The 144,179-nt window shown below is 40.4% G+C and overlaps 1 protein-coding gene, 1 non-coding gene and 1 pseudogene across 3 annotated transcripts; 2 read left to right on the top strand and 1 right to left on the bottom strand.

Annotated features, from left to right (window-relative positions):
• The first annotated feature begins 7,067 nt into the window (after nt 1-7,067).
• Nucleotides 7,068-7,175, top strand: LOC119039040 (U6 spliceosomal RNA). The gene has a single exon (XR_005080532.2). It is a non-coding gene; the product is annotated as a U6 spliceosomal RNA (small nuclear RNA).
• Nucleotides 7,176-45,970: 38,795 nt separating this feature from the next.
• RAB7A (RAB7A, member RAS oncogene family) lies at nt 45,971-137,213 on the top strand. 2 transcript variants are annotated; one of them, XM_053670287.1, is made up of 7 exons: nt 45,971-46,181; nt 50,187-50,322; nt 117,206-117,266; nt 118,957-119,083; nt 127,547-127,765; nt 131,353-131,481; nt 135,779-137,213. In XM_053670287.1, the coding sequence occupies exons 3-7, from the start codon at nt 117,214-117,216 to the stop codon at nt 135,872-135,874; spliced, it is 624 nt and encodes a 207-aa protein (XP_053526262.1). In that variant the 5' UTR covers nt 45,971-46,181; nt 50,187-50,322; nt 117,206-117,213; the 3' UTR covers nt 135,875-137,213. The 2 variants fall into 2 exon arrangements, with proteins under 2 accessions (XP_053526262.1, XP_036987577.1); XM_037131682.2 differs by lacking the exon at nt 50,187-50,322.
• Nucleotides 130,554-131,152, bottom strand: LOC119039037 (ras-related protein Rap-1b-like; annotated as a pseudogene).
• Nucleotides 137,214-144,179: the final 6,966 nt, after the last annotated feature.

Below are 144,179 nucleotides of genomic sequence, written 5' to 3'. Positions count from 1 at the left end.
ACATCCGAATTATAGGGGTACCAGAAGGGGGAAAGGCACAGCCACCAGTGGAAAACTTATTTGAACAAATAATAGAGGAGAATTTCCCCAATCTGGCAAAGGAAATAGACTTCCAGGAAATCCAGGAAGCTCAGAGAGTACCAAAGAAGTTGGACCCAAGAAGGAACACACCAAGACACATTATAATTACATTAGCCAAAATTAAAATGAAGGAGAGAATCCTAGAAGCAGCAAGAGCTAAGGGGACAGTCACCTACAAAGGAGTCCCCATCAGACTGTCAGCAGATTTCCCAAAAGAGACCTTACAGGCAAGAAGGGGCTGGAAAGAGGTATTCCAAGTCATGAAATCCAAAGACCTACAACCAAGATTGCTCTATCCAGCAAAACTTTCATTTAGAATGGAAGGACAGATAAAGTGCTTCTCAGATAAGATCAAATTGAAGGAGTTCATCATCACCAAGCCCTTATTATATGAAATGCTAAAGGGACTTATCTAAGAAAAAGAAGTTAAAGAAACATGAACAGTGAAAGAACAACAAACCACAGTTATTAACAACCACACCTAAAACGAAAGCAAACTAAAAGGACAGCTAGATCAGGAGTGGAAACATAGAAATGAAGATCTCAAGGAGGGTTAGCAACAAGGGGGTGGGAGGAGGAGAAGGGGGGAGAAGGTACAGAAAATAAGTAGCATAGACAGTAGATAGAAAATAGATGGGGGGGGCAAGAATAGTATGGGAAATATAGAATCTAAAGGACTTGAGACACATGGTCATAAACTAAAGGGGGGGAATGGTGGGGACAGGGAGGTAGGGTGGAGAAGAATGAAGGGGGGAATAGAACAACTGTAACAGCATAATCAATAAAAAATTTCAAAAAAATTTTCAAAAAAAAGACATATAAGTCTTTAATCCATTTTGAATTTTCTTCAAGTATGGTGTGAGAAGATGGTCTAGTTTCTTTCAGTCTCCTCTGCCACTTTCCAAAAGTACATTGAGCCCTTCTGGTGCTGGTTCCTGGGTGTGTGGGATTGTGTATGTTTTAGACCCTGTGGGTCTCCCCAACAAACTCTCCTGTGAGGCTGGGAGCCTCTTCTGGCACCTCAACCCCTGCAAGTTTTTTCAATCTGTGCTTTTAGGCTCTATTTCCCATCTCTTCGGCCCTGGGTTTCTCAGTTTGTCTCACTGTTCATTTTTTGCCTGGTTTATCTGCATGTGAAAGTGTGTCCACGGTCAGCCAACCACCTTGCGCGCATCACTGGGTTTGCTGGTTTCCTCCCAGTGCCAGGATCGCCAACCACAGGCTTTTCCTGCCGAGACCCCTCTCTGCCAGCCACCTACTCCACCCCTCTTACTGGTTTGGATGAACAGTTCCTTGTTGTCAGACTTCGATACAGTTTAATTTTCTGTCAGTTCTGGTTGTGTTTTTGTTTCTAAATCTTTGTTGTCCTAAAATTTGGTTGTGCGAAGAGGCACAATGTTTCCACCTGCACCTCCATCTTGGCCAGCCAACTTTGTTTTTTTTTTTTTTTCTTAAGATTGCTTTGGCAACTTGGGGTTGTTTTCGGTCCCATATAAAGTTTTGGAAGATTTGTTCTAGTTCTGTGAAATACACCATTGGTATCTTGATAGGAATTATGTTGACTCTATAGATTGCTTTGGGTAGTATGGGCATTTTATGAGACTGACGCGCTGCCTACTGCACTAAGAGGGCACCTTTGGGCATTTTAATTATGGTAATTCTTCCTACCCATGAACACAGTATATGCTTCAATTTATTTGTATCTTCAATTTCTTTCTTCAGGGGCTTATGATATTCTCAGTACAGGTAGGAATTTACCTTTTTATAGTGTATCTTTGAGTAAGTAATTTAATCTTTCAGGAATTCAGTCTCCCCATGAGTAAAACAAGAATCACAAAACATCTTTCAGGGGTCACTGTGAAAATAGTAATTAGAAATAATGTATGCAAATCACTTAATGAATGGGATACAGTAGGTACTCAATAAATGATCTCTATATCAGTAATATTTCAACCTCAGAGTTAAGGAATACTGCACTCAGAGGCAGGAGAACTTCTCTAGTCAAGGGGAAGAAGCAAGCAGCCACAGGATGACAGTTAACACAAAAAGCCTAGAAGGAGAAGTTGGAGGGATGGCAGGTCTACTGGCTTCAGGACCTTGGGATTCCTGTCTCCAGTGAAAAAATGGCAAGGCCTTCACACCAGGAGGATATGGTCTGCAGATCATTTGCAGAGATACTCCCTGGCCTATAGCCACGAGCACTGTTTCAGTTCACAGTTACCTCTTTAGAGCATCTTTCAATGCCTCTCACTCAGAGACATTACCACTGTTTCTGAGGCTCATTCCTCATACTTTAGTATTTAATGTGAAGTGCTTATTGCATATATGTAAGGTTTTTTATTTTTTAATAGTGGTAAAAAAACAACCAAAACACATAACCATATCAAAGCACCACCACCCTGCCTCCACACAGCTAATCCTCCTTGTAGGGTGGAGGTTGGTGGTCAGTGGTCATAGCCAGTCCTTGCAGCTGACCAGCATGGGTAAATCCCTCCCATTGACCTGTCGTAGCAGCTCTACCTAATACATAGGAACAAACCCAAGGCAACTGCCAAAAGAAGACAAACATGACCTAAATGAAGGGACAGATCCAAACTCCTGAAAGACACTTATGGCCAAGATGGAGGCACAGTTGGAAACACTGTGCCTCCTTGCACAACCAAAATTAAGGACAACAAAGATTTAGAAACAAAAACACAACCAGAACAGACAGAAAATTGAACTGTATGGAAGTCTGACAACCATTCAACCAGACAGGTAAGAGGGGTGGAGTAAGTGGCCAGCAGAGAGGGGTCGTGGCAGGAAAAGGCGGTGGCTGCCAGACCCGGGAGCACAGGTGGCATAGGGCTGACTGTGATCACACAGTCATGAGCAGATAAACTAGGCAAAAAACAGGCATCGAGACAGACTGCACAACCCAGGGTCCCAGAGATGAGAAATAAAGCCTAAAGCACCGATTGAAAAGGTGCTGGGAGATACTCTTAGCCTAACAGGAGAATTTATTGGAGAGACACATGGGGTCCTAGAACATACACAAGCCCACCCACCTGGAAACCAGCATCAGAAGGGCCCAATTTGCTTGTGGGAAGTGGCAGAGGAGACCGAAATCCGAGAGAGAGCAGAACAAGCACCATTGTTCCCTTTCTGACCCTGCCCCTACATACAGCGTCACAACCCAGCAACATGGGTTGCCCTGCCTGGTGAACACCTAAGACTCTGCCCCTCATATGTAACAGGTGCAACCTGACCAAAAAATTATGGCTCAAATGGAAGAATGTCGGGAGCCGATCAACAGCCCTCCCTTGACACAGTTGGGACGGATGAGATGCATCTGCACAGCAGAGGTAACTGTGGCTGGATTTCCTGTCTGTCTCTCCCTTGCATGTTGTTGAGATTAATAGGTGGTCAGATTTTTAGATGCCTGCATTTCAGGTCCAATGATCTGCATAATTCCAATGAAGTGGTACAAAATAATTTCTTGGCCAGAGAACAAAGTTCCCCCCTAATGAAGTAGCCCCTGAGTATCTAAAAGTTGGTGGAGTAACAGCCCCTTCTCTACCTTGGACAGGAGTATATATTAATTAGAAGTAGACAGGCAAAGAAATAGGAGAAGCTGGTTAGCTACTACAAACTAAGCACGTAGAAACAATTACCAAGGAGTTATAGTCCATATTACATAAAGAAACATTTTAGACAGAAAGATAGATAGCTAAGTTAGACATCACAAAGGCCTTATAATGAATTTCCTAACCTCTGCTTGGTCTAGCATACCTTTTGCCCTATGTCAAATTCTAAGACCTTTAATAAACAATAAGACATTCAAACTCTATACATAGAACTATTTCAAATTGTCTGATTAATGGTTCTCCTGTTCAAAACAACTTTTGTTTAACATAACTGAAACTATGGAAACTTTTGTACTTTTCCTGGTTACCTCTGTTTTGCTCTTTTCTACTTAACTGATTATGCCATGCACCTGTTCCTTTAATGTTACACAACAATCTCTATAAAAATAAACCCTAAATCAGACTCTATGAGTTCAGTCAGACCCACAGAGGCTGGCTGTTCTCCAGCATCCAATCAGGTGTCTGACTCATCATTCATCGCCTGCACCATCCATCCTTTGGGGACTCTGAACCCTGCTGAGACTGTACCCCAGCAGAAGAACAAATCAAAGCCCCAGGGCCACTACTTTTAAGTGACCAAGAGATAGCCAACCTATCAGACGCACAGTTCAAAACACTGGTGATCAGGATGCTCACAGAACTGGTTGATTTTGGTCACAAATTAGATGAAAAAATGAAGGCTACACTAAGTGAAATGAAGGAAAATGCACAGGAATCCAATAGTGATGGAAAGGAAACTGGGACTCAAATCAATGGAGTGGACCAGAAGGAAGAAAGAAACAACCAAATAGAAAAGAATGAAGAATCAAGAATTCAAAACAATGAGGAGAGGCTTAGGAACCTCCAGGACATCTTTAAACACTCCAACGTCCGAATTATAGGGGTACCAGAAGGGGAAGAGGAACACCCACAAGTGGAATACTTATTTGAACAAATAATTAAGGACAACTTCCCCAAGCTGGCAAAGGAAATAGACTTCCAGGAAATCCAAGAAGCTCAGAGAGTCCCAAAGAAGTTGGACCCAAGAAGAAACACACCAAGGCACATCATAATTATATTAGCCAAGATTAAAATGAAGGAGAGAACTCTAGAAGCAGTAAGAGATAAAAGGACATTCACCTACAAAGGAGTTCCCATCAGACTGTCAGCTGATTTCTCAAAAGAAACCTTGCAGGCAAGAAGGTGCTGGAAAGAAGTATTCCAAGTCATGAAATCCAAAGAGCTACATCCAAGATTGCTCTATCCAGCAAAGCTTTCATTTAGAATGGAAGGGCAGATAAGATCAAATTCAAGGAGTTCATCACCACCAAGCCCTTATTATATGAAATATTAAAGGGACTTATCTAAGGAAAAAGAAGATAAAAATATGAGAGCAAACTCAAAGTTATTAACAACCACACCTAAAACAAAAGCCAACTAAGAGGACAGCTAGATCAGGAGTGGAACCATAGAAATGGAGATCACATCAAGGGTTAGAAACCGGGGAGTAGAAGGTGGAAAAGGTGAGAGAAGGTACAGAGAATAAGTAGCATAGATGGTGGGGAGAACATAGACAGGGGGATGGCAAGAGTAATGGAAATATAGAAGCTAAAGAACCTGTGACACATGGATGTGAACTAAAGGGGGAGTGTAGGGGAAGGAGTGTGCAGGATGGAGGGGAATGAAGGGGGGAAGGGGACAGCTGTAATGACATAATCAATAAAATACATTATTAAAAAAAACTCCTGAAATAGAGCAAACCAAATGAAGATAAGCAATCTATCAGATGCAGGGTTCAAAACACTGGCTATAAGGATGATCAAGGAACTTAGTGAGGACCCTAGCAGCATAAAAAGATTTAGTCAGAAACAAGTGATATACACTAATTAAAATAAAAAAACAATTTACAGGAAAACAACAGGAGAGTGGGTAAAGCCAAGAATCAAATCAATGATTTGAAACATAAGAAAGCAAAAAAAAAAAAATCAGAACAAGAAGAAGAAAGGAGAATCTAAAAAATGAAGATAGTGTATGTAGCCTGTGGGACAATGTTAAGCAATCCAACAAAGGGGTGCCAGAAGGAGAAGAGAAAGAGTAAGAAATTAGAAATCTATTTGAAAAAGTAATGAAAGCAAACTTCCCTAATTTGGTGAAGGAAATAGACAAGCAAGTCCAGGAAACACAGAGAGCCCCAAACAACATGGATGCAAAGAAGCCCACTCCAATACACATCAGAATTACAATGCTAAAGGTTAAGAATAAAGATCTTAAAAGCAGCAGGAAAAAAAGTTAGTTACCTACAGGGGAGTTCCCATAAGACTGTCTGTCATCTGATTTCTCAAAACAAACTTTGCAGGATAGAAGGAATTGGCAAGAAATGTTCAAGTTGTGAAAATCAGGGGAATCTATGAACAATAAAATGGTAAAAAATACAAATCTATCAACAATTGAATCTAAAATACAAACTAAGCAAATAAGAAGAACAGAGACAGAATCATGGATACAGAGAGTGTTTCGATGGTTGCCAGACAGAAGGGGAATGGGAGGAAATGGGTGAAGAGGTGAAGGGATCAAGAAGTTACAAACAGGTGGTTATAGAATAGCCATGGGCATGTAAAGTACAGTATAGGAAACTATGGGTCATAGTTCACAGTATAGGAAACTATGGGTCATACACATGACCCATGAACGTGAACAATGGTGTGGGGATTGCCTGAGGGACTGGGAGATGCTGGGTGGCAGGGGGCAAACAAGGAATAATTGTAATAATATGTGATAGCATAATCAATAAAATATAATTAAAAATAAATAAATAAAAATAGAAGATCTTTGACTAAGAATTTGCTAAATATTGCTAAGAATTTGAACAAAGAGAATAAAAGAAAGAAGAGTTTGAACCTGAGGAAAAAATCAAATGCTGCCCCAGAAAGGAAATGTAACCATAGTATACTATTTGGTTATGCAGGTAATATTTATATAGTCCTAATCATATAAGCAATAATTATTGATTGTTTAAAAACTGATTTTAGACTGAGAAAGAAAGGGAGAGAGAGAGAAACACTCATTTGTTGTTCCACTTGTGCATTCATTACTTGCTTCTTGTATGTGTCTTGACTGGAACCCACAACCTTGTTCTAGTGGAATGATATTCTAACCAACTGAGCTCCCCAGACAGGACCTTATTTACTGATTTTTCAACATTTAGAGTCCACTTATAGAACCAGCAAGGAAAACAATTATGATTACAGAACAAATCATAAATATTACCACATTTGATGTGCTACAAAATTAAAATCACATATAATAGAAGTAAGGAGATGGGAGAAAGGTGAAGAAAAGAGTATGTGCCAGAATAGCAATATCTTACAAAATTGGAACTCTGTGCTCGCTTCAGCAGCACATATACTAAAATTGGAATGATACAGAGAAGATTAGCATAGCCCCTGCACAAAATTGGAACTCTGATACTGTATAGAGGTGCTAGAACAAGAAATAAAATCATAAAACCTGAACTTACAAGGACTAAAAACAGTGAAAATCCTCTATCGGAAAGAGTGGGGGAGAGCAGGCTATAAGTAAATTAAATCCTCACACAGCAGGAAATCAACATACCATATATATATATATCAGCATAAGCATATTATTTAGAGCTATAGAAGTTGACTACCAGAAAAACAAAATTAAAGAGTCACTTCTGCCCTGGCTGGTATAGGTCAGTGGACTGAGCATGGGTCTGTGAAGCAAAGGGTCACCAGTTCAATTCCCAGTCAGGGCACATGCCTGGGTTGCAGGTCAGGTCCCCAGTAGGAGACACATGAGAAGCATCCACACATTGATGTTTCTCTCCCACTCTTTCTTTTTTTTTAATTTGCTTTTTTATCGATTATGCCATTACAGTTGTTCTATCCCCCGCCTTCATTCCCCTCCACCCTACCTCCCTGTCCCCACCATTCTCCCCTTTAGTTTATGACCATGTGCCTCAAGTTCTTTAGATTCTATATTTCCCATACTATTCTTGCCCCCCCATCTATTTTCTATCTACTGTCTATGCTACTTATTTTCTGTACATTCTCCCCCCTTCTCCTCCTCCCACCCCCTTGTTGCTAACCCTCCTTGAGATCTTCATTTCTATGTTTCCACTCCTGATCTAGCTGTCCTTTTAGTTTGCTTTTGTTTTAGGTGTGGTCGTTAATAACTGTGAGTTTGCTGTCCTTTCACTGTTCATGTTTCTTTAACTTCTTTTTCTTGGATAAGCCCCTTTAACATTTCATATAATAAGGGCTTGGTGATGATGAACTCCTTGAATTTGATCTTATCTGCCCTTCCATTCTGAATGAAAGTTTTGCTGGATAGAGCAATCTTGGTTGTAGGTCTTTGGACTTCATGACTTGGAATACCTCTTTCCAGCCCCTTCTTGCCTATAAGGTCTCTTCTGAGAAATCCACTGACAGTCTGATGGGAACTCCTTTGTAGGTGACTGTCCCCTTAGCTCTTGCTGCTTCTAGAATTCTCTCCTTCATTTTAATCTTGGTTAATGTAATTATGATGTGCCTTGGTGTGTTCTTCCTTGGGTCCAACTTCTTTGGGACTCTCTGAGCTTCCTGGATTTCCTGGAAGCCTATTTCCTTTGCCAGATTGGGAAAGTTCTCCTTCATTATTTGTTCAAATAAGTTTTCCACTGGTGGCTGTTCCTTTTCCCCTTCTGGTACCCCTATAATTGGGATGTTGGAGCGTTTAAAGATGTCCTGGAGGTTCCTAAAACTCTCCTCATTTTTCTGAATTCTTGCTTCTTGACTCTTTTCTGTTTGGCCATTATTTGCTTTCTTCTGGTCCACTCCATTGATTCTGAGTCTCAGTTTCCTTTTCATTGCTATTGGTTTCCTGTGCAATTTCATTCATTTCAATTAATTTCACCTTCATACGTTTGTCTAATTTGTGGCTATAATCAACCAGTTCTGTGAGGATCCTGATGACCAATGTTTTACTGTGCGTCTGAGAGTTTTGCTTTTTCTTCATCGCTTAGATTTATAGGCTCTGGGGCTTTGAGATCTTCTTGAGCCATTTTTGGTCTGTTCGCGCCCGTAAAGTGTGAGGAGCGAGCCTTGGACTCCCAGGTCGCTGGGTTGTGATGCTATATGTGGGGACATGGTCAGAGCGGGCAAATGGTGGCCCCCTCTGCTGTTTCGGGCCGCAGGGTGAGGAGCAAAGCCTTAGGTGGTTCACCAGGGCCGGGCCACTCAGAGTTGCTGGGTTATGACACTGTATGTGCAGGTGGGGTCAGAGCAGGGAAATGGCGGTGCCCTCCGCTGCCGCTTGCCTTGGGGACACGCTGGTTCCCGGTCCAATCGCCCACTCCCTTGCTTGTCTATCCGTGCGTGACCACAGTCAACCTGCAGCCCTGCTCCCTCGCTGTTTCCCCGAGGTCGCTTGCTGGGTCTCTCACTAGGTCCAACTCTGCTCCTGGATTCCGCACCTGAGTCCGTCTGACCGAGTTTTCCTGTGCTACCCGGCTCCACCAGCTGCTGGTTTCACCCCTTACTGGTCAGGCTGAAGAATTTGTTGTTAACAGACTTCCGAAAAGTTCAATTTTCTGTGTTCTGGCTGTGTTTTCTGTTGCTAATATTAAGTTGTCTCTAAACTTGGTTGCGTGAGAAGGCACAGGTCTCCACCTATGCCTCCATCTTGGCGGAAGTCCCCTCTGCCACTCTTTCTCCTTCCCTTCCCCTCTCTCTAAAAATAAATTTAAAAAAATTTTTTTAAAAGAGTGACTTCTCTGAGAAGCAACCTTGGGGTCAGGAAAGGGTGAGACAGTTTTATTAAAGTGCTTCAGTACAATTTTTTTTTAACCATATGCACTTTTATTAAAGTTCTTCAGTACTATTTTTTTTACCATATGCATGTATTGTTCTGATTTTTAAAATTGTAAAAACTATTTTAAAAATAAAATTGCAGAGTAACATGTAATCTATGACCCTATTTTTATTTTAAGATTATTTATTTATTTATTTATTTGAGAGAGGGGAAGGGGGGAGAAAGAGGGAGAGAAACATCAATTGGTTGACTCTCACTTTCCCAACTGGGTACCTGGCCCACACCCCAAACATATGCCCTGACTGGGAATGGAACCAGCAGACCTTTGGTTGTCAGGCCCACACTCAATCAACTGAACTACACCAGCCAGGGCCTATGACCCCATTTTTAAGAAGAGACCAAAATCCAATAAACCATACATCTGTGTATATGATGATTATTTGAGCATAGAGAGAGATGTAAAAGGGCTTACTCTGCCTGGGAGGTAGCAATAAATAGTGTGGGAGAGATTTTTACCTTTCCCTTATAATCTCTGTTATTTGTTTTGAGCATATACTATTTATGTAATTTTTTCTTTATCATTCCCTCTCTTTATAAACCACCTGAGAGTACATTTAAAACACTTTACACTTAACCCCTAACTTCATGGTTTATTTCATTAGAACAAAGGCATTCTGTTATAAAACCAGAGTACAATGATCAAAATCTGAAAATTTAACATTGATACACTACCGTTATTTAGTTCTTATCCTATATTTATGTTCTTCCATTGTCACAATAATGTTCTTTATGGCTTTTTTTTCCTGGCCCAAGATCTAATCTAGAACCATGCATTTCTTTGTGTCATGTCCCTTTAGTCTCTTTTAATCAGAAACAATTTCTTAGCTTTCTTTTTTTTTACCTTGATATGTGTGTATGTATGTATATATTTCATGCCTGCGAGTGTTATATTTTTTTCACTGCTTTTAGAAAAAGGAAGGGAAAGTGGAAGGCAGAGAGAGAAGCTTGATGGCAGAGAGGAGCATCAACTGGTTGACTCCCATACACACTGGGACCTGGGATCACACACACCCAGACCAGGGATCAAACCTCCAACCTAGGTATTTGCCCTGCCTGGGAATCAGACGTGCAACCTTTTGTTTATGGGATGACACTCAGACCAACTGAGCCACATCAGGCAGGGCTAACCTTGATGATATTTTTTAAGAGCAAAGGCCAGTTATTTTGTAGACCTTTTCAGTTTGGGTTTGCCTGATGTTTCCTTTTTATTAGTTCTAGGCTTTGCATTTTTGGCAGAAATATTGTATGAGATATTTTGTCCTTCTCAGTTCATCTTATCAGAAGGTCTGTAATGTTACTTTATCCTAATATTGCTGTTAAGTGTGATCATTTGGTTAAGGTGAAAGCCCGCCCACCAAATTTTTCTGAAGTTACTATTTTGTAATTGATAAGTAATTGTGGGGAGATGCTTTGAAACTGTAGGGGAGGTTCAAATTTTCATTCTAAGTTCTTTACTGGTCTAATAATTAAATTAACATAAAACATATCAACAGGAGAAAAACATTTAACTTCATAAATTCAGGAGCCCCATAAAAATACAATACCCGAAAGCAGTCAGACACTTGAGGCTTATATGTCATTCTGAGCTAAGGAATGGGCTAGGGGCTAGTGCTTCAAAGAAGAGGGCAATGTGCATGAAGATAAGAGCAGATTTTTGGTAATCAGATGTTTGCACTACCCAAATAGGTCTTTCAGATAAAAATTTATCTCTGGTAATAACTCTCTTGTGGGCCAGTCCTCTTATCTTTTAGGCAGTTAACATTTTTCTTTAGTCTGATGGGTCCTGATTGCCTTCAGCTAAAAGTAATCTAGATGCCAAAGTGACACATTTTCGGGTGGCTTATTCTTTTTCCCTTCAAAACCAACATGTATTTTTTAAAAGTTAGGTAGGGGAATGACCAGGAAGCACTTTAGAAGAGGGTTTAATGAAGGTCGGCTTATAGGACCCACTATCCTACCTGCTCACCTGGTCCCTCTGTCAACCATTGCTCTCCTCCTCCACTCTATCCTTTTCTGCCTTGGTTATCTTTAGAGTCAGTGGATATATGAGGCTCTGAAAGCTTTATTCAAACCTGAGACCTAGAGGATGCTAGGACAATATTTCTCAGACTGTTTTTAGAAATCTAAAAAACATAAATGGAGTTGTTTCAGGTGGTGTAAGAGAGGTAGGCTGCAGTCATGCCTGAAAGACCTTCTTCCCTGCAAGTTGGCCTCTGCACTAGGACAATATTGAACCCTCTGGTCCAAATGGTGTATCAGTGGTCACTGGCTCCTAAGGAAGGCAGGTTTGGACATTACACTTTTTCCATTTGCTGCCTTGAATAGCTATAACCCTGGCTACTGGGGCCACATCAATCATTGGCTTTTAAGAAGAAACTCTCAGCCTGTGCTCAACAAGCATCCCAATCCCCAAGCCAATTCTGCTTCCTTATCTTTTTTTTTTTTTGGTCCTGGGATATATATTGTAACCCAGAGAAGTGGCAGGAACATAGACAGGCTTTTTTCTCCTCTCTGTTTCTGAATCTGAAGGCAGCTATTTCCTTCCAACCTGCACTCTGTCAGAGGCAACCAAGTTGGATATCCAGGCCAAAGGCCTGACAAATCTCCTGAACTCTCTGCAGTAGGCCATCTCCATCAGAGGAGAACCGGGATCTGTTAGGTGGCTACCGTAGGTGTCAGAGTTTGTACATGAGTATGACAAATAAGGTGGGGTGGGAATAGGGTAAAGAAGCTATGGGCCATGAATGAAAACCAGTTTTGTCATTGACAGATCATTTCAATTTTCTGACTCTCACTTTCCATTCTGAAAATGAGGACAAAAAAATAAGCTACCTCTACAATTGTCACAAAGACTAGATGTGATCCTGCAATGGACTTTCCAAGTCTTATGTATTGGCATGCCACCTTGGGGCTTTGACCATATCTTCATTCCAGTTTTCTTACTTATTTAATAATTCCCCCTAATTGTTTTTGCTTTGTAAATGTGGCCACGTCCTGAAGAAATACTGCTCATAACTGAATTTACTTTACATATTATGTTTTCCTACTCTAATTATAATAACCAGACAATGATTAAAATTAAAAGTGTTTCATGTGTGTGCCACTGTGGGGTAACACATGTACTGTGATTATTGCTTCTTTTCTGCATCTGCACTACCACCAATACCCCTCTATTACCCTATTCCCCATAGTCTCTTAAATTAACATCCACAGCTTTGTTTGTAGGGAAATGAAAGAGGCCCTAGATCTCTGTGATGATAGGTGTTTTAAACCATTCAGCAAGTTGTTGCAGACATTCAGCTGGCCTGAATCATGGTCAGGGTTGTGCAGCCCCTGCCTTTGGGTGTGGAAGGGAGGACCAGATATGTCAGAGTCAGGATCCTTGCAGAGATGGCTGTGTTTATGCTTGCCCTAACTTGTCCTCAGAAGCAGCCTATTCTCCTCCATCTGCAGTGGGCCAGGTCAGGGGAGCTTTCTGGTAGGAGAGGTCCACATTGCTTTCTGGCCATGACAGCAACAGGCTCTTCAGAATGTGAGGTAGAGCCTGACTTAGAGCCACATTTTAGTGGAATACAGCAGGATAGTCATTTCCAACTGTGTAGCCTCTGCATTAATTAGTGCTATCTTACAGGAAACAGAGATGTTCTAGCGATTTCAATTAGGAGGAGGGTTAATACAGACTATTAGATGCTCAAAAAATCATTGGAAGGCCTAGAGAAATGACTCCGAGTGGGCCACCAAGAATGTACCCAGTACAACACAGCAGAACTGGGGAGGTACAGGAAGGGAAGAGTCAGGAGACTGTGACCAGAACTGTGATCCAGTAATTAGGAAGCCTTTGCCACTGCTGCAAGTTAGTCTCTTTTAGCTTCCACAAAGATGAATTGCTGCTACAACCTAATGTCTCACTGGCCATGCTAGCTGGCATTTAAAACCAGGGAGCAAAAAGATGGCCCCTTCCCATCACTCCTAGCTATATCATCTGCTACAGCTGAGCTTTATCCATAATTCTAGCAGCAAGGAAGGCAGGGCAATGCAGTTTTCAGCTTTCTAGCCTCTGCAGCATATGAAGGCACGCTAGAATGTTGAAATGGATAATGAGAGCCAGTTTTCCATACCCACCAAAGTTGGAGATATGAAGAATCTTCCTCTGTAAGACCTGAGCCCAGCTGATCTCTCAGGCCTCATCACCAGCCACTTATCCAATTCATCCACCCTATTTTCAGTTGAACTATGGGGTACTTCCAATACTCAGTGTCTTTGCTCAAGTGTGTCTCTTTTTTCAGGAATATTCTCTCTTGCTTTTTCTACCAGCTGAATGTGGATTGCTTCTTCTTAGAAGCTTTCTCTTACACCCTAGGAAAACTCTTGTTCTAGGCTTCTACAGCTTTCTGTATATATGATTTATTTACAGGTTTGTCTCCCACACTAGACCAAAAGAAGAAGGTAAAGAGTGGGTCTCATCTGGTTTTTTGCTTTTGTTTTTACACAGCTGAGCAAGGTCAGGGCCAATTTCTTTTAGCTCTTTAGTTATATATATAACTAAAACAGGGTACTGTTCAAAGGTTTAAGGTTACCAGCCTACTGAATACATTTCACATAAAGATGATGATGCAGTATGAGTGGGATATTTTCAAAATAAATGCACAAAAATTTTAGGCCTGGCCTGGGTATCTCAGTTGGTTAAAGCATTGTCTTGATAGACCAGGGTTACAGGTTTGATTCCAAGTCAGGGCACATACAGGAATCCACCAGTGAATGAGTAAATGGGTGGAATAACAAATCAGTATTTCTTTCTCCCCCATCCTTCTCTCTCTACAAAATCAATAGATAAAAAATTTTTAAAAAGAAAAATTTTAAACACATAAAGTTATAAAATATAAGAAGCATTAACTCAAAAAACACACACAAAAATATTAGTTCATGAAAAATGGTATTAGAAACTGTAGGAGTGAATGCTAATTTTGATGGGAGAACTGAAGAGTTAAAGATTTTATGACATCCCATCAAGATGGCGGCATAAGCAGACATGGCTCACCTCTTCTCACAACCACAACAAACTTAGAACTAAAATATAGAACAATTATTGCTTAGAATGGACAGAAATCAAGTTGAATGGAAGTCTGAAAACTATGGAATTAAAGAAACCACGTGCAATCAGACTGAGCCAGCAAACTGGAGTTATATCTAAGATTCTATCAACCAGGCTAATATTGACCCACCTTTGAAATCCCCAGAGACTTTACCCCACCCAATTTATGGGCCCACCCAAGCTGCTTTTTTATATGAATAGTCTTGGCTCATGCTTCACAACTTCCTAAACTCTCTCAAACAAGGAACAGCTGGCCTCAGTGAGCCCCAAGCCCCGGAACTAGCAGCCTATATTCACCACTTGGCTTTGCCTGGATATCTCCAAGCCCAGCACAAGTAGCAGCCATCTAAGGTTGCTTTATAACTCAGGAAGGGTGGCCCCAGGTAAATACAAGTGGGGGTTGATCTTGGCCTGCACTACCCAGGAAACCCCAGGGGCCAGTGCACTCAGTGACCAGCTACAAATCACATCAGAGCACCACCACCCTGCCCATGCACAGTTGATCCTCCATGGAGGGTGGATTGGTGGAAATAGTTACAGCCAATACTTGCAGCTGACTGGCTTGAGTAAATCTCTCCCATTGATCTGCCAAGAACGACCAAGGCTCAACTACAAGAGGAGGGCTTATTCAGCCCACACAAAGGGTGCATCTCTAGTAACCAGCTTGGGTGATAGGAGAGGCTGTGTCACTGGACCTTATAGGACACCTACTACATTAGGCCACACTACCAAAACATGGAGCTAGAGCAGCTCTCTCTAAAACATAGAGACAAACACAGGGTGGCTGCCAAAACCAGGAGACAAAGAAACATGGCCCAAATGAAAGGACAGATCAAAACTCCTGAAAGAGAGCTAAACCAAATGAAGATAAGCAATCTATCAGATGCAGAGTTCAAAACACTGGCTATAAGAAAGTTCAAGGAACTTAGTGAGGACCCTAACAGCATAAAAGTATCCAGTCGGAAACAAAGGATACACTAATTAAAATGAAGAAAAATTTACAGGGAAACAACAGGAGAGTGGGTAAAGCCAAGAATCAAATCAATGATTTGGAACATAAGGAAGCAAAAAACAACCAATCAGAACAACAAGAAGAAAGAAGAATCCAAAAAATGTGGATAGTGTATGTAGCCTGTGGGACAATGTTAAGCAATCCAACAGAGGGGTGCCAGAAGGAGAAGAGAAAGAATAAGAAATTGGAAATCTATTTGAAAAAGTAATGAAAGCAAACTTCCCTAATTTGGTGAAGGAAATAGACAATCAAGTCCAGGAAGCACAGAGAGCCCCAAACGACATGGATGCAAAGAGGCCCACTCCAAGACACGGCACAATGTAATACCAAAGGTTAAAGATAAAGAGATGGGAAGGTAAGTGTGGAAGAATGGGTGAGAAGTGAGGGGATTAAGAAGCACAAGTAGGTAGTTGCAGAATAGCTATGGGAATGTAAAGTACAGTATAGGAAAGGGAATAGCCAAAGAACTTACGTGGATGACCCATGGATATGAACAAGGGTGAGGAGATGCCTGAGGGAGTGGGGGATGCTGGGTGGAGGAGGGCAAAGAGGGAAAATCAGGACAACTGTAATAGCATAATCAATAAAGTGTAATCTTTTTTTTTAAAGTTAAAGATTTTAAGCCTTAGTTGACAGGCTTAAGTGATTAATGCATGTAGAAAGATCTTATTCCAGGAACTGGAATGCATGGCCACACAACTCCAGGAGATCTACAAGCAATTCAACCTTAGTACCATAGGGAGACTGCAAGCTATTCAGACAGGTATATATGAGCCATTGTGTTCCAGGGAGGGAATGGCATGATGCAGATAAAGAATTATGGATCAACAGAGAAAGAAGTACTAGGGAAATGCCTCCAGACTGCAACTCTTACCCAAATAACCTTTTTTCCAACCCCCTTAGCTATCCTTCTATCCAATTAATTTTTTCCAAACCTTTTACCCACCCTCATCTTGAAATGAGATGTTTACCCTGGCTGGTGTAGCTCAGTAAATTGAGTGCAGGCCTGCGAACCAAAGCATCACTGGTTTGATTCCCAGTCAGGGCACATGCCTGGGTTGCAGACCATATCCCCAGTATGGGGTGTGCTAGAGGCAACCATACACTGATGTTTCACTCCCTCTCTTTCTCCTTTCCTTCCCCATCTCTCTAAAATAAATAAATACAATCTTAAAAAAAAAAGAAATGAGATGTTCAGATGGTTTTTGAGGGTACGTAACTTGCCTTCTTCTCAGATCTCCAGCCATCTGAGTAAAGTGCCCTTAAAGATTCAATCATTGTCTCTACTTATTCGTTCTGGTAATGACAGGCTGCATAAACACCAACTTTTCTAGTTTCGATTTTGCTGCAAATAAGTTCTCCTCTATTTTTCATACTTATCATGTGTTACCCTCAACTTGTAGCTGTATATATGGTCAACCAGATCAAATACTACATTTCTTAGATTCTTTTACAGTTATGTGTGGCCATACAATTAAGTTTAGCCTGTAGGATGTGGGAACAAGTGATAATACAACTTAGGTCCTCTAAAAGAGAAGAGATATTTTTCTTACTTCTAATAGGCAATAAGCCATGTTGGGCCATGCAGATGAGAGCATAGCTAGGAACAGTTGAGCAATAATATACTTGGAGCCTGGCTCCCTGATACTGCAAAGATGGGCTCTTATTAGAAGAAAAAGAAGCTTCTAGTTGTATGCCCCTTCAAGATGGCAAAGTAGGTAAATACTGTGCTCACTTCCTCCTACCACCTAATCGAATTACAACTAAATTACATAACAATACTTACTGAGAACTCTCTGAAGATCAGTCAAACAGAAATTTTATAACTAAGAATATACAGAAGCCACAGGGAGACTGGTAAGAGGGGCAGAGATGCAGAACTGGCAGGCACCATACCCAAAATGTGGCACCTACCCATAAGAAATGGGAGGGATATATAGATACAGAGACCAGACTGATGGTTGCCAGAGTGGGGAAGTGTTGGGGCTGGGGGTGGGGGATAGGTGAAAAAGGTGAAGGGATTAAGAAGAAGTCAGAAGCTGCAGTGCCTTACTGCGCATCATGGCTCATCTGCTGGCACTGCTGGGCCCAGGGCAGAGAGGGTACCCGGTTCCACTTTGTGCCACCTGACTTATGGGCAATGCTGCTCTCTGTACCCAATACCCCTCTTTCTGCCTCTGCTCTGGCCTGGGCTAGACACCAGGCTCTGAGGCCTGCCAGGACCCCAGCAAAATCACTGTGACAACAGGCAGTGATATCAGCAATACAGAGGTGGAAAAAGCAAAGCAAGTCACAGCAGCTGAAAAGATTTTTTCAAGAACATGGAGCTGTTGGAATGTCACAGCACATTGGAATCTCATTAGTCTCCCTGGGCATGTTGCTTCAAGTGGCATGGATATATATATGTATGTCTACCATCCTGCTCAAGCTCAGATTTAGAGTCATGGTATAGTCAAAAATGACTACGAGCACAAGAACCTTTGTGGTGAACTACGCCATTCACAAGCTGTTGTACCCTTAAGGATCAGCATTACCTTAGTTTCCATGCTCTTGATTGTCAGATATTTTCAGAAAGTAAGATTTTTTTAAAACCTTTAAAACCTTGATGAACTCTAACTATGAGCCTGAAACCTATTTCTTTTAAATTACACATTTTGGATTGGTTTGGGGATTATTTTGATTAGGGGGCAGGGACTAATTGCTATGTTCTCATGGATAAGTTTTACTTTTCAAAATTCAGGTGTTTAAGTAATTATAATTTTTTGCTTTATAAACTTTGTTCATGCTATGAATCATAATGCTTTTTTATATTACCCAAAATGTCAAAGAAACATCCAAATGAACTGTTATCTCAAAACTATTAGCTTACCAAATATTCCTTTGGAAGATCATTGGTAAAGGTCTTTCTGCAAAAGTCCAGGGGGTAATCCTTTGTTCAAGTTCTTAAAAGGCAAGGTTTCATTAAGCTAATTTTAAAATTCTCTTTTCTCCAGTGTTTGTTGTCAGGCAGGCTGTGGTTTAATATGCAATATTCTACAAAGCAACAGCCAGTGCTACAATTAATGAAGCACAATTTAAGATTTAACAATATGTAATCAAAACCTAAATTAGAATCAACACCTTCACATTCATTATATTTGTTTGCTGAGGGAAAACAAGACTTCCTGGTGTGTTTCATTTGTCCCCAAACCACTTCAGATCTGGACGTGATAGGGCCTGCCTCAGGTTGTTTTCCTCAAATTTCATGAAAGTAGGTCAGGGTCCTTCTTCTCTGTTTAGGTAAAATATGGAACTTGGCCAATACTAATGGCATCCCTTGGCTCCTGATGCTCATTGTCCTCAGAGGACTGTAGATACTGGACATATGGAAAGCTGAGGTAATTTTTGCTTACCCTCTATAACTCAAACTTCAGACATTCCAGAATTCCTGTCACAATGTTCACATTGTATGGCTACTTGTATTTTTAATTGAGTTAAAGTAATGTATGGCACACCAAAAAAAGACTTTCAATTACTCTCTAAAAAGGAGAATTAGTAGCACTTGCTATAAATGGAAGGCAACTATGAATCATACATAGTGGGGAGGGAAAGAATTCCTATGCTGCCCTCTAGGCTGTACTCATGTCAAATATTTGTTCCAAAGTCTGGGAACCCAAATTCAAACAGTTCTTCCTTGCCACCCTGGTCAAGGGAGTTAGTTAAGTTTATCTTGCTGGCTCCCAGTTTTGTTTCTTTTTCTTTTTCTTTTTCTTTCTTTCTTTCTTCTTTTTTTTTTTTTTTTTTGCTTTTTAGTTATTTTGTTTACTTATATTAGGGACAATCAGAAAACTAAAGGAACTATAAACTGATCCTCCTGGTTTTATGATCTGGCTGTTTACAGTCTCCTTATTAACTCTTGGTAACCCACTTCAATCACTTAAATTTTATAAAAATTAGGCCCTGGCTGGTGTAGCTCAGTGGATTGAGCGCGGGCCTGCGAACCAGACAATTGCGGTTCGATTCCCAGTCAGGGCACATACCAGGGTTGCAGGCTGGTTCCCTGCAGGCCAGTTCCCAGCAGGGGATGCATGAAAGGCAACCATACATTGATGTTTCTCTCCCTCTCTCCTTCTCCCCTTCCCCTCTAAAGATAAATAAATAAAATCTTAAAAAAAAATTATTGTGACCTATGCTGGCTGGTATGGCTCAGCGGATTGAGCACCAGCCTGCTAATCAAAGTGTCACCGGTTCTGTTCCCAGTCAGGGCACATACCTAGGTTGCAGGCCAGATCCCCAACAAGGGGTACATGAAAGGTAACTGCACATTGATGTTTCTCTCCTTCTCTTTCTCCCTCCCTTCCCCTCTCTAAAATAAATAAATAAAATCTTTTTTTAAATTATTGTGACTTAATACACCAGGGGTGTGGGTTTGATCCTGATCAGGGCACATATAAGAATCAACCAGTGAATATATAAATAAGTGGAACAACTAATCAATGTTTCTTCCCCTCTTTTCTCTCTTTCTCTCTCTCTCTCCCCTCCATCCCTCCCTCTCCCTCTCTAAGATCAATATTTTTTAACGAAAAAAGGATTTGAATAGACAGTTCTCTAGAGAAGGTATAAAAAAGCAAATAAGCAATGAAAAAATACCCAACTTCATTAGTCCTTGGGAAAATGCAAATCAGCATCATAATGAGAAACCATGCCTATTAGGATGGTTATAATAAAAAGAAAAAAAGTAACATGTGTTGGCTAGAATGTCAAGGAATCAGAACTCTCATATAAAGTGATGCAGCAGATTTGAAGAACAGTTTGACAGTTCCTAAAAAAGCTAAATGTGGAGTTACCAATTGACCAGTGAGGTTTATACCCAAAATAGTTGAAAATATGTGTTCACAAAAATCTTGTACATGAATGTTGATCACAAGCATGGTTCATAAAAGCCAAAAAAGAAAAACAATTCAAATGTCCATTAACTAATAAATAGATAAACAAAATGTGGTATATTCATACAAAAATTTTGGGGGTGTAAAAAAGAAGTACTAATAAGTACAAATAAGTACTAATACATGCTACAACATGAATGAATCTTGAAAACATCATTGCTAAGAAGCCAAAAACAAAAGGCTATATAATATATGCAATTTATATGCATACATATATAATATCTAGGTATTATATTTATATGCAATATCCAGAATAGGCAAATCTATGGAGACAGAAAGTATATTAATGGTTGCCGGGGGCTGGGGACATGGGGAATGGGTAGGAACTACTAATGAGTATAAAATGTCTTTATGTGGTGATGAAATGTTCTGGAACAAGTGATATTTTCGCAGCTTTGTGAATATATTAAAAACCACTGAATTGCCACTGGTGGATGGTAAATTTTGTGGTGTATGAATTACATCTCAAATAAATAAAAATACAAGTAGATGACAAAACAATGTTATATATAAGAGTTGGGCAGGCACCCTCTAAAATGACCCTCAGTGACTCTCATCTTCTGGTATTTGGTATTTACACCCTTGTTTTCCCCTTTGATGTGGGACAGATTTATAGCCAAAGTGAAGGAATGTCTTTTTGATATTGTTATTAAAAAATGAAAACATGGCTTCCGCCCATACTGGAGACTCCGTCTCTCTTTTATTTGCCTTCATTGCCCTGGGAAAGCTGGCTGCCATGTCATGAGCAGCTGTATGGATATGCCATGTGGTGAGGAACAGATGTCTCTAGACAGCAGCTGGTGCAGACCTAAGGAATGACTACCAGCAGCCACAGAAGTAAGCTTCAAGGTGGATCTTTCCCCATTTGAGCCTTGAGATGACTGTAGTTTCAGCCCACACCTTGACTGCAGTCTTTTGAGAAAATCTAAAACAAATACACCCGGCTAAGTTACTCTTGGATTTGTGACCCATGAAACCAGAAGATAATAAATGCTTTTTGTTTTTAGATGTCAACTTTTTAGGTAATTTTGGTATTTTTTAAAGTTTCATAAAATTGGCTCACTTTGATGATGGTGTGGGAAGGAAAAAGAAAACAATACTTCTCAGAGGACCTATGATTCCTTCTCTCATCTCTTCCCACACTTGTGCTCATTTGCAGTTGAGAAGAGAAGGATGAGTGATTGTGGTAGGACCAGTCCTGCCACTTCATTGTACACTCCTGAAGCAGAGCCTGTTACTACCCCAATCATAGCAGATGTCCTTAATCCTCCTTAAATGTGAGGTTCTCAATGTTCTATGCTCATTTTTTCAAGATTTTATTTATCTATTTTTTAGAGAGGGAAAGTGAGGGAGACCAGGAGGGAGAGAAACATCAATGTGTGGTTGCCTCTCGAGCACCCCTTACTGGGCCTGCAACCCAGGCACGTGCCCTAGACTGGGAATGGAACTGGCGATCCACTGATTCGCAGGCTGGCACTCAACCACTGAGCCACACCAGTCAGGGTTCTGTGTTCAATTTTGATATCTATTGCCAATCCCAGGAAACAGGAAAAGACCCTGTCAACATTTGGATCTAAGGCATTCATGAGCTATTGTAACCTGGTCTTTCTGCCTAGGATTTTTTACTGCTCCTGCTTCCTTCCCTGTAACTGTTCTCTAGGAACACCTGAACCATCAGCAGTTTCAGGAATGAGTTATGACATGCTCTCTCTTTTCTCTAAACCCTTGCACATAGTCATTCCTTTGCTAGCAGTAATCTTCCTCTTCCTTTGCCCAGCAGAATCTTTTAATCTTTCATGAGTCACTCACCACTGAGTCCTCTGGTAAGCTTTCCTTGACAACTCTTGTCTCCTTGGCTATATCAGGTGCTTCTCCTGAGATACCCTACTCCTTTGCTTCCTTTAGCCTTTATCAGAATGCATTTATAGCCAGATTGCTGGTCATCTAAGTTTATTCTTTTTTTTCCATAGCATACAGCTGTTACTAGAAGGCAGCTGCCTAACCCAGTCCTCACTTTTCACTTTCTGTTGCATCTAGGTGTGCAATATGACGAGCTCTGCCAAAATAATTTTAGCAGAAGTGACATGTGTCACTTCCACACCAAGGCATTTATGAAGAGTATGTGCCATCTCCACAAAGTTCTACCTCTGCAACCAGCTATGTTTAGACAATGACAAGACCCTTGGAAATGGTGCTGGACAAGATGGAAAGAGTCTAGTACTCCAAGTCAATGTGTGAAGGAAAACCACTTGCTGCTATTTTGTTTGAGATCTAATTCATTTGGAGGCTTGTTTGTTATAACAGCTAGTGTTACTTTGTGTACAGTATTATAATGGGGGAGTTGGCTTAAAAGCAACACAGATTTATTATTTCACAATTGTCAGAAATCCCACTGGGTTTACTGTGTTAAAATCAAGATGTTGGCAGAGCACACTTCCGCCAAGATGGAGGCATAGGTGGAGACGCTGTGCTTCCTCACACAACCAAGTTTAGAGACAGCTAAATATTAGCAACAGAAAACGCAGCCAGAACACAGAAAATTGAACTTTTCAGAAGTCTGATAACAACAAATTCTTCAGCCTGACTGGTAAGAGGGGCAAAACCAGCAGCTGGAGGAGTGGGGTTGAACAGGAAAACTCCGTCAGACAGACTCAGGCGCGCGGAATCCAGGCGCAGGGTTGGACCTGATGGGCAACCCAGCAAGCAACCTCGGGGAAACAGCGAGGGAGCAGGGCTGCAGGTTGACTGTGGTCACGCATTCCTGTGTGGATAGACAAGTGAGGGAGTGGGTGATTGGATGGGAGCCAGCAGACCCAGCGGCAAACGGAGGCGAGGGCACTGCCATTTCCCCACTCTAACCCTGCCTCCACATACAGCGTCATAATCCAGCGACCTAAGTGGCCCTGCCCCAGTGAACAACCTAAGGCTCTGCTCTTCACCCAGTGACCCAAAACAGCAGAGGAGACCACCATTTGCCCGCTCTGACCCCACCTCCACATACAGCGTCACAACCCAGCAACCTGGGAGTCCAAGGCTTGCTCCTCACACTTTACGGGCGCGAACAGACCAAAAATGGCTCAAGAAGATCTCAAAGCCCCAGAGCCTATAAGTCTACGCGATGGAGAAATAGCAAAACTCTCAGACACACAGTTTAAAACACTGGTGATCAGGATGCTCACAGAACTGGTTGATGATAGCCACAAATTAGACAAACATATGAACACAAAACTAGAAATGAATGAAATTGCACAGGAAACCAATAGCGATGAAAAGGAAACTGGGACTCAAATCAATGGAGTGGACCAGAAGAAAGCAAATAATGGCTAAACAGAAAAGAGTCAAGAAGCAAGAATTCAAAGAAATGAGGAGAGTCTTAGGAACCTCCAGGGCATCTTTAAATGCTCCAACATCCCAATTATAGGGGTACCAGAAGGGGGAAAGGAACAGCCACCAGTGGAAAACTTATTTGAACAAATAATAAAGGAGAACTTCCCCAGTCTGGCAAAGGAAATAGACTTCCAGGAAATCCAGGAAGCTCAGAGAGTACCAAAGAATTTGGACCCAAGGAGGAACATACCAAGGCACATCATAATCATATTAGCCAAGATTAAAATGAAGGAGAGAATCCTAGAAGCAGCAAGAGCTAAGGGGACAGTCACCTACAAGGGAGTTCCCATCAGACTGTCAGTGGGTTTCTCAAAAGAGACCTTACAGGCAAGAAGGGGCTGGAAAGAGGTATTCCAAGTCATGAAATCCAAAGACCTGCAAACAAGATTGCTCTATCCAGCAAAACTTTCATTCAGAATGGAAGGACAGATAAAGTGCTTCTCAGATAAGATCAAATTCAAGGAGTTCATCATCACCAGGCCCTTATTATATGAAATGTTAAAGATACTTATCTAAGAAAAAGAAGTTAAAGAAACATGAACAGTGAAAGGACAACAAACTCACAGTTATTAACAACCACACCTAAAACAAAAGCAAACTAAAAGGACAGCTAGACCAGGAGTGGAAACATAGAAATGAAGATCTCAAGGAGGGTTAGCAACAAGGGGGTGGGAGGAGGAGAAGGGGGGAGAAGGTACAGAAAATAAGTAGCATAGACAATAGATAGAAAATAGATGGGGGGGCAAGAATAGTATGGGAAATATAGAATCTAAAGAACTTGAGACACATGGTCATAAACTAAAGGGGGGTAATGGTGGGGATGGGGAGGGTAGGGTGGAGGGGAATGAAGGGGGGAATAGAACAATTGTAACAGCATAATAATAATAAAAAAAGATGTTGGCAGAGCAGAGTTTTTTCTGAAGTTTCTAAAGGAGAATCTGTTTCCTTTTATATTCCAACTTCTGGAAGTCACCTGCATTCTTTGGCTTGTGGGCCTTCTTCCATCTCTAATGCCAGAATTGTAGCATCTTCTAATCTCTCCCTTATACTGCTATTTTGATTCATATATTATTGCTAGGCTAGTCTTGCACAAAAAGTGGGAGTTCTTTATATGAAAGAAGAGGAGTAGTGGGGACAGGAGAGCAATGAATGAATTTACCAGTCTCTCAAGAAATATTCACTGAATACCTATTATGTCTTAGGCAGTGTTCCAGGCATTGGAATTATGTCAGCAAACCAAACAGATAAGGTCACTACTCTCATGAAGTTAAAAGTCTAGGGGTAGAAACAATGAATGGGTAAACATAATTACAGAGGATCATTTCTTAGAGAGGTGGTGTGGAGAAAATGTTACAATGTAACAAGGTTATAGGATAAAAAAATAACTGGGAAATAGCATTATTTTCCCCAACTGGGAATAGGATGATTCCAGGAGGGCCTCCCTGTAACGTCATTTGAATTAAGACTCAAATGGTAAGAAGGATCCAGCCATATAAAGATTTTTGGAATGGGGGTGGGGAGAATGGCTGAGACAGAAGAGCAATTGCGGGAACAATTTAGATATATTTGAGAACAGGAAGAATCCCAGTGGGATTCTTCCCACCCCACCAGTGGGGTGGGAATGGCTTGATAAGGTGAGAAAGTGAGCTATATGTGGGCAGGAGCATTAGCCACTCCAATTCCCTGCTCTTTTTTTCTCCATCAAACTTATCACCATCTACCATACTATATATTTTTACTTATTTACATGGCTTACTTTCTGTGTATGCCACTAGAGTGTAAGTTCCATGAAAATGAGGATTTTTGTCTGTTTTGTTTACTACTCCCTCTCAGTGCTCATAACAGTGCCTGCCACACAATAAGTGCTCAATTTAGGTTTGCTGAATGCATAAAAAATGAAATGTAGACAAGGCCAGATGATGCAAGGACTTCAGGGCCATGGTAGGGTCATTCTAGACAAAAGGGGTCAGAGGTTCACAAAGGGAGGGGCATATATTACTTAGGTAAAGGCTAAGTAATGTTGTGAATCAACAGCAGTGTCAAAATGGAACCAGAGGAGGGCTTCAATTCACACTGTAGAAAGAATGACTGAATGGAAGCAGGGCTCCCTTGGTGCTTGTTAATCTGAAATGCAAAGTCTGAAACTGTCAGATCCAGTGGTCTGATGAAGTAGAGCCAGGGGAGACATCATCCATGTGAGAAAACATGAAAGAATTTGTGGGGGAACTTTGCTCACAGAGTCTCCCTGGCCACCATTGATGAAAATAAGTGTACCAAGACATGATCTGCTTAGGAAGGAAAGATGGCTGATCTCTCAAAGGAGAAGGACCAAGAGCCTTTTCGTCAATGGGCTTTTATAGGATTCAATTTGCACAGGAATACAGGTAAAGCTTATCAATCATTGTCAGGCAGTAAGGATCAAACAATAGATAACATACAAAGAACTACGAAGGCTTATTCTGAGTCAGGGTCAGTTAGCTAAGGGGCTATAAAACTTTGGGAAACAAACTCATTTTCTGTTTGGACTCTTATCAGGAAATTGAAGACATTCTTAGCAAAGTAGATTTCACAGAATTTTATGTATTCTTTCTAAGGCCTGATCACCCTGGGGAACCCACCCTTTCCAGCACAGGACTGCCCTTCCCTCTGTCATTGTTTCAGGCTTAAGTCAGGCAGGGGAAGTAAGGCAGCCAAGAGATTAGGAGACTTCTCGCAGACAGAATGAGGACTCAGGCTATGTCAAAGCTGGGGGAGAGAGGGTCCATCACCTTCTTTTTCTATTGCCCCCCAAGTCCTTCCCTGAAGTCCCCTTCATGACCCTGCCTGGCTTAGGTCATCCCTCCTTTGAGGAATCTTACCTATGATTGGCTAACTGGTCAGGCTGGGGGCCAAAAAGTAAGGGGGACAGAGGTGGTGCCCCTGCCAGGGAGATAGCTTTGTCTCCTTAGTGGCTTATGGTCCCAAGGTCTCTCACTCAGCCTTAGCCATGGGAGGTTACAGCTTCTGAAACCAGGCAGGGTGGTTCCCAATAAGAATCCACAGCCACTGAGTGAATAGCAGCCCCATATCCCAGCCCCATTAACTCAATATGGCATAGGTACCTCTGGGACTCAGTCTCCTGTGTCTGGGGTGACTGCTATGACCTATCAGCTCTGGTGTTACTTTACCACTTCACCCTTCATAAGGTCATTTGATCTGCTCATTTATTCCAGGCTTTCAATGGGGTAGGAATTGTCATCCTCATTCCACAGAAAAGGAAACTGAGGCTGAGTTTTCGATGTAAGTGATTAAAAAAAACTAACTATAACTTTCTTGTCTTAGCTTGGCTCCCTAGAAAATAGAGCCTGAGATCAAGCTTATCATACTACCACTTACATTATGGAGTTCAGTACCTGGGCAACCAGGGTGAAGGGAAAAGAGAATCAAGAAAAGAACAGATGGGAGAATGGAAAACAAATGTAGTGTGTTATCATACTACCTAGCTACAGAGTCTCAGCAAACACAGCTGGTTGTTGGGTCATACACAATGTTGCTAGATCAACGCTCAATCTGAATAACAGATAAACACAATATTTTAGTATGTGTATTTTTTTCTTGCTAATTCTGATGGCTTTAGATCCATAAGGTGTTTCCACAGAGGCTGTATGGAACAGTCTACCAAGGAAAGGTAAAAGCAGAGACTATACCTCTTAGGCCTTCTTCCCCCAAATCCTGAGTTTCATTGATCACTGTTTACTCATGGTGTAAACTCCCACTTTTCTGGGCTGTATTCCCTGACTCTTCTGGGCAGTCACTAGGAGAACCAAAGCCTTTGTGAGTCTACTCAGCTAGGACCTGGGGCCATGAAGCTGGTGCAGCTACTGCTGAAACCAGCTTCGGGGTGTGGCTGTGAATTTCCATTAAGCAAGTAGTAAAGTCTGGAGGGTGGGGTAGAGATGGAGTAGAGGAAAATGGCGGAGTGGAGGGAGGTTGGTGGATTCAAGCATCACTGAATACAAGTCACCCAAATTTTATCACTAAGACATATTTTTCACCATCTGTTCTCCTCTGTTTTGATTTTAGCTTCACTCTCTGCCCCCAAAGTGACAAGAAGTCCCCAAGAAATTCTAGATATGTTATTCTTTCTTCATAAAGAAAAATCCTTAAAAAAAATAGATCTGCCTTCCTCCACCATTCAAAAAGCCCTAAATTTGAGACTTATTGGCCCTGATTGCCCTGGAGCAGGTCAAGTGCCTGTTCCTGAAAGGGTCACTGTGAACAGAGGGATACAATGCAGCCTTGTGTGCAGGAAGAATCTGGAAAGTAGCCCATGGCTAGAGTTGTGGAAAGAAGAGGATCTACAGTGATATGTGGCTCTCTTTTTGTGGGTGCTACCCCAGCCATATGGGTATATCTGGGACCTCCTGTAACACACAGACTGTACATTGTTCATCTCTGTGTCCCTAGGATTGTTCTGAAAGCTGAGGACTGATTACTTTTGAATAAATAAATGAACCTTTATTTCCTTTACCAAATCAGCAGAAAAGTACCTTGAGCCACCATTTGAGATTTATGTCCCCCAGCAATTGACATGTAACTTAAATCATTTCCCTCCATATGATGGAGCACTCTCAAATCACTTTCACATCTGATACTTTCAATAACTCAGAGAGTTGGGGTTATTAAAACTGTTTTAGAATGAGGAAAGTAAGACCTACAGAGCTCAAGTGAGTTTCTCAAAGGCACAGGGGCTCCGGCTGGGTGTTGAGGGTCAAGGGAAGAACTCTTAGCAAACCCAGCCATGTTGAAATAACAAACCTCAGAGAACTACATAAATCATGCAAAGCCATGTCAGAGAGAATAATTCAACATTTCCCTCTGCTTTGAATTGTTCAATCATGGTGGTGAGGTTTGTCAATGTCCAGTAGGGTGCTGGGGATATTGAGGCAGATCAGAATAGGTGCTGGTCCTTGAGGCAGCCCCTCAGTCTAGATGAAAAACAAATAAATAAATAGACATCAAGCAAACTGTGTCATGGGGTTATAGCAGGGCCTACTGTGAGCACAGAAGAGAGGGCGGTGGCCAGGAAAGGTACTGCAGTGCAAGTGACCTGCAAAGGGAGACACATCTCACATAGACACATATACATTCTCTCTCCACTTAAAACCTTCCATGGTTTCTTGTCACATGTGGTATATATTTCAGAGGCCTTACCACTAGCTATTGAGACAGGATAGTAAGAAACTAGGAAAATTCATTGGCAGGTGGAATAGGGAAACTGAGGCAGATAACTAAACACAATGATTAGGCAATTTACATCCAGATACAGATGGTCACCAAGGCCCTGAATGCCTGGCAGGGAACAAAACTGGGAAAGCAAAGACCTTATCCCCAGGGTAACCTTTCTTCCCCTGAGATAATATCTAGGCCTCAGTTGTATTTAAGCTCCAGGCCCAGAGGAGCAGCAAAACCAGGTGAGCTACACCAGAACCAACTGCAATGACTAAAGACCCCTGCCCTCACTGACCAATCAGTGGAGACCATGATCCTGGAAGGGCATACCTGGAAAATTCATTAATATTCTATTGGAAACCTCCCTTGAGACCTCCCCTAAGATTCCTACCTGCAAGAAAGAGCTAAAAGCCTCAAGACAAAGGACCCAGCACTCATGGACTCTGGGAGTCTACGAGCCTGCAGCCTGCATCATTCCCTTTCCCTTCTTCTTCTTCCACTTTTTCCCTCACAGGCACACGTCTCATAAACTCTAAGGTAATGAGCAGCTGGCAGCTTGTCCCAGGCTAATACCTTTGAACCTGTTCCCAAGTTCCCCTTTTCTCTGACTTCCCAGTGAACTAAGGGAGCCCAGCTTAGGCTCTCCTGTTGCTTATTTTGTGCTAAGCCCTTCCTTGTTTTACTGTCATCAGCTTTAATAAATGTATCCTCATAGTCACCTAGACTTGAGTTGTGAAATCTTTCCTACATGAAGTCAAGAACCCGCACACTACTGGCTGGCCCTAAGGAGAGCTGCTCAAGGCCAGGTTCCCTTGTTCAGTAACACTAAGAGACCACATATGATTTGATTCTGTCCATTTTTTCCACCTCACTTACCTTTTTCCACTTCTTGAACAGGACAGTTTGTTTCTTTTCCATTGCTTTTAGAGAGAGGAAGGGGATGGTGGGAGGGGGGCTGAGAGTAAACACTGATGTGAGAAACATTGATCACTTGCCTCCTGTCTGCACCCCAACCAGTGATCGAACACACAGCTAGGTATGTGCCCTGACTGAAAATCTAACCCATGACTTTTTGGTGCACAGGACAAGTTCAAACCAACTGAGCCACACCAGCCAGGACAGGACACTGTGTTTCTACAAAAGGTTTTGCTTTTGCTTTTCCTTCTACCAGTAACATTTTTGCTCAGGTATTCTCAACAGGCTGGCTCTACCTTGTCAATGGGTCTTTGCTCAGATATCACCTCCTCAGAAAGCCTTTCTTACCACCTGTGTCTAATATCACCTCTCCTCCAGCTTCTATCACTGGTTCCATAATACCATCTTATTATCCATATCCCATTTATCACTTATGGATTTTATCATTTAAATATCTGATAGTTAACACAAACTCACAGGTAAAACTTAAAGATAGTGTAAAAGATATGCACTGAAAATCTAGCTCCCACCCCATCCCATATATCAGGCATCAATTAAGCTATGGCTATATTTCCCAGAATTCTCTTTATGGATATGTATTCATGTTAGTTATAAGGAAACTTTGCATGAGATTTGGAAGGCAAAAGTGAAACAGAAGTCATATTGTTTATTCTCTGAAAATCATGCAAGGTGCCAAGTACTGGGTCAGCTAGTGCATGGTGTCACTGGTCTGCTGGTCTTGTTGGCTTGGGGCAGCATCCATACCCACATCTTCTCTAATTCTCATCAGACTTCCCCTTCAGCTTCTCTGAATCCTGGCCAAACATGTGCAGCTCTGTGGTGAAAAGCACCAGATTTTGCTGTAGGTCACCCATGCATGATATTGAAGTTGGAGGTGATGAGAGACAGACTTGGGCTCCAACTGGTCTGTGTGGGTTCTGGTTATCTTCATGGGGTCCAGAGTGTAATTGTTCTCATCCACATCTAGCTTTTCTTCTTGACTGCTAGTGTAGCTGACCTAGAGTTGCCAATGTTAGGCTCAACACTAAACAGAGAAACAACAGCCTGCATAGACTTTCTACCAACACTGACAATTGTGTGAGGTCTAATTCCTACCATTAATTTCTTATTCTGACTTCTCTGATTAAGCCTTAATCAACATATCAGATAAGCACATTTTTTATTTGTTGAAATAATTCTTATTCTTCCCTCACTCTTTTTATTTTCAAATAAGGGAACATATGATATACACTTTTCTGTATCTTGCTTTATCACATAATAATAATATATCTTAGAGATACTTCCATATCAATATACAGAGAATTTTCTCATTATTTTGTATAGTTGTATATTATTCCATTGATAGGATAGATCATACATTATTTAACCAGTTCCACTTTGATGGAAATATGAATTAAAGTCTCACTTATGTGTGTGTGTGTGTGTTTACTTACACATTATTTACCACACAAAATAGTAAGGACCCTGAGACCAAAGACCTTATTTTTCTTGTATCATCAGCATCTAACAATGCCTAGCACATAATTTATTATTAGTAAATAGTATATTGAAAAAATGAAGTACTTTTATACATTTTCCATGGGTTATCTTATTCACACCTATACCCATTACTACTCTCAAATCTCTTTTTTGGGGTCAGGCTACTCTGAGGGACCCAGATACCTAACTCTCCCTTCTCTGCCTCAGTCAAGTATATCTAACAGCCTTCTGAACATCTCTACTTGAATGTCCCATGGAGGTCCTCTGAGTCAGCATTTCCAGACCTTAACTCCTAAATCCTAGCTCCTAACCTCCTTCAACCTGCCCCTCCTTCTAGGCTCCAGCCCTCTCTCTCTTCCTCTGACTTCGCTCATTCAAATGGCACCAGGTCCCATTCATGTTCTGTTGATGTGACAAGCTTTCTTAAATGAACAGTATGCATGGATCGATAAGTCACAATTTTTAGCATTCCTTACCAAGCTTCATATACAACTCCAGCTTAGGCTTCCTTCTCTCTTGCTTCCAGTAGGACACCAAGTTATTAGAGAACTCTTTTTTTAAAAAATGTTTAAAAAATTTATTTTTAGAGAAAGGGGAAGGGAGGAAGAAAGGGAGAGAAACATCAGTATGAGAGAGAAACATCAATCCATTGCCTCTTGTACACTCACTCTCTGGGCCAAACCTGCAACCAAGGCATGTGCCCTGACCAAGAATTGAACAGGCAATCTTTTAGTTTGTAGGATGGTGCCCAACCAACTGAGTCACACAGGGTCAGGACTAATAGAGGACTCTTTTTTTAAAAAATTTTATTGATTATGTCATTACAGTTGTTCTATTCCCCCCTTCATTCCCCTCCACCCTGCACCCCCCCACCCCCACCATTCCCCCCATTTAGTTTATGACCATGTGTCTCAAGTTCTTTAGATTCTATATTTCCCATACTATTCTTGCCCCTCCCCCTATCTGTTTTCTACTTACCGTCTATGCTACTTATTTTCTGTACCTTCTCCCCCCTTCTCCTCCTCCCACTCCCCTATTGCTAACCCTCCATGAGATCTTCATTTCTATGTTTCCACTCCTGATCTAGCTGTCCTCTCAGTTTGCTTTTGTTGGTGTGGTTGTTAATAACTGTGTGTTTGTTGTCCTTTCACTGTTCATATTTTTTATCTTCTTTTTCTTAGATTAGTCTCTTTAACATTTTATATAATAAGGGCTTGGTGATGATGAACTCCTTGAATTTGATCTTATCTGAGAAGCACTTTATCTGTCCTTCCATTCTGAATGAAAGTTTTGCTGGATAGAGCAATCTTGGTTGTAGGTCTTTGGATTTCATGACTTGGAATACCTCTTTCCAGCCCCTTCTTGCCTGTAAGGTCTCTTTTGAGAAATCTGCTGACAGTCTGATGAGAACTCCTTTGTGGGTGACTGTCCCCTTATCTCTTGCTGCTTCTAGGATTCTCTCCTTCATTTTTATCTTCACTAATATAATTATGATGTACCTTGGTGTGTTTCTTCTTGGGTCCAACTTCTTTGGGACTCTCTGAGCTTCCTGGATTTCCTGGAAGTCTATTTCCTTTGCCAGACTGGGGAAGTTCTCCTTTATTATTTGTTCAAATAAGTTTTCCACTGGTGGCTGTGCCTTTCCCCCTTCTGGTACCCCTATAATTCGGCTGTTGGAGCATTTAAAGATGTCCTGGAGGTTCCTAAGTCTCTTCTCATTTTTTTGAATTCTTGTTTCTTCATATTTTCCTGTTTGGCCATTATTTTCTTCCTTCTGGTTCACTCCCTTGATTTGAGTCCCAGTTTCCTTTTCATCACTATTGGTTTCCTATGCAATTCTCTTCATTTCAATTAGTTTAGCCTTCATATGTTCCTCTAATTTGTGACTAAAATCAACCAGTTCTGTGAGCATCCTGATCACCAGTGTTTTGAACTGTGCATCTGAAAGTTTTGCTATTTCTTCGTCACTTAGATTTATGGGCTCTGGGGCTCTGAGATCTTCTTGAGCCATTTTTGGTCTGTTCACGCCTGTTAATTATGAAGAGCGGAGCCTTGGGTGTTTACCAGGGAGGGCCACCCAGGTCACTGGGTTGTGTTGCTGTATGTGGGAGTGGGGTCAGAGCAGGAAATGGTGGCCCCCTCTGTTGCCTCTCGCCACTGGGGACTGCTCAGTCCCGTGTCACCACCCACTCCCTCACTGGTCTATCTACACACGAATGGGGGACCACAGTCAATCCGCCACCCTGCCCCCTCACTGGGTACGCCAGTCGTTCACTGGGTCGCTCACTGGGTCCACCTGTTGCAACCCCACACCTGGGATTCTCGTGCCTGGGTCCGTCTGACTGAGTTTTCCTATGCAATCCTGCTCCACCAGCTGCTGGCTTCGCCCCTCTTACCGGTCAGGCTGAAGAATTTGTTGTTATCAGACTTCCAAAAAGTTCAATTTTCTGTGTTCTCGCTATGTTTTCTATTGCTAATATTTTGTTGTCTCTAAACTTGGTTGTGGGAGAAAACACGGTATCTCCACCTATGCCTCCATCTTGGCGGAAGTCTAGAGGACTCTCAAAACAACTGTGATAGTGTCATTGCCCTAGCTAAAAACTCTTTGAGATATATCTCCAACACCCAAACCTGTTATACTAAAGGTCTTTTACATAACTATTCTCTTCCCTTTCATTTTGTATATGCTCTATTCTAATTATCTATTGCTGTGTAATAAAGCAGCTCATATGTAGTTACTTATGACAAAATTTGTTAACATTTCTTGGTTCTGTATGTTGGCTGGGTTCAGTTGGATAATTCTCACTGGGGCCTCTTACTGGATCTGGAGTTATTTGAAGTTTAATGTGGTTGGACATCCTGATGGCTAGCAATTGATGCTGGCTGCCTACTAAGGGTTCAACTGGGCCTGTTGATAAGAATACCTGTACATGGTTGGACTTCTTACAACATGGAAGGTGGTTTCTGAGGAGGAGCCTCTATAGTTTGCACATTTCAAGAGTTCTGAACAAAAGGCGTAAGGCATCTTAAAATCTAGCAGTAGAAATCACAAGTCATATTTTATTGGTCAAATAAGTAAGTAAGGCCAACCCAAATTCAAAAGGAAAGAAAGTAGATTTCACATCTCAAAGAAGGAGCAAAGAATTTACCACCATCTTTAATCAACTGTGCTCCACCTTGTGAACACAAATTATATATATTTCATGTATAAAATATGCTCACCTCCTCCCAAGGACCCCCAAAATTCTCATTCCAACACATTATTGGCTCATAATGGATATTGTCATATAAATCAGGTCCAAGTGTGATGAGGCTCTTCAGCTATGATTTCTCAAGAACACCTTGACTACTGTTCCTCTTGATGTGAAGACCTGTGAGCTTCAGACATTTTATCTGCTCTCCACCAAGCCAACAAATAGAGTTGACAAATGTTAGATAACCAGAGCATACACTTCTGTTCCAAAATGGGAAAAGCAGGAGTGATGTAGCTACTACTTATCATAGCAATTCTGAAATCCAGTTAGGCCCATATTGTCAGTTCTTTGATTAAGGTCTAATCCTGCTCCCTGGGAATGATTCTCTGCAACTCTTTGACTCCATCCTCTTGGCCCATTGGTTTCTTCTGAGTCCGCCTTTCTTTTCCATAGAAATAGTCTACATTTGCATTTGAATAGGCTTCTCAGTCTGCTTCTTAGAAGGCTAGGGGTTCAAAAGTCTCTTTTTGTCTTTGTGCTATGACTTTGCTTGCATTTTCTAGTTGCTACTTTATTTTCAAACCTAGCATTTTGAATGGCTGCAGAATTGGGTGGAATTATCATAATTTTTTGCCTTTGAGACTATTTCCAAATTCCCCTGAATACTCTGTAAATGGTACTCATTGAGCACCTACTGTGTCCCACACTCTTCTAGGAATCAGGGATATAGCAATGAATGAAACACACAAAAATCCCCTTCTTTATGGAACTGCCATTCTAGTGGGGGAAATGACAATAAGCAAACAAGTAAGCAATATAAAGAAATGAAAAAGCAGGAAGGGAAACAGCAAGTAAGTGTTTTAAAATATTTTATTTATTTATTTTTCAAGAGAGGGGAAGGGAAGGAGAAAGAGTGGGAGAGAAATATCAATGTATGGTTGCCTCTTATGTGTTCCCTGCTGGGAACTGGCCTGCAACCCAGGCATGTACCCTGACTGGGAATCGAACTGCGATACTCTGGTTCACAGGCCCGTGCTCAATCCACTGAGCTACACCAGCCAGGGCAAGTAAGTGTTTTATATCTAGTGGCCATAGAAAGGCAAACTTTAGTTTTAAATAGGGAAGGCTATTCTCACTGAGAAAATGATATTCAAAATATCACTGAGGAAAATGATATTTCCTCAGCAGACTGAGGAAAGTGAGGGAGTTTCCATACAGATACCTGAGGGAAGAGTGTCAGATAGAAAGAAATACAACTGCAAAGGCCCGAGTTACTGCGTGCCTTCTTCTTTTCTTAAACTATTAATAGTATAGTTTGAATAGACTGATCAGAGGAGACATTAAAAGGAGATGACATCAGAAACGTATTTTGGGGTTGGACCTTTTGTTTTTAAGCCTTTAGTTTTTACTTTGATTTATGGGAAGATTTTGAGCAGGAGAATGACATTGAATGACATTGAGTTCATCATCACCAAGCCATTATTACGTGAACTATTAAAGGGACTTATTTAAGAAAAAAAGATAAAAAGTATGGCCATTAAAATGGCAACAAATTCACAACTATCAACAACTACATTTAAAAAAACAAACTAAGCCCCCTAGCTGGTGTGACTCAGTGGATTGAGTGCCAGCTTGAGAACGAAAGAGTCACTGATTTGATTCCCAGTCTAGGGCACATGCCTGGATTGTGGGCCAAGTCCCCAATAGGGGGACTGAAGAGGCAACCACACATTGATGTATCTCTCCCTCTCTTTCTCCCTCCCCCCTCTCTAAAAATCAATAAATAAGGTATTTAAAACAAACTAACTAAGCAAACAGCCAGAACAGGAACAGAATCACTGGTATGGAGATCATTTGGAGGGTTATCAGTTGGGAGGGAGAAGGGGGAAAAGGTGTAGGGATTAAGAAGCACAATTAATAGGTACAATTAGACAGGGGGAGGTTAAGAATTGTATAAGAAATGGGGAAGCCAAATATGCAGGACCCATAGACACTAACTAAAGGGAGGATTGCTAAAGGGAATTGGGGTACCAGGCAGAGGAGGGCAAGGGGAGAAAATTGGGACAACTGTAATAGCATAATCAATCTTTCTTTAAAAAATATATTTTTTAAAGAAAGAGATTTCATAAGGACAGGAATCCAAACCTTTTGGAGACAATAAAATGCATTCTTTATTCGATAAACAAAAGTTTGTAGAAGACAAATTAATTTCTAAATGAATCCTAAAAGAAACTTTGGCTATTTGGGCTTTAAAATGTCTTATTGTTTATCCTGCCTGAAACCTGACAAGAAATTTAAAGGCTATAACAACTCTATGTTCAAAAAATTTGAGTTAAATCTACCAAGATTTTCTAAGCCTCAGTAACTTTTAAAGTCCTACAGATTAAAATGTAAACCCAGCCCTCAGCCTCCTGAGGAAACCAAAGGAAAGAAAAAAAGATGGAAAAAGATAGCGTTTTTTAAAAATACAAGTCGCTAAAAGGCTCCCTTGCCTAAGCAGCCCTCTGCCCTTCCCACAGTCTCCTTAAAAATTGTTTACCAGCCCTGGCTGGTGTAGCTCAGTGGATTGAGCGCGGACCTCAGAACCAGACAATGGAGGTTCAATTCCCAGTCAGGGCACATGCCTGGGTTGCAGGCCTGTTCCCAGCAGGCTACTTCCCAGCAGGGGACGCACAAAAGGCAACTATACATTGATGTTTCTCTCCCTCTCTCCTTCCCTTCCCCTCTAAAGATAAATAAATAAAAAATCTTTTAAAAAATAGTTACTTCTGATAAGTTAAAAAAACTGTTTATCAAGGTCAAAATTAAAATCTTAACAGGCTTAGCCATCTGGATGAATACATTTATTTGAACTGTAATAAATTAATGAATTTTCCCCTTTTTCCTTATATACCTGCCTTATGGTTAAACTTTTTAGATTGAAACAATCAGGTCTATATTTGTCTATAGACATATATGTGTATCTACCTCTGAGGAAATATTAAAATTAGTTTATATAAACAGCTGTGTTTAATTGGTTTAAAGAAATTAAGCTCTTACATAGATTAAGAAATATAACATAAACAAACTTAAATTCACTTCAGGATCACATGATCTGGAAAAAATCTAATATTGAAACTAATTTAAGTTTAGTTAACTAAAACAGACTGACATGTCTTTAAATTTGTTAACATCTAATACTTTTTTTACATTTTATTTTTATTATTTATGCCATTACAGTTGTTCCAGCTTTTTCTCCCTTTCCCTACTTCCCCCAAGCCCCACCCTTGCCCTCCCAAGTCAGTCCCCATATTGTTGTTCTTCTGGATGAGTTGTGCATAAATGTTCTTTTGTTAATCACTTCACCATCTTTCATCCTGTCCCCACTCCCCATCCTTCCTTTCCAACAGCTGTCAGTCTGTTTAATATATCTAAGCTTCAGTTACTATTTTGTTTTTTTATTTTTAGAGGAGAAGAGAATAAGAGAGGGAGAGAAATATCAATGTGTAGTTACCTCTCGTGTCCCCTGATGGGAACTGGCCTGCAACCGAGGCATGTGAACTGCCATCCTTTGATTCACAGGCCCGCACTCAATTCACTGAGCTACACCAGCCAGGGCTATTTTGTTTCTTAGTTTATTGTGTTCATTAGATTCCTCACATGATAAGTGAGATCATGTTTCTTTTACTGTATATTTTATTGATTATGCTATTACAGGTTTCCAAATTTTCCCCTTTTATCTCCCTTCTTCCCCACACCCTCCAATCCTCCAGCATTCCCTCCCTTACTTCATGTTCATGGGTTATACATATAAATTCTTTGACTTCTCTGTTTCCTCTACCATTCTTAACCTCTCCCTCTCTATTTGATGCCTACTAATTATGCTTCTTATTCCTTGTACCTTCCCTTCCCCCCATTCTTCCCCTCTCCCTTCCCACTGAAAACCTTCCAAGTGATGTCCATTTCTCTGTTTCTGTACCTGTTTTAGTTGTTTGCTTAATATTTATTTTCATTGTTTTTTTTCAGGTTCAGTTGTTGATAGTTGAGTTTGTTGTCATTTTACTCTTCATAGTTCTTGATCCTCTTCGATTTCTTAGATAAGTCCCTTTAACATTTCATGTAAAAAGGGCTTGGTGATAATGAACTCCTTTAACTTGACCTTATCTAGGAAGCACTTTATCTGCCCTTCCATTCTAAATTAAAGCTTTTCTGGATAGAGTGATCTTGGATGTAGGTTCTTGCCTTTCATGACTTTGAATACCTCTTTCCAGCCTCTTCTTGCATGCAAGATTTCTTTTGGGAAATCATCTGATATAGTTTTATGGGTACTCCTTTGTAGGTAACTCTCTCCTTTCCTCTGGTTTTAAGATTCTCTCTTTATCTTTAATCTTGGGTAACTTAATGATGATGTGCCTTGGTGTGTTCCTCTTTGAATCCAACTCCTTTGGGACTCTTAGCTTCCTGGACTTCCTGGAAGTCTATTTCCTTTGCCAAGTTGGGTATGTTTTCCTTCATTATTTGTTCAAGTAAGTTTTCAATTTCTTGCTGTTGTTCTTCTCCTTCTGGCACCCCTATAATTCAGATACTGGAATGTTTAAATTAAGTTGTCCCAGAGGTTCTAAGCCTGTCTTCAATTTTTTTTGAATTCTTGTTTGTTCATTCTGTTCCAGTTGGATGTTTCTTACTTTTGTTCCAAATCATTGATTTCAGTCTTGGTTTCCTTCCTGTCACTATTGGTTCCCTGAATATTTTACTTTATTTCACTTTGGTTATCTTTCATTTGTTTTTTCATTTTTTGACCAAGCTCAATCAGCTATGTGAGCATCTTGATTACAAATGTTTTGAATTCTACATCAGTTAGGTTGGCTATCTCCTCATCACTTAGCTCTGCTTCTGAGGCTTTGCTCTGTTCTTTCATTTGGGCCATATTTCTTTGTCTTGGCACACCTGATAAGTTGTAAGGGGGGGGGGGCTTAGGTATTCACCAGGGTGGGGAAACCCACCTTGCTGTGCTGTGGCACTGTCTGTGGGGCAGGGGCCAGAGAGGGAACAATGCAGCTAACTTGGGCTCTAGCCCCAATTTCCAATGGACTCTTGTGTGAGACTGGGAGTTTTTCCCACTGGGGCAACCCCCACTGTTGTCCACAGTTAGCTCTGAGTCTCAGTTTCCTGTTCAGCTAGCCCTGCCCCCACAGTCCACTATCTTGCCCCCAGTTCTCTCTTTCCCCCTGTCTGCCCATCTTCCTCCTATTGGTCAGTTGGTCTGGTTGACTGTTTCTTTAATTCTTTAGTTGTTAGAGTTCCATGCAGTATGATTTTCTGGCACTTCTGATTGTTTATTATTTTTAGATTGCTTGTTATCCTATTTTTGGATGTGAGAGGAAGTGAAGGGTTTCTACCTACACCTCCATGTTGGCTGGAACTCCAAGATCATGTTTCCTTTCATTATTTTCATTATTTTTTCCAATAAGTTTTCAGTTTCTTTTAAGATTTTATTTATTTGTTTTTAGAGAGTGAGGTAGGCAGGGAGAAAGGAAGAGGAACACCAATGTGTGGTTGCCTCTCGTGTGACCCCTACTGGGGACATGGCCCACAACACAGGTATGTTCCTTGCCTGGGAGTTGAACCAGTGACCCTTTGGTTCATAGGCTGGCACTCAATCCACTGAGCTACACCAGCCAGGACGGCGACTCTTAACTTCTTTTGTCCTAATCACCCAGGCTTACAGACTTTGGCCATCAGGACTAAACCCCTATTAAACTTTGATCTCATTTTTCTCCTCCATAAATAAAAAAGACCCAGAGCAAGGAGCCATACACTTTGGCAACAACAGTGAAACTTAAAATGGGAAACTGGATTCATCACTGAGCTCGTCAGTCAGCACTCTGGCATTCTATGAGGTGTGATGAAAAGTGGAAAATGAGGACTTATGATAACTGTAAGTTCATAATTTGTGGCCCAATATTCAGATATTTACAGCCTTAGCTCTGAAGCTGTTTACAGAGCATTAACTTTGTCCTTTTGGGCTCTGAAATGCCCTGCAGATTCAGCAGCTTCACTATCCCCAACCCCCATGCTATTGTACTATTTGGTAAATAGTACTGCTTGCATCATTGTTAAATGATACTCTCTGTACTATAATTGTGTGATCAAAGAGAGCCTTTTTGTTCTACAGGCCTGGCTGAAACTAGGACTTGATAAATGTTTAATCATATATTACCAATTGCTCTCAATTCACAACTCCTCTTGCTTCATCAATGAGTCAGCCATCCATTGAAATTCTAGTTGACCCCACCAATCAGAAAATGAATGATATAAGTTTATGAAAGTTTTTTCCCCCATAAACTCATCTTTTTGCTGAGCAGCTCCTGGCAACTTTTCTCTTTATATACTCTGTCCTATCGCTTCCATTTTGGAACATATTCTCAGTTCATATTGAGGGTTATATTTCCTATTTTGAAAATCATTATATGAATAAACTCTCCAATTTTCTTTTAAAAAAAGGTATCTCTGGACTTTTAAAATACATACTTTATTGATTATACTATTATAATTGTCCCAGTTTTTCCCCCTTTGCACCCCTACAGCCAGCAATGCCCCCCTCCTTTTGGTAATCCCCCCCCAGCTTAGTCCATGTTCATGGGTCATGCATATAAGTTCTTTGTGTACTCCATTTCATATACAATTTCTAACATCCCTCTATCTATTCTGTAACTGCCAATTTGTACTTCTTGTTTTAAAAAAGATTTTATTTATTTTTAGAGCAGAGAAGGGAGGGAGAGGGAGAAAAACATCAAATGTGGTTGCCTCTTGTGCGCTCCCTACTGGGGGCCTGGTCTGCAACCCAGGCATATGCTTCTAGACTGGGAATTGAACCAGCAACCTTTTGGTTCACACACCAGCACTCAGTCCATTGAGCCACACCAGCCATGGCCCAATTTGTATTTCTTAATCCTTGCACCTTTTCCCTCATTATTCCCCACTCAGTAACCATCCAAATTATCTCCGTACCTATGATTGTTTCTGTTCTGCTTGTTTGCTTAGTTTGTTTTTTAGATAGAATTGTTGATAGTTATGAATTTATTGCCATTTTAATGTTCATAGTTTTTTCTTTTTTTAAATAAGTCCCTTTAGCATTTCATATAATAATAAGTCATATATAACATTTCAAGTATAATAATACTTGATGATGATGAACTTCTTTATCTTTTCCTTGTCTGGGAAGGTCCTTATCTGCCCTTTCATTCTAAATGATAGCTTTGCTGGATAGAGTAATCTTGGATGTAGGTCCTTGCTTTTCTTAACTTTGAATACTTCTTGCCAGTCTCTTCTTGCCTGCAAAGTTTCTCTTGGGATATAAGCTGACAGTGTTATGGGAACTCCGTTGTAAGTAACTCTCTACTTTTCTCTTGCTGCTTTTAAGATTCTCTCTTTATCTTTACCCTTGCCATTTTAATTATGATGTGTCTTGGTGTGGTCCTCTTTAGGTCCATCTTGTTTGGGACTCTCTGTGCTTCCTGGACTTGTATGTCTATTTCCTTCACCAAATTTGGGAAGTTTTCTTTCATTATTTTTTTCAGTAAGTTATTAATTTCTTGTTCTTCTTCATCTCTTTCTGGCATCCCTATGAATTGAACCAGTGACCCCCTAGGTTCTCAGACTGGCACTCAATCCACCGAGCCACACCAGGCAGGGAAAAAATCCAGGAGTTTCTTTCACTGCTCCAACTGGTTTTTAGAGCTACAAGTTACGGGGATTCATCTTCAAGGCCCTGGAACCCAGGAAGTGCACCCTGGGAAGTGCACTCACTCCCAAGGTATCCCTCCCAATTGTTATCCATCCTACATGAATGTGGGATCATCTGTTCCACCACCACTGCCTCTCAGCACCCCACCACATCTGTTCACTTTTCTGCCTATCTTCACAACTCCACCTCTCCTATCCATCTGGATTAATGTGGCTTCTTCAAATCCTTGGCTGTCGAACTTCCATACAGCTCAATTTTCTGATGGTTCTGGGTGTTCTTTCTTTTCAGATCTAGTTGTAATTTTTTGTATGGTTGCATGAGGATGTGAAATGTGTCTATTTACATCTCCCTCTTGACCAGAAATACTCTCTCTCTCTTTCTTTAATGACTACATAACAGGCAAAGACAATAAAAGGAAACAAAAGCTCATAACATTGAATGAGTACTCATACAGGGGGGAACTCCTGCAGAGCTCCCACAGTGAGGTGCAGGAAGCTAGAGGAGGGTCTGAAGGGGTTTGAAGAGGAGTGCTCCAGAGAGTTTGAAACCAAGGGAGGAATGGCTCTGTTTGGGATTTTCAGTTTGTTAAAGTATCATCTTGATACACCAAGGTTGCAGGTTTGATCTCTGGTCAGGGTACATACAAGAAGCAACAAATAAATGCATAAGTAGAAAAACAAATAGTTGTTTCTCTCTCAAATATCAATCAATAATTTTTTTTAACTTTAAAAAAAAACCAAGGTCACTAGCACAGGTCTTATCGTCTAATTTCTAGAGGCATTTATTAAGTTTAGAATTATTTTCTTGGAGGGATGCAGTAGTTTTCCATGGTCTCATTTTGAGGCTCAAAATGCCAGTTACAGAAAGCTTCGTATTTTCTTTGGTAGGCTTGAAAATCTTGGTATTTGAGTTGAGATTTCAAATAAGTCAATTTGGAAATTTTGAAGGCATCCATTTCGGTGAAAAATGTTATAAATTGTCCCATGTAATTCTTGTCCAGAGACTAAGCCAATCACAAGTATTGGGGCCATAAGTTATTGAATATATATATTTTATAGGGGGGCTGGATGATGGCTTCAGAGGTCATTTTAGAGCTAAAAAGTACTTACCTACTAAAGGAGCCCCTTCCTGTGTAGTTTGAGAAAGATTTTTGTCCAAGATTTTATTGATAAATCTTACTCTTGCAATCCCTAATGGAGGATTCCCTTCCTGAAAATTTATAGAGGGGGTCCCTCCCTTAAGAATGAAACTGTCAAAAATAAAATTCTCAGATCTCTACCAAAAGTGCGGGAGATTGAGGATTTGAGAGGACTCATCTATGCATGCTTTCTAATGGTGAATTAAGAGGACTTGAACTCAAAGGGACCTGCGTGTGCCTGACACAGTGAGTTCCACAATCCCCATCCTCATTGCCATTAATGTAAATTAACACCCAGAGATAGTTTTTTAGAAAAATATTTTATTTATTTATTTTTAGCGAGAGGGGAATGGAGGGAGAAAGTGAGGGAGAGAAATACAGATGTGCTATTGGTTGCCTCTTCCACACCCCCACCTGGGGATCTGGCCTTTAACCCAGGCATGTGCCCTGACTAGGATCAAATTGGCAACCCTCTGGTTCACAGGGCAGCACTCAATCCACTATGCAACAGCAGCCAGAGCCGGAGATACTTTAAAATAAATAAATAAATTTAGAGAGCATTTATTCATATAATGATTTGCAAATCATAGCCCTCAATATAAACAAAAAATTATGTTCCAAAATGGATGTGATAGGGCAATGTTTATAAAGGCAAAAGTCACAAGGAACTGCTGATTAAAGAGATGATTTGCTAGGGGAAACAAGACCATAAACTTACATCATTTGTTTTTTGATTAGTAGGGGCAACTGGACTTTCAATGGATGGCTAACTCACTGATGAAGCAAGTGGGGTTGCGAAGTGAGAACCATGGGCAATATATGATAAAGTTTTTATGAAGTACTAGTTTTAGCCCAGGCCTGTGGAAAAATTAAGCTACTGTGATCACATAATCATAATATGGACAAAAGAAAAGAAAAAGGAGTTCTATGGAAAGTAACCTTAGAGAATGATCTGATCACAAATTCCTAACTGGGTAGGTCATGATGGATGGTCATACACCAAGCCTGCAACTTCTTTAGTGAAAAGTTTGAAGCCAGTCTTGTCCATTGTTCTTGTGCATCTAAGTCAACACAGCTTTGAAATGACAGAAGTAATACCCTCAAAGGGGTAGGAATTCTAAAAAGAGAATTTCTATTCTCCCTCTTGTTAACTATCCTGTAATATTATCTTGTTAACTATACCGTGTAATCTAATGTTTATCTTGCTTTTCCCAATCTTCCTTATATCTTCTCCATAATTTCAAATACATAAAAGAAACCGCAAAATTGTTATTTTCCAAAGCATTGATGTCTAGCTCCCTGGCCTAGAAACTAGTTTCATTAGTTTGGCTCAAATAATTCATAAACATTCTTTACAGATTTGGATGTTCTTATGTCTCAATAGTACAGGGAGTATTATTTAACAACAATGCAAGGAGTACAGTGTATCAAACAGTATAATCAACAGAGGGGTGCTCCAGGCTCTGCAGGCCATTTCTGAGCCCAAAAAGACAAAGTTAGGCTCTGCATGAAGCTTCAGTGCTGAAGTTGTAAAAATCCGAATATTGGGCTACAGATTATGAACTTAATGTTTTTATAAATCCTCAATCTTCTGCCATCTTGTTTCGTCAATGTCTAATTCATTTCTGTGTATCACTCTGCCGCCATCAGTGCAGTCATTGCCAGTTTACCAGCATTTGGTTCAAATGCTTTCACAGCCACTTACTCTGTAAGTTAGGTCAAGTGACCTGTGATGTGATGGGTTTCAGTTTCCTATCTGTAAAATGATGCACATCTTTCAAGTCGTTAAAGTGAGGACAAATGGAAACTATTCAAAGTGTAATACAGGTTTACATTTGGTGCTCAAGAAATATAGAGGTCCTTTCTTAACCCGCTGTAAGTTTGTGATATAACCACTGTCTTGTCTCCCACTGCTCACATTTCTCCCAGGGAAAGCTCGTATCTAGAGTAAACTTTGTTTATCTTGAATAGTTCAGGGCACGTAACTACTTCGTTGATTATCAGGGCCTTCGAGAGAGTGACACTAATGGACGGCCCAGTTTACCCCGGTCTTCTCTCCGGCCCTCCGCTTCCGCCCACTTCGTTATTACGGGGGAATGGAGGATGGTTTGGAAACTTCAGGTTCTGGGTTCAACATGGCGCCGTCCTTCTCCTTGCTGGAGACTCAAAGATGGCGACAACCATAGGGGCATACTTGTTTACCTCACGGGATCCAAGCCCAGTCCTGAGGTTACCCGAACAAGACGCTGGGTTGAGGCGGGGCTCCTCCCTCACACCCTTGACGTCAAACTCCTCGTGACAGGTACTTCCGCTTGGGGCGGTGGCGGTGGCGGAAGTGAGCGCGGAGCCGGAGTCCTGGTCATAAAACCTGAGGTGGCGGTCGCCTTGGTGTTGCAGTCTTAAGAGAGCGCCGAAAACACTTCTGGAGTCGGAGCTTGGGCTCCTGTCCCTGTCTTCGCTTGCGTCTCCTTCTTCGGAGTCCTCGTGACACACCCGGCCCGGTGCCCGCAGCGGAGCGGCCGAGGTAAGCAGCGGGCCGAGCCCGGCCGGCTGCCTGGCCCCATCCCCCTCTTCAGCTCCTCGGTCGCCAAGGCCTCGCGTTATCCCTTTCTCGGTCAGGCTCTGGGTCCAAGAAGGGCCTGGCGGGGAAAGGCCGCGTCGCTCATTGTCCAGTAGCAGGCCTCACCTGGGAGAGTTCAGAGGTCGCCGGCTGTGACCTCTGGCCCCGTTACCGACCTAGGGCCGGTAGTCACGGACGCATTATTTGTTGGTGGCGTTAGGACCGGAGACCCGGGAAGGTTTCCAGACTTGGGTGGCCGCAGAGTGCTGGGGAGCCCTGTGCTAGCTGCGGGACGCTAGCTGCTTTCCTTGGAGTAATGTGCCGGAGGGTGTCGGAGCCGATCCTCAGTTGCTGTGTCGGGGGACGCTAACCAGGCGCCATCATTCGCGCGGGCATTGGTGAAATCTCCCAGGTCTGAGCCACGTTCCCATCTGTTCAGTTGAACAGCCTGATTCTTTTTTAGTGCGTAAAGTTTCCTGACAGCGACTGAATCAGAGCGGTGAGTCAGGTCACATGTACGGGGCTGGCCTCAAATATTCGTATACATGTGACACGCCTCTGGCTTTAGGAGGCAAGGAGATTTTTGTCGTAAACATGTTATGCTAAATCCTGAAGAAAGTTTTCCAATTTACTGGAGGAAAGACTGTGGTTGACTCTGGAACTGTGTTTGAATATACACGAGTCGGGGGCTTCTTACTGCATAATAGTTCAGAAAATTGAGAATAATAATGCACTTAGAGATGTTGGGCAACTTTGCAAGACCTTCGCACAGGTTTATATTTAATTCTGAGAACACCAGGTACCAAGTACTATTATTGTGCCCATTTACATATAGGAGAATCAGAAAAGAGTTTAAGTCTTTTGTCTAAGGTCACACAGCTAATAAGTTATGGAGCAGAGATTCAAGCCCAGGCAGTCAGACTCCAAAGCACTGTATTCAGTCTGTGGGTTATAATGCTTTCAGATGCCCCTAAAGCGTGTGGTTTATCTTTTGGCACCTGGGATCTGCCTCTCCTTCTGTCTTTGCTAACCTTTTTTCCTAGTGATGTCTTTTGAAAGCCTCCATTGGTAACATTAATTCTACTTTCAAGCCATAAGATAATCCCATGTTTGGTTGTGATTTTTAACACATCTTTTTGTAGTGCAATGCCAATAAATTAAAAGCTCTTAAATTAGAAAAGTATTTAATTGAGGTTTGAAAAATTAGGTTACCTAGTTTTTGTCAAATGAGATAGGCCTAGCAATCCTGCCATGTCATCCTTTCCTAAAATCTTAGTACATAATGCCCAATCATTGGTTCTTCGTGTTGAAAATACTATATTCTCTTTAGTTTCCAAAAGAATAGGCTCTTGTCTCTTGTGACTTAAGCAGTATATTAGCCTTATGTCTGCTCATCCATGGAAAAATAGTCTTCTATTAGTGTGTTTCTCTCTTCAGACTTGGGAGAGATTGTTCAGATTTGAGTCTAAGAAATGGAAAGGAAGTTGTAAATACTTCTGAAGATATTATCCAAGCTCAAGCTTAGTACTCACAACACTGTTGTATTATGAAGGTTTTTTTTTTTAAACTTTGCTACCCAGCCTAATGTATTTATGAGAGGGGACCCCCCAAAACCAGAATTTACTTATAAAAATTTATGTATTCTTACAAGTTTAAACTTCAGTCACCTTCAGAGTATTCTCTATTTGATGCAATATACCTATTGAGACATTTTTTCTGCTGCTCAAAACAGTTTTTGAATGCATCAATTTTGATGCCTTTAGTGCTTCTGTCCTTTTTGGGGGGTGGTGGTAAATTTTTTACTTCTTTCACATTGGCAAAACATAGTTGCTTTGGGGGAGATCTGGTGAATAAGGAGAGTGGGGCACGAGAGTCATGCACTTTTTTGTTCAACATCTGTTGAGCACTCAATGTGGTGTGTGTAGGTATATTTGTAAATCACCTGTATGGAGTGGGCAAACAAGCTGAAAAGAGTCTTAAAAAAAATTCACTGAAGTTCATTGTAGCCTCTCACATCAGCATCAGCTGGTACACTGGTACAGATGGTTTCCTAGGACACTCACCTAGCAGGGCAAGCCTGTATACTACAGGGAGTGTGCCCTACAGCAGATAATTCTGGGTTTTTGGAGGTATCCCCTTGTAAGTGAATAGTATGTGTGGTAACCTTAAGTAGTAATATGTAAGTATAGAGGAGAGTAATGATAAGCACCTTTTCATTCATCAAGTGTTTCCTGTATCTACCTTGTATCAGGCATTGCTGGATATTGACTCAGGCAGACAGGCATTTTTCCTGTCCAAAGAAATTTAAAAATAGTGAGTGACCATGGCCAGGCATTATGTTGTGGAATTGCTTGGTGGTAGAACTTGAGTTTTTTGGAAAGAGGAGTTGTTTCTCATCTCTGCAAGTGAATTCATAGTAATCCAGTTTGGTGTTCTGGCCAACTTGAAGGCTTTGTTAATTTTAACAACATTTGTATAGTTTGCTCTTGAAGAGATCATGGAAGAGAATATTAGGGTTTCTAATTGCTCATGTCTTTTGAAGAATAGCCTTCAACAATAAACTTGTTCCTCCTTTTGCTCTGGTAGCATTTTCTTGTTGACACAAGAGGTATTTTTAGTTTATGTTCTACCATTAAACACTGCAAATGCTAGCCATTGCAGCCCTCTTTGAACAGAGGCACATTTGGTATGTTGGATTTTTTTCTTCAGATGAAGAAGAAAGTTTTAGTGTAGTGCCTGCCTTTCATACAACCATGTCATTCTAGATAAAAACCTATGTCACCCAACTGTTCTGGCTCCCTCTTCTTTAAAAGAGGATCTGAATTTGCATTTATGGTAGAACTACATGAGTAAACAGAAGGGTGGAAGGTAGAAGGCACTCAAAAAATATTTCTTTTCAGTATATTCCTCCAGGTAATTGTTAGCAGCCATTTGGAACAGTATTTTTATTTTTTCTTTTATTTTTGCCCCCAAATGGTACAATCAAAGAGCATTGTTTTATAGTAAAGTGTATCTTTGAATTCCATTCCTGATCTCACAGCCAAGTAAAGCAAAAAGATTTTGGTTATTTGATTAGTTTTTAATAAATCTCCACAGAGCTCTGCACTAGTAACATTTTTGCCTTTACATTTGACAGTAGCATTTTTGTTCACAAGATGCAGCAAACCCAGACCCCAGATCACACATGTATGACAGTCATCTTATGTACTGTTACTCTCTGAGCTTTGATATACTTACCATTATTTCTGTGATAAATTGTCAAACGCTCCATTTATGTAATTCAACATCTACCAGATATTGGACTAAGAGTTATAGGCAAGGCCTTTCAGGTAAGTAAAGAGAGGAGTCATAGTAAAACTAAGGAGTGGTTCCCCTTCGTACTGATGTCATTCTCTGAAGGAGACTGAAGCTCTAGAAATAAACTGCCTCCTTCCGTTTTGCAGCTACTGACTTTCCGCTGACTATTATCTCCCATGTAACATTGCCATTGTATTCTCAGGCATTCATCATGTGTGTTATCACTTATCTATTAATGCCATCTAATAGATCTCTGTTAGACTAGATAGACAGGTGGCTATGCTGTCTGCAGTTTGCTGCAGCAACATTCTGCAATGTGTCTATATCTTGCAGTTATTTAACATCACATCTTCCATTTTCTGCTTTTTCTTTCACATGCGTTAAATACAGAAAAAGAGTTTGCATTTATGTTTTAAAACAATGGTGATTGTGGTAAAAGTGATGTGGTAGGTGAAATCAGAACAGGATTTTTAGCAGTTTTTTCTCACTAGTTTCAATTTTAATACTCCAGGCTGTGATTTCAAAATCAAATTTAAGAATAGCTACTTGCACAATGTCTCTTTGGGGAAGGAAGAGATCTTGGGTGTTGGTTACAATGGTGACATACAGAACTGATCTTGTTTGTTTATGTGAAGATGCAGTCTTTTTAAAAAAATTTTATTTAATTTTTAGGCAGAGGGGAAGGGAGAAAGAGGAGAGAAACATCAATGTGTGGTTGCTTCTCACACACCTTTTTCCTGAGGACCTGGCCCACAACCCAGGCATGTGCCCTGACTGGGAATTGAACCAGTGACCCTGTGGTTTGCAGGTAGGTGCTCAATCCACTGAGCCACACCAGGCAGGGCAAGATGCAGTACTTAATGCAGAGGACCTCAAGCTTCCCCTAGGACTCTCTGTTTTAGTGATGTCATCACTGCTGTGGAGATCAGTCTGACAGATTCTTTTGTCCATTTTCTGATCTCTTAGGACTGCTTTATGTCAGTACAGAGAAAATCTGAGGAAGCATGTTAAGGAAGGCCTTGATACCTGGGCAGTTTTAGGAGTTCTGTAACCTTCCTTGGCTCTCAAATGTGCTTTTGTAACTGCTGCCAGATAAAGTGAAGGAGTTTTTGTTTTTTCATACTCTTTCAAGTAAAGAGCTTGCTTCTTACTGTTGGCTTTCCTGGAGTTATCCAGCACAGTTCAGGAATCCTTTAAAAATTACATTGTGGTAAATCTGAAAGTAATGCAGAATAATGTTGAACTGTAACAGAAAATTTTTAATTGTTTTCCTGTTGTCCCAATTTTCCCCCCTTTGCCCCCCTCTGCCCTTCCCACCCCCCACTCCCACAGTCAATTCCCATGCTGTTGTCCATATCCATGGGTCATTCATACATGTTCTTTGACTAGTCCCTTCCCCTTCTTTCTACCGTTATCTCTCTCTCCCATCCTCTTTGGTCACAGTCCGTCCATTTTATGTCCATTTCCATGTCTTTGATTCTGTTTTGTTCATTAGTTTACTTTGTTTATTAGATTCCTCCTATAGGTGAGATCATACCTCCTATAGGTGAAGTATTTGTCTTTCACCAACTGGCTTATTTCACTTAACACAGTATTCTCCTGTTCCATCCCTGGCCTTGAAAAAGGTAGGATTTCCATATTTCTTTCTGATGTGTAGTATTCCATTGTATAAATCTCCACAGTTTTTTGATCCACTCATTTACTGAATGGCATTTTAGGCTGTTTCCATCACTTTGTTATTGTAAATAGCGCTGCTATAAACATATGGGTACATAAGTTTGTTTAAATAGGTGATTTGGGATTTGTAAGGTATATTCCCAGCAGCTGAATCTCTGGGTCAAAAGGCAGTTCCACTTTTGGTTTTTTTTTTTGTTTTTTTTTTAAAGGAAATTCCATTCTGTTTTCCACAGTGGTTACACCAGTGTGCATTCCCACCAACAGTGCACTAGGGTTCCCTTTTCTCCACATCCTCTCCAACACTTGTTTGTTGATTTTTTAATGATGGCGGTACTGACCAATGTTAGGTGATATCTCATTGTGGTTTTAATTTGCATCTTTCTGTTGCCCAGTGATGTTGAGCATCATTTAATATATCTATGGGCCATCTGTATGTCCTCCTTGGAGAAGTGTTTATTCAGTCCTTTGCCCATTATTTAATTGGGTTGTTTGTCTTCTTCATGTTGAGTCAGATGAGTTCTTTATATATTTTGAAGATCAAACCCTTGCCCAATGTATCATTGGCAAATATGTCCTCCCATACGGTTGATTCCTTTTTCATTTTGATGATGGTTTCTTTAGCTGTGCAGAAGCTTTTTAATTTGATGTAGTCCCACTTATTTAATTTTTCCTTGCCCTAGGAAATATATCAGTCAAAATATTGCTATGTGGGATATCTGAAACTTTACTGCCTGTGTTTTCCTCTAGGATTTTTATGGTGTCATGACTTATGTAAGTGTTTTATCCATTTTGAGTTTATTCTGGTGTGTGGTGTAAGTTGGTGGTGTAGTGTCATTTTTTTTTTGCGTATAGAAGTTCAGGTCTCCCAACACCATTTATTGAAGAGGCTATTTTTATTCCATTGTATACTCATGCCCCCTCTGTCAAATAATTGACCATAGAGACTTGGGTTTATTTCTTGGCTCTATTCTATTCCATTGATTTATGTTTCTTTTTTAAAGTGTATTTTATTGATTATGCTATTATAGTTGTCCCAGTGTTTTTCTCCCGTTTATCCCCCATCTGCTTGGTACCCCCAATGCCTCCAGTAGTACCCCCTGCTCCTTTAGTTCATGTCCATGGATTGTACATAAAAGTTCTTTGCTTAACCTCCCCCTGTCTATTTTGTACCTACCAATAATGTACCTTATTCCCTGTACCTTTCCTCCATCCTCCCCCATCCCCTCCTCAGTAGTAACTCTCCATATGATCTCCATTTCTATGATTCTATACCTGTTCTAGTTGTTTGCTTAGTGTATTTTTGTTTTTGTTAGGTTCAGATTTTGATAGTTGTGAGTTTGCTGCCATTTTACCTTCATAGTTTTGATCTTTTCCTTAGAAAAGTCCCTTTAACAGTTCATACAATAAAGGCTTTGTGATGATAAACTCCTTTAACTTTATCTTGTTTGGGAAGTACTTTATCTGCCTTTCAATTCTAACTGATCACTTTGCTGGATAGAGTAATCTAGGTTGTAGGTCCTTACTTTTCATCAGTTTGAACACTTATTGCCATTCCCTTCTTGCCTGCAAGGTTTCTTTTGAGAAATCAGTTGACAGCCTTATGAGAACTCCTTTGTAGATTAAGTCTCTGCTTTTCTCAAGTTGCTTTTAAGATTAGTTCTTTATCTTTAACCTTTGGCATTTTAAATATGATGTACATTGGTGTGGTCCTCCTTGTACCCAACTTTTTTGGGGACTCTCTGAGCTTCCTAGAGTTGCGTGTTTACTTCCTTTGCCAGATTGGGAGTGTTTTCTGTCATTTTTTCCAGTAAGTTTTCCTTTTCGTTTTGTTTCTTTCTTTCTTTTTTTTTTTTTTAAGCCATTACATTTATTTGTTTTTAGAGAGAGGGGAAGGGAAGAAGAAAGAGAGGAAGAGAAACATCAGTGTGTGGTTACATCTTGCATGGCCCCTACTGAGGACCTGGCCCACAACCCAAACATGTGACCCCACTGGAAATCAAGCCAGTGACCCTTTGGTTCACAGGCTGGCCCTCAATCCACTGAGCCACACCAGGCAGGGAGGTCTGTAGTTTCTTGCTCTTCCTCTTCTCCTCCTGGCACCCCTATGATTCAGATGTTGAAATGTTTAAAGTTGTCCCAGAGATTCCTAAGCCTCTCCTCATATTTTTGAATTCTTGTTTCTTTCTGTTTGTATAAAATGTTATTTCTTCCTTCTATTCCAAATCGTTGATTTGAGTCCCCGCTTTCTTTTCTTCAGTGTTGGTTTGCTGTATATTTTTCTTTTTTTTTTTAAGTATTTTGTGTTGGTTATACTATTACAGTTTTCCCAACTCTCCCCCCTTCATCCCCCCTCTGCCTTGCCCCCCAACCCTCCAACATCCCCCCCCCCCACGTAGTTCATGTCCATGGGTTGTACATATAAGTTCTTTGAATCCTCTGTTTCCTATACTATTTTATCTCTTCCCATCTATTTTATGTCTACTTATTATGCTTCTTCTTCCCTGTACCTTTTAACCCCATTTCTGCATTCCCCCTCCCCACTGGAATCCCTCCATGTCATGTCCATTTTTCTGATTCTGTTCCTGTTCTATTTGCTTAATTTTTGTTATTTTTTTCTTTTAGGTTCATTCGTTGATAGTTGCGAGTTTGTTGTCATTTTAGTGTTCATATTTTTTATCATTTTTTTCTTAGATAAGTCCCTTTAACATTTCATATAATAACTTGACCTTATCAGGGAAGCATTTTATCTGCCCTTCCATTCTAAATGAAAGCTTTGCTGGATAAAGTAATCTTGGATGTAGGTCCTTGCTTTTCATGACTTCAGATACTTCTTTCCAGCCCCTTCTTGCCTGCAAGGTTTCTTTTGAGAAGTCAGCTGATAGCCTTATGGGCTCTCCTTTATAGGTAACTCTCTCCTTCCTCTTACTTCTTTTAGGATTCTCTCTTTATCTTTAATCTTGGGTAACTTAATGATGATGTGCCTGGGTGTGTTCCTCTTTGTGTCCAACTTCTTTGGGATTCTCTGGGCTTCTTGACTTCCTGGAAGTCTATTTCCTTTGTCAGATTGGGGAATTTTTCTTTCATTACTTGTTCAAATAAGTTTTCAATTTCTTTCTGTTGTTCTTTTACTACCCCTATAATTTGGATATTGGAATATTTCAGTTTGTCCCAGAGATTCCTCAGCTTCCCTTCCATTTTTTTGAATTCTTGTTTCTTCATACTGTTCTGGTTGGATATTTATTTCTTCCTTTTGTTCCAAATCATTGCCTTGAGTCCCGGTTTCCTTCTTGTCACTGTTGGTTCCCTGAATACTTTGCTTTATTTCATTTTGAATGTCTTTCATTTGTTTTTTTATTTTTCGACCAAGCTTAATCAGCTCTGTGAGCATTTTGATTACCAGGGCTTGAAATTCTCCATCAGATGGGTTGGCTGTCTCTTCATCACTTAGCTCTCTTTCTGAGGCTTTGCTCTGTTCTTTCATTTGGGCCATATTTCTTTGTCTTGGCACACCTGATAAGTAGTAAGGGCAGGCCTTATATACTCTCCAGGGCAGGGCAACCCTCTTTGCTGTGTTGTGACACTGCCTGTGGGGGGAGGGGCCAGAGAAGGAACAATGCAGCTAACTTGGGCTCTAGCCCCAATTTCCAATGGACTCTCGTGTGAGACTAGGAGTTTTTCCCACTGCGGCAACTGCCATTGTTCATAGTCAGTTCTGAGTCTCAGTTTCTCCTTAAGTCAGCCCTGCCCACACAGCCTGCTGCCTCACTGCAGCCAGCCCTGCCTGTCAAGTCTGATGCCTCACCTCAGTTTTTTTGAGATGGTCCACTGCCTTACTGGTTTGTTTGGTCTGGTTGACTGTTTTCTTTAATTCCATGGTTGTCGGAGTTCCATGCAGTTTGATTTTCAGGCATGTCTGCTTGTTTATTGATTTTTAGATTGGTTGTTTTCTTCCTTTTAGTTGCTTGAGGAAGTGAAGGGTTTCTCATACCATCTTGGCCAGAACTCCTCTCTATGTTTTTCTCTCTTTCCCTTTGTATAGCTTTCAGTTTTTAATTTTGTGGCCATAGTCAATAATTTCTCTGAGTATCCTGATCCACCAGTATTTTGAACCCTGTACATGATAAGTTGGCTTTTTGTAGCTCAGTTCTTTTTCTGGAGTTTTGATCTGTTCTTTCATTTGGGCCATATTTCTTTGTCTCTTCAATTTGTAGGCACATCTGTTAGGTTGTAAGGGGCAGGGCCTTAGTATTTGCTAAGGTGGGCAGACCACCACGCTGAATTGTGGTGCTGTATGTGGTTGAGGGATTGGAGAGGAAACGATGCTGCTTTCTTGGCTCTCTTCCTGCTTTCAGTTGCTTTTCTCACTTCCCCCATGTGACTGGCACCTCTCCAGTGCTGCCTTGGTGCTGATTCCCCAACTACATGGGCTTGTGTATGTTCAAGGGTTCTGTGGGCCCCTCAGATGGATTATTCTGAGAGACTGGCCATTTCTTCACTGTATCCCCCACAGGTGTTTATAGTCATAGGTTAGGAGGCTTTATTTTCTTGGTGTTGGAACCCTGTGTTGTGCAGTCTCTCCTGGGCTGGGATTTCTCAGTCCTCAACGTTACTCCCAGTTTTTATCTGCACTGTAATGTTGAACTATCTGGTCTGTCAGCTACCATGTTGCCATGTGTCCTCTCTGCACCAAGTGCCCATCTCCACCCTTCCTACCAATTTGGATGAATGTTTATTCTTTAATTCCTTGGTTGTTGGACTTCTATAGTTCCATTTTCTGGCAGTTCTGGTTGTTTTTTATTTTTAGATTATCCTTCTTTTGGAGGCAAAGTGTATCTACCTACACCTCCATCTTGGTTGGAATCCGATCTGTTTTTTAAAAGATTTAAAAAATTACATTGCAAGTAAATAGTGTTATCATTGGTTTCCAGTCTTTTTGTGCGATGTCAAAGGTTTTGTTTCCATTTGATAAACCTCCCACAACTATTCTGGCTTCTTCTTCTTTAAAAGGGGCAGACCTTTTACTTTGAGTTATTTGAGAATACATTAACCTTTAAAAATTCTATATTAGATCCACAACCTTTCAGTGCGCAGGCTGGTGCTCAATCTACTGAGCCATACCAGTCAGGGCTATTTTTTTAATACTCTTCTTTGCACAAAAGTTATTTATTTATGGGGACTTCCGCCAAGATGGAGGCGTAGGTGGAAACACTTTGTGTCCGCGCACAACCAAATCTAAAAACAAAGTTTTAACAATAATAAACACAACCAAACCACACAGAAAATCGACAACACGGAGTCCGAAGACAACAAAATGCTCAGCTAAACCGTTAAGAGGAGCGAAGCCAGCAGCGGAGTGGGTTGGCAAAAAAGATCCCCAACCGGGTGGTGCGCAAGCAGCCGAAGCTGCTGATCCCAGGTGCGGGGTAGCTATGGGCAGACACAGGGAAGAGGCGTGGCTGTCTGTCTGCGAAATCAGTCGAGCATTTGCTGCAGATAAACCAGTGAAGAGGCGAGCATTGAGACCACAGGGCACTGGACAGCGGGCACACACATTTATGCTCGGATAAACAGGCCGGAGCGAGCGGTGGGACGGACTGGGTGAGCAGAGAGGACCGCCATTGCTCCCTCTCTGACCCTGCCCCCACATACAGCGTTACAAACCAGCGATCTGGGTCGCCCTGCCCTGGTAAACAACTGAGGCTCCGCTCCTCATACTTAACGGGCACGAACAGGCCAAAAATGGCTCAAGAACAACTCAGAGCCCCAGAGCCCATAAATCTAAGTGACGAAGAAATAGCGAAACTTTCACATGCACAGTTCAAAACACTGGTGATCAGGATCCTCACAGAACTGGTTGATTTTAGTCACAAACTAGAGGAACATATGGAAGCTAAACTAATTGAAATGAATGGTAATTCACAGGAAACCAACAGTAATGGAAAGGAAATTGGGACTCAAATCAAGGGAGTAGACCAGAAGGAAGGAAAAAACGACCAAACATAAAAGAATGAAGAAACAAGAATTCAAAAAAATGAGGAGAAGCTTAGGAACCTCCAGGATAGCTTTAAACATTCCAACATTTGAATTATAGGGGTACCAGAAGGGGAAGAGGAACAGTCACGAGTGGAAACCTTATTTGAACAAATAATAAAGGAGAACTTCTCCAGTCTGGCAAAGGAAATAGACTTCCAGGAAGCTCAGAGAGTCCCAAAGAAGTTGGACCCAAGAAGGAACACACCAAGGCACATCATCATTACATTAGCCAAGATTAAAATGAAGGAGAGAATTCTAGAAGCAGCAAGAGATAAGGGGACTGTCGCATACAAAGGAGTTCCCATCAGACTGTCAGCAGATTTCTCAAAAGAGACCTTCCAGGCAAGAAGGGGCTGGAAAGAAGTATTCCAAGTCATGAAAACCAAAGACCTACAACCAAGATTGCTCTATCCAGCAAAGCTTTCATTTAGAATGGAAGGGCAGAGAAAGTGCTTCTCAGATATAATCAAATTCAAGGAGTTCACCATCACCAAGCCCTTATTATATGAAATGTTCAAGGGACTTACCTAAGAAAAAGAAGATAAAAAAAGATGAACAGTGAAAGGACAACAAACTCACAGTTATCAACAACCACACCTAAAACAAAAGCAAACTAAGAGGACAGCTAGATCAGGAGTGGAAACATAGAAATGAAGATCACATGGAGAGTTAGCAACAGGAGAGTGGGAGAAGAAGAAGGGGGGAGAAGGTACAGAAAATAAGAAGCACATACAGTAGATAGAAAATAGGGGGGAGGGTAAGAATAGTATGGGAAATACAGAATCTAAAGAACTTGAGACACGTGTTCATAAACTAAAGGGGGGAATGGTGGAAGAGGGGTGTGCAGGGTAGAGGGGAAAGGAGGGGGGAATAGAACAAATGTAATGGCATAATCAATAAAAAAGTTTAAAAAATTCTATATTAACTACTCTATATTAACCTTTAAAAACCCCAATGGTAACAATATACACATTATGAAAAATAGTGCCTTTTATACGAGGTCTGTCATGAAGGTATTTACCATGTAATATGAAAAAGAGACATTTATTTATTTTTAAAATAGAATGTCAGCTTTTTTTTTTTTTTTTTATCTTTAAAAGGAAAGGGAGGGAGAGAAATATCAGTGTATGGTGGCTTTTTGTGCGTCCCCTGCTGGGAACTGGCCTCTGCTAGGAACTGGCCTGCAACCCAGGCATGTGCCCTGACTGGGAATCGAACCAAGATCTTTTGGTTCACAGGCCCGTGCTCAATCCACTGAGCTACACCAGTCAGGGTAGCTTTTTTTTTTTTTTTTTAAGATTTTACTTATTTATTTTTAGAGAGAGAGAGGGAGGTAGAGAGAGAGAAACATTGATGTGTGGTTGCATCTCATGTGGCCCCCAATGGGGACCTTGCCCGCAACCCAGGCATGTGCCCTGACTGGGAATCAAACCCACGACCCTGTGGTTGCAGCTCATGCTCATTCCACTAAGCTACGCCAGCCAGGGCGAGACATTTATTGAAGAAGATAAAATATACAAGAAATATTGTACGTAGGACAATGATGCCTCAGTTCCCTTCAAAGTGGGCACATTGGAACTTCACACAGTTCTCCCAGTTGTCATCAACTGCCCCATTGTACTTTCCTGAATCTCATCAGCAGTCTGAAATATCTTCTCTTTTAGAGATGATTTTAATTTTGGGAAAAGCCAGAAGTCCCAAGGTGCCAAATCTGGTCTGTAGGGAGGTTGATTCACCTGGGTGATTTGATTTGCCAAAAAGCTGTGCTCGAGACATGATACATGGGCAGTGCCTTGTTGTGATGAAGCTGCCCATCTCCAGTTGCCCATAGCTGGGGCCTTCTGAATCATCCGTATATTTGCCTTGGAGGAATGTTCAAGCTTAACACAAAGTTTGATGGAGATTTGTTGCTCTACTTAGTCATTTTGAATGCAATGCACATGCTTACTCAGTGGGCCTCCCACCCCCACTGACTAGTACAGTGAGGTCATTGTTGTTTATGCATGCCTATTCCAATCCACCCTCCTTGGCTGCCAGGTTACATCAATGTTACGTAAACCGTTCTCATTATACTAATAATGGACTTTTTCCAGACAGACCCCATATATGGTATTTAATCAGTTTACCAACAATTCTCTGTGCACTTACAGATCTGTGCATCCCATAATTCTCAGTCATCTGGGCAGCCCACAGGCTAAGAGCTACTCTTAAATTCTCTGACCTGTGCCATTTAGTTGATGGTTGTTAAAAAGCATTAATGTTTCGTAGAAATCTTTCTACACAGTATTTGTCTTCAAATGTTTTTTAGTATTTGAGTAATGCTTTAATCTGCACAAGGATTTCATTTAATACTCATGGCAATTGTATAGGCTTAAAGGATAGCCATTTCTGTATTTCTGCCTGATACAGCTGAGGCTGGGTACTTGGGTAGCCCAGCTACTAGAATGCTAATCTAAGTCCACGTAGCTTGTGTTCTTCCTGAAGCATCTTCCTGCCTTTTTGATTATGTGTTATTGGAATAAAGGTCTCAGTATTTGCTTATAAAAATGTATCTTTCTGCCCTCGATGGTGTGGCTCAGTGGATTGAATGCAGGTCTGCAAACCAAAGGGTCACTGGTTTGATTCCCAGTCTGGGCCCATGCCTGGGCTGTGGGCCAGGTCCCCAGTTGGGGGTGCTCAAGAGGCAACCACATGTTGATGTTCCTCTTACTCTCTTTCTCCCTTCTTTCCTTTCTCTAAAAATAAGTAAATAAAATCTTAAAAGTAATTTAAAAATTTAAAAATGTATCTTTCTCCCACTACTTTATTTAAATGACATTTCTATTTTGCTGTTTATTAAGTCTGTCAGTTCTTGTGGGGGCAGGTAGATAGTAAATATAGAAATTAAAAAAAGAATAATTAGATTTACTACCTAGATCAAGATCAAGATATTAACTGGTTATTTTCTTCCTATGAAAGTATTTTAATACCTTAAATGAGATTAAATAAATGAATGAAATGAAATTTGGTGTAAAATTTTAACTGGGGAGGGGACTGGACACTCTTAAATACTTTGATCTAAACTGGAGATTATCTCCCCAAGATCATGTGACTAGCTGTATTCTTCAAAGGTTTAATGGCAGTAAGTAAAGAACCTGATGCATCTAGTTACAGAATAAGGTTTATTTGCCATAGTGACAGTGGAGAAGCAGAATGTTATCTTTATATTTAAGTAATTTGTCATTTCTATATTTTAATAAACTTTAAATTTGAAGTAGAACATACATACATGAAAGTACACAAATAAGTGAACATGAAACATTTCCGTAAACTCAGTAGCCCCCTTGTGCCGCCTTCATGTCATTATCATCCCCTTCTCCCAGGGTAATCAGTCTACTAATTTTTAACATTATTAATTTTGCCTGATTGGGACTTTGTATAAATGGAATCATACACTATGTACTCTTCTGCATCTGTTTTCTGTGACTTACTATTCCTGAGATTTTGTGTTGAGTGTAGTTGTAACTCCATTTTTGTTGCTTAGTAGTATTCCATTATGTAATATACCATAATGTATTTATTAACTTACTTACTAAAAATATTTTATTATGCCATTACAGTTCTATTTTCCCCTTCATTCCCCTCCACCTTACACACCCCTCCCCCACCATTCCCCCCCTTTAGTTCATGACCATGTGTCTCAAGTTCTTTAGATTCTATATGTCCCATACTATTCTTGCCCTCCCCTCTATCTATTTTCTATCTACGCTACTTATTTTCTATGCTACTTATTTTCTGTACCTTCTCCCCCCTTCTCCTCCTCCCACTCCGCTTTTGTTAACCGTCCATGTGACCTTCATTTCTATGGTTCTGCTCCTGATCTAGCTGTCCTCTTAGTTTGCTTTTGTTTTAGGTGTGGTTCTTAGTAACTGTGAGTTTGCCGTCCTTTCACTGTTCATCTTTTTTATCTTCTTTTTCTTAGATAAGTCCTTTTAACATTTCATATAATAAGGGCTTGGTGATGATGAACTCCTTGAATTTGATCTTATCTGAGAAGCACTTTATTTGCCCTTCCATTCTAAATGAAAACTTTGCTGGATAGAGCAATCTTGGATGTAGGTCTTTGGATTTCATGACTTGGAATACTTCTTTCCAGCCCCTTCTTGCCTGTAAGGTCTCTTTTGAGAAATCAGCTGACAGTCTGATGGGAACTCCTTTGTAGGTGACTGTCCCTTTATCGCTTGCTGCTTCTAGGATTCTCTCCTTCATTTTAATTTTGGCTAATGTAATTATGATGTGCCTTGGTGTGTTCCTTCTTGGGTCCAACTTGGACTCTCTGAGCTTCCTGGATTTCCTGGAAGTCTATTTCCTTTGCCAGACTGGGGAAGTTCTCCTTTATTATTTGTTCAAATAAGTGTTCCACTCGGTGTTCCTCTTCCCCTTCTGGTACCCCTATAATTCGGATGTTGGAATGTTTAAAGATGTCCTGGAGGTTCCTAAGCCTCTCCTCATTTTTTTGAATTCTTGTTTCTTCATCCGTTTCTGTTTGGTCATTTTTTTCCTTCAGCTGGTCCACTCCTTTGATTTGCGGCCCAGTTTCCTTTCCATTACTATTGGTTTTCTGTGCATTACCATTCATTTCAATTAGTTTAGCCTTCATATGTTCCTCTAATTTATGACTGTAGTCAACCTGTGAGTATCCTGATCACCAGGGTTTTGAACTGTGCATCTGAAAGTTTTGCTATTTCTTCGTCACTTAGATTTATTGGCTCTGGGGCTCTGAGTTGTTCTTGAGCCATGTTTTGATCTGTTCCTGCCTGTTACGTATGAGGAGGTGTTCACCAGGGTGGGCCCACCCAGGTCGCTGGTTTGTGACACTGTGGGGGCGGGGTCAGAGAGGGACAATGGCGGTCCCCTCTGCCACTTTCCACCACTGGGGCCTGCATGGTCTGTCTCACTGCTTCGCTCCTTCACTGGTTTATCTGCGCTTGAATGTGTGACCATGGTGAGCCCTCAGTGGGTCCGCCCGCTTCTCCACACCTGGGATCCGCCCACGGCTGCCGGCGAGTCTGGGTTGGTCCAGTGGATCTTTTCTGCCCCACCCCACTCTGCTGCTGGCTCTGCCCTTCTTACGGGTTTGGCTGAAGGGTTCGTTGCTGTCAGACTTCTGTGTAGTTCAATTTTCTGTGGTTTGGCTGCATTTTTGTTGCTAAAACTTTGTTGTTTTCAAACTTGGTTGTATGAGAAGGTGCAGTGCTTTCACCTACACCTCCATCTTGGCGGAAGTCCTCATAATGTATTTATTAACTTATTGATGGGCATTTGGGTAGTGTGTAATTTATTGCTGTTGCAAGACTACATTTCCTTAGGTTAATATAGATGTGTGGAAGGCTGAGTTTTAGGCATTGTATTTGTATTCTTTTGCTAGGGCTACAGAAACATATACCGCAGAATGGGTGGCTTAAACAACGAACATTTATTTTTTAGTAACTCTGGACCATAGAAGTGTAAAATCAAGGTGTCAGTAGGGTTGGTTTCTTTAGAAGCCTCTCTTGTTGGCTTGCAGATGGCAATTTTCTACTGGCGTTTTCATATGGTCTTTCCTCTGTACATGTCTCTGTTCTAGTTTCTTTTCTTTTTTCTTTTAGGGTTATTTTACAATGTATTTTATTGATTATGCCATTACAGTTGTCCTATTTCCCCCCCTTCATTCCTCTCCACCCCGCACACCCCTTCCCCTACATTCCCCCCCTTTAGTTTATATCCATGTGTCATAAGTTCTTTAGCTTCTACATTTCCCACACTACTCTTGCCCTCCCTCTATTTTATCCCCATTGTCTATGCTACTTACTCTTCATACCTTCTTCCCCCTTCTCCTTCCACTCCCCTGTTGCTAACCCTCCATGTAATCTCCATTTCTATGGTTCTGCTCCTGATCAAGCTGTCCTCTTAGTTTGCTTTTGTTTTAGGTGTGGTTGTTAATAACTGTGAGTTTGCTGTCCTTTCAGTGTTCATATTTTTATCTTCTTTTTTCTTAGATAAGTCCCTTGAACATTTCATATAATAAGGGCTTGATGATGATGAACTCCTTCAACTTGACCTTATCTGAGAAGCACTTTATCTGCCCTTCCATTCTAAATGAAAGCTTTGCTGGATATAGCAATCTTAAATGTAAGACCTTGTATTTCATGACTTGGAATACTTCTTTCCAGCCCCTTCTTGCCTATAAGGTCTCTTTTGAGATATTAGCTGACAGTCTGATGGGAACTCCTTTGTAGGTGACTGTCCTTTTATCTCTTGCTGCTTCTAGAATTCTCTCCTTCATTTTAATCTTGGCTAATGTAATGCTGATGTGCCTTGGTGTGTTTCTTCTTGAGTCCAACTTCTTTGGGACTCTCTGAGCTTCCTGGATTTCCTGGAAGTCTATTTCCTTTGCCAGACTGGGGAAGTTCTCCTTTATTATTTGTTCAAATAAGTTTTCCACTGGTGGCTGTTCCTTTCCCCCTTCTGGTACCCCTATAATTCGGCTGTTGGAGCATGTAAAGATGTCCTGGAGGTTCCTAAGCCTCTCCTCATTGTTTTGAATTCGTGTTTCTTCATTCTTTTCTTTATGGTTGTTTGTTTCTTCTTTCTGGTCTGCTCCATTCATTTGAGTCCCAGTTTCCTTTCCATCACTATTGATTCCCTGTGCATTTTCCTTAATTTCACTTAATTTAGCTTTCATTTTTTCATCTAATTTTCTACTAAAATCAACCAGTTCTGTGAGGATCCTGATGACCAGTGTTTTAGACTGTTTGCATCTGATAGGTTGGCTATCTCTTGGTCACTTAAAAGTATTGGCTCTGGGGCTTTGATTTGTTCTTCTGCTTGAGCCATAAGTTTTTGGTATGGCTGTGCCTTTTAGGTGTGAGGGAGGAGCCTTAGGTATTCAGCAGGGTGGGGCAACCCACATTGCTGGGTTATGAAGCTGTATGTGGGGGCGGGGTCAGAGAAGGAGCAATGGTGTTTGTTGCACATTCTCTTGGATTTTGGGCCCTTCTGCTTCTGGTTCCCCGGTTGGGTGGGCTTGTGTACGTTCTAGGACCCTGTAGGTCTCCCTAACAAACTCTCCTGTGAGTCTGGGAGTCTCTCCCGGCACCTCAACCCCCACAAGTTTTTTCTATCAGTGCTTTTAGGCTTTATTTCCTGTTGCTGGGGCCCTGGGTTGCTTGGTTTGTCTCACTGCCTGTTTTTTGCCTGGTTTTTCTGCACACGAATGTGTGTCCATGGTCAGCCAGCTGCCTTGCATACCTTACTGGATTTGCTGGTTTCCTCCCAGTTCCTGGGTCGCCAACTACAGCCTTTTCCTGCCAGAACCCCTCTCTGCTGGCCACTGACTTTGCCCTTCTTACTGGTCTGGATGAATGGTTTGTTGTTGTACTTCGGTACAGTTCAGTTTTCTGTCTGTTCTTTGTGTTTTTGTTTCTAAGTCTTTGCTGGTTGTGTTTTTGTTTCTAAATCTTTGTTGGTTGTGTTTTTGTTTCTAAGTCTTTGTTGTCCTTAAATTTGGTTGTGTGAGGAGGTACAGTGTTTCCATCTACACCTCCATCTTGGCCGGAAGTCCTAATCTCTTTTTCTTACAAGGGCATTAATCATATTGTTTAGGGCCCCCCTCATGACCTCATTTAATCTTGATGTTTCCTAAAGTTTCTGTCTCCAACTAATACAGTTACATTCTGAGGTATAGGGGGTTAGGACTTCAACATACGGAATTTGGGGAACATAGTTCAGCTCATAACAATATCTGTTGTACTTTCATAGTTATTGCCAATTTTCTAAAGTTGTACCACTTTATACTTCCACCAGTAGTATATGAGATTCCACATACTCTACATCCTTGCTAGCAATGTTATGTTCTGTTTCTTTTGTTTTTGCCCTTCTGGTAGGAGCCTGTTTTTTTATGGCTCCATTTGGTACCAGTGTAGACAGTCTTTGAGGCTGTGGGGAGGTTGTCATTGGAGCAAAATTTATCACATTTTGAGAGTAAATCCTTCCAAAAAGCAGAATGGCTTTCCCTGACTGCTATGGCTCAGTGAATTGGGTGTCCTTCTGTAAACCAAAAAGGTTCCTGGTTCAGTTCCCAGTCAGGATACATGCTTGGGTTGCGGGTTCAGTCTTTAGTCCGCGCACGTATGAGAAGCAGCTCGTCAGTGTTTCTCTCCCTCTCTTTAAAAAAAAAAAAAAAGAAAGAAAGAAAAAAGGAGAATGGCTTCAGTCTAGTAAGCTGTTAGCCCTTCATAGTTGTTCTTGTGGATTATTTTTTGCCTTGGTAAGCTGGATCTTTTTCTAGTGGTATAATTGGCACCAAAATATCATTGTGGGGTGTAAACCTAGCCATAGTAGACAGTGCTTTTATTCAAATTCTTGTAGTCTGACACTTGAGTATGTATTCCCTAACATACATGATAGAAGTAATTCTCTTTTGAATATTCTCACTGTTAATTTAGATATTAGTTTGTGTTTTTTGCTTAAAATATTATTACATGACTTTGTCTCTCCCCTATTTTAAATTCCTTGGGGGCAAGGATAAATCATTATTCTAGGATGGATCTTGAAATTCAACTTAAAAGACATTCTCCAGTTCTAACTTTGCACAATAAGTTACTATTTGTAGCATATCGGTTATGGTTCTAAGTCACTGGTTAGTATGTATAGCTTTCTTGAATGATAAACTATGTGTTCTGTGTTCATTTGACAGATTTTTATTGTGTGCTATAGCAAAACACTGCTGGCAACTATGGGGAGCATAAGATGAAAAGCACTGGAGGTTTAGGAATACTTGTGAAAACAAAACAGATGAGAGTCATAAAGATAGCTTAAAGAAAATTCTAGAGGTAATGTAGTTAGAGGTGGCTGGATTAAATGGGTGCTGAGTGGGTTTTTGGATAAATTGATTTGAAAGGGAGACTTGGGAAAATCATTACAGTTGGAGTGAAGGTATAAGCAAATGAAGGAGATAGGGAAATGGTAAGGCAGATGAAAGGACTGCAGTATTTCCAATTTGGAAGTTACAGTATGTATGGGGACCAAACTGGAGGAGGGAGGGAGAGATTGGCACTTGAATGCCATGTTAAATGGTTGACATTGAAAAATATCAGCCAAAGTGATGTTTCACTGGATAATGCCAGGATAGAATAGGTTTTGGTATCCCAATATGGGCGAGTAATGGCTTTGATGTTTCTTACAATTTATCTTAAAAAAAAAAAACATTCAGAGAACAGTGAGGTTAGGCCCGAAGTACAAATGTTACACTTTAAACCTTCAAAGATGTGCTTCCTCGGCAGTGCCTTTAGCACATGTTAAAAATGTGGGAATTGGTTTGGGGGATGGGATGGAAAAGAGAGCAGTTAGTTGGATTTTTCTTTTGCCATCCAGTCAGTCCATTGTGGGGAATGGGCTGCTTTAGTAGCTAATGCCTAAGATGGTGTAGGGTTGATGTCAAAAGCTTTAAGCTGTTGAAAATAGTTCTGTGTAACTTTTTCTAGGTATCTGCTTTCCAGTATGTGGTACCAAAAAGAATGGGGGGAAGGCAACATCATCCTGACCTCTTACTAAAAGACTCTTAGGTCTTGGTTTGGTACCTGTGTTTAGAAATCTCGAATACAGTGGGCGCATCATCTTCAATCTGCTGGTCTAGGCTGTGAGGTCCTCTGAACAAAAATTGCTTTCCAAGGAACTTTTCTTTATGAAAGTTGCCTTAGTTTTTTCCCTCCCCACATGAATGTGATACCTGAAACAAAGTATATATGTAAACAGTCTTTTTACATTTTACAGAGCTCAACTGTTAGCTTATTTAAGTTTCGATTCACAGTTCAAACTAAACAGAATTTGAGTTTTCACCATCTTTTTTTCAGATGAGAGAATGGCTTAGAAGGACATGCTTGCTACTGTGGAGGCCTGGAGTAGTGGGAGTTGGACTAACACTCAGTATTCTCAGTTGGCAGGTTTCTTTAAACTAAATAGTAGTGGGAAGAATAGGAAGAATAGTATCCACCATATAAAATGTATTGTTCAGTTTTTTTTCCAAAGAAGGATGCTTTGATTATTCTGTTTCTTTTGAAATGTAAATTTCCAGGCAGTGAATTTTCAAGCATTAACATAACAGAATAGGTTAGGTTATTCTGTGGTAACAAATAATCTTAAAATGGCAGGAAACAACGTAGGTTTATTTTTTGCTTATGTAGAATGTTTAGTGTGGGTATTCTTAAGTTCAGATGAAGGAGCAGGCACAATATGGAATATTGCTGGTGTTCTTGACAAAGTGAAAAAAAGCTATTGGAAGGTCTTGCTCCTTCAGTTAAATGTCCCAGCCCAAAAATGACATGTCACTTCTGCTTACAACTCACTAGACAGAATGAGTCATATTGCACAAGAGACCAAGAAGTGTGATTCTACCATGGACTTAGAAAGCAGAGTTGGAAATATTTGAGGAAATGGTACTAGTCAGCTGGAAATCTATTGGCAATTTATTTTTATTTTTTATTTATTGATTTTAGACAGCAGGGGGGAAAAATACTGACTTTTGTTATTCTACTTATTTATGCATTCATTGGTTGATTCTTGTATGTTTCTAGACTGGGAATTGAACCCACAACCGTGGTGCATTGGGACAATGCTTTAACCAACTGTGCTACCCAGCACTTGGCTGGTAATTTTAAATGCTAAGAAAGCTGCCGGGCTATTCATCATCACTCATAAATTACCATTCTATCCTAAGAAATAGATTTTTTAAAAATGATATCCAATAACCTCAGTTCATGCAACTTGAAATATCCTTTGCACAAAGTAAGTGTGAATGAAATGATTGAGTCTGAGCCCTCCTTTGCTTTCCACAATTTCAGTGTTGGAATCATATAAGGCTTACTGTCTTTTGTCCTGGCCAGGTGGCTCGGTTGTAGCATTGTTCCATATACCAGAAGATTGCAGGTCGGTCCCTAGTCAGGGTACATGCCTGGGTTGTGGGTTTGATCCCCGTTTGGGGCTTGTATGGGAAGCAACCAGTTGATGTTTTTCTGTTACATTGATGTTTTTCTTTCTCACTTCTTTTTTCTGTAAAATCAGTGAACATATTCTTAGGAGAGGGTTAAAAAAAAGCTTTATGTGTTTTTACTAGTTCTTCAACCCTTCTCCTCTACTATCCTTTTTGTAAAGTACTATCATAGTGTTAAAGTACTTCTTAGTCCTATTCCCTTTTTGTGTTAAAAACCAAAAACCAACTGCATAAACTTTAAAGATCTTTTTGGCTGTATTCAAAGTTTCAAGATTTAGGCAGTGGCCCATGTAACAGACAGAAAGAAGCTACAAGGAGCTGTACAGAATTTCTTTCAAAAGGAAGAAGGGGTGGGGAAAGGAAGTAAACTACTGAAGAGTGGATTTTTTGTTGTGAGGACATTTAGGGGATGGCAGGGGCCTGTCAAGCAGATTACCTCACTAGTGCTGAACAGGTAGTTCCATATTGACTAGTTTAAGATTCCATTACTGGGGAAGTAATTTAGTCAAGTATTTATTTCTCAGTTTGGTGATATGAGGCTTAGTACAAGTGACTCCATTTTGGGCTTGTTGTCTCTTTTTTTAAACACCTATTCACAGCACTTGATGTTTTTTCATACCCTTTGGGTTGTGGCCTCCACAAGTTGTCTAACTTTGTCTTTCTGGTTTTTCCCTTTTGATGCACATCCTGTATTACCCTGAATTGTTTTTCTTACCTTTTCCATACTAAACTTTATTCCTCTCTGCCTTTATCTTCATTTCTTAACTAACTCACATATCACCAGCTCCATTTTATAGCTTTTCTTGGCCATTTAAACTCATTCTGTTCTCACCTTTCACTGAATACCTGTGAGTGCATTTTATATATGTGTCTTATCTACCCTGGGAGAGGGTCTTCAGGGTAGATCCTAGACTGATTTATCTGTTTTTCCCCAAAGTTTCCAAGAACTAAGAAATACTTCCAGGTAGCTTTTTAAAAATATATATATTTTATTGATTATGCCATTACAGTTGTTCTGTTTGCCCCCCCTTCGTTCCCCTCCATCCTGCACACCCCTCCCCCACCATTCCCCCCGTTTAGTTCATGAACACGTGTCTCAAGTTCTTTAGATTCTATATTTCTCCTACTATTCTTACCCTCCCCCCTGTCTATTTTCTATCTACGCTGCTTATTTTCTATGCTACTTATTTTCTGTACCTTCTTCCCCCTTCTCCCTCTCCCACTCCCCTGTTGCTAACCCTCCATGTGATCTTCATTTCTATGGTTCTGCTCCTGATCTAGCTGTCCTCTTAGTTTGCTTTTGTTTTAGGTGTGGTTCTTAATAACTGTGAGTTTGCTGTCCTTTCACTGTTCATCTTTTTTATCTTCTTTTTCTTAGGTAAGTCCCTTTAACATTTCATATAATAAGGGCTTGGTGATGGTTAACTCCTTGAATTTGATTATATCTGAGAAGCACTTTCTCTGCCCTTCCATTCTAAATGAAAGCTTTGCTGGATAGAGCAATCTTGGTTGTAGGTCTTTGGATTTCATGACTTGGAATACTTCTTTCCAGCCCCTTCTTGCCTGTAAGGTCTCTTTTGAGATATTAGCTGACAGTCTGATGGGAGCTCCTTTGTAGGTGACTGTCCTTTTATCTCTTGCTGCTTCTAGGATTCTCTCCTTCGTTTTAATCTTGGCTAATGTAATTATGATGTGCCTTGGTGTGTTCCTTCTTGGGTCCAACTTCTTTGGGACTCTCTGAGCTTCCTGGATTTCGTGGAAGTCTATTTCCTTTGCCAGACTGGGGAAGTTCTCCTTTATTATTTGTTCAAATAAGGTTTCCACTGGTGGCTGTTCCTCTTCCCCCTCTGGTACCCCTATAATTTGGATGTTGGAACATTTAAAGATGTCCTGGAGGTTCCTAAGCCTCTCCTCATTTTTTTTGAATTCTTGTTTCTTCATATTTTTCTGTTTGGTCATTTTTTTCTTCCTTCTGCTCCGCTCCCTTGATTTGAGTCCCAGTTTCCTTTCCATTACTATTGGTTTTCTGTGCATTTCCCTTCATTTCAATTAGTGTAGCCTTCATGTGTTCTTCTAATTTGTGGCTAAAATCAACCAGTTCTGTGAACATCCTGATCACCAGTGTTTTGAACTGTGCCTCTGATAGGTTGGCAATTTCTTGTTTGGTTAGATTTATGGGTTCTGGGGCTCTGAGTTGTTCTTGAGCCATGTTTTGATCTGTTTGCGCCTGTTACATATGAGGAGAAAGGCCTTAGTTGTTCATCAGGGCGAGGCTACCCAGGTTGCTGGTTTGTGACTCTGTATGTGGGGGCGGGGTCAGAGAGGGAACTCTGCTCCTTCCCACCACTGGGGCCTGCCTGGTCTGTCTCAATGCTTGCTCCTTTGCTGGTTTATCTGCGCACAAATGTCTGACCACAGTCAGCCTGCCCCCTTGCGCCTTCATTGGGTCTGCCCCTCACTACCCCAAACCTGGGATTCGCCCTTGGCTGCCTGGGTCGGGGGATCTTTTTTCCCCGACCTCCTCCGCTGCTGGCTCTGCCCCTCTTACAGGTCTAGCTGAGTGGCTCGTTGTTGTTGGACTCCATATTGTTCAATTTTCTGTGGTTTGGCTGCATTTATTGTTGCTAAAACTTTGTTGTTTTTAGATTTGGGTATGCGAGAAGGCAAAGTGTTTCCACCTACGTCTCCATCTTGGCGGAAGTCCTCCCAGGTAGCTTTTGATAGATGCATGTATACATGCATCTGTTGTTTCCTGGCTGAAAAACAGAAATACCTATAGTAAATTCTTCACATTATTATTTGAAATCAGTGGATTACTGGTCAAGACAGAGGAGCAAGTAAATGCTGTGCTCGCCTCTTTTCATGACTGCATCAGAATTGCAACTAAGTTAAGAAAAACTACCCTAGAGAAGCACCTGAAGACTAGGTTAACAACAGAACTCCTATAACTAAGGATACAAAGAAGCTACCTCAAGACAGGTAGAAGAGGTGGAGACACAGAGAAGGGGCTTCCACACTCATGAGTGGCAGTTATACTTGGCAGCAGAGATCTCCACTGAGGAACAAGGGATTCCAGCCCCACACCAGGCTCTCTAGCCTGGCAAGAGGAGTCCCTAGAACATCTAGCTGTAAAAATCTGTGAAGATTACATTGGAGATGGAGGGCTGTACACTGAAATGTCCTCTTAAAGGGCCTGCACCCAGACTCACAAACAGGGGTTCAAAGCTCCAGCAAAGGGACTGTAGTTTGAAAAGTGCCAGGGACATATGGTAAAGTGGATTTTCTAGCTTCAAATCAAGGGCTGGACGGGAAGCCCTCTCCTGGACTGAACTCCGGACAGGTACCCTTGTTTCTTTGTTTAGTTCTCCCACTAGCCAGCCTATATACCTAGGTGGGTATCAAATCTGAGTCTCCACCAACTTGCCTAACACCTGGTTCTGCTTGCCCCACCCTGATCATTCACTGAGACCCCACCCAATTCACCAGTGGCTCCAACATATTCCAGTAGTGGTTTCTTACATGTGGCTGACCTTGTACCCTGCTGTGGACTTGCCTAAAGTCTCAAATGTCCACAAACCCAAAATAAGCAGCAACTGGCCCCCATATTTTTATTGTGTGCATATGCCTTGTACCTCTTATTGAGTGCCCCCATGCCTGGCACTAGTGGCAGCTTATGGCGCCAGCAGCTGCAAACAGCAGAGCACTTTGTACCTGGGTCAGGAACAGGCAACAGCTGATTCGTTGGGGCCTGCAATGGAACCCCTCTCAAGAAGTGCCAGAACCAACACACCTGGGGGTTAGCTTCAAACCACAGCAGAACACTACCCAATTAGATTTAAAAAATGACACACCTAAAGGGTGGACTCAACAGGCATCAGAGCCCTACTAAAATGAGTCTCACTCAGTGGGGTCAGCCCCAACCAAACAGCTCATCAGCTACAGTCTCAGCTACTCCTCACAGCCTGTCAGCCTGAGGCTCAATTGCACCCATTGTCATGCAAACAACAATCAAGGTTATAATAGGAGAGCTCACACAGCCCACACTAGGGATACCCTTGGAGCAGCTGGCTCAGTTGACCAGGGAAACTGGGGCACTTGGCTGTATAGGACACTTACTATATAAGTTCACTATGCCAAGACTGGGTGACGTAGCATATCTACATAGTACATAGAAACAAACACAGGGAGGCAGCCAAAATGAGGAGACATATATTTCCCAACTGAAAGAATAACCAAACTCCAGAAAAAGAACTAAATGAAATGGAGGCAAGCAATCCATCAGATATACCCCCCCCCCAAAAAAAGTAGAAACCATAAAAAAAGAAATAGAATACAGTGACTATAATGAAGACTATGTTAGATGGAATTAACAGCAGATTAGATGAACCAGAGAATTTAATTGGTTTGGAAGACAAGGTAGCAGGACATTCCCAATCAGAACAGCAAAAAGAAAAAGAATATCAAAGAATGAGGGTAGTTTAAGGGGACTCTGGGACTGCATCAAGTGTAAGGACATTTGCATCCAAGGGGTACCTTTGATTCAGCCTATTTGAAGAAATGAAAGAGAAGTGACAACTGACATCACAGAAATATTTAAAAAATTATAAGAATATTATGAACAATTATATGCCAACAAATTGGGCAAATAGAAGAAATGGATATAGATCTAGAAACATACAATTTTCCAAGACTGAATCAGGAAGAAACAAAATCTGAACGGGAAGCACCTACTAATGAAATTGAATCAGTAATAAAAAAAAACTCCCCAACAAACAAAAATCATGACCATAAGCCTTCACAGGTGATTTTTACCGAACACTCAAAAAAGAATTAATGCCTGTCCTCAAATTATTTGGAGGGAAGGCTTGAAACTTATTTTATGAAGCCAGCATTACCCTGGTACCAAAAGCAAAGACCTCAAAAAAAAGCAAATAATAGAGTCAAAATTCCTGGTGAACACAGATGCAAAAATTCTTAAGAAAACATTAGCAAACCAAAATCAGCAAACCATTATTATGAAATATTTAAGAGACTTATTTAGGAAAAAGAAGATCACTACAATAAACATTAAAATGGCAGTAAGTACATAACTATCACCAGTTGAATATAAAAAAGAAACTAAGGAAACCAACAGAACAGAAACATGATCACAGATTTGAGAACATTGGGGTGGTAGCCAGTGGGGAGGGGTTTCTGGAAGGATGGGGGAAAGTTGAAGGGATTAAGAAGTACAAATCGGCCCTGGCAGGTATGGCTCAGTGGATTAAGTGTGGGCCTGTGAGCCAAAGAGTCGCTAATTCAGTTCCCGATCAGGGCATGTGCCTGGGTTGCTGGCCAGGTCCCCAATTGAGGGTGTGCAAGAGGCAGCTGACTGATGTTTCTGTCACACATTGATGTCTCTCTCCCTTTCCTTCTCTCTGAAAAGAAATATAATCTCAAATAAATAAATAAATAAAGTACAAATTGGTAGTTAGAGAATAAGCAGGGGGATGTTAATAAGTGTAGGAAACAGTTGCCAAATAATTTTTTTTAATTTATTTTTTTTAATTGATTATGCTGTTACAGTTGTTCTATTCCCCCCTTCATTCCCCTCCACCCTACCCCCCATCCCCACCATTATCCCCCTTTAGTTTATGTCCATGTGTCTCAAGTCCTTTAGGTTCTATATTTCCCATGCTATTCTTGCCCCCCCATCTATTTTCTATCTACTGTCTATGCTACTTATTTTCTGTACCTTCTCCCCCCATCTCCTCCTCCCACTACCCTGTTGCTAACCCTCCTTGAGATCTTCATTTCTATGTTTCCACTCCTGATCTGGCTGTCCTTTTAGTTTGCTTTCATTTTAGGTGTGGTTGTTAATAACTGTGAGCTTGTTGTTCTTTCACTGTTCATGTTTCTTTAACTTCTTTTTTCTTAGATAAGTCCCTTTAACATTTCATATAATAAGGGCTTGGTGATGATGAACTCCTTGAATTTGATCTTATCTGAGAAGCACCTTATCTGTCCTTCCATTCTAAATGAAAGTTTTGCTGGATAGAGCAATCTTGGTTGTAGGTCTTTAGATTTCATGACTTGGAATACCTCTTTCCAGCCCCTTCTTGCCTGTAAGGTCTCTTTTGAGAAATCTGCTGACAGTCTGATGGGGACTCCTTTGTAGGTGATTGTCCCCTTAGCTCTTGCTGCTTCTAGGATTCTCTCCTTCATTTTAATTTTGGCTAATGTAATTATGATATGCCTTGGTGTGTTTCTTCTTGAGTCCAACTTTTTTGGTACTCTCTGAGCTTCTTGGATTTCTTGGAAGTCTATTTCCTTTGCCAGATTGGGGAAATTTTCTTTTATTATTTGTTCAAATAATTTTTCCACTGGTGGTTGTGTCTTTCCCCCTTCTGGTACCCCTATAATTCGGATATTGGAGCGTTTAAAGATGTCCTGGAGGTTCCTAAGACTCTCCTCATTTCTTTGAATTCTTGCTCCTTGACTCTTTTCTGTTTGGCCATTATTTGCTTTCTTCTGGTCCACTCCATTGATTTGAGTCCCAGTTTCCTTTTCATCTCTATGGGTTTCCTGTGGAATTCCATTAATTTCCCTTAGTTTCGCCTTCATATGTTTCTCTAATTTGTGGCTATAATCAACCAGATCTGTTAGGATCCTGATGACCAGTGTTTTAAACTGTGCGTCTGAGAGTTTTGCTATTTCTTCGTCGCTTAGATTTATCTCTGGGGCTTTGAGGTCTTCCTGCGACATTTTTGGTCTGTTCTGGCCCTTGAAATGTGAGAAGCGGCGCCTTGGACTCCCAGGTCGCTGGGTTGTGACGCTGTGTGTGGGGGCGTGGTCAGAGTGGGGAAATGGCAGCGCCCTCTACTGCCACAAGCCACGGGGACCGCCGGGCCGGTCCAACCGCCCACTCCCTCGCCTTTCCGCTCGCCCGCAGATAGGCAACCGCAGTCAACACGCAGCACCGCCTCCCCACTGTCTCCTCAGCAGTCGCTCACCCGGTGGGTTGCTCGGTCGCTCACTAGGTCCAATCCTGGGTTTGGAACCCGTGCGTCTGGATTCGCGCGTCTGGATTCCGCGCCTGGGTCCTTCCGACCGAAGTCCTACTGTGCAACTCCTCACGAGACGCCGGTTTCGCCCCTTATACGGGTCGGGCTGAAGAATTTGTTGTTAACGGACTTCCAAAAAGTTCAATTTTCCGTGTTCTGGTTGTGTTTTCTGATGCTAATATTTAGTTGTCCCTAAACTTGGTTGTGTGAGAAGGCACGGCACATCCACCTATACCTCCATCTTGGCGGAAGTCTCGCCAAATAATTTTTATGCATGATGTGTGGATATTAACAAAGGAGGAAGGATGGCTAAAGGGAGTGGGGAATTGCTGGGTGGAAGGAGGCATAGAGGGAAAAGTTAAGACAAGTGCAATAGCATAATCAATTTTTTAAAACTTTTTTTTATTGATTATGCCATTAAATTTTTTTTATATCCCCTTCTCTGTTCCCCTCTACCCTGCACACCCCTCCCCCACCATTCTCCCCCCTTTAGTTCATGAACATGTATCTCAAGTTCTTTAGATTCTATATTTCCCCTACTATTCTTACCCTCCCCCCTATCTATTTTCTATCTACTGTCTATGCTACTTATTTTCTGTACCTTCTCCCCCCTTCTCCTTCTCCCACTCCCCTGTTGCTAACCCTCCATGTGATCTTCATTTCTATGGTTCACTCCTGATCTAGCTGTCCTCTTGGTTTGCTTTTGTTTTAGGTGTGGTTGTTGATAACTGTGAGTTTGCTGTCCTTTCACTGTTCATCTTTTTTATCTTCTTTTTCTTAGGTAAGTCCCTTTAACATTTCATATAATAAGGGCTTGGTGATGATGAACTCCTTGAATTTGACCTTATCTGAGAAGCACTTTATCTGTCCTTCCATTCTAAATGAAAACTTTGCTGGATAGAGCAATCTTGGTTATAGGTCTTTGGTTTTCATGACTTGGAATACTTCTTTCCAGCCCCTTCTTGCCTGTAAGGTCTCTTTTGAAAAATCAGCTGACAGTCTGATGGGAGCTCCTTTGTAGGTGACTGTCCTTTTATCTCTTGCTGCTTCTAGGATTCTCTCCTTCGTTTTAATCTTGGCTAATGTAATGATGATTTGCCTTGGTGTGTTCCTTCTTGGGTCCAACTTCTTTGGTACTCTCTGAGCTTCCTGTATTTCATGGAAGTCTATTTCCTTTGCTAGACTGGGGAAGTTCTCCTTTATTATTTGTTCAAATAAGGTTTCCACCGGTGGCTGTTCCTTTTCCCCTTCTGGTATCCCTATAATTTGGATGTTGGAACGTTTAAAGATGTCCTGGAGGTTCCTAAGCCTCTCCTCATTTTTTTGAATTCTTGTCTCTTCATCCTTTTCTGTTTGGTCATTTTTCTCCTCTTTCTGGCCCACTCCTTTGATTTGCGTCCCAGTTTCCTTTCCATTACTATTGGTTTTCTGTGCATTTCCATTCATTTCAATTAGTTTAGCCTTCATATATTCCTCTAATTTGTGGCTAAAATCAACCAGTTCTGTGAGCATCCTGATCACCAGTGTTTTGAGCTGTGCATCTGAAAGTTTTGCTATTTCTTCGTCACTTAGATTTATGGGCTCTGGGGCTCTGAGTTGTTCTTGAGCCATGTTTTGATCTGTTCGTGCCTGTATGAGGGGAGGTGCCTTGGTGTTTACCTGGGCGGGCCACCTAGGTTGCAGGTTTATGACGCTGTATGTGGGGGCGGGGTCAGAGAGGGAGCAATGGCGGTCCTCTCCACTTGCCCAGTCTGCCTCGCTTGCCCAGTCTGCCTCACTGCTGCCCCCGCCTGCTTATCTGAGCGCAAATGTGCGAGTCTGCTGCTCTGCTAGATCTGTCTCAAAGCTTGCCTCTTCACTGGTTTATCTGTGTGCGAATTCGGGGACGACTACAGACAGCCAGCAGCACCTCTTCCCTGGGTTCCGCCCATAGTTAGCCCATACCTGGGACCCCCCTACCCCGGCTGCCTGTGCACCACCTGGATCTTTTTTTTTGCATGACTGGCTCCGCTGCTGGTTTCGCCTCTCTCACCGGATTCGCTGAGTGGGCCTCTCTCACCGGATTCGCTGAGTGGTCCGTTGTTTCCGGACTCCATATTTGATTTTCTGTGTGGTTTGGTTGTGTTTATTGTTGTTAAAACTTTGTTGTTTTTAGATTTTTGTTGTGTGAGGAGGAAAAGTGTTCCCACCTATGCCTCCATCTTGGCAGAAGTCCTTTCAATTTTTAAAAAAAGAAAAATTTTTGCCCTGACTGGCATAGCTCAGTGGCTTGTGCATCATCCTGCAAAGTGAAAGGTCTCCAGTTTAATTCCTGCAGTGGCTTTTCTAATATCCTAACTTGCAGGATGACTCCATTACAAGCTTAAAGGTCCCTTTTTGTGATTTCAGAAGCTCTTGCCTACAATAAGTCCCACTCATTCACTTTTTTATGAAGTGCAGGAGTGACCTGTTGTTAGGTCATTAGTTTCCTGAAGTGGATTTGGTTCTAAATTACAGAAGCAATAGAAGTCTTAAAGTAAAATAGTTCTTTGTGATCCTTTTGGGTAGTCTGTTTAATTTTTCAAAATTACAACACATGCCATGGAGAGTTTAACTATACTTTTGAACTTATATTTTTATATTTAAATGGTATCTGCATACACTGGTAGGTATTTGTACTTTGCTTTTTAAAAATTTCACTGTATATACTAGACATCTTGTCAGTACATATTGTCATTAATGGCTTTGCAGTATTTATTTACCATTGTGTAGCCATCCTCTAAATGGAAAAATTACTTATTCCAACTTTTAAACAAATTACTTGTTTATCATTGTCCTCTTACCTGGTTGTTTTCTTAAGATGTAGTAGTTATACATACTTAAAATTTGGTTTTCATTGTCATACTGCCACTTTAAATATTAGCATTTGTAGTTGGAGAATTTTATTTATATAATTGCCAATTGTTAGTTTTCTTCATGGTTGTGAATTTAACTTGTTGGGAAAAGTTAAATGATGTCTCGTTTGATACATTAAGCTTTTAAACAGCATTAGCTGTTTATTATTTCTTTTGTGAATTGGCTTTTGTTCTCTAAAGCCCACAGTAAGGGGTTGTTTTTTTTTTAACCTGAACTATTTATCTATCTATGAATTTATTTATTTTAAAAAATTTTATTTATTTTTAGAGAGAGGAGAACAGAGGGAGAGAAACATCAATGTGTGGTTGCTTCTTACACACCCCCTACTGGGGGCCTGGCCTGTAACCCAAGCATGTGTCCTGACTGGGAATCAAACCCAGCGACCTTTGGGTTGCAGGCTGGCACTCAGTCCACTGAACCCCACACCAGCCAGGGCTGAACTTTTTACATAGCAAGAATATTGACCTTTTTTCCTGTTGTCATTGTTCCTGGCTTATTTCTCTTGACTTGGTTTGTTTGATGTTTTTGTAGTGTGGAAATTTTTCTATAGCCCCAGCTGTGAATTTGTTCTGTTTTCTTGGTTTCATATTATACTTAGGCCTTTCCCATCCCCAGGACAATAGAAACATTTTTTCTAGTACTGAGCACATTTGAAATTCTGCATAATGTGATGCCCGAATCTTTTTCCAAATGTATAGTTGTCCCACTATTTCATTATATTGTCATCCTTCCCCCATGGATTAGATATTTACCGCATACCAATTTTCCACTTACATTTGTTTTTTAAAAAGTCTCTTGTTCCATTCTGTGTCTCTGGGACAGTCGTACTATCTTATTTGCTTTTGCCTCGTATATTTTGATAAGTTGGGCGGCTTTCCATCTTGCATTGAACTCTCTTGAAGTTGCTTCTGATTAAGTCGGTGTTCTTTTTCACTGTTGTACATCTGAAACTAATACAAAATAATTTTTAATGTAAACTGTAATTGAAAACTAAAATTAAGAAAAATATAAAAAGAAATTAATTGTTGCTTTTTCTACCCCTTGTTCTGGTCCCTTAATCAGTTTGTATGGCATCAAGAAATTTAGGGGAAGCCTCTTCTGAAGTGCCCTGGCAGAGGCAAGAAACTACTGTATCCAGGACAAATACAATTGCTCATTCAGTCAGTAGGTTTTTTTTTTGAGAATCTACCATGTCCCAAGCCTCCATGTGAAGCAGTAGCAGTACAAACAGTAGAAAACCTGATTCTGGACCCCTAGGATCTTTGCTTGGGTTGGTGGGGCAATAGTACATATCTTCTTATTTTTTTAATTCTCACCTGAGGGATATGTTTATTGATTTAGAGATGAAGAGGGGGAGAGAGAGAGAAACACTGATGTGAGAAATATTGATTGGTTGCCTCCAGTACATGCCCTGACCAGGAATCAAACCCACAACCTTTTGGTGTATGGGACCACGTTCCAAACAACTGAGCCACTGGCCAGGGGTGGTACATATCTTTTGATTCTACTTTGGTAATGGATTGAAAACTATTTTGGAAAGCAAGTATTAGATTTTGTTTTGTTTGTTTTTTTCTTTTGGCACTACCAGACTACTTATTGTTGTTGTACCCCACACATAGGAGTCATCCTTGAATTCTTCCTTTCCCTCATCCCCCAGAATCCATCAACAAATCCTGTTGGTTGTACTTTGTAAATATTCCAAATCTGTGCACATTTCATCTCTGTTATCATCCTTGTTAAGGCCAGTATGTAGGTTTTACATACTTTAAAAACCTAGCCTGCCCTACTGCTTCCACTGTAGCTTCCTTCCTAATCATTCACACTGAATCCAGTGACCTTCTTAAAAGCTTAAGTCACTTAACCTCTCTACACCTCAGTTTCCTCAACTGTAAGTGGGGAATATAACAGTATCTACCACCTGTGGTTGTATGGCAGATTAGATAATGAATAAATAGCATTTAGTGTAAGGCTTATAATAGGTGCTCGTGAATGTTATCTTCAGCCACTCTCCCCCTTAAATCTCACAGCCACAGTGGTTTTCATCCTTTTCCTTCAACATCCTTTTGTCTGGAATGTTTTTGCCCAGGCTTTTCAAGGGGGGGCGGGGGTGGGCAAAAGCCCTGAAAAACCTCCTTATCATTCACATCTGTTTAGATTCCCTGTAAGGCCTGTATCACTACATCACATTACCATATTTCCTTTTAAACATTCAACACAACTTAAAAGTAGTGTCTGTGTTTGTCCTTGTACTTCCTATGTCTGTCCCCTTACACACAAAACTTTACCAGATCTGCAGAGGCATTTTTCCACCAAGGAGAGACCTGGTGCCAGTAGAAGGACATAGGACAATGCAGCCTAGGAGTTGTAGTCATTGCCTTTACTTCTATGCCACATTAATGGAAAAGTTACCTGAGTGTGAACACCAAGAGGAAAAAGCTAACACTTAACCTAGATCCAGCATCCCATGCTGGAACTCCAGGCACAAGAGAGGAGGAGTAGAGAGGAGAAAAATGCCAGTGATCACAAAGGATGCCATGGTGGTAGAAGAAGGACAAGTGTTAGGTTTTATGTTCATAAAGCCTTTAAAAATTTTTTGTGTTTTGCCTTCTGTGATCTTTTCTTGAGGTACTTGAATGTACACATTTACTTTGGATTTTTACTGTTAACTCTTAATTTTGACAAATTAGATTTGTCACTCTTGGTTGAAGATAGTTAATAGCAGATCCATAGGAATGTCCCAGGCTAGGCATGCATTAAAAATGTTTCTTTTTTTTCAATCAGTTGTAACAGATAATGAAGGGGTAAATTAATTTCCACAAATAAAGAGTAGACGGTTAGGCCCATCTATATTTTCAGGGCTTTTGAAGGAAGGTTGGCAACCTGAATTGGGAGAAATGATTGTTATTTAGACAAGATAAAAAATACACTTCTTCCCTTTTTTCCCTCCTGTTATCTTAGAAAGGTGTAGCCAGTCATTTCTGTATCTTGTATGAAATCCTGTCTACATGTGACTGACCAGCTGCCATTGCCAAATGGTGGACTTCTGTGATTTGCCATTTGTGAACCTGTAAAATTGTCTGGAGTTTTAGAGCATCGATCCACAACCTAGGTGAAGAGTAGAACCTTGTGGTAAGGTTCTGTTAGCCTAGTGGAGAGGAGAGGTAGTATTGAAAAGATCCCCTTGTGGGGAGGGGTGATGAGGAGAAGCTCAAGTTGGCCAGTTCTGTAATGTAGCCCCTCCCTGGGTAGATGGTATACACAATTAATGAATAACTTCACCCATGATTTCTCACAGGCTAAATCAAACGATGTATATTGAAATCTGAGGAGTGAGTTGTTTTTTTATGCTTCCCACTGATTTGGTAGAGAACACCAATCTTTGCCTCTGGTGATACAGGGGAAGTAGAATTGTAGTCAGTTGAATGTGCAGGTACCCAAAGGATGCATTTTCTGGAGGTTGTGCTGTGGAAATGCTAAAGAAGTAAGTTCTTGTCCTGGAAGAATTTTTCTGTTTGGCTGTGTGACATGTGAAGATCCACCTACAGAAAGGGATGATGAAGTATGAAAAAAGGTTTGATAGTGGGCTTCTGCATGTTCATTTTTGTGCATGAATAGGTAATGATATACTTAATAAATCCAGTTGTGCAAAAGGAAACCTTGAAAACAAGTCTTTGTCCACATTTTAGTCTCTCCCACCTAGAGATAATAGTGAACCCTATAAATTTGCTTGGTTTTGACCTATGAAAATTTTTGTAGGATTCGCCCTAATAAACACAAGAGTATAATTTGTTCTCTGTCCTACTTTAAAAAAAAAAATCTACATTTCAGAATGTTCACTAATAATATATGTAAGTTTGTATTTATGTGTTTTGAATATGTATTTCGCGGTAGGGCCAGTTTTAGTCCCACTTGGGGTTTTCGTGGCTGAAAGAAATACATCATGGGGAGAGAAGTGGACCTATTACCTTCCAAATGTGCTAATGTTGTAGGACCTGGAAGCAGGCAGTCTTCTTGATAGCAATTGATTTGAGATGGTGGTGCCTTAAGAGATAATTGGGACTCAATACAGTAAGAAAGATAACATTATATGCAGTAGTACTCAGTTGATTTCAAGTGTAGCGGGCTTTGCATTTTTTCAGGTATCTTATTTAAGCACCCAGGTAAGAAGCACTGTGATGTGGTTAAAAGTAGTTTTGTGGTGCCTTTGGTTGAAAGAATTGACAACTAAAATAGCACGGTTTGATGTGTGCAAGTCTGGTCTAAGATGATGGCTGTGCCTATAAGATCAGGGAAGCCTCATATTTGACAGGCTTTTTTGCACAGTGCGCTTGGGCAAGCTCAGTAGAGTTGGTGAAAGAGAAATTGGGGCCAACACCTGAAAAACAGCATTAACCAAAGATACCTGGGCAGTTCTGGCATGTTATGGCACCCCAGTTTGTATTAGTTTCTGTCAGTATAGAAGTTCTCAGCTTCCCTTCTTGCTTTTTACCCGTGATCCTGTTATAGTCATATCCACTCACTGGTTGTTTTTGCAGGAAGGACTTTTTTGGTGAAAATTGCTGACTATTTGAACATCAATTTTCTAAATACTGTAATTCTGGTTCTACCCTACTGATATAAATTAATTGTCTTAAAAATAGCATATTTTACAGAGAGATTTCAGGAGTGAGAGCTAAGTACTTTCCCTGCATGGAATATTGTTTGTGTCTTTCCTTAGATACGCTTCAAGAAGGTGGCTTCTATCAAGACAATGGAAGCTGAATATTTTAGGAAATCTTCAAGTTCCTGATGTGTGCTGAGCAGAGAGTTAGAAATTTTAACTCCAGCTGTAGCTTCAGAGCACTGGATAGTTGTTTCCAGAATAAAGACACTTAAAGTATATTGTGTGTCACGCTCCTTTTCAACCACCTCTTAATACTACATTTCACTTAATACTACAGTGTTTAAACCAGGAGCCACTAGTTTGACATTTTGAGTGTGTGCTATTAGATTAGATTCTCTTCATCTTTTGCCACATACTGAATTCTTTCCTGTGGTAGTATTCCATAGTCACAAGAGATTTAAGGAGGGAGTGATTTTCCTGATCCTTTACCAAAACTGGAAAACAAATCATACCTTATATCCTAAGAATATGCACGTACTTGGCATTTTCTGTTGAGAGAATTAGCAGCAGTTGAATGGCTTGAATGAATTTGGTCTAGGTTCAAAAATTGGACTGGGTCACTGATATTTAAATCAGAAGGCAATAGACTGCAATGATACCATTCAAAATTATGAAGCAGGAATTTTTAGCAGTTGAGATCCCTCTACCATGTCAACCACTGAGCTGGAAGGAGTGAGGAATTAATTAACTGTTTTGGAACCCTGAAACTTGATTGGATGGAAGAGTGCTTAATGAAGTGAGTGGCATGCTTGCAAATGGACAGTTCCAGCTCTCAACAAGCAACAATCAGCAATTCCTAAGGAGTGAGAGAATCAGATTTTTAAAGTACTGTGTTCTAATACTCAGAATATCTACTTCTCAGTGAAAAAATTACTAAATATACAAAGAGACAAGAAGAAAGTATGGTCCAAAAAAGACAAAGAAAGAAAGAAAAAGAAAGTATGGCCTATTCCCAGGAAAAAAAGAATCTGACAAAAACCATCTCAGACAAAGCTCAGATGTTGGAATTTATTAGTCAAAGATATTAAATCAGCTGTCGTTTTTAAAAATCGTCACCTGAGGATACATTGATTGATTTGAGAGAGAGAGACAGACATTAATTGGTTGCCTCCTGAACGCTCCCCAATTGGAGTTCCAACCCTCAACCTTTTGGTGTACAGGATGATGCTCCAACAAACTTAGCCACCCTGCCAGGGCTCAAATCAACTGTTTTAAATAATATGTTCAATGAGCTAAAGGAAATATGGATGGAGAACTAAAGAAAATTGGGTGTGTAGTGCCTGAACAAAATGAGAATTTCAAGAAAAGAGAACTTATAAGGAGCAAAACAAATTCTGGAGCAGAAAAGTAACTGAAATGAAGAATTTATTAGAAGCTTTAACAGCAGATGTGAGCAGACAGAAGAAAGGATCAGCAAGCTAAAAGTTAAGACAACTGAAATTACTCAATCTGAGGCACAGAAAGAGAAAACAGTGAAGAAAAATGAACATTGTGGGTGGAAAAGTTAAAGGGGACTGAGAAGTACAGACTGCCAGTTATAAATTAGTCATGGGCATACAAAGGGTCCAGAGACATATGAAAAGATTTTCAGCATCACTGGCCGTCAGAGATGTAAGTTAAAACCACAATGAGATACCACTTCACCTCAGTGAGAAAGGCCATCATAAAGCAGCAAACAACAAATGTTGACGAGGATGTGAAGAAAAGGGAACCCCTAGTGCATTGTTGGTGGGAATGCAGAGTGGTACAGCCTCTTTAGAAAATAGTATGGCATTTTCTCAGAAAGCTAAAAATGGAACTGCCTTTTGACTCGGCAGTTTCACTGCTGGGATTATATTCTAACAACCCTGAAACACCGATTCGAAAGAACCCATGTACCCCAATGTTCATAGCAGCATTATTTACAATAGTCAAGTGCTGGAAGCATCCTAAGTGCCCATCATTAAGTGAATGGATAAAAAAAAAACTGGTACATTTACACAATGGAATACTATGCAGCAGAAAGAAAGAGGGAGCTCCTACCCTTTTCAACAGCACACATAGCACCAGAGAGCAATATACTAAGTGAAATAAACCAAGTGCTAAAAAACATGTAAATGGCAGAAGTAAACTCTTTATCATTAATTACATTGAGTATACATCTATTAAACTCTCCTATTGCAGCTTGTACTAATGATGCCTTCTGGACATTCTGAGGCTTCTTAGGAGCCCACATGGAAGCCCACTGATGGGCACCTGAAACAAAAAATCACCACCTAAAATTAAAATACTGATTTCCTGGGAACCTGAAACTTTCTTTTTATTTTATTTTATTTTTGGAACTTTCCTTTTAAATGCCACCTTTCTCCCATCTCCTCCATTCCTCCGTGTTGCTGACTCTTACCACCATGAATCCTCCCTCTTGGTCCCCTGGAAGCCTAACTTGCTTGTGAAGTTGCCCTGGCACCTCAAGCTGGCTGAATGGCCTTTGCCTTTGTTCAGGCCTTTTAGAGGGACTGTTCCTTACCACTCTGTACAAAAGGTAGAAATCACAGTGGAAAGGCCCAACTCCTGCTTTATAGGCAAGGAAATAATAGCTGTACAGGTAAGTGAACCCCAAGCCGCTTTGGGTCACACACCCATGCCAATTCTGTGACTCCACACACAGACTAGTTCACAGAACTTTGTGAATCTCTTGGTTGTAATTTACACAGGCCAGAGGACCAAAAGTCTCTCTTGGTCTTTCTGAAAATGTTAGGTAGTGAGAGTGTAGGAAGATAAGAATTTTCTTTCTGACTTGTGGTATGGCTCACAAGTCTTTCTCCTTTCAGAACCACACTCATTGCTTTTGGGAATTCTCATGATAATTCTCTTGTGTGATTTTTCCACTTAGTTGTTCTGATTAAGTCCAAATACTGTATCACTGCACTTTCTCAAACTGGAGGAAGCACAGCCCCAGTTTTGTGCAGGAAGGATACAAAGCAGTATCTGATACATCTATCTGGAGCATCAAGTTTATTAGAATATCTGGAAGAACCAAGTACTTAAAAAGAACAGTCCCCTTTCAACACAAACATGGAGGAAAAGAGAGAGAAGGGCAGGGGAGAAGAGAAGGGCCCCAGGAAAAACAGTCCAGTGTCTTCAGTTGCACCAAGGTGAGGGTTGAGGGGTAAACCTACAGCTAAATCAACCTCTTATTGTCCCCCATGGGGCCCAAGGCCATCTTCTAAGCCTATGAAGGACACAGAGATAGATGCTGGATACCTACCCGAGTTGAATCCTGTGCAGAGGATCCATCATCTGCTGACCTGGTCCTCTTATCCAAGGGTCCTGCACACACAGTGTGTACTTATACTGCTCACACCTGCAGGTGTTTTTGTCCTGCCTCTGGCTAATCTCCCACACCATGTGTAGCGGCTCTCTGGAGATCAGCATCTTCTGGCTCTCCATTTAAAATTCAGGGAGTGTGCTTTGACCACCTCAGAGCCTATGATTATGACTATACCATGGCTGTCCACAGTTTTAAAAATTACATTCGGGTACTTTCTATCTAGGCAACCCCTCCCTGCTCTGACTGTGGCAGGAGAGGCTGGGGAGGAGGTGGTGGGGAATAACACCATTAGACTGTCCACCATGGAGTGAGTTTCTGTTGTAGACACACCCTGGGGGCATTTGGCTCCCCTTGGGGCTCCCCTGTTGCTGTGACTGATGTTATGGGTGGAGCAGAGGTTCCAGAACTGGGCTAGGGGGTTAGCTTGGAGGGGGGGGGGATCCTCAACTCTGTTTTGTAGGGGACTAGCAGACTCCTTCACTTTCTTCCCTGAATCTTGGTCCTCCTAAAGCCACTGATTTTTTACTTTGCAGAACCAGGTAGGAATAGCATGCTAACTATAGCTGATTTACTGGGTGTGCAGAGACCTCTGGCTGAACCTTGTGGTTGTGGAAAGACTACAACTATTTGGATCAGAGTAAGGGGAGGGCCTTACCATGATGGTGTGGTTCTTTACCTTGGGTTTCATGGAGCTTAGTGTCAGCTCATGGAGCTTACCATGCCATCACTCTCTTACCTCCTGCTTGTTAATGTCCTGGATCTTATACCACTCAAAGCCCATGTCAGCAGAGATGGCTGCAAAACCCTGCAACATGCAAGACCTGCTAATGTTACTAATGGTGCTGACTATGCTCACTAACTATGCTAATCAGCCATCGTATTCTAAATAATTTTGCTAACTATACAAACCATACTAACTTTACTAACAACTCTAAGCATTCTAAAATATTTCAGAAAAACTAGAAAACAAAAGTTGAAAAAGTGGAAAAAAAAGAATAAAAAACAAAAAGTAAGTAAGGAATAATAATAAAGAAATATTTAAAAGAAAGTAGAGAAAAAAGCAAATTGAAGAAAGAAAAGCTGACTGGTTCAAGTCCAGCAGATCACAATAAATTAGCTTCCTGCACTAATAAAGACCAAAGACCTCACTTAGTCCAACCCTAGGGTCTTATAAAGGAGTTGGTTTTTTTTTTATAACTCCATCACAGATGGCACCTTATAACCTTGGCTAGTGTGATTCAGTGGATTGAGCACCGGCCTGAGGACCGAAGGTCACTGGTTTGATTCCTGGTCAGGGCATGTACCTGGATTGTGGGTCAAGTTCCCAGTTGGGGGTATGTGAGGGGCAACTGATCCATGTTTTTTCATACATTTCTCTTTTTCCTTATTTTCCCATCTCTGGAAAATAGATGATAGATAGATAGATAGATAGATAGATAGATAGATAGATAGATAGATAGATAGATAGATGATAGATAAGGTCTTTTTAAAAAATGGCACCTAGCTAGCCCTAGTTGGTGTGGCTCAGTGGATTGAGCATGGGCCTGTGAGCCAAAGGGTCATCGGTTCAATTCCTAGTCAGGGAACATATGCCTGGGTTGCAGGCCGGGTCCCCAGTTGGGGGTGCATGAGAGGCAACCACGCATTTGATGTTTCTCTCCCTCTGTTTCACCTTCCCTTACCCTCTCTCTAAACATAAATATTTTTTAGAAAATGGCACTTTACGAGGTCAGAGCAAGAAAAGCACCAGTAATGGCAGGGAATAAACCACAGTGGCTTTCTCATATTTTGGTCTTCAGGATCCTTTACCAAAAACAAACAAACAAATATCCCCCCAAAACAAAGAGCTTTCTGTTAAATGGAATATTAAATATTTATATTATTACAAATTAAAATCTTTAGGACTTTTCAATGTTTTTTTTTTCCATTTATAATTTGAAAACTTCAGCAGCTTCTGATTTTTCAGAACTCTATGTTTCTAAGCTTAAAATATTTTATTTCTCTTCCTTAATCTCTGATTGGTCTTAATTATGCTATAACTTAACTGATATCACGATACTGTACAAAAGTGTTCTGTTGCATAAGACAGGATAAGGCACACTATTAGAGTCTATAAAGCTAAGAGGAAGGTAGTCTTCATCATGTTTTTGCCGATAACTTCATGAATAGGGTCCCACGAGAAACCTTGGAGGCCTGAGGGTTGATGTATTCAAAGTATTGAAGGAAAAAAGCTATCAGCCAAGAATCCTATATCTGGCAAAACTGTCCTTGAAAAATGAGGGAGACATTAAGACATTCCCAAATGAACCATAGCTGAGAAAGTTCTTTCTCAGGCCGGCCTAAGCAAGAACTTTAGCTAAGGGTAGGCCCAGTAGGCCTGCCCTACATGAAGGGTGTCCTTTAGGTTGTAATGAAAGGACATTGGACAGTAAATGAAAGATTTAATGCTAAGTGTTAATACATGATGACTGTTAAAGGTATTATAATATTGGTTTTTGACTCTACTTTTTGTTTTTTATTCAGTTTGAGAAACTGTTTTTTAAAAATTAATATTTGTTTTTGGAAACACATGCATAAAGATGTGCTTTTGTGATAAGGGGTGGGGTCAGAACTGTAGTAGAGTTTTCACGTGATTGAAGTTAAGCTGGTATAAATTCACATAAGTATTATATCTTTAGGATGTCAAATGTAATCCCATGGTAAACAGAAAGAAAATAGCTATAAAATATACACAAAAAGAAAATATGAATAGGGAATTAAAGTGTTTATCTATAAAAAGTCAACTAAATGTAGAAGAAGACAGCCATGCTGTAGTGTGGGACAAAATATGTATAAGGCATACAGAAAGCAAACGGCAAAAAGACAGAAGCTCTTCCTTATCAGTAATTACTTTAAATGTATAAATGGCTAATTCAAAAAACAGATTGGCAGGTTGGGTAGAAAAATGTGATCTATTTATAAGAGAATTATTATTTTTTAAAGATTTTATTTAGTTAGTTTTAGACAGAGGGGAAGGGAGGGAGAAAGAGAGGGAGAGAAACACTAATGTGTGGAACTACCACTTGGGACCTGGCCCACAATCCAGGCATGTGCCCTGACTGGGAATTGAACCAGCAACCCTTAAGTTCTCAGGACGGTCAGTGCTCAATCCACTAAGCCATACCAGCCAGGGCTGAGTATAACTTTAAGTAGAGACACAAAAGATTGAACAGAAAAGGGTGGAAAACATAGTGCAGGCAGATAGTCATTAAAAGAAAGCAGAGGTGGTACTAATTTCAGATAGAATTGACTTTAAAACAGAAAAACTTACAAGAGACAAAGGAATTATATATTAATAAAAGGTTCACTACAGCAAGAAGATAAAGCAGTGATATATGCACACCTCTAGACAGGCCATAAAAATATATGAAGCAAAAATTAACAGAACTGAAGGGAGAAATAGATAGTTTTACAATACATGTGGATAGAACCAAACAAAAGACAGATGAGGAAATAGAGGACTTGAAGAACACAATAAACCAATATATCTAACAGATAAACAGAGGACCCTACCTAATAATGGAATGTATTGGGTTGGCCAAAAAGTTCACTTAGCTTTCTGTATGAAGGCTCTAGTACAGCTTAGTGTCTTTAACTTCATTCAAAACAATTTTGTTAGATCGTACTATGATAGCTGTCCTATCAGTGTTCATTTAAAAAAACTTATCAAAACTGGTGATTTTTTTTGTTCAGCCACTTTAGTATTTGAAGATGGAAGGAAATATGTAACATTCTTTGGCGTATTTATGCTTTATTACTTCAAGAAAGGTAAATGCAACTGAAACATAATGAAAGATGCAGTGTATAGAGAAGGTGCTGTAACTGATCAAATGTGTCAGAAGTGGTTTGTGCAGTTTCTTGGTACTATAAATATCTTGATCAAATCATTCTTTAGTGTGGGCTTCTCTTATGCATTGGAAGATGCTTAGCAGCACTCCTGGCCTTCAGCCATTAGAAGCCAGTGGCAGGAGATAACTGACATACTCAAAATACCCAAATCACTAAAGTTATTGGTGAAAGTGAAAAATGTGTCTTTTATTTTATGGAAAAACCATACAGACTCTTTGGCTAAGCCACTATATTCTTAAGTGGATGTGGACATTGTCCAGAACAGACCATGTTAGGTCACAATTTAAGTCTAAATAGATTTAAAAGATAGTATACAAAGTATTTTTTCCAGTGATACCTAGATGAATTTAGAAATCAGAAGGAAAAATGGAAAAGACACAATTTATGGATATTAACACACTATTAAAGAACCAATGGGCCAAAGAAGAAACCACAAGGAAAATTTTAAAATACTTAGAAATAAAATGAAAACACAAGAAATAAAATGAAAACATAGCATAATAAAACTCAGGGGACACATATCAAAGCAGTGCCGGAGGGTGGGGGAGATTTATAGCAAACATTAAAAGGGATCTCAAATCAACAACCTAACTTTTAAGGAACTAGAAGAACAAACTACACCCAAACGTAGTAGAAAGAAAGGAAATAATAAACATTAGAACAGACAGACCTTAAGGTATATTGATAAGTGATGTGGACTCTGACCAGTGGCATCTGTGGTGTTGTGGATGTGGTGAATAAATTCACATGGACTGCAAAAGTTTTGTGGAGAAAAGGGACAGTTGGCCACTCTCTGAGTGAGAGAGTGCCCCAACCCTTGCATGGACAGGCTTTTATTGCTTTTCTGGGAGCATTACACCAAGGAAGGTCCTCATTCATTATACACAGGTTTGCTTTAGGCGAATACGTTTTACAGATAAGGAAAAGGATGTTGCAAATGCAAGGGGAAAAAGTGGTTGAACTGGTTATGCTCTGTCCTTGGGAGGTTTAGCACAGATTTTAGGAGGTTATTTCAAAGATATGCATTAAACATTTGCTGCCTTAAACTCAGGGTGAGGGAGTTTTAGCAAAAGCAAGCCTCAGAGCAGTCCAGATATAATGCAGGCCTGGATCCTGTGTGGCACTTTGCACCTGTCAAGTTTTCTGTTCCAGGGCTGAGCTACATTCACCGTTGTCATGCGGACTGCTTCCCTATAGATAAGGGGAAAAAAAGAAAGGCTTGAAAAGTATTAATCAGAAATGAAAGTGGGATGTTGCTACTGATTCTACAGCAAGAAAAAGGAAGGGGGTTTAGTCTAAACACTTGTATAACAACAAATTAGATAACCTGGATGAAATTGACAAATTTCTAGACACAGAAACTATCTAAACTGATTACATTAAGTTTGATGCTGGTGATCTGTGTATGGTGACTGGAGGCATTAACCTGGGAAGAATTGGCATGATAACCAACAGAGAGGGACACCCTGTTTTTCTTGGCGTAGTTATGTGAAAGAAGCCAGTGATACCCTGGATGCTGTGTCTCAATTGGTTGGAGTGTTGTCCTGAGGATCCAAGGGTCATGGGTTTTGATTCCTGGCCAGGGACCCATATCATGCCTAGGTTGCAAGTTCAAGCCCCAGTTGGTACATGTGTGATAGGCATCTGATCAATGTTTCTCTCATCCTACCTTCCTCTTTTTAACCATATCCTCAGGTGAGGATAAAAACAAAAGATGCCAATGGCAACAGCTTTGCCGCCCACCTTTCCAACATTTGTTATTGAGAAAGGCAACAAACCATGAATTTTACTGTCCTTGGGGAAAGGGTATCTGCTTCACTGTTTCTGAAGAGAGAGACAAGAGACTACTGGCCAAACAGACCAGTGGGTGAAATGAGCTCTAGGTGACATGATTGAAAGAGCCTTTTTATTTAAAGATAATTTAGCATGAATAAAAAGTGATTTGGTATGAAATAGGAAATCATACTTACAAAGAAAGGAGATTGAATCAGTCATCAAAAATTTCCTGCCAAAGAAAAGCTTTGGACCTGACAGCTTTACTGATAAATTCTGACAAAAATATTTAAGGAACTAACACCATTCCTTAAATTTGCCCCAAAAATCGAAGAGGGGGGAACATTTCCTAACTTATTCCATGAGGCCAGCACTATTGTGATACTAAAGACAGACAAACACTCCAAAAAAGAAAACTACAGAGAAGTATCCCTTAAGAACAATGCCCTAATCTTGAATAAAATACCAGCAAATCAAATTCAGTACTGCATATTAAAAGGTTTATATACCCTGATGAAGTGGAATGTATTTCTAGAATGCTAGGTGGCTTCCACATTCAAAAAGTGATCAGTATAATACACATATTAACAGAATGAGGGGAAAGGACCACAAAGAGTGAGGAAGATTTCATACCATAAAAACAGTAAAAACTTATTAGTGCTAATAAACTATAGGATCCAGCAGAAGTAAGGCCTGCTTGAGAGTGGTTGGTAAGGTAATAATAAGGTTGTAATAATTTATAGTTTTAATGTTGAACATCACATATAAATGTCATATGGTGTGGTTGGGTGTGATATTGTTAAGTTACAGAATTACATGCTTATGATTTTGTAATAAAAAGGGGGCATTATTTTTGCCAGACTGTATTTTGGGAAAGTTGCAAGATAGAAAATGAACACACACAAAAACAGTTGTATTGATATGTACTAATGAACAATCCAAATAGGAACTTAAGAAAACAATTCCTTTTTATAATAGCACCAAAGAGAATAAAATACTTAGGAATAAATTTACTTATTTTTTATTTTTATTTATTTTAAGATTTTATTTATTTTTACAGAGGGAGAGAGAGAAACATCAATGTGTGGTTGTCTTTCATTGTGCCCCCTACTGGGGACCTTGCCTGAAACTCAGGCATGTACCCTGACTGGGAATCAAACCAGTGACCCTTTGGTTCTCAAGCCCATGCTCAATCCACTGAGCTACAGCAGCCAGGGCCAGGAATAAATTTAATTTGGTAATTGAAATACTGTAAAACATTGCTGAAAGAAAGTAAGTGGAAAGACATCAGGTGTTCATGGGTTATTTTTTAAATGGCACTGGTACCCAAAGCCATCTACAGATGCAGAGCAATCCTTATCAAAATCCCAATTATGAGCCCTGGCTGGTGTGGCTCAGTGGATTGAGCGCGAGCCTGCAAACCAGACAATCGCGGTTCGATTCCCAGTCAGGGCACATACTGGGGTTGCAGGCCGGTTCCCTGCAGGCCAGTTCCCAGCAGGGGACGCAAGAAAGGGAACCATGCATTGATGTTTCTCTCCCTCTCTCCTTCCCTTCCCCTCCAAAGATAAATAAATAAAATCTTAAAAAAAAAAAAGAAAGAAAAGTCAATTAAAAAAAATCCCAATCATGTTTTTTGCATAAATAGAAGAATTTATCCTAAAATCATGGAACCCTGTAAGGTCAGAACAATTTTGAAAGAGCAAAACAGTTGGCAGTCTTCTACTTACTGAATTTAAAACTTACTACAAAGCTACAGTAATCAAAATAATGTGGTAGTTGCATAAAGGGTACATGTGTTGACCAATGGAGTAGAATATAGAGCCACAAAACTAATCTTCATATACATACAACTTTTGATAAAGGTGTCAAGTCTCTTCAGTGGTGAAAGGATAGTGTCTTCAGCAAATGGTAATGGTGCTGGGAAAACATCCACCTGCAAAGGAATGAGTGGGACCCTTACCTATCACCAAATACAAAAATAAATAAATAAAATTTAATCAAAGACCTAAGCTTTAAAAATATTTATTTTATTTTTTAAAAAATACGTTATTTAGGCCCTGGCTGGTGTAGCTCAGTGGATTGAGCACAGGCCTGTGAACCACATGATCGCAGTTCGAATCCCAGTCAGGGCACATGCCTGGGTTGCAGGCCGGTTCCCTGCAGGCCAGTTCTCAGCAGGGGACGCATGAAAGGCAACCATACATTGATGTTTCTCTCCCTCTCTCCTTCCTCCCTTCCCCTCTAAAGATAAATAAATAAAATCTTAAAAAAATATATGTTATTTATTTACTTGTAGAGAGGGGGAGGGAGAAAGAGAGGGAGAGGGACATCAGTGTGTGGTTGCCTCTCACGTGCCCCCTACTGGGGAACTAGCCTGCAACCCATGCCTGTGCCTTAGACTGGGAATAAAATCGACAACCCTTTGATTCTCTGGCAGACACTCCGTCTACTGAACCACACCAACCAGGCTGAAGACCTAAATTTTTTATTGTTACACTAGAAAACTCTTAGAGGAAAACATAGGGGAAGTTTTTCTTGACAGTGGATTTGGCAGTGATTTTTGTGAGTATGAAACCAAAGGCAAAGGCAGTGACAAAAAAAATTATACTACATCAAAATAAAAACTTTGGTGCTTTAAAGGACATTATTGACGAGAGTAAAAGGAAGCCACATAATGGAAGAAAATACTTCATAAGAATACTATTTAGAATTTTTAAACAACTCTAATTCAACCACAGTTAACAAGCAACCCAATTAAAAATGGGCATAGGACCTGAATAGGCACTTCTTTATTGTTATTTTTTAATATATTTTATTGATTTATTTTTAGAGAAGGGAAGGGAGGGAGAACAAGAGGGAGAGAAACATTAATGTGTTGTTGCCTTGTGCATCCCAGGCATGTGCCCTGACAGGGAACCGAACCGATGTTTCCTCTGGAATCCACTGAGCCACAACAGCCAGGGTTCCTTAAATCATCTTATCTGAAGCAGGATGTTCATGGTGATTTTGTGAGGCAGGTGGATGTTTATTTTGCCAAAACCTTAAGAGCACAGTTTAAGTCCCTTTAAACCTACTTTTCAATAATGTAACCTTTGAAATTTCAAACTTTTGACTTTCTGTTCTTTAGCTCTTTAGCACTTTTCCCTCAGCCTAAAGAGTTGGATTTATGCTTGAAGTTTATTTTACACTTTCCCATATTACCTGAAACTTCAAGTGGGTGAAGACTGTTGGGTTTACATGCCTACCCTGGTGTGATGGTTAATTGTATGTGTCAACTTAACTGGCTTGGGATGTCAGATATTTGCCTACGGACTTATTCTGGGTGTGTTTGTGAGGGTGTTTCTAGGTGAAATATTTGAATCTATAGACTGAGCAAAGCACATTGCCCTCATCCAAATTGTTTGAAATCTGAATACAACAAAAGGCAAGAAAGAATTCACTGTTAACTGAAGTTTTTCTGCTTTCAGACTCAGACTGAGTCTTACTCCATCAGCTCTCCTGGTTCTCAGGTCTTTAGACTACCAATCTTGGGACCTCAGCCTCTGTAGTAATGTGAGCAAGTTCCTTACTATAAATCTCATGTATATATTTATGTATTTACACATTGTTTTCTGTATGTACATATAAATCTCACATAATATGGGTGGTTTTTTGTTTTTGTTTTTTTGTAGAGCATAAACTTTTCAAGAAAGGAGAGGGCTATAGTATAAAGTGATATACCATCCTTGAGGGGTGGGGGCTTTGGATTGAAAAAGGGTTCTTGGGGGTTAATATGGTTTATTTTTAACAACAGATTTTAAATCTCATTTGAAGGTAACTGACAAAACATGGGCTTTTATAATGTGTCAACAGATCTGTTAGGTTAGATTGTTCCTCCATCCTAATGGTTTTGTTGCTTCTGTTCTCTGGAGAACCCTGACTAATACTCTTGGCATTAACAGAATCTTTCCTAAAGATAGATCCCGGAATATCCAACTATGTTTCTTTGTATAAGTAAACATTACAGAGTTTATATATAGAAACAAACATAGATGCCTAACACATTTCTTAGAAAGTATCTCCATTGTTAAGCAGAACATGATTCATATATTAAGATAGTCACTGCTATATTACTGCTCTTCAGCAAGTAATTTGTGGGGAGAACATTTTAATGCCATGTGGATCTTTAACTGTAGTTCCCTACTTTTCATCTTTCACCTTTTTTTTTTTTTTACAATTTTTTTAAATTGATTATGCTGTTACAGTTGTTCTATTCCCCCCTTCATTCCCCTCCACCCTACCCCCCCATCCCCACCATTACCCCCCTTTAGTTTATGACCATGTGTCTCAAGTCCTTTAGATTCTATATTTCCCATGCTATTCTTGCCCCCCCCATCTATTTTCTATCTACTGTCTATGCTACTTATTTTCTGTACCTTCTCCCCCCATCTCCTCCTCCCAGTCCCCTGTTGCTAACCCTCCTTGAGATCTTCATTTCTATGTTTCCACTCCTGATCTAGCTGTCCTTTTAGTTTGCTTTCGTTTTAGGTGTGGTTGTTAATAACTGTGAGTTTGTTGTCCTTTCACTGTTCATGTTTCTTTAACTTCTTTTTCTTAGATAAGTCCCTTTAACATTTCATATAATAAGGGCTTGGTGATGATGAACTCCTTGAATTTGATCTTATCTGAGAAGCACCTTATCTGTCCTTCCATTCTAAATGAAAGTTTTGCTGGATAGAGCAATCTTGGTTGTAGGTCTTTGGATTTCATGACTTGGAATACCTCTTTCCAGCCCCTTCTTGCCTGTAAGGTCTCTTTTGAGAAATCTGCTGACAGTCTGATGGTGACTCCTTTGTAGGTGACTGTCCCCTTAGCTCTTGCTGCTTCTAAGATTCTCTCCTTCATTTTAATTTTGGCTAATGTAATTCTGATGTGCCTTGGTGTGTTCCTTCTTGGGTCCAACTTCTTTGGTACTCTCTGAGCTTCCTGGATTTCCTGGAAGTCTATTTCCATTGCCAGATTGGGGAAATTTTCCTTTATTATTTGTGCAAATAAGTTTTCCACTGGTGGCTGTGCCTTTCCCCCTTCTGGTACCCCTATAATTCGGATATTGGAGCGTTTAAAGATGTCCTGGAGGTTCCTAAGACTCTCCTCCTTTCTTTGAATTCTTGCTTCTTGACTCTTTTCTGTTTGGCCATTATTTGCTTTCTTCTGGTCCACTCCATTGATTTGAGTCCCAGTTTCCTTTTCATCGCTATTGGTTTCCTGTGCAATTCCATTCATTTCAATTAGTTTCGCCTTCATATGTTTCTCTAATTTGTGGCTATAATCAACCAGTTCTGTGAGGATCCTGATCACCAGTGTTTTAAACTGTGTGTCTGAGAGTTTTGCTATTTCTTCATCGCTTAGGTCTATGGGCTCAGGGACTTGGAGAACTTGCGACATTTTTGGTCTGTTCTGGCCCTTTAAGTGTGAGAAGCGGTGCTTGGACTCCCAGGTTGCTGGGTTGTGACGCTGTATGTGGGGGCGTGGTCAGAGTGGGGAAATGGCGGTGCCCTTCAATGCCGCTTGCTGTGGGGACGCTGGGCCCCCGTCCAACCGCCCACTCCCTCGCCTGTCCGCTCGCGCACAAATAGCGACCACAGTCAACATGCAGCACCGCTTCCCCGCTGTCTCCTCCGTGGTTGCTCTCCTGGTCACTCCCTCGGTCGCTCACTAGGTCCAACCCTGCGCCTGGATTCCGCGCCTGAGTCCGTCCGACCGAGTCCTCCTGTGCAATCCCGCTTCACCAGCCGCTGGTTTCACCCCTTACTGGTCAGGCTGAAGAATTTGTTGTTAACGGACTTCCGAAAAGTTCAATTTTCCGTGTTCTGGCTGTGTTTTCTGTTGCTAATATTTAGTTGTCCCTAAACTTGGTTGTGTGAGAAGGCATGGCACATCCACCTATACCTCCATCTTGGCAGAAGTCCATCTTTCACCTTTCACCTATTGTATGAGCATTACTGATGATCTTTACCTAAATCTTTTGTTTTCATTAAGGGCTACAAAATGATTTTTTTCTATTTCAATCATTCTTTTCATGTGCCTTCTGGCATTCATCTGTTAAAAAGTTTTTCCTTCTACTACAGCTCCTATTAAAAAGGCATCCTGTATTATTTTCTCTAATTACAGATTTTTGTGAGTGAGGAATTGTGTAAGATATTAATCTTTAATGAAATTAATTTGTTTGTTAGAATTTATGCATTGTAACGTTTTTAGTAGCTGAATAGGAAATCATGAAGCAAGAAAGGAATTATGTAGTACATTTAGTACAATCTTATACTTGCTGACCTGATGAATGAATGATCTATCATCTGCTTCCAATGATAGTGTTTATCCAGTGCTTCTTGGTGAATCCTGTTCTTTTGTTGAGCAATTCAAAACTTGTTTGTTAAACGATTGGTTCAGATTCTGTCCTCTAGAGGAATGTATTTGGCAAACATTAATTTAGTATATACTGAGGCTGCTGTGTTTGAGTCTCTAGTGGAGCACATTGGAGTTAATGTTAATTTTTTGCCTTTGTTCTTGTGTGTAGGTAGAGGCCAACTGAAGACAGATCTCTTCATTTCAGAGGATTTTATTTGAGATGGAGTTAGGGAGGGTATATGGGTAAGAGTGAGAAGCAGAGATGGTGAGGAGGGACAGGAAGTTTATTCCAGTAAAAAATAGTGTCACTGACAGAGTCAGAGGTAGAAAAATATAGGGCACTGGAAAGGGACTGAATTTAGCAAAATGAGAAAGTCGTGGCTGGCAGAGGTGTTTATTGCAAGTATGTGGTGAAACATGGTATGCATCAAAGCTGTCAGTCTCACCTTTCACATTGGTTATAGCCATTCTTATGGGTGCAAAAGTGGGTTTCTCCTTTTCTGTTGATTTGCACCTGGGTCTGTCTTGCCTGAGACTGTCCACCTCTTGCTGCATCCTTAATGCCCAGTGTGTGGCACCACTTAACATGTTGGTGTTCAAATAATTTCTTTGAGAAACTGAGAGGTTCTAGCTCCTTCTATGGATTGATTCGTCCCTTCAGTCAGGTGTTTGTCTGTAGTCTAATCAGGAGTTGCTGTGTTTGAGTCACAGAGCACAAAAGGAATGGGATGCTCCTTTGAGGAGCTGGGGGCTGAGAGAGTATAGAGAGGCTGGTTAAGGTAGAAGAGAAGATGGATATGGTGAGCAAATAGACCCCTGCTGTGGTAACTTCAAAAAGAAGCTGGGACCAAGCTCTGAGATAGCTGGGAGGGTTAGCCCTCGGAGGTCTGACTTTCGTAGCTACTACTATGTATAGCAAAGCAGGCCATAATAGAGTGGCAGGAGTCTGGGGATAAGGAATTAAAGAGTCAGGAAATAGAGTTTAAAATGGGATTGTGCATGTGGTAAAGAGATTTAGGGAAGATAGATTGGGTGGGTCTAAATCAGTGGTGATGGTTGGAGTAAAGGAACATGGGAAATAGTTTTGAGCCTGAGAACAGTAGAGAATGTTTCCCTTGGGAAGGACAGATTCAGGTTTCTGCACGTTATGTGAAAACAGGACAGATGTGTGTGCAACAGGTAATTAAGAAAAGTCTTGAGACTTCAGTCAAGATGGAGGCGTAGGTGGAAACACTGTGCCTTCTCGCACAACCAACTTTAAAGACAACAGAATTTTCATAACAGAAAACATAGCAAAAAACCCAAAATTGAACTATTCGGAAGTCTGACAACAACGAATTCTTTAGCCAGACCGGTAAGAGGGGCGGAGCCAGTAGCTGGCAGAGTGGGGTTGCTCAGGAAAACTCGGCCAGACTGACCCAGGTGCACGGACGGGCAGCGGTTGGCAGATCCCAGGCGTGGAGTTGCAGTGGGCAGACCCAGAGAGGGCGCAAGGTGGAAGGCTGACTGCGGTAACACATTTTTGTGCAGATAAACCAGAGAAGAAGCGAGCAGTGAGACAGACCGGGCAGGCCCCAGCGGTGGGAAGGAGCAGAGTTCCCTTTCTGACCCTGCCCCCACATACAGCATAACAAACCAGCAACCTGGGTGGCCCTGTCCTGGTGAACAACAAAGGCTCCACTCTTCATACTTAATGAGCTGGAACAGACCAAAATATTATGGCTGAAGAACAACTCAAAGCCCCAGAGACCATAACTCTCAGCAACAAAGAAATAGGCAAACTTTCACATGCACAGTTCAAAACACTGGTGATCAGGATGTTCACAGAACTGATTGATTTTAGTCACAAATTAGAGGAACATATGAAGGCTAAACTAATTGAAATGAATGGAAATGCACAGGAAACCAATAGTGATGGAAAGGAAACTAAGACTCAAATCAAGGGAGCGGACCAGAAGGAAGAAAAAAAATTACTAAACAAAAATAGGAAGAAAGAAGAATTCAAAAAAATGAGAAGAGGCTTAGGAACCTCCAGGACATCTTTAAATGCTCCAACATCTGAATTATAGGGGTACCAGAAGGAGAAGAGGAACAGCCACCAGTGGAAACCTTATTTGAACAAATAATAAAGGAGAACTTCCCCAATCTGGCAAAGGAAATAGACTTCCAGGAAACCCAGGAAGCTCAGAGAGTCCCAAAGAAGTTGGACCCAAGAAGAAACACACCAAGGTACATCATAATTATATTAGTGAAGATAAAAATGAAGGAGAGAATCCTAGAAGCAGCAAGAGATAAGGGGACAGTCACCTACAAAGGAGTTACCATCAGACTGTCAGCAGATTTCTCAAAAGAGACCTTACAGGCAAGAAGGGGCTGGAAAGAAGTATTCCAAGTCAATAAATCCAAAGACCTACAACCAAGATTGCTCTATCCAGCAAAGTTTTCATTTAGAATGGAAGGACAGAGAAAGTACTTCTCAGATATGATCAAATTCAAGGAGTTCATCATTACCAAGCCCTTATAATACGAAATGTTGAAGGGACTTATCTAAGAAAAAGAAGGTAAAAAAATATGAACAGTGAAAGGACAGCAAACTCACAGTTATTAAGAACCACACCTAAAACAAAAGCAAACTAAGAGGATAGCTAGATCAGGAGCAGAACCATAGAAATGAAGGTCACATGGAGGGTTAGCAAAAGGGGAGTGGGAGGAAGAGAAGGTGGGAGAAGGTACAGAAAATAAGTAGCATAGACGATAGGTAGAAAATAGGGGATGGGTAAGAATAGTAGGGGAAATATAGAATCTAAAGAACTTGAGACACGTGGTCATAAACTAAAGGGGGGAGATGGTGGGGATGTGCAGTGTGGAGGGGAATGAAGTGGGGGAAATAGAACAACTGTAATGGCATAATCAATTTTAAAAAAAAGTCTTGCCCTGGCTGTTGTGATTCAGTGGATTGAGTGCTGGCCCGTGAAACAAGGGGTTGCTGGCTCAGTTCCTGGTTGGGGCACGTGCCTGGGTTGTGGGCCAGGTCCCCATTGGGGGGCATGTGGGAGGCAACTGCATATTGATTTTTCTAACTCTTTCTCCCACCCTTCCCCTCTGTCTAAAAATAAATTTAAAAAAAATTTTTTTAAAGCCTTAAGTATTTTTGTTACTTATAAGTCAAAAGAAATGTGCTGTTTTAACCTTAAAAGGAAGAAGATGAAGGAGGAAGAGAGGGGGAAGGGGAGGGGAGAAAAAGAAATCTCACCCTGCTGGTGTAGCTCAGTGGATTGAGCATGGGACTGCAAACTGAAGGATCGATGTTCAGTTCCCAGTCAGGGCACATGCCTGGGTTGCAGGCCAGTTCCCAGCAGGGGACGCATTAGAAGCAACCATACATTGATATTTCTCTCCCTTTCTCTTCCCTCCCCTTTTAAAGATAAATAAATAAAATCTTTTAAAAAAAGAAAAAGAAAAAAAGAAAAGCCTAGAGTGGAATCCAGATTTGATGTACTGAACTGAAGCAGTACAAGGTCTGTTTCTTTTATGTCATCCTCTTATATATCTACAGACTGTGTAACTACCTTTAAAAAAAATGCAACAGCTTAAATGAGATATAATTGCCTTATAATAAACTGTGCATGTTTATACTCTACATTTCAAGTTTTGATGCATGAGGTCTGCCCAGGATAAGTCCAGTCATTGTTAATATAATGAGAATAGTTTGTGTGGCATCGGTGTGACCTGGCAGCCAAGGAGAATGGACTGCTATGCACATGCATGAACTATGATGACTTCACTGTACTGGTCATTGGGGGCTGTAGACACTGCTGATTGAGCATGTGTACTGTGTGGCCATCACATTCAAAATGACTGAGCTAGTAGAACAATGAGTCTGCATCAAATTTTCCATTAAGCTTGAACATTCCTCTGTGGAAGCTATCAGATGATTCAGAAGGCTGCAGCTATGCACAACTGATGTTTGGAAGTTTCATCAGAATAACACACTCACTTGTGAATCAACTACATTTTTAATTTTTTTTATTTTAATTTTACTTTTATTTTATTTTTAATATGTTTTATTGACTATGCCATTACAGTTGTCCCATTCCCCCCCTTCATTCCCCTCCACTTTGCACACCCTCTTCCCCACCATTCACCCCCTTTAGTTTGTGAACACGTGTCTCAAGTTCTTTAGATTCTATATTTCCCCTACTATTCTTGCCCTCCCCCCTATCTATTTTCTATCTACCATCTATCCTACTTATTTTCTGTACCTTCTCCCACCTTCTCTTCCTCCCACTCCCCTTTTGCTAACCCTCCATGTGACCTTCATTTCTATGGTTCTGCTCCTGATCTAGCTGTCCTCTTAGTTTGCTTTTGTTTTAGGTGTGGTTCTTAATAACTGTGAGTTTGCTGTCCTTTCACTGTTCAACTTTTTTACCTTCTTTTTCTTAGATAAGTCCCTTTAACATTTCATATAATAAGGGCTTGGGGATGATGAACTCCTTGAATTTGATTATATCTGAGAAGCACTTTCTCTGCCCTTCCATTCTAAATGAAAGCTTTGCTGGATAGAGCAATCTTGGTTATAGGTCTGTTCCTTCTTGGGTCCAACTTCTTTGGGACTCTCTGAGCTTCCTGGGTTTCCTGGAAGTCTATTTCCTTTGCCAGATTGGGGAAATTCTCCTTTATTATTTGTTCAAATAAGGTTTCCACTGGTGGCTGTTCCTCTTCCCCTTCTGGTACCCCTATAATTCAGATGTTGGAGCGTTTGAAGATGTCCTGAGGTTCCTAAGCCCTCTCCTCATTTTTTTGAATTCTTGCTTCTTCACTCTTTTCTGTTTGGTCATTTTTTTCTTTCTTCTGGTCCGCTTCCTTGATTTGAGTCCCAGTTTCCTTTCCATCACTATTGGTTTCCTGTGCATTTCCCTTCATTTCAATTAGTTTAGCCTTCATATGTTCCTCTAATTTGTGACTAAAATCAACCAATTATGTGAACATCCTGATCACCAGAGTTTTGAACTGTGCATGTGAAAGTTTAGCTATTTCTTCGTCGCTTAGAGTTATGGTCTCTGGGGCTTTGAGTTGTTCTTCAGCCATAATATTTTGGTCTGTTCCAGCCCATTAAGTATGAGGAGCAGATCCTTAGTTTTTCACTAGGGCGGGGCCACCCAAGTTGCTGGTTTGTGATGCTGTATGTGGGGGTGGGGTCAGAGAGGGATAATGGTGGTCCCTGTGCTGCTTCCCGCCTCTGGAGCCTGTGTGGTCTGTCTTATTGCTTGCTTCTTCGCTGGTTTATCTGCAGGAGTATGTGTGACTTTGGTGAGCCCTCAGTGGGTCCACCTGCTGGTACTCTACACCCGGGATCTGCCCACGTCTTCCTGCGTGCCTGGATCGCACAGCCAGTTCGGTCTGGTGGATCTTTCCTCCCGGACCTCACTCTGCTGCTGGCTCTGCCCCTCCTTCTGGTTTGGCTGAAGGGTTCGTTATTGTCAGACTTCCATACAGTTCAATTTTCTGTGGTTTGGCTGTGTTTTTGTTGCTAAATTTTGTTGTTTTTGAACTTTGTTGTGAGAGAAGGCAGAGTATTCCACCTATGCGTCCATCTTGGCAGAAGTCTCTGAAGTTATATCAACAAACTTTGTTGGAAATTAGCTTTCTAATCTGGGTGATGGGTGTTGTTAAAAGATAATTTTCAAGAAGAGGTGATATCATGATTGTCAGTTAAATATGAAACAAACACATGCCAAAGATCTTTTAAATCATTCAGGAAAATGGGGAAACTTACATGTAGGTCATTAATGTTGAAAGGAACATGCAAATGGACATAAAATTTTTTTCCACAGGGGAATATATTGAATAGAATTCATTTCTATATCCATAGATGAGAGTAATTTCCTCTACCATTAGTTCTCTGCAACTTACAGTTGGTTAAGGGCAGTGAAAATTTATAGTCACAAAAGGAAGTGCTCTAGAATTTAGAGTCTGCATAATGCTGTTTCCTTACATTGAAAAACATTCCATGCTATTTTTAATTTGAAGTTTCCTTACAGAATGAGAGTTTATAATACTGTTTTCTGTACCTTTTTCTTTCATATTTAATTAAAAAAAATTTTTTTCTTTTTTAAGTTTTTGATGGTAACCCTGGCTGGTGGCTCAGTTGTTTGGAGCCCCATCTCATATACCTAAAATGTTTTTGATGGGGGCATGTTGTGAATTAAAGCCCTAGTGGTTACATATTATACTTAATCTGCTAATGTATTTTGGTAACATGATACGACATTCTAAAAAATATTTTATTTATTCTTAGAGAAAGGGGAAAGCAGGGAGAAATAAAGGAATCGATGTAAAAGAAACATCAATATTTGAGAGAAACAGTGATTTATTGCCTCTCACACATGCCTAGATCAAGGACCGGACTGCGCAACCCAGGCATATGTCTTGACTGGGAATCAAGCCAATGATTGGGAAGCAATCCCTTTTGCTTTGCGGGATGATGCCCCATCAACTGAGCTGTATGTGTCAGGACAAGATGTTTATTTTAAATTGATATCCTTGGAAGAGGTTTTTTTTGCTTCAAGTATCAGTTCTGAGGATGATAGCCACTGAGCCTTAGCCCTTTTGACAAGTTGACAGATGTTTAGTATTCTTGTATCTCTAGTATCTGACTTAGAAGAAGTACTCAAAAGTTAGAAGTCTGGAGACCCTTAAATGTTATAGTTTTCTGCTTTAACTTATGTTTCACCTAGGGGTAATCCCCTCTCCCTTTTCTAAGGTTAGAGAGAGAGAATTGCTGTATAGCCACAGTTTTTGTTTCCTTTGACCTTATTCTTTGAAAAAGTTAGGGAGATTGGGGTGGTATGATAGTGCAGAGTTGAAGTTTATGTTTTTGAAGAAACAAACCAGTCTACCAGCTGGAACATGTTTGGGACTAAAAGGTTCTTGGGTACACTGGAGACCCAGCAGCCCTTGAGAGTATCCTTCTTACGCCTTCATTTAATTGTGAGGGTTGGGCTGCCTGCCATGCAGGGAAAGCCTGGTTGGAGCCTATTGATTGGGGATAGGAGGAGTGCTGGGGAGGAAAGGTGGCATTAATGCAACCTTGGCATTTGTAGGCTGCTCTTTGGCCACAGCTTGTGTTAGGATGGGGACTAGTAGGCTCCCTGGCTTTAGTGAGACTCTCTACCCCACCTTCACTTGAACCTTTTTGTCTTGGTCAGCTGTGGTCAAATCTGTCTTTATTAGTCTTCACTCTTTCTCCACTAGAAAAGGACATCTTTGCTTTTCATTTAATATAACTCCTTTTCCTTTTCCATTAAGTATAACTCCTATATCAATGTTTCTCTCACATATTGATGTTTCCCTTTCTTTCTCCCTGCTTTCCCCTTTATCTAAGAATGTCATATCATGTCACCAAAATACATTAGCAGATTAAGTGTAATATGTAACCCTTGGGGCTTTAATTCACAAAGCATCCCCATCACAAAGCGTTCCTTTTCAACTACTTTTCCTTCTTTCTTAGTGGTAGTACTGTACAACATTGCCTGGGCTTTCCTATTTCATAGCACTGGGTCATGTATCTTACGAATAGTGGTTATTACCTTCTTGGTGTCTAATTTGAATAAGCATGATATTGTTTTTTGCATTATTTGTTATACTTGTTTTGAAGCTTAAAATTCTAAGTGGAGACAGATTATCATTTACGTGACTTGATTTCTTTTACCTCAGCATTTGTTTAATGAAGTGGTTGGGAAGAAATTGCTTTGGAATATAAATCTAACATTATGAAACACCTCAGTGCACTATGGTTCTAATTAGAAATGCTTGAGAATAAAATATGGGACTGTCTTACAAAGTTGTATACAGTTTCTAAAGAGGACGTTTTCTGATCTGATGAAAGTATCTAAACTGTCACTAGTACCTAATCAGAGAAGGGTTTTAAGATTTCATTAAGTTTTGTAACTTTACATTACTCAGCAAGTAATCTATAAATTTCATTTTTGTTGATCAGTGCAGTTTCTGGTCCATCTTATATGTTGACAATATTGCATGTTTTGATTTGAACATTTCTTTGTTCCTGTGTTTACCTCATTACTGCAAGGTAGTGATTTTGAAACAGTTAATTGAACCTCAGTTTGAGTTGTTACAAAGGACCTACTTTTTTTTCTTTTTGTTCAAGTACAGTTGTCTTCATTTCCCCCCACCCCACCCATCCCCACCTCCTACCCTTGATCTTACCCCCTTTGGCTTTGTCCATGTGTCCTTTATACATGTTCCTTGATGATCCTTCCCTCTTTCTCTGCTGTTAGGGCCTAGTATACTGTTTAGTTTGAAGTGGTTATGATGTAGCTATTTTTCTTCTGTAGTCCCTAATGAAAAATTCACATGTTAAGGAATACCTAAAATTTTCCTTTAAAGGACCAGTATCTTTACTGTGTTTTCTAGAGTGAAAGAAGAGGGGCTCTGTTCAGGTAACTCAGTTGATTAGCACATTTTCCTAATATGCCAAGGTTGTGGGTTTGGACTGGGCATCATCTGCAAAGCCCCTCTCTCTAAAAATAAATAAAAGTCAAAAAAGAAGAATCAACTAATGAATGCATGAATAAGTGGAACAACAAATTGGTCTCTCTTTCTCTCTCTCCCCCTCCCTCTTTCCCCCCCCCCCAAAGCAATAAATTAAAAAAAATTAAAGTGTGAAAAAGGAGCTAGATAATTAGTAATGAAATAAGTACTGGCCATAAATTGAGATGTGATGTGCTTGAGGACTACATATTAATCTTAGTAAAATGCTTCAGAATTGTTTAGACCAGTACTATACAATACAATTTTCTGTGAGGATGGAAATGTTCTGTATCTGCAGTGTGCATTATTATGGTAGGGATTAGCCAGATGTGGCTCCTGAATACATTAAATGTGACTAATATGGCTGAGGAACTCTATTTGATTTTATTTAATTTTGTTTAAATATCCAGCTGTGGCTAGTGACTAGTCTATAGGTCAGCATAGGTCCAGACCAACATTTTTCACTGAACCTTTTTTCATTAGCGCATCTCCCTTTTGCTCCCTGGGTCTTTTTAGACTCCCCATACCCCGAAATTGTTTTTCCTGCCTCAATGAAATTTTTTAAAAAATCCTCACTGGAGGGTATGTTTATTGATTTTAGAGAGAGAGGAAGGAGAGGGGAGACAGACAACATTGGTCAATTGCCTTCCATATGTGCCCCAGCCAGGGATTGAACCAGCAGCCTAGGTATGTGCCCTTACCAGGGATCAAACTTGCAGCCTTTTGGTCTATGAGATGATGCTCCAACCTAGCCAACCAAGTAAGGGTACCTCAATGAAATTTTAATACCACAAATATACCCTGTATATCCATTTATATACTGTGGCTTTTAGAGGGCCACCAACCATTGTTAGTATCACCCCTGTTGGAAATACATGGTCTAGACCAGGGTTGTCAAACTCATTTTCGCCAAGGCCCACATCAGTCTTGCAATTGCCTTCCAAGGGCTGAATGTAGTTTCAGCTCCATAACAGTTGAGGAGTAGTTACATTTATACAGTCCTGTGGGGGCAACTTTGCCAGCAAGCCCCCCTGTCTACCTCAGATGAAAGTAAAACTACTAAGACATGATCTGCTTGGGGAGGAGAGGTGGTCAGTCTCTCACAGGAGAAGGATCAAGAACCTCTTTTTCAACAGCTTTTATTTGGTTATAATACATAGGAATACAGGTAAAGCTCATCAGTCAGTGTCAGGTGGCAAGGATCAAACAGTAGATAACATTTCAAAGAAATCTGAGGGCTTAGTCTGAGTCAGTGTCTATCAGGTAAGGGGGTTGCAGAAACTTTGGGAGACATACTCATGTCCTGCTTGGACCCTTAATCATATGAATGAAAGCACACTTAGCAAAGCAGGCTTCACAGGACTTTGTGAATGAACTCTTTCTTATGCCCAATCACCCTGGAACCCTTTCTCCCACAAAGTGCTGCACCGCCTTCCCATTCATAGGTTTTTAGGGTTAAGTGGATTTAGCCAGGAAGCACTTCTCCCAGACTGAAGTAGGGACTCAGGCTATGTCAGAGTAGCTGGGAGGCAAGGGTCCATCACACCCTCTATGCTACAGCCCCCCAAGTCCTTGCTTGAGGGCCTCCCAAGTGATCATGTCTGGCTTAGGTTGCCCCTCCTCTGAGGGGTCTTACCCGTCTCTGACTAACTCACCAAGTGTTGGGGGCAGGGGATGAAGTAGAAGCAGCGCTGCTGCCAGAGATAAGCTTTGTCTCCTTAGTGGCTCCCATTCTGGAGGTCACTCACTCAGCCTTAGCCATGGGGTGCAGTTACAACTCCTGAAACCAGGCAGAGCGGTTCCCAGCACAGTTCTAAAATTATTTCAGCTGTTTGAAGGCAACTGTGGGGCTGAAGCCCCAGTGAAAATGAGTTTTGACACTCCTGGTCTAGACCAATCAAAGGTTGGCATTATAGGGAAACTTAAGCCAATATTGGTAAAGTTCCTGGGCAATTGTAATGACTGTTAAGGCTAAAAGTACCTATGTGCACAATTAAGAACTTCAAAGCTGAATAAGTTTTTGTAGGTTTGTGAAATTCTCAGTCATCCTTTTTTGTACTTGGGTAACATTTTTATGGCATTGACATGTTTTAGTAATGGATGATGCTTATACAAAGATGCAGACATTTTAAGAGGTACACTGAATCTAACCCAGTTAGGTGGACTATCAGAAAGTTAAGGAATTTAGAAGCCATGTTGCATGGAGAGGAATTGAAAAAAACACAGAGGTTTGGTTTGGTGATGTATTGGTGTTCTTCATAACTCTTAACTATTCTAGGTGAAGTATAACTAGGTGATGTAACACTGTTGTGGAAGAATTAGCTCTTCTGATAAAGAGTTGATATTAAATAACTTTTAAGGACATATTATGCTTGAATTATTTTAATTCATATTTTTGTTCATATTTCATGGTTTTGATCTTTCCTTCTTCAAGAAGACCCTTTTGACATTTTCTATGATACTGGTATAGTGGTGATGAACTCCCTTAGCTGTTTCTTGGTGTGGGAAGCTCTTTATCTGTACTTTAATTCTAAATGTCAGCTTTTTTGGGTAGAGTACTCTTGGTTGTAAATCCTTGCTTTTCATCACCTTGAATATTCTTGTCAGTCCCTTCTGGCCTGCAAAGTTTCCGTTGCAAAATCAGGTGATGGTCTTATGGGAGCTCCATTGTAAGTAACTAACTGCTTTTCTCTTGCTGTTTTTAAGATTCTCTCTTTGTCATTAACCTTTTGCATTTTTTTTTTTTTTGGGTGGGAAAATTTAGCTTGTATACATTTTATTTTTTTAATATGTTTTATTGATTATGCCATTACAGTTGTCCCATTCCCCCCTTCATTCCCCTCCACCCTGCACAGCCGCTCCCCCACCATTCCCCCCCTTTAGTTTATGACCACGTGTCTCAAGTTCTTTAGATTCTATATTTCCCCTACTATTCTTGCCCTCCCCCCATCTATTTTCTACCTACCATCTATGCTACTTATTTTCTGTACCTTCTCGCCCCTTCTCCTTCTCTTTCTTCTCCTCCTTCTCCTTCTTCCATTCCCTTGTTGCTAACCCTCCATGTGATCTTTATTTCTCTGGTTCATTCCTGATCAAGCTGTCCTCTTAGTTTGCTTTTGTTTTAGGTGTGGTTCTTAATAAATGTGAGTTTGCTGTCCTTTCACTGTTCATATTTTTTTATCTTCTTTTTTCTTAGATAAGTCCCTTTAACATTTCATATAATAAGGGCTTGGTGATAATCAACTCCTTCAACTTGACCATATCTGGGAAGTGCTTTACCTGCTCTTCCATTCTAAGTGAAAGCTTTGCTGGATAGAGCAATCTTGGATGTAGGTCTTTGGATTTCATGAGTTGGAATACTTCTTTCCAGCCCCTTCTTGCCTGTAAGGTCTCTTTTGAGAAATCAACTGACAGTCTGATGGGAACTCCTTTGTAGGTGACTGTCCCCTTATCTCTTGCTGCTTCTAGGATTCTCTCCTTCATTTTAATCTTGGGTAATGTAATTCTGATGTGCCTTGGTGTGTTCCTTCTTGGGTCCAACTTCTTTGGTACTCTCTGAGCTTCCTGGACTTCCTGGAAGTCTATTTCCTTTGCCAGACTGGGGAAATTTCTTTTTTATTATTTGTTCAAATAAGGTTTCCACTGGTGGCTGTTCCTCTTCCCCTTCTGGTACCCCTATAATTCGGATGTTGGAACATTTAAAGATGTCCTGGAGGTTACTAAGCCTCTCCTAATTTTTTTTTGAATTCTTGTTTCTTCCTTCTGGTCCATTCCATTGATATGAGTCCCAGTTTCCTTCCCATCACTATTGGTTCCCTGTGCATTTTCCTTCATGTCACTTAGCATAGCCTTCATTTTTTCCTCTAATTTATGATACATCCAACCAGTTACGTGAGCATCCTGATCACCAGTGCTTTGAACTGTGCATCTGATAGGTTGGCTATCTCTTTGTTGCTTAGTTGTAGTATTTCTGGAGCTTTGATCTGTTCTTCCCTTTGCTCCCCCCCCCCCCTTTTTTTTGTCTTGACGGGCCTGTTATGTAGTGAGGGGTGGAGCCTTAGGTGTTTACCAGGGCAGGGTAACCCAGTTGCTGGGTTGTGACACTGTATGTGGGGGAGGGGTCAGAGAGGGAACAAATGCTTGGCTCTCTTAGATTTCAGTCTCTTCTGCCTCTTCCCCCAAGCAAACTGGGCCCTTCTGGTGCTAATTTCTCTGTGAGTGGGCTTGTATACATTCTAGGAGCCTGTGGGTGTCTCCAATGAACTCTCCTGTGAGGCTGGGAGTCTCTCCCTCCCGGCACCTCAGCCCCTACAGGTGTTTTCAATCAGTGTTTGAGGCTTTATTTCCCCACTCTGATACCCTGGGTTACGCAGTCTGTCTTGCTTCCCAGTTTCACCTGGTTTAGCTATGCAAATGTGGTACTGCCTGGCCAGCCAGCTGCCTTGCGCTCCTCTCTGGGCCTACCTGCTGCCATCTTGTGTGTCCTTAAGCCACTGCTTTTTTTTAATGGTGACCCATCTCTGCCCAGCTGCCCAACCTTGCCCTTCCTGCCAGTCTAGATCAATGTGTCTATTTTAACTCCTTGGTTGTCGGCCTTCTGTACAGTTCAATTTTCTGTCAGTTCCGATGTGTGTGTATGTGTTCTAAGTTTTTGTTGTCCTTATTTTGGTTGTGTGGGGGCACAGTGTGTCTGCCTAGGCCTCCATCTTGGCCAGAAGTCCCAGTGGAGATTTTTGACCGCTCTGGTACTTGGGCAACTTCTTGTGACAAAGGTTGTGTACAAGTTTGGTGTTTTCTAGAAACAAGTTGTCCTGCCTTTTTTTTAAAAAAGATTTTATTTATTTATTTTTAGAGAGAGGGGAAAGGAAGGAGAAAGAGGGAGAAAAACATCAATGTGTGGTTGCTTCTCAAGCACCCTTCACTAGGGACATGGCCTGCAACCAGCCATATGCCCTGACTGGGAATTGAAATGGCAACCCTTCGATTCACAAGCCTGTGCTGAGTCCACTGAGCTATACCAGCCAGGGCCAAGTGTCTCATTCTTTATCCTGGAGAACATTAAGTACAAAAACATAGCTCTTAACTGTTACCAATTTAAAGCCATCAATGTCCTGGTTATACCAGATGTGGAATTTCTTTGGGTTGGCTATGGTGTATCATTTGCAACAACCCCCAAATTTTGAGCAAGCCCTAAATGAAAATGTGGAGGGAAGAGAATACCAGATTGTGTGCTGATGTTGTATGGCTGCTGTATTGGGGACTTATAGGTCCTCAGGTAGTTTCTGGGATTAGTGTGACTGGGGTTTGCAGATAAGGAAGAGGCTCCTCTGCTGCCCAAGAGGGTCAGTCAGCCTGATAAGATGGCCATGGAGATAAGCCTGTAGTGTGTGCCAGTGAAAAGGCAAAAGGAAACAAATGAAATCTGTCATGTAGGACTAGGGGGCTTATGTATTTCTTGTTTGCTTTCTTTCTAATATTATTAAATATTTGGTACACCAGTGAACTGTACCAAACCAAGTTATGGGAATCCCCTTCCCCCTTCTCAAAATTAGTGGCTTTCTTAAATATTCTTTAAGAATTCTTTGCAAAGCCTCTCAAACCTTTTTATCTCTTTCTTAGTTTGCTCTTCTTTCCTTCTTTGGATTTGAAGTTCTGATCTCAAGTCCAAAATATGGTACCAAACCTTGGGGTGACACTCTTAAACCTTGGTCTAAGGCAGTCCCTGGGGAGGAAAATGGGGCTCTGTGAGACTCCCCAGATAACAGGCAGTCTGGCATATAAATTCATATCGGGCTTTTTTGCAGATATGGGGGGTATTTTTGTTTTTGTTTTTTAATTTTTGGTTTGTGGTAATCCTGCTTTGAGCAAGTCTCCTGATGCCATTTTCCCAACATCATTTGCTCACATCATGTCTGTTACATTTTAGTAATTCTCCCAATATTTCAAGATTTTTAATTATTATATTTGTTATGGTGATCTGTGATCACTGATCTTTGTTAATATTGTTCATTGTTTGGGGTGGGACATCACAAAACATGCCCATATAAGATGGTGAATGTAATCCATAAATGTGTGTTTTCTTACTGCTGCAGCAATCCCTTTTTCCCTCCCTTTCCCTCTCCTATTGAAATTCGGCCAGTTAGTAACCAAATCATGGCCTCTTAAATGTTCAAGTGAAAAGAAGTGTCACATGTCTCTTACTTTCAGTCAAAAGCTACAAATGATTAAACTCAGTGAGGAAGGCATGTCTGGAAGCTCAGCCTTTTGCACTAGTTAGCCAAGTTCTAATTGCAACAAAACAGTTTTTGAAGATTAAAAGTGGTACTCCAGTGAACACATTAATGGTAAGAAGATAAAACAGCCTTATTGTTGTTGATGGGGAGAAAGTTTTAGTGGTCTGGATAGAGGGTCAAGCCAACTGCAGCATTCCCTTAAGCCAGATAGAGCCTAATCCAGAACAACTGTGTGAAGGCTGAGAGAGGTGAGGAAGCTGCAGAAGAAACATTGAAAGCCAGCAGAGGTTAGTTAGTGAGGTTCAAGGAAGGAAGCCATCTCCATAACCTAAAAGTGCAGGGCGAAGCAGCAAGTGCTGATGTAGAAGCTTCATCAAGTTATGTAGAAGGTTTAGCTAAGATAATGAAGGTGGCTACACTAAACAGATTTTCAGTGTAGATGAAACAGCCTCATAATCAAAGAAGATGCCAAAAGGAGAAGTCAGTGCTTGGCTTTTAAAGCTTCAGAGGACAGCCTGACTGTTGTCAGGGGTTTATGCGGCTGATGACATAGTCACTTACCATTGTAAAAATTCTAGGGTCCTTAAGAATTATGTTAACCTACTCTCCCTTGCTGTATAAATGGGAGGGGGCAGGGGCTGGGGGAGCCTGGATGACAGCACATCTCTTTACAACACGGTATACTGAATACTTTAAGTCCACTGTTAAGACCTACTGTTCAGAAAAAAGATTCCTTTCTAAATGTTACTACTCATAGACAGTGCACCCAGTCACCCAAAAGATGTACAATAAGATTAATGCTGTTTTCATACTTGCTAATCCAGCACCCATTCTGCAGTGCATGGATCAATGAGTAATTTTAACTTTCAAGTCTTATTATTTAAGAAATATTTTGTAAGGCTATAGCTGCCATAGATAGTGATTCTTCTGATGAATCTGAGAAAAGTAACCAAAATTTTCTGGAAGGGAGTTAAAATTCTGGATTCCATTAACAACATCTGTGATTCATGGGAAGAGGGCCAAATACCAGCATTAACAGGAGTTTGAAAGAAGTTGACTCCAATCCTCATAGATGACTTTGAGGGGCATCAAGACACCAGTCGAGGAAGTAACTATAAATGTGGTGGAAACAGCAAGAGAACTAGAATGACAAGTGAACCCTGAAGATGTGACTGAATTCTTCAATTTCATATAAAATTTAAATGGATGTGGAATTGCTTCTATGGATCAGCAGGGAAAGTTGTTTCTTGATGGAGTATACTCCTGGTGAAGCTGCTGGGAAGAATGTTGAAATGAAAACAAAGGATTCAGAATATTACATAAACTTAGTTGATAAAGCGGTAGCAGGGTTTGAGAGGACTAACTCCAATTTTGAAAGTAGTTCTGTGGGTAAAATGCTGTCAGACAGTATTGCATACTACAGAGAAATCTTTGTGAAAGGAATAATTACTGCAGCAAATTTCTTTTTTTGTTGTTCTATTTTAAGAAATTGCCACAACCTTCAGCAACTACTATTCTTATCATTCATCAGTGATCAACACTGAGGCAAGACATTCCATCAGCAAACAGACTGTAACTCACTGAAGGCTCAGATGATGATTTTCTTTCAGCATTAAAGTAGTTTTAATTAAGGTGTTGTATTTACATATTTTAGATATAATGCTGTCACATTTGTAGTTAACAATGTAGTGAAAACATAACTTTTATAGTCACTGGGAAACCATAAAATTGATTTATTGTGACATTTTGTGATATTTGTTGTGTCCTGAAGGTTTGGAACCACATATGCACTATCTCTGAGATAGGCTGATAGGAAGAACAAAAAAAACCTTGATATGATGGAAGCCTAAAGGAAACAGGCTTTGCATAACTCTCCTTATTGTTATATGTTATACTGCCTTCTAATTAGCATGAATGGGAGCTTAATAGACAAATGCTGGTGGGGGACTAAGATACGATGTCTTCATAGACCAGCTATGGGTATGAAGCTTTGGCACTGAGACAGCTTGAACCTCGAGGTAGGTGATGGGGCCTGGTTTAATCCTTAGTGAACTCCTCTAGCCTTCTGGTTCCCATACTGTTTTCTAAAGCCACGGAAAATGCCACTTTCAGTAATAGGGCACATTATCTAATTCTGTTCTATGGAGCAGTGGTTAAGTTTAATATTTCCTTTCAGTTTTTGGTCTCTGGTGCAATACCACTTGATGAAAGAAGGCAGTTGACAGCCAAGCATCTGGAAACAGCAGAGTGTAGCTTAATTACCTAACCTACTCTCATGACCTCATTACCTCTGTGCTCTGTTCCATTATTTATTCATCTCTATGTTTGGCACACATTAAAATGATAGCCAACATTTACTAACTATTGTGTTAGTAAATGTTGAGCATTTTACTCATTCAGGACATAGAACTATTATTCCTGTATTCCTGTCCCAACAGAGAGGTTACATGACTTGCCTAAGGTAATGCAGCTAATAGCAGATAGCAAAACCAGAGTAAAAATTTAGGTAGTCTGGGATCAGAATTTCATTATTAACTCACTCCCCTATAGGCAGAACTATCAGCCTCATCCTTGAGGAAGCTAGGTAATTGAAGAGGAAACTAAAAGGAGCTTTTCTGAGACTCATTCTTGACTATTTTGCTAAGAATGCAGAAGAATAACACCAGGCTGTTTTGAACCTACTTCTTTACCTATTTGTTTATGTAGAAACAATTATTTTCCCCAGCTCTGCTGAAGGCAGGAGTTGGATGTTAACTTTGTTACTTGTAGCCTCCTGCTCTGGCTATTTCAGTGTCTGCTGATGATAAAGAACAAGGATTTGATGCCCTTTTTTTTTTTTTTTTAATTTACTTATTTTTAGAGGGGAAGGGAAGGAGATAGGGAGAGAAACATCAATGTGTGGTTGCCTTTCGCAGGTCCCCTGCTGGGAACTGGCCTGCAGGGAACTGGTCTGCAACCCAGGCATGTGCCCTGGCTGGGAATCGAACCGCGATTGTCTGGTTCGCAGGCCCGTGCTCAATCCACTGAGCTACACCAGCCAGGGCTTGATGCCCTTTTTGAGGGCACTCATTCAGTGTTGAATTCTGGATTCTAGCGAAGAACACAAGACTCCTATTGAGGATTCCAATTCTCTGAGGAGTGCTCCTTTAACAGTCTTTAGATGTCATTCATATTGGGGTCCAGAATTAGGGACTCTACTTTTTCTGAAAGCCACTCATTTTCTGAAGTCACTGAGTCAAGTTCTGGGATCTGAGAGGTAATTAAAACAGGAGCTCTGGCTCAATAAGTAAAATAGACCATAGTGTGGCCACTTGTGGAAGACGATTAAGCAAAGGGTAAAGGGTATGGAGAGCTGCCTGAAAGATTTTCTGGAAAAATCTGGTTCCAAGAGCTTCAAAGTCAAGTATTATTCATGTACTACCCCAATATTTGATAGTAGTTCTCTTCTTGGCACTGGGAATAAGACTGCCTTCGTGGAAATTATTAGAAGAGGGAAAAGACAAACAAAATGATACATAAAAATACCAAGTAGTGGTAAGTGCTCTGAAGGAAAATAAGGCAGAATAAAGGGCTAGGGAACAAATGAGGGGTGTGCTACTTTAAAGTGAACACCTTTCTGAGGATGTGGTATTTGGGCAGACACCTGAAGGGACTAGGGTGGATCTGAGCAACTTGGAGCATTAACCCAGTGGTTTTTAACTGGTGTACTGCAAGAATTTTTAAAACACGCAGTACCTGACTATTTTGTCAGCACCACTGACCTTTTCCCCTTAGATTGTCAAATAAAAAATGACAACAGCCAACACAATGATAACTATCTCGTGTGAATTAATCAAAGTTATACTAAACTTTTTATCGTCAGATTGGCAATAAGTATAATATATTTTTGGCGTGCTGCAGAATTTTAGTAATTAGTTTATGTGTGCAGTCAGATGAAAAGGATTGAAAATCACTGCATTAACCAAGTTCACCCCACATCCTAGCAGGACAGTGAATTTTCTCAGGCTACTCAGGGGCAGGATGGCCCTGCCAAGCTTTTTACCTAACTTTGGGATCCAGAATTCTAATGACTGATACTGCTTTCTATAATAGCCTGTAGATGGTAGGGAAATAGCCAGCAGGAAGGCTCAGGGCATAGTTCTCTTGGGGCAGTTAGATGTTTGTGCCTTGGAAAGTGGTCCACCTTGGTGTTTCCATCCTCCTTACAGTGCTTTCTTCTTTCTTCTTTTAGTTTGAAGGATGACCTCTAGGAAGAAAGTGTTGCTGAAAGTTATCATCCTGGGAGATTCTGGGTAAGTGTATCTCATAAGTTTGAGCTAAGAAATTGGCTTGGATTTAAAAGCTTCACATCCTTGGAACCCATGCCCTCCATTCTGACATTTGCTGCTTCTCTAATTGTGGAGACATTAGAGCTCTACCTAGGTCTCCCTGCTATTTTGGGGCATAGCAGAAATTTGAATTACTCCTTGTTACACGGTATAACCCTATGTTCTCTGATTTTTTGCATGATTTGGTGAATAGGGTAGCTATTTGAACTCAGCTAGTAATTTCTTAGAATCCTTCTTTTTTAAGCTGGTTAGACTAGGGACTCCTGTTTATGTAGACTTGTTGCTATTAGTATTGTGCCTGCCACATACCAGTTTGGGGTATGATGTGCCTAAAACTATGCCTGTTTTAGGCCTGTATATGAAAGAGCCTGGGACTAGTCTGATCTGACATCTGCCACTAACTTACTCTTTAATAGCTGCTAAGATTCTGTGGGTGGCTTTTTAGATTTGGTTTCTGAAATGACTTATGAAAGTTTAGAGCTACTGCAGGCTACATATTTAAAAAATAAAATAATAATAATAATAATAATAATAATAATAATAAATGTAGGTATCCTCCCCATTCCAAAGATACCTGCCCTTCCTTTAAAAAGGCAGCATTTTTTCTACCCTGGCTGTTTTTTAAATCAGCTGAGGAACCTGTGAAAAGTTAGCATTTCCCCAGACCAGTGGGCTAAACCTAGTTGACAGTGCTCATTCTTATTTTTTCTCACTCTTTCTCTCCCTCCCTCCCTCCCTCCCTCTCCCTCTCTCCCTCTCTCTCTCTCTCTCTCTCTCTCTTCTACTCATATACACCCACTTTCTGGGGTTTCTGGTGTGCTGTCAGGATTGAAAGGTACTGCTTTTAGGCCTGCGTTAACCCAGACCTGCTGGAAAAGAATTATGAGGCCTTTGTTCAATTATAGATTTCTCAACTGCTTCTCTGAAAATTCTGATTCACATGGCCTGTGTTGGAGAACACTGCCTTAGGCTGTATCTATACTTTTAGGTCATCTGCATATAAAAATGAGTATGCTCCTTTGTGGGAAAGAAAGGTGATATTATTGGCTATGAGGAAGGCTTTGGCATTATATTCAGCCTACCCATAACTAAACTTATCACCAGAAAAATCACACATAGTCTCTTGCTTAATTTTCTTACTGAAAAACATCTCTTGGAGAAGCATACATTTGAGGTAGATTCTGGTATGGTGGAATATTGGTGCTGTTTCTGTTTTAAATTTGAAACTTTGAAGCAGTGGGTTGGCTGAATTCTATGTAAATCTCTCTTGAAGCCAAAGGCTTTCTCTTGGTATTTCTTTCTTGAACTGAATAGCAACCACTAAATAGAGAAACCCCCAAGATAACAGAGATATTTTTGGAGCGTATTTGCTATCATTTTTCTGGAAGGAAAAAAAAATCTACCTACTGAGTTTCCTGTACCAAAATTTACAAGCATTTTTTAACATCTGGTCCATATATGTATTCTGAGTTTTTATTCCAAGAGAAAAGTACAACCTCAAATGAGTAATGCTGGGAATTCTTCTGTCAGCCCTTTGTTGTGAACCCAGTTCCTCATTCCTCACAACAAGCTTGTCCTTCAGAGTTGCAAGTATCAAAATCAGTTTCACTTCCTTCTTAGTTGTTTTATACTTGTGGTTTTTCTCCAATTTCAGAGTTGGTAAGACATCACTCATGAACCAGTATGTGAACAAGAAATTCAGTAATCAGTACAAAGCCACAATAGGAGCAGACTTTCTGACAAAGGAGGTGATGGTGGATGACAGACTAGTTACAATGCAGGTAAGCAAACGTCTCAATTTGGCCAACCAAGCCTTGTTAGCTCATTGAGTCCTAACCCTTTATTTCATGTTTACACCTTTCAAACCTCCCTCTTCACAAATCTTGCTTTTATTTTCACGGATGGTTGGCTACATGTAGAATTGCCATATAAAATACACCAAATGAAGTATGTTCCAAATATAGTGTGAGACACACTAAAAATTTAAGTGGACTTTCTGTTTCTTGTTTGTTTTGTTGTGTTTGCTAAATTTAGCAACCTACAGGTGCCTTCTTGTCTAATTCTGGACTTCTTGTCCAGAATGTCTAACTTTTACTTTTCTGAAGTGCGCGCCACCGTGCCCCCCCCCCCCATCTTTGTGTCTCTCCTGAATTCTTACAGCAGCCATGAAATAGTTTCGTTATTTTTCTGGCTCTTTTAATTTAGCCTATCTGTAGCCACCAAAGTTGTGTTTCTGTTAAGCCAGTCCCCCGCCTGTGTGTCAACTTAATTTTTCAGGGGCTTCCCTTTCAACAGGATAAAATACAGATTCCTTATATGGCTTTTTGAAAGCCTTCACCTTCTGGCTACAAAATACTCTTCATTCCTGCCAGTTCTTCCTAATAACATGCATGTGACTCTGCTTCCATCGAAGCCCCTTTGTTACATATGTACCTTCCATATTAGAATGATGTCCCAGGGTGACTGTGTCTCCAGATACAAATACAATTCTTACTCCATTGTAGTCCAAGCAAGCATCAGATGCACTGAAGTGTTTGAATGATACAGATTACAGGTAGAAGTTTTTACACATGTTCATCGCCTGCTGTGACATCCTCCCAGAGGCAAATGACCTGACACTTTCTTGACTTACACATTCAGGACACAGTTATTCTGGATCTCCCTTCCTGACCTCCCCTACACATGCACACAAGAATGTTCAAAATATAACTAATGTTTAAAGAGGCCAAGCTAGAGAAAATGACAGTTCCAGATTACATGAAAGAAAAGGGAACTGAATGTTAGTGATAAACTCAGGGGCTCCTGCTGTGGTGATTTGCAAATTTATAACAAGTACTAGAGGTTTATCAGTTTGCAGAAACAGGAGATGTGACTGCACAAGGTGGGGGAGCTAGAACTGAGAATCCCCTTGGATACGCATGCACACATACATATTTGTCTAGGATCTTGGAAGGATGTGAAAAAAGCAAGACCAAATACCTCAACCAAAGAAAGTGGCATAGTTTGTGTGTGAAGTATTGGCTTGGGGCTTTGCATCCTTTTTGGAGAACCTCAGTCTCACTGTGTTCATATGTGTATTCTGAATTTATATTCTACACAGAAATCTTTGTCTGGAAGAATTTAAAATAAACCATGTCACTCCTGAAAAAAAAAACAAAAATAAGACTACCCTATAGGGACACTTACAACCCATGGGCAGAAGATGAGCTCATAGCTACCCGAGGAAGTAGCGTACCACAAAATATGTTCACAATGACCAGAGACTTTTGAAAAAGGAATAGAAACCATAATGAAAAGAGATACTATTAAAAAATGAGGATATGGAAAACTTAGCACTTCCAGAAGTGAAAAGAGAAAACTGTAACAGATGAGCAGATTACCTTGAAGAAAACTCCAAATTGTAGAATATCAAAAAGCAAAATCATGAGAGCAACTAGAGAGAAAAGACAGATTACTTACAAAGGAACAATAGTTAAATAGATGGGTTCTCAGCAGTAGCAGAAGACAGAAAGGAATGGAATACCTTAGAAGTATTAGGGGTAAAGTACCACCCAAAGATTTTACATGTATATATTGCCTCCTGTACCAGGAGAAACAGACCTGGAGAAGCAGGCTGTGGTTTTGATAGTCATATGGGCTGATTCAGAAGTCAGAACTTGGCCCCTTCAAGATTGGTGGCCATTGTACTAGACACCTACATACACTGTTAGTCTGGGATCCTGGAGTGCTGTACCTCCAGAGTAAATACCATCTGGAGAGTGACAGGGCACTGAGTGGAGTTAGGAAAGAGTAGGAAAGAGAAAGTGTTCCTGAGAGGTTGAAACAAAATGCTGGCCCTTGTGCTTTTGCAGCCAATTTAAAAGACTAGAACTGAATGAAAATCATCATCTCTATACAAAGGCATCATCATCCTAGGTCTTAAGAAATCCTCATATTTTTCAAGGACTTTTAGCAGCTTACAATAAAAGATAATCCACCTGGCTGGTATAGCTCAGTGGATTAAGCGCGGGCCTGCAAACCAAAGGACCCCGGTTCGATTACCAGTTAGTGCATGTGCCTGGGTTGCAGGCCAGGTCCCAGCAGGGGATGCATGAGAGGCAAAAATACATTGATATTTCTCTCCCTCTCTCCTTCCCTTCCCCTCTAAAGATAAATAAATAAAATCTTTAAAAAAAAAAAAAGATAATCCAAACAAGAAAATGGGGAGGAACTCAGTGGAAATAGTCATTTCACTGGTAATGGTAATTTTTTAATATTTAAAGAAATAAGGCAATCTAATATATCTGGAGAGAAAAAACTAATCAAGTCACGTAGGTTAACAGAACTTTTGAAAATGAAATACAATAACCAAAAAATTGAAAATTCAGAGAATATTTTTAGCAGCAGGTAAGATATACCAGAAGAGGGCTGAAATGAAGAAGAATGGTGGAAGATATGAAAGAGAGGTATAAACAGGATTCGGTTTTTAAAACTGAATCGGAAAAAAACAGGATCAGACCTTTTAAAAAAATTAATGATTTTATTGTTTTAATTTTTTTTTTAATCCTCATTTGAGGATATGCGTATTGAGAGAGAAGGGAGGGAGGTAGAGAGGAGAGAAACATCATATGAGAGAGAATCATCAATTGTCTCTTGTACACACCCTGACCAGGGACCAAATCCATAACCTAGGCATGTATCCTGACTAGGAATTGAACCCACCCCCTTTCAGTTTGCTAGCCAATGTTCCAACCAACTTGGCTACACCATCAGGGCTGGACATGTTTTTAATCATTCTGAGAAGAAAGATAATAGATCAGGGATACTATTTGCAGAACTGACATGGCACCAGTCCATAGATTTTGGAACCCCAAATTCCAAAAAGCATAAATAAAAAATAAATCTACATGAATCATAATGAAATTGGGGGGGAGACACACTTTAAAGCAGCCAGAGGAAAAAGATGACCCTGAATGGTGCAATATTTCTTTTGACTGTCAATGGTAATGATGGAAATCAACAATTAATGGAATATATTATCAAAAAAACTGTCAGCGTAGCATTCTGTCCCTACTGAAAATATCTTCTAAGAATGAAAGTGTACATCACTAAATTTTAGTGGTGGAAATTCTAAAGGATATACTTTAGGCAGTAGAAAAGGTCTGAGATAAGATAAACTAAGACAAACTTGAGTAGTATGTGTATGTCTATTTTTAGAATTGTGACCCTAATATTAAGAGCATGTAATGTCCAAACTAGTATAAGGAAACTAGAATTTGAACTGTGTAATTTAAATGTGTAGAGAAAGATTAGTGACTGTTGTTGGGTTTTTAATTATGTTATTCTGGAAGAAGCTAAAAATCAGTCAGTAGTAAACATTAGATGGAGTCAAGTATCATGAACAATATAAAGGTAATTTACTATGAACCCATAATAATTTAAATGGTATGATATTGTTATAGGTATACAGATCAAGGGAACAGAGGGCACACCTAACTGGGCACTGAATATAAAGTGGACTCTGAAGAAGGCTAGGGAAGGGAGAAGGAGTTACATAGTCAACAAGGTTGTGTCAGTGGCTTTCCATTTAGGTGGGGTGTAGCCAGAGGGTTGAAGACCTGGATAGCAAAAAGACAAAATGAAAACTTTAAAAAATGAAAATGAAGAGTTTTTTACCTTAGGACTTTAAAATAGAGAAAGCACAGGTCGCAAGGATTGGGTAGGAGACTGCATTTTAAATAAAACATCCAAATAACAAGATTTCAAGAATTAAAATAGTAAACCATAGTCCAGGGGAAAATGTGGATAATGTGTAATAGTATCCAATGGACAGATATCAACAGGCATCTCTCAGAAGAAACCTTAATGTCCAGTGGCTTGACTTTAGGCAGTTGCAGATTTAAAAGGCTGATGTGGCAAGTTAGTGCTGCCTTAGGCAGGGAATAGCTTGCTCTGTTTCTCCCTTCCCCTTTCCTTCCCTCTCACCCTATCAAATGGTGTAGTTGGAAAAATTTCCCTGCTTTTGTGTGCTTAAAGAAATTTCCATGGTCTTTTTGTGACTCTAGATACTTTCAGTGTCTGATTGAATAGTGCTTAATAAAATGGATCATGAATACATCAGGGATGTCAGCCCTGACAAGGCAGCTTCCAAGTGCATGCTATGCTGTGAGACCATGATTGCATTTGTACTGGCACAGAGAAATGACAGAAGGACTACAACAACCCCCAACTGGCCCTTTGGACAAGATTCAGGGGGGGTTGATCCAACTGGCTCTTGTACCATGAGCATTAGATTTAACGATATGGTGGACCTATAGCCTGTTGAAAAAATAAGGCTATGCAAGTGTCGTTATATATCAAGGGTGGCTGTTTGGACTTAGCAAACTTGAAAATTGATAAAAATGCTGGTTGGAAATGATTTCATATGGAATATCACAGACGAAGGCATTGTTGTTTTGTATCTCTTGTTAAGTGAACTTCCTAGACCAAGAGGGAAAAAAAGCTGGTCCAAACCCTTTTTAATTTTTTTTTATGATTTAAAAAATTTTATTTATCTTTAGAGAGGGGAAGGGAAGGAGAGAGGGAGAGAAATATCAATGTATGGTTGCCTCTCATGTGTCCCCTGCTGGGAACTGGCCTGCAACCCAGGCATGTACCCTGACTGGGAATCGAATTGCGATCCTCTGGTTTGCAGGCCCGCTCTCAATCCACTGAGCTGCTACACTAGCCAGGGCTGGTCCAAGCCTTCAAGACAGCATTACCTTCTCTGGGACTAAAATTAAACTTAACATAAAATAAAATTCTGTAAGTATCTCATTTCAGTGTAAAGTATCATTTGAAGTTGTTGATCCTAAGCAGCAATAAATACTATATAATCATCAGCGGAACTATAAGGATGTTATGACATTTTAGAAGCAGAATTCAAAAATATTCGGACTGTGACTCGCTGAAGTTACTGAAATGTATAACACAGGTACTCTTTATTGTATTTGAACAGTGATTTGTTACATTTTATTCTAAAGTTCTTGAAGCATGTAAGTATAAGTGTACAATTATGGGGAAAAGACTGAAAATCAGCTTTTGCTAAGAATTAGGTAGAATATTCGCAGGCTGGTAGTAGGAATATATTATATTAGTGCAGCTTTTTTCATATAGAGACTACTAATTTACTATCCATTGTTGAGCATATGCAATCTACCAGTTCTAGAGAAATTTACATGTGTTCAAAAGAAGAGAAGTGTAGTAAGGATGCTCATTGCAGCCTTGCAAATAACAGATGATTAGGGAATAAAGTGTGGTATGTTAAGGCAATGGGATACTACATAGTTGTTAACTTCTGGAAAAGAAAAAAAGCAAGTTGCAAAAAGATGTATAGGATCATACTATTTATTGTAAAGCAAATCTTCAAGAGCTATTTACTTCTGTGGAGGAAGTACAGGGAATGCTATGCGGAATAGTTAACCATTTTATTTTCTAAAAACTAGTGTTAAAATGGCATTGTTAGTGTTTATTCCATTAAGAGTAGTAGGTGTGTTTTTAATATAATATGTTTCAATTAAATATTAAAAATTTTAAAAGATCAAATTCAGCCATAGAACACTTCTAAATTTGAAGTTAAATTAATTTTGGAAACTTGGTAAGAATAACTCCCTCCCCAACTTCCCAGCTTTTAAAAAATGAATTCCTTACTTTGCCTCCTCTGTGCATCTGAGTTCCTAATACCCTGTGCTTCCCACCAAGAGTTCTGTCAATAGTTCTCCTTTTGGGACTCTATCCTACAGAAGTAATCTGAAATCCAGAAAAGGCTGTGTGTGTTAATGCTTATTGAGTTACTTATAATTATGGGAAATTGGCAGCAGTGTTTTTGTAAAAAAGCAGGGATGAAGTTGTTCACTGAATTTGTTTTTCCTAGTTTGTTGAGCAACAACAAACTCACAGGGTAAAGATGTGAGTTGTTGCCAGGGCCGAAGCTGTGTTGTTTTGTAGGGCAAAGTAATGATAATGAGAGAGAATACAGAGTGATGTGTAAGGTTTCAGCTACGCAAAACCCCACAATGTGCATAGAATGAGCTAGTGAAGATGGTCTCTGGGAAGATGCCAAGTCTTTTGAGTTTTTTTTCCTTTGCTCATCCAAATTACGTAATAGTGTTATTTCTGTAATGAAAAATATTATATTAAATTCGCCCATGCCTGGATTCAAATTTTTCTTCCCTATTTTCTCTTTATAGCAGTAGTTGTTTCTTTCTGCTTTCCTTCTTTCTTTCCACCTCAGTCCCCTTTTATGAGAAAAAGTTCACTTTGCTACCGTAACAGATACACATTCAGTGTAGAATGTTGAAAAACCAGAAAACCACAAGGGCAAATATCACCGGCAGTCCCATTCATGGTTATCTTACTGTCCATAGAGATCCTGTTTTGCCTACTCTGTATGTGCTTTGCTTATTATTGGGCACAAGGCAGCATTTAGTCCCCTGTAGAATAATTAGATTTGAATTTGTCTTCATTGAGTTGTAAACTTACCATGTTCTTCAGACTATAAGATGCACCTAGGTTTTAGAGTAGGAAAAAAGTAGGAGGCCCCTGCCTCCTGTGACCTCACTCTACTGCACCCCATTTTCCTCTCAAATGGGGGAGTGCGTCTTATAGTCTGACAAAACAGTGTATGTAGTCATCGTCACGTCCTTCTGGTTGTTTGAGTGGTTGCTTTCTTTACCCAGTGGTTTGAGCTATATGCCACATGCAGACCTTATATAACAGCCTTCCAGCTCCATTCCTGCAATCAGGGCCAATCCCTATGGCTGCTAGGACATGTCCTATTTTTAAAAGGTTCTTCCCAGACTGAGTAGTGTGTGTATTGGTTGGTGTTACTTGGGAATGGAGTGGGTTGCCAGGGTCAGGTTTCCTGCTGCCATCAGAAGTGTGGTCAACCACATTGTCATGTACTGATCATAGAGGGCCACGTACATCGAAAAGGCTGAGGTGGGCTTCTTAGAGATGCTCTCAGAGGAGTAACCTTTGGGCTCCTGGGAATTATTATTCGAAAGAAAGCTGATGTATGATCTGCCCAGCACTGACACCCCGTCCAACCTGCAGTTAGCCTGGGCTGTTTTTGGCCACCTGCGAGAGAGAGCTCAGCCTGTCTAGTCATGTTGCTTTATTTTCTTTTAAGATTTTATGTATGTATTTTCAGAGAGAGGGAAAAAGAGAGGAAGAGAAACATCAATATGTGGTTGCTTCACACATTCCCTCTGCTTCAGACCTGGCCCTGTAACCCAGGCATGTACTCTGACTGAGAACTGAACCAGCATCCCTTTGGTTTGCAGGCTAGCACTCAGTCCATTGAGCCTTACCAGCCAGTGTTCATGTTACTTTATTGAATCATCTTGGAGGGTCTTTTTTTTTTTTTTCTGTAATCCTCACTTGAGGACATGCTTACTGATTTTAGAGAGAGGAAGAGGGGGAGAGAAATGTCAATTGTTTGCCTCTCGAGTGTGCTCCAACCGGGACTGAACCTGCAATGTAAGCATGTGCCCTGATTAGGAATTGAACCTGTGACCCTTTGGTTTATGGGATGACACTCCAACCAACCAACTGAGCCATTTGGCCAGGACTTCTTTGAGGGTTTTAATGCTGCCATTTTCAGCCTTCCAGACAGTTACCTCTCCAGGCTGACCAGCGAGGCCCTGTTAGAGATCTAGGGCAGTGAGGAAATCCATCCTTGCTCTTAAACCTTGGATGGCAGTGAATGAGGTGAAGTTTTTTGAGCTGGTCACTAGTATCTGCTCTTTTGTATAAAAGCTGACTTTCATCTCTACTCTAGAATGCGTTTGTGTTGTCTTTTAAACTGAGGTGTAAATAGAACATACTAGTTGTGGGGGGTGAACTATATACTGTAAAATGTATAGATAAATATATACAATCTAGTGAGAAATCCACTCCCTATATTTCCATAACCCCCTCCCAGAAAGTTAACAGAGTACATAAATGTTAAGTTTATAGTGTGAATTTTACATAAATATCTACTGTATGACCACCACTTGGATCAAGATTTAAAATTTTTTTAGCACTCCAGAGTTCATACTCAGTATCACCCCTCATAGAGGCATGCACTCACACATGTGCTATTCGTCAGGGTTGTTTTGGATACTCTGGTGAAATATGTTTCCTGAATTCTGAAATCATTTATCTTTGGATGGCCCCATAATCCATCTCATTTCCTCTGGCATGCTCTGACTCCAAGGAATAAATGTTTTTGTCTCTCACAGATCTGGGACACAGCAGGACAGGAACGGTTCCAGTCTCTTGGTGTGGCCTTCTACAGAGGTGCAGACTGCTGTGTTCTGGTATTTGATGTGACTGCCCCCAACACATTCAAAACCCTTGATAGTTGGAGAGATGAGTTTCTCATCCAGGCCAGTCCTCGAGATCCTGAAAATTTTCCTTTTGTGGTGTTGGGAAACAAGATTGACCTTGAAAATAGACAAGTAAGTACTAAAGATGATGGGTATCATAGATGTGGACGCTTATAAACCTGCCCTCATGTAGGTTATTGCTATTGAATCATAGAAAAGTCCTTTTAAAAGTGACAGCTAAGTTTGGGATCACAAGTGCTATTTTTAGCTTTGATTGGTATAAAGCCACATGCCTCAGGACCAATAACCATATGGTATGTCTCTGTGCTCACATATTGAGGGCAGGGGAATAGTTAGCTAATAAGTTACCTTACCGTTCAGCCTTCGGAAATGGAGTCTTGCTCTAAATTAGTAAAGGCATACCATCTTGGCTTTCCCCTGTGGTAAAATAGGATCATTGATGTCTGCAGGGATATTCCCTTTAAAGTCATGCCAGCAAAGCAACAAGTCCATTCTGTAGTGCTGCCTGTACTGGGCACCCCTCTTGGTCTATCCCAGTGAAACAATTTGACTTGAGGCCTTGTTGTATTTTTTGCATTTTGGTCTTTTAGATTTAAAGTTGGAACTGAATTTAAGACGTGGCTCATGCACCTTTAATTTGGGAATATTTCTTAGAATCTGAATCTTCACTCATATAATGAGAACACTCTGGGATCAGATAACAGTGCACATGAAAACCCTGGCACCCAGGAAGAGTTTGGGAAATGGTGGCTTTCTAGTTGTCCCATTGTTATTTTCCTCTTCTATGAGACACCTATTTCCAAGTTACCATGTGAATTTGAAGGGTTCTGTGCTAAGCCCAGAATAGCTCTAGAAGGTACAATGAGAGTGTGAACTACCTTCAGGCCAGCAGCCTTTAAGGACCAGGGTCCAGGAGACCTGGTTTAAATCCCTAACCTATCCCCAGCTGGTTCTGATATTGAGCTGTTTGTTGCCTTTGCCCGCTGAGCCTCAGTTCCCTTTCTGCACCTGAGTGGAGGGAGTTAGATTTTTATCATTCTTAAGTGCTCTCTCAGTGCCTCAAAGGAGCTGCCTATATGGTGCAGAAGATTGCTTTGAGTAAAATTACTCTTTTTTTACTTTCATATGCATTTCTCTTGGGAACATAGACTGTTCCTTAATTATAGCTAGGTTTATTTCTGACCATTGATCTCTTTTTCTCTTTCCTAAGTGACTTAGTCTGCTCTTTTACCTGAAAATGGGCTGGGGTAGGGGAAGGAATTAGAATATGTGAGGGTGTTGTTGAGAGCTGCAGAATTCTTCGGCACTTTGGTGTGTGATGCAGGTGATCTAACATTAACAGTAATGGGGAAGAGACTGCAAACCCTAAGACTGAGTTGTCCGGCACTTCCTGTGCTGGGACATCTGACGTCCTGGGTTGGATTCATTTCTTCCTGGGCTGGCTTCTTATTCTCTTCACAAGCTGCTTTATGTGTAGCTGAGGATCAAAAGCTGTGGGTTGTAGACAGTGAATGAACTTTGGGTTTGAATTCTAGCTGTACTCTGCATAACCAGCAGGGTGACCTTGGCCCTATCCCCTACCTGCTGCATACCCTCATCCCTGAAGTCTGTTTTCTCACCTGCACTACATGTGTACTAGGGACAATAATTCTTCCTGGGAAGGATTGAGTCAATGTTAGCTACTGCTTCTTTTTTTTTAATAATGCAAACCCTTGCATGGGAATCCAAATTCATTGAACTACTGATGCTAAGTAATATAAAATTACACCACTTTAATTAGGGCTTTTAGTTTGCATTTGGTCATGTCTAAGTAGTTGTAACATTAGGTTGGTCAATTTAAATACTGTGGGTCCCTGTTGGATTGTTAAATAAAACAGCCATAGTTATTGCAACTTACTCATTGTGATCAATTCTAGATGATTAAAATTACTTTCCACTTTCACATCCACAGTACTCATCCACCATTTAACATCTCAGCTGAAACAGTACACATGTGAAACAACAGACGAAAATACTAAATGTATATATTTGGTATTTCAAATATACTTATGTATGAGCAAGCAAGGGATTCACAGTGAGAATCTATAGCTCCAGAAGCCTGAAAATGATTTATGAAAATTGTTAAATCAATTTAAAAATTGTTTTAAAACACTATTATTTTTAACTTTTTGTAGACCCCCACTGTACATATAACTATAAACACTTCCATATGTAAACAAAAAAGGAAACATAATAGATTTGAAAAATCTGCACATTTCCTTCCCAACAGGTATTACAGGCAACATCTTTAAGTGGTTATACTGAAAGGACTGTGTTGTTTTAAAGACAAGATCATTGTCTCCACGGTTTTTTAAAAATTAAAAAAACTGTGTAGCTGTGTTAAAGTGCTTATTTTTACAGTACAATTATAGTGACCTTGGTTTAAAAAAAATTGCAGTAAGCTACAAGTATCAAAGAAGTGAAGTTATCTGGAGTAGTCTGTGTAGGAGCTCCTCGGACTTCCTTTTTTATTCTAAAATAGTGGTGCTTTATTCAAAATAGTGATTTACATTATTTTACTCTCCAATACAAAAGTATGGGGCATGTTAAAGTATACGGTATACCATTTTCATACTTGTACAGCAGTGATGGGTGAAAATGTGTCTTAGCAGGAATACTGGATTATAGGGTCTGGTTTTACCAGCTGCATACTCTAGGACTATTATATAAATAAATAGTACTCTAGGACTATTATATAAGTAAAATTCTCTCTTCTGATACTGCAAAGTGATTAGAATGTATAAAACTGATGTAGTAGCTTTCATCTGCCTCTTACAGGATACTATCACAGAAAGTCCATTAAAGATGTTGGTAGGTTTAAACAAAGTTGTAATACTGGCACTGTTGAATTGGGCAACAGTTTTTCAGCCCTGGCTCAGAGCCACAATACATTTAGTATATTAAAGCAGCTGACATGACTTTTTGCAGGCCTTCCCAGGTACTGGGGTTTTTCTGGTGATTTGACATATTAAGTCATAAAAGATCTCATTAACATTTATTTTTGATTTTGCAGCGGATTCTAAGAATGCACAGTTGTTCCTAGACTGTTCCTAGCACAGTCTTGCTAGATTTTGACCTTGTTCCTTTCCTACAACTCTTTCACCTTCCAACTCACACTTACTACCAACCAGAATTGTTGGAACATCATTAGTGTCTTTAACTTGAAGAATCTGTACTCTCAGACCTTGTAAATCATTAAATGTGGACTGTGCTGTTATGGAATAAACTAATGCAAAGTCTTGTCCACTTTTTATGTACAGATCTCTCATTGCTATAAATTGTTCTCTTCCTGCAGTGTCCAAGATTTCAAACATACACTGTTGTGCCTCTATTTCAACCTTTCTATAAGAATCTTCTATTTTAGGATTACATTTTTCAACAAAAATTCTTTGAACAAACTGTACAGTCTGTGCATATTTTCCAAACCGAGCCAAGAATGATTAGCTTATGCTCACGCATGGTGCAAACTTGTCAAAAGCCTAGTACCTCTCAAACTATCACTGGGTCTCTATAGACAGCCTCACTCTGCGCCTCACATTCCCTCTCGGTAGCTGTTTCTGGTGCCAGGGTGGTCCTGCGCTGCCACCAATCTGGCTGGTTTATATGCCTGGCTAGCTGCTTCTGTTATGAGCACACATGCACCTTGCTTCCTGTTCTAGGTGGCCACAAAACGAGCACAGGCCTGGTGCTACAGCAAAAACAACATTCCCTACTTTGAGACCAGTGCCAAGGAGGCCATCAACGTGGAGCAGGCATTCCAGACAATTGCACGGAATGCACTTAAACAGGTGGGTCCCTGGCAGCTGTCTGGCTCCCTGTGGTGACTAACCATTGACCTAGCCCCTTCCTGGTTTCCTTATTCTTAATTTTCTTTCCTAGCTGACTTTGTTTTCCATGTAGCCAGAAAACCTGTATGTTTATCTGGGAAGACAATGGCACATTCTGCTAAAGCTTCTAGAACTTCAACTTGTTGGTGAATAAACTGAATGATGCAGGGCAGTGAAGACTTCAACTGAGGCTGCCCTTGTTTGACTGGGCGTGTTCTTATTTTATTTGGATACTAAGGAGATCCTGCCATTAGGAGGTCCCTGGTCAGATCGCTCCTTCTGTTTATTAAAAGGATAAACTTGAATTCTGATTTCAGCTCTACTACCCATCATTAGCTCTAGGGGTTTTTTTTTTTTTAATCATAAAGAAGATTTTATCCCCTCATTTGAAAACTGAGAATACCAGCTTACAAAGAGGTCGTGCGTGTTAAATGAGATGAACTTAATACTTTTGTCATCAGAAAGTTAACCAGAAGCTCTAGGAACTGTATTCCTTGAATAAAATGTTCCTGTATTTTCTTTCTTGTGCTCACCCAGTTGTTCACAAACAGAAAGGTACTTGTTGGCATGTGTGAGTTGAAGGCTTTTTGGATATTGGGGTATTTAGCAGCTCTGCCAGAGCCAGTGAGTTAAGGCAAGTTATGAGGCATTGTCAGTCGTCTGTGGTAGTCAGATTTGGGTTGAGGAGGTTTCAGAGGTGAGGTGCTTGTCAGGGATGCAAAGAACATTTCAGGGAGCACATAATGATTGTAAAGGGCCAACCAGGTCTGCTAGCTCCAGGAAACAGTGTTTAGAAGGTGGTGGTTCTCAGTGGGATAGGGCATCTGGGCCTGTAGGCAGGAGAAACTTGGAATGGGTTGTTTCAAGGATGGGGGCTGCACCAAGTGTTCTATAATGAAAAAGGACAACTTTAGCCAAAGAATTGGTCCACCCAAAATTCCAGGAGATTCCCCACTGAGAAATTTTGATACAATGGGAAGGAACTGACCAGGATGTAGACTTAAGTCATTTTTGCCTTCCTCTTTCCCTCTGCATTTAACCCACCCTCACACCTAGTGTGTTTTTCGTAATTGCATGTAAAACTAAATATGTATGGGGAGTTGACTGCCATCACCCTAACAGTTTTTCTCTTTGAATATTACTCTTTCTATAGCTGCTTTATAACGCTTTTATTTCTATAAGCTAGCCTCTGGGGAGTGAGATTCTTGTATTGAAAGGTGTGTGTATTTTTAAGAGATGATACGAGATTACTTTCCCCAAGTGCAGTGATACTTTATATTCCACCAACAATGCAAGTTTTCTTTCTCTTGACTTCTTGTCAGCAAGTGGTAGGATCATCTGTAAGTCTGCTGACACTCTGTCAGTCTTTGAGTTTTCTCTGCCGTAGATAGCCAATACATAGCACTTGCCTGGGCACCTCTCAGTTCTCATGAGCTCTTTGTGAGCTAAAATTAACTTCATCTGTATTGCAAGTGCTTTTCTAACTCTGCTGTCTTATGTCAAAATTTTTTCATTGATTTTTTTTTTTTTGAGAAACATTGGTTTGTTCTTCCACTTATTTATTGGTTGATTATTGTCTGTGTACTGACTGGGGATAGAACCCACAACCTTGGGGTATTGGGATGATGGTCTAATCAACTGATCTGTCTGGCCATGGCTGCTGTCTTTATATATATATACTTTGGCCATAGAAAATAGTATATTTGCCCTGACTAGTGTGGCTCAGTTGGTTGGACATCATCCCCAAACTGAAGGGGGCCGCCAATTCCCAGTCACAGCACACATGTAGGTTGTGGGCTGGGTCCCTGGTTGGGGGCATGTGAGAAGAAACGGATCAGTGTTTCTCTCAGACATCTGTTTCTCTCCCTCTCTTCCCCTCTTTGTTTCTTTGCCCTCACTTCCCCTCTTTGTAAAAATAAATGAAATCTTGTAAAAAAAGTTATTTTTTAGTCTATGCCATTTTAAATTTCTGGATTTCCTAGATCTAGATTATGTGCTGTTTAATTCAGCTGGCATTTATTTTGGTTTATGTCAGGAAATAGGGACTCATCTTTTTCTTTCAGAGGGATGGCCAGTTATTTCAAATATTATAACTATGTGCTAAATAAACAATTTTCCCTACCAGGTTGAAACAGTACTCTGTTATATTAAATGTTCATGTATATTGGGATCTATTTCCAGTCTTACCTGGTAACTTATCTGTTCCTGGCCTAGAATAGATTTGACTACCTTTAGAGTATGATGTGACCATCATACTCTATGAGTCTCCCCTCACTATTCCTGTGTGTGCATTTTAAATCCTCATGTGAGGGTATGTTTTTTTTATTTTGGGGGGAGAGGGGGCAAAGAGAGAGAGAGGCAGGCGTCAGAGAGAAAGAAACATCGATTGGTTGCCTTCCATATTTACCCCAAGCAGGGATAAAACTCGCAACCTTTTAGTGCAAAAGACAGTACTCCAGCCAACTGAGGCACCTAGTCAGGGCCTACTTATATTTTTTTACTCACTGTTTTGATTTATCTTCCATTTAGACTAAAACTAAGAATTTTATTTTAGTTCTATCTTTTTCTTTCCTTACCCTTCTCCAAAATAAAACCTAATTGAGATTCTGATTGGAATTGCATTATAGCTATTGTATTAGTATTCTTTGGGAACCATAACAAAGTACAGACTGGGTAGCTTAAACAACAATATTTTATTTTCTCTCAGTCTAGAGGTCAGAAGTCCATAATCAAGGTGCCAGCAAATTCTGTTTCTCCTCATCTCTTGCAGACTGCTGCTTCTTCCTATGTCCTCATGTGGCCTTTCCTCTGTGTGAACATGCAGAGGCTGGGGAGAGATAGGATACTGCTAGCTCTCTGGTGTCTCTTATAAGTATATACTAATCATGTCAGATCAGGGTCCCACCCTTATGTGTTTTAACCTTAATTACTTTCTTAATCCAAATAGAGCCACACTGTGGCATTAGAACTTCAACATATGAATTTTGGAAGGATACAAACATTCAATCAGTAAAAGCTATTATTTTAGGTCTTGTGTTATATTCTTCAATAAGACTTTATAATTTTTTAAGATCCTTTGCCTTTCATATCAAATATATTCCTAGGTGCTTGGTGGACATGTAAAGTGGTGAAGCCACTTTGGAAAACAAACAGTTCCTCAAAAATGTAAACATAGAGTAATCATATGACCCAACAACTCTACTCCTAAGTGTGTACCTACGAAAACAGGTTTACACAAAAACTTGTACACAAATGTTTATAACAGCATTATTTGTAATAGCCAAAAAGTGGAAATAGCCCAAATAAATACCCATCAAATGAGATGTCCAAAATGGGCAACTATTAAGAGAGTAGAAGAATGGTTAGCAAGGGTTGAGGGTGTCATATGGAGATGGGGAGCTAGTTTTAAAAAGTATTATTCCTACAGGCTTTTACTTTTATAGCTACTGTGAATGGAATAATTCTTCCTAGAGAACTTTTAATTAATAGAAACATTTGCTTCAATCTGCAAATCCTAGAACAGTTCCTGACACATAGGTACTCGGTATCCAAGTGATAAATTGGTTTTGTACACCAGGAAGTAGAAATCCTCTCCTCACTGGGAAAATGTTAATTGCAAAAGTTACACTAAACTCTCAGAGCCTATCTCCTGTGATCTCTTACTACAGATGGTGATAAAATTCATCCACAGCTGGTTTCTAAGCATTCAGCATTTGGAAATGAAACTCTCCTAAATCTTTGGGGGTGGGGGAAGGAAAATAGACCCTAAGTTCAGAAGAATGAGTGGCAAATAGGGGACCAGAGGAATGTTTTGTAACTGAGAGGCAGAAACACTCATCTTCAGCTCACTCTTGCCTCTGGAAATGGTAAGAGTTGCTGAAAATCCAGGCCATGTAAAGTCTGACTTCTTTTTTTTAAAGTATTGGTGACTATGTGGACCATACTGAAAGCATTTGTGAACTGGCTGTCATCTCTAAGCCACCAGATTGCCATCTGATACAGAGCATGAGTCAGCTTCTGTCCTTATTGCTCAGTTTCAGTTGCTGTTTTTCCTGTTCAATTTCTCTTCGCATTGTCCTAGAATTACCATAACACCTTTCTTCCTCTTGCTCAGCCTTTGAGGGTTGATTCTGCCAGAGCCTTTCCTTTACTGCTAGGTCTGTCCCCACTCACTACCTACTAAGCCTGAGTGGGAGTGTGCCACGGGAATTTCCCTATGCCCTGAGTAACAAACCTTTTTGTCTCTCTCCTTGTCCAGGAAACGGAGGTGGAGCTGTACAATGAATTTCCTGAACCCATCAAACTGGACAAGAACGACCGGGCCAAAGCCTCGGCAGAAAGCTGTAGTTGCTGAATGGGGAGTGAGCAGAGCACAGAGCCCTTCACAAACCGAGAACACACTTAGGCCTTCCAACACAAATTCTCCTTTCCTTTTTCAGACAAAACATAAAGTGATTTTTCATATCTAGCTGCCAAAAGAAACCCCACCAAACACACTCACCCCTCCACACACAGATCTTACACAAGCAGACAGACTCCAGCAGCCCAGGAATGCGATGGGTCCATCAGGTTATGCCCACCCACACACTATCAGCCCTCGTGTGGCAGTAGGATGGGCCAGCTGTAGAAATTGTTCTGGTGTAGAGTTGGCATCAGAAGCTTATTATTTTTGCTCACCAGGGAGAGGCAACTGTTTACAGTTAATCTGTGTCTAATTAGTTATCTGAATTTTGTAAGGGTCTTGTGATCTTTTTACCCCATCCCCACCCCCCTCTTGTGAAGGCTATCACTTGGGAAGGCTGGTGCCCTATGCTTCATTACAGGCTCATACCCAGTCTGATCAGGCTGAGTTTTGTATGTATCTGTTAATGCTTGTTACTTTTAACTAATCAGATCTTTTTACAGTATCCATTTATTATGTAATGCTTCTTAGAAAAGAATCTTATAGTACATGTTAATATATGCAACCAATTAAAAATGTATAAATTAGTGTAAGAAATTCTTGGATTATGTGTTTAAGTCCTGTAGTGCAGGCATGTAAGATGGAGGGTTGAACCCTGTCTGGATTGCAGAGTGTTAGCAACTCAGAATTCAGAAATTCAGCTAGAGGCAGTATTCTGTACAGTAGACACAAGAATTATGTATGCCTTTTATCAAAGACTTAAGAGCCAAAAAGCTTTTCATCTCTCCAGGGGGAGAACTGTCTAGTTCCCTTCTGTATCTAAATTTTCCAAAAGGTTGATTTGCATAATATAGTGGTGTGTGCAGTGGATAGATGACTGTTGTTAAAATTCTCACTTATCACCCCCCATTTTTTCCTGTTCCACACTTGGAAACTCCCCATTAGATCAGCATCCTACTTATAAGAGGAGAAGGAAATTCCTGAAACAGATCTGTCCTCACGTTTTTTACCTTTGTTCTAGAAGGCACTCCTTTCAGGGTTGTGGTATCCTTAGGCTAGCACACCTTTTTTTCCTTTCCCCATAGGCTCTCTAGTATTGCCCATTATTAATTAACCTGTTTCTTTGGTATGGAACCCTGGCAGTTCTGCACCCTTCCTAAGATCTGCCCCTGCATTGTAGCTTGCTTAACGAAGCACTTTCCTCTTTTCCAAAGGTCTACATTCTAGGGTGTAAGCCGAGTTCTTCTGTAAAGAGATGAACGTGATGCCAATAAAATGTAACGAGCAAAGATCATCTGCCTTTTTTCCTTCTTCCAGACCATTGGCTCAGTAGACCTCATGTTAGCTAATCATAACCAGTGCTTTATTAAGCAAAAGAGCCCTCCGTAACTGGGCACATGTGGTGCTTCTAGGCGGAAAGTCTTTCTCATATTCAGCTCTGGGTATCTGTCCTAGTTTGTTTTTGTCTTATGTCTTTTTAACTAATTATGGTATTGGGGAGGTGGGAACCCTGAATGGAGAACACATTGTCCCTTTAGAGAAGTAACCACAAACTGCTGGTGACCTATAGGCCATACACAACCTATGAGTGGCCTTTGTGTTATGTTGTTTTTTAATTGTTGTAGTTGCTGGTACTTAGATATTTCCAGTTCTGGATTTCTGATTTTTCACAGGAGAGAAAAATTTGGCAGCAGGTTACCTGTATTTCAACATATATATAAGGCACCAACTGCAAATGAATAGATGCCACTTAGAACTAATTTATAAAATATTAGTTTCAGTTAGTGGGTGGGTATAGGTTTTGCAGAAATGTCCTGTTGACATAGCTCTTGGATTCTACTTTGCTACAGTTTCTACATTTCCAGTTCTTAGGCTCCTCAGTTGGTTTCATACTTTGCACCTGCTCTTGGCTCATACTTGCGCATTAAAAATGGCATTCTTAGAAGCTCACGACTACAATCCCACCCAGGAATGTGTGGCTTAAATCTCCTCTATCTCACTCCCTCAGTTGGGTCTAATTGGTGTTATGTTTGGCTTCTAGAGAAGCAGAGTCCTCTCCAACTTGGAGCCTAGTGACTGGGCCACGGTTTGTGGACTCTGCCCGATGCTCACCTCTGTAACCAGGCTAATGTACCTGTGATCTGTTCTTCTGGTTCTAACCTTGAATGTAACATGGAAGTAGACTTCTGATATTGACCGTCATCCTAAAGCCGATGATCATCCTAACCAGCTTTATCTTGAAATAAGATTGAATAGAACCTTGTAAGTGGCCATGATCCCAGTAATAACTCAGTCTAATTTTAATCTTGATCTTACACTGAACTTGACTCTAATCTTCACCCTCATCTTGTCAGTGACAGTCATCCTGTAAATGTGGTCCCTTTGAAATGACCTTAAAGCTAACTCTATTCTTAATCCTGACTTTGAAATAAACATTAAACCCTACTTGGACAAACTTACTCCCCAAACTCTGTTAGTTTAGTATGCCGTCAGCCCAATGTCTGGCTGATCTTGATTTCATCGTGTATACCTAAGTGGTACACATATTTACTGTGTTCATCAAAATTTGATTTATCTACAGTAAGCAATAGCTGAGACTAAAGTCTGCACTAACACAGTAACTTTTTCCATAGCCCTACTTAGATTCACAATACCCATGTGATTTTGAAAGAAATAAGTTCATTTGCCTCACAAGCAGTAAGGTTTCTTTTCAGTTATACTCTTTAGGTTCATTGAATTTGCCCTGTCTCCCAGAAAGAATGTGAATTGAGACAGATGTGTCTTGGCGCTGTTTACAGAGCCATCTGTAGAACATCTCACTTTGCTCTAAGAAATAATAAGTTGCATTTGAAAATGTCTGGAAATGAATTTGTTGCACTAAAACAGATTCATTTCATTAGTAATCCTTAGTTTAATCTAGACTCACTCTTCACAGTATGAATGTGAAATACCATCTGCTGTGTCTACCTTCGTCTCCATTTAGTTTAACAAACTATGAGGAATCCAGGACCAAGTTGGTTTCACTAGCAAAGTTTGTTTTTTTTTCCTGTTTATTTATTTTATGCAAAAAAATTAATTATATGAGAGGCTTAGAAACTACCGAAGTTAATATTTTCTGCATTATCCTTGTTATGAAAATTCATAATTTAGCTACTCTTACAAATATATAAATACATTAAACAATAGGGGAGGTTTGAGCTTTTAGAGTTTTTGCCTAATACAAGGGCTACTATAATGAACACTTCAAAGTTCTTTTTTAAAAAATTGTTGGGGTGACATTGGTTAATAAAATTATACAAGTTTCAAATGTACAGTTCTATAACACATCATCTGTATATTGCATTATGCATTCACCACCCAAAGTCAAATCTGTCACTATTTATTACCCCTTTTACTGTTTTCTACTTCTACCTCCACTTTCCCTCTGGTAATCACCATACTGTTGTCTGTGTCAGTTCTTTTTTCTTTCTTTCTTTTTTTTTTTTTTTGCTTTGCTTAATTCCTTCTTTTCCACCCAGCTCCTCAACTCCCCTTACCCTGACAGCTGTGAGTCCATACTCTATATCTGTGAGTCTTTCTACTTTGTTAGTTTATTTTGTTTATTAGATTCCACATATAAAGTAAGTCATATGGTATTTGTCATTCTCTGACTGGCTTATTTCACTTATAATAATCTCCAAGGCCATCCATGATGTCACAAAAGGTGAGAGTTCCTTTTTTTTTTTTTTTTTTTTTTTTAATGGCTGGGTAGTAGTACTTTGTGTAAATGTACCACAGCTTTTTTATTCACTCATCTGCTTGGCTATTATAAATAATGTTAAATAATGTGATGAACATAGTGGTATGTATCAGATGCATTCCCCCAAGTGGAATTGCTGGGTCATAGGCAGTTCCATTTTTTATTTTTTAGGAAACTCCATATTGTTTCCACAGTGGCTGTACCAGTATTCATTCCCACCAACATTGCACAAGGGTTCCCTTTTCTCCACATTCTCACCAACACTGACTGTTTGTTGATTTATTAATGATAGCCTTTATTAATGGTTAGGTATGAGGTGATAACTGTGGATTTGAGTTTCTCTAATGATTAGTGACTGGAACATATGTCAAATGTTGGCCATTTGTATGTCCTTTTTGGAGAACTGTCTATTCAGGACTTTTGTCCATTTTTTAAATTGGATTTCCTTCTTTTTTGGTTTGAGTTTTGGTGTTGAGTTTTCTAAGTTCTTTATAAATTTGGATAACAACCCCTTTTATGTTCACCCATTCAGTGGTTGTGTTTTCATTTTGTTTCCTTTGCTGTGCAGAAACTATTTAATTTGATGATCTCCCATTTTTTAACTTTTTCTTTTTCCTTGCCCGAGGAGATAACATCAGAAAAAATATTGCTACAATAGATGTCTGAGCCCCGGCCAGGTAGCTCTTGGTTAGAGTATTGTCCCCATATGCCAAGGTTGCAGGTTCAGTTCCCAGTCAGGGCACTACAAGAATCAACCAGTGAAACCATAAATGAGAGAAAGAACAAATCGATGGTACTCTAGCTACATAAAAATCAATAAACAATAAAAAAATTAAACAGAAAAAGAAATGTCCAAGATGTTATTGCCTATGATTTCTTCTAGGATTTTTATGGTGTCAAGATTTACATTTAAGCCTTTAATCCATTTTGAGTTTATTTTTGTATCTGTTATAATTTGGTTGTCTAGTTATTGGGATTGGCCAAAATGTTCCTTTGGATTTTTCTATAAGATGGCTCTTACTAATAGTGTTTAGTTGTCTTTAATTTCATTTGAAACAGTTTTGTTAGATTATATTTTGCCAGCTGTCATATCAGCATGCATTATTAAAGAACTACCAAATTGGTAATTATTCTTAATATAGTTTATTGATTATGCTATTACAGTTTTCTATTTCCCCCTTCACTCCCATCCACATTGCACACCCTCTCCCACCCACATTCTTCACATTTAGTTCATGTCCATGTGTCATACTTATAAGTTCTTTAGCTTCTACATTTCCCATAGTATTCTTACTCTCCCCCTGTGTATTTTCTACCTACCATCTATGCTACTTATTCTCTGTACCTTCTCCCTCTTTCTCCTCCTCCTACTCCCCTGTTGCTAACACTACATGTAATCTCCATTTCTGTGGTTCTGTTCCTGTTCTAGTTGTTTGCTTAGTTTGTTTTTCTTTTTGTTTTAAGGTGTGATTGTTAATAATTCTGAGTTTGCTGTCATTTTACTATACATGTTTTTTATCTTCTTTTTCTTAGATAATTCCCTTTAACATTTTATATAATAAGGGCTTGGTGATGATGACCTCCTTGAACTTGATCTTATCTGAGTAAAGCACTTTATCTGCCCTTCCATTCTCAATGAAAGCTTTGCTGGATAGAGCAATCTTGGATGTAGGTCCTTGCCTTTCATGACTTGCAAAACTTCTTTCCAGCCCCTTCTTGCCTGTTAAGGTCTCTTGAGAAATCAGCTGACGGTGTGATGGGAACTCCTTTGTAGGTGCCTGCTTATCTCTTGCTGCTTCTAGGATTCTCTCCTTCATTTTAATCTTGGCTAATGTAATTGTGATGTGCCTTGGTGTGTTCCTCCTTGGGTCCACCTTCTTTGGGACTCTCTGAGCTTCCTGGACTTCCTGGAAGTCTGTTTCCTTTGCCAGATTGGGGAAGTTCTCCTTTGTTATTTGTTCAGAGAACTTTTCCACCCATTGCTCTTCCTCTTTCCTGTCTGGTACCCCTATAATTCAAATGTTGGAACGTTTAAAGATGTCCTGGAAGTTCCTAAGCCTCTCCTTATTTTTTTTGAATTCTGGTTTCTTCATTCTTTTCTGTTTGGTTGTTTCTTTCTTCCTTCTGATTTGAGTCCCAGTTTCCTTCCAATCACTATTGGTACCCTGTACATTTTCCTACATTTCACTTAGCGTAGCCTTCATTTTTTCATCTAATTTGCAACCAAATTCAGTGGATTCTGTGAGTATACTGACCACCAGTGCATCTGGTAGGTTGACTATCTCTTCATCACTTAGTTGTATTATTTCTGGAGCTTTGATCAGTTCTTCTGTTTCAGCCTCTTTTTTTTTTTTTTTTTAAATCTTGACAAGCCTGTTTTGTAGTGAGGGGTGGAGCCTTAGGTGTTCACTTGGGCTGGGTTGTGACACGGTATGTGAGGCAGGGATCTGAGGGAACAATGGCACTTGCTGGGAGCTCTGCTGGATTTCAGTCACTTTTCTGTTGCTTCTGCCGAGCAGACTGGGCCCTTCTGGTGTTGATTCTTGTGTGGGTGGGTTTGTGTATGTTCTAGGAGCCTGTGGGTCTCTCCAATGAACTCTCCTGTGAGGCTGGGAGTCTCTCCCGGCACCTGAACCCCCACAGGTGTTTCCAGTTGGTGTTTTGGGGCTTTATTTCCCTGCTATGGGACCCTGGGTTATGCAGTCTGTCTCGCTCCCCCGTTTTACCTGGTTTATCTGTGCTCGAATGTGGGACCGGACGTACCATGCCCCTCTACAGTCTACCACCTGGGTCCATCAGCTGCTGCCTTGGGAGCCCAGGTCAACCAGCCGCCTTGCCGCCAAGCCCTCTCTGTCCAGGCTCCCTGACTTCACCCCTCCTACTGGTCTGGATGAATGTGTCTACTGAAACTCCTTGGTTGTCAGACTGCCATACAGTTCAATTTTCTGTCACTAATGGTTGTTTTTTTGTTTTTAAATTGTTGCTATTTTTATTTCGGTTGTGAGAGGAGGCACAGTGTGTCTACCTACACCTCCATTTTCAAATTGGTGAATTTTTTGCAGCTATTTTAATATCGAAGATGAAAGAACATCTTTGGCATATTATGCTTTAATATTTGAAGAAAGGAAAAATTTCAACTGACGTGCAAGAAAAAGATTTGTGCAGCATATGGATAAGGTGCTGTGTCTGATCGAACATGTCAAAAGCAGTTTGTGAAGTTTCTCTCTAGACGATGCTTCACAGTTGGGTAGACCAGGTGAAGTTGATAGCAATGAAATCATGACATTGAGAACAGTCAACATTCTATCGTACAGGAGAGCAGACATGCTCAAAATATCCAAAGCAATAAAATCATTGGTGAAAATGAAAAAATGTGTCTTTTATCTTATACATCTAAATGTGTCCATTTATAAAAACTAAATGGACTTTTTGGCCAGCTCAATACATTTTTTGCACATACCCACTTTTCTCAACACTGTTTATTGAATAGACTGTCTTTACCCCATTGTATGTTCTTGCCTCATTTGTCAAATATTAATTGCCCATAAAGGAGTGGGTTTTTCCCATTGACCTGTGTATGTCTTTATGCCAATACCATGCTGTTCTAATTACTTTTGCCTTGTATAGCTTGATATCAAGGTGATGTGATACTTCCAACTTTGTTCTTTCTTCTCAAGATTGCTGAGGTTATTCATGGCTTTTTGTGGTCTCATATAAATTTTTGGAATATTTGTTCTAGTTCTGTGAGATATTCCATTGACTTTAATTCTGTTCGTTCTTCCTATCCATGGACACTGGATAGGAATAAGTGTTTCCAGTTATTTTCATCTTTCTCAGTTTTTTCTTCAATATCTTTCAGTTTTCTGAGTACAGATCTTTTACCTTAACAAGAATAGTTCTTACCCAAACTTCTATTCAAATTGATCCTAATTTCTCCTAACTCTAAGTAAGATGGTACCTTAAAAATTAATATGTTGCTCATGTTCATGTTAGCTAATAATCAGCTATATAATGTTTCACCTTAGACAAGAATGTCTGAGGCTGAGCCTGTTTGCATTAGTAATTATGCTTTCCAATAGCACTAATTACATTCATGCTAATTCACTCTACTCACAGTAAGAATGTACCATAAAGATGAATGTATGTTGCACTTGCTTGTATCCACTTTGAGAAGTTACATAAATTGAGAAGTTACATAAATTGAATGGTTAAGACTGAGCCTGCTGACACTAGTATGGATTCTTTTCATTACCATTAATTATACTCATTCTAATAGGCTTAAACTCTCAGTAAGTGCTTGCTGTTGAGGGCAGTGTATATTGCTGAGTTTATGTTTATCTTGTTTCATTAATCCTAACCTGTACTCTAATCCTCAGCCAGAACCATTCTAAAGACCCATGATTTTTGTCCCCAGTGTGTCTTTGAACATGGAACTTGACTTTGATGGTCATCCTCTTACCTTCATTATCATGAAAGTCATCCTGGAACTCACACTTCCTGGCCTTGAAATGGCCTTGA

Source organism: Artibeus jamaicensis, unplaced genomic scaffold (genome assembly GCF_021234435.1).
Source record: "Artibeus jamaicensis isolate MK-2021 breed Jamaican fruit bat unplaced genomic scaffold, CSHL_Jam_final contig_558, whole genome shotgun sequence".
Taxonomy (NCBI): domain Eukaryota; kingdom Metazoa; phylum Chordata; class Mammalia; order Chiroptera; family Phyllostomidae; genus Artibeus; species Artibeus jamaicensis.
The sequence above is the reverse complement of the archived record's forward strand: the minus strand, read 5'-3'. Positions and strand labels throughout refer to the sequence as shown.

Excerpts from the sequence above, each read along its gene's own strand:
- RAB7A (XM_037131682.2), top strand. The coding sequence starts at position 117,214 with ATGACCTCTAGGAAGAAAGTGTTGCTGAAAGTTATCATCCTGGGAGAT. Across the intron at positions 117,267-118,956 it reads ATCATCCTGGGAGATTCTGG|AGTTGGTAAGACATCACTCA; the intron begins GTAAGTGTATCT and ends CTCCAATTTCAG. Across the intron at positions 119,084-127,546 it reads ACAGACTAGTTACAATGCAG|ATCTGGGACACAGCAGGACA; the intron begins GTAAGCAAACGT and ends TGTCTCTCACAG.